The following is a 144,179-nucleotide window of genomic DNA, read 5'->3' as shown; positions in this document are numbered from 1 at the left end:
TTGACCATCTTTTCAGGGATAAAGAATGAAAAGCCTGCTGAGTTGGTTGACACTGAGCCATCAGTATAAACCAAAAAATAATCATGGAAATTTAATTCTATAAATTCAGAGAAAGTAGGCATATTAACTTTATCACTATTGTACTTGTAATTCTTAAAAAGTAGTAATATATGAATTCGAGGAAGAAATTTGAGAACTTCAAACGGAATATCAAAACAATGAAGAGGCTTTGGGGTAAGATGACAGAGGAGGTGAAGTGATTAATAGAAAACGCAATGGAAGCTAAAATTGGGAGAGTTTTTGGGACGTATCGGCAATGAGTAGCCAGAGATGAAAACTCATTAAATATAGAATTAGGAGAGTTTGAAATGTGCTTGAACAAAAACTATCCTGCAAGTCAACGAGACCGAATTTCTATAAATGGACAGACACATTCCAGTTCCAAACAAATGTTCGGAGCAGATCGTATAGCTCCGATGACTGTGCGGAGACACGAGGTTAGCACAGCATTCAGCTTATTGTAGTGTGATCGGGACGCAGACGAGAACAAAAAAGAACCGTAATTAACTTTAGAACAGATAATACATATATTTGTATACTAATAAGAGAGATGATGGTACCTCACCAAGTGCCTGCAAATGCTCTGAGTAGATTGGACCATTTAGAAATTATACATTTAAGATAGTTGAAATGAGAGACCCATCTGAGTTTTAGGTCAAGAATGAGACCAAGGTATATGATTGTATTGGATGGGACTATGGTTTTATTGTTGATGTAAACAGGGGAGAAATCAACGTGACGTTTTCTAGTAAAAATCATTAATTGGCTTTTGTCAGGAGCGACTTTAAAAAATGCAGATAGAAATTTGTTGTTTAACGAATTTAATGTAGAATTTAAGCAGAAAATAGTACGATTGAGAGATTTGTCAACTGAAAAAACGACAATTTCGTCAGCATAAAATAGTCATGAGTAATCGTGATATGATAAGCTTTTACTTATGGTGTCATATAAAAATTAAATAGAATAGGACTAAAACAACTTCCTTGTGGCAGTCCCCTGTATGATGAGCGAATGCATTCTGCACCAGATAGAGATGTGAAATATAAAAAACGAGCATGAAATAAGTTTTATATATAATCATAGAAGACTTCTGGAACATTAAGATCCTGAAAACGAAGTATAAGAATTTGAATATAGATGGAACCGTATGCACCTTTCACAACAACAAAAGCAGCCGTGAGAAACTGACGATTGCAAAAAGTATCATAGATAGGACTAATAAGATTTGAAAGACATTCCATGGTGCCAAGACCTCGTCGAAATCCTAACAGATTATCTGGAATTAGACGGCAAGCCTCCAGGTACCAATCTAATCGATTTTTTAACATATATTCTATAAGTTTGCAACAAGCCGATGATAAAGCGATTTGGCGGTACGCTGGATGTTTAACAGCAGGTTTAGGTATGGGAATTACTCTAAATTGTCTCCTTGACTCAGGTACAATATTATTTAACCAAAGATCATTAAGTACTTTTAATAATATATCGGATGCTTTGATCGAAAGATGTGGGGAAGAAGGGGGAAATGTTATCTAACCCCCCTGCAGGTGATTTGCGTGAATATATGGTGAGCAGTGACGGGTTACCCTACAGGCAAAGTAATCAGATGATTGGAGATTTGCAAATTTGTCGGGGAGTCAAATTTGTTGCACTTAGGAAAAAATATATTTACGAATATTGGCCATTAGGTTATTAACATTTAACTCACTGAAATACTGAATACTGAAATGGTTTCAGTGAACGCGATGAACTCGAATTTTTATTATTAGCGAAACTATGTTTTTCCCTGAAATGGTTTATTTAAAATTTACAATTATAGATATATATATATATTATAGCGATAGCCGATACGGCCATACGACGTTCTTTCTGTCAATTGTATTATATTTTCGTGATTCTATTATTTACAATCACAAAGAATGTTATACATATTATTCTTATCATAACATTATTTTACTCATTAGTATTTAGTATACTGATTATACCGTTACACTGTCCGACAGTGCAACTAACGACGTCTTTATTAATTTGTATTAAAATTTATTATTCAAATTATTACATCATAATGAGTGATGGTAGATTAAAAGTGGTGCAAAATACAAAAAGCTCCGAGAAGAGCACGAAGAAAAGGAAAAAGGGGTGATTCAAAAAACAAGAAAACTTGATAGTTTTTTCACAAATTTAAAAACAGGTAAAAAAAATTTACTTTTTAAAAAAAAAAAATTTTTTTTTAATTTTTAATGACACGTTCACTGCGATAGTGCGATTTGGTTAACCTGCCAATAAAATGGTGTCATCCGCACAATATTTTACAATACATTAATAAAGTGTGTTTCAGCCGAAGCTTGAATAAAAATATAATATTAATTAAATTATATTAATTATTTAATATCGCCCTCGCACGTCACTGATTAATTCGTAGTTGCGATTCGACGTTTTTTAATAATATTAGATGTTGTATTACTTCTTTATCTATGTTTGTATAATTATTTGATACATCACAGTAACTTATATTTTATAATAATAAAATTTTTTTTTTCTATTATTGCTGTGCTCCAATCAGCATTTTTTATTTGTATTATTGTATCTAACTCCGTGATGTTTTGTGTGCAAAATTTTATTATAATTTATAAACATAGGTAATATAGGTAGTATGTAGGTACTAGATACCTAATATAGGAATGTGTATTTTAATATGATCCACAGTGAACGTGTTAAAAACAAATATGCATAAAAAAAAAAAAAAAATATTTTTTTCAACATAAATTATTATAACACAATTTTTATTTAATTTACAATTATGTAGAATTTTCCATTTACAATTTAAATAATTTAATGTTGATTAATGAATATTGTTATATTTATATAGACTCATCAACATCAACTACTACTCTCACATTAACTACAAGTACTTCAACGGGTTCAACTTGTCATCCCAATTCTGAATTAGATATTACACCTAGCCCTATCATTTTTTCCGTTTCAACGCCTTAAGAATTAGAGAAAGAAAGCCACGCAGGTGATGCTGGAGATCTGACTTCCGTAGATATAGCTAAATTTACAGCCCCGAAATGTCCGGTATCTCTTGATAATATAACTGTAAATACCGATCCTGCCAAATGGGTAATAAACGAGACGACAATAGACCAACTACTTTCGAGAGATATCGATCAGAACATACCTGAAGATTTTTCTGTCACAAGGAAGTATTACTCCTCAGTAAGTGGATATCGGTCATTGACAAAACTTGCATTTGAAAGAAAAATGAAAAATGGAAAACTGCACAGAAAATATTTATGCTATTCTTCGAATAAAAAGGCACTTTTTTGCATTCCATGCCATTTATTTAGTAAAGGTAGTTCAAAATTTGGTACAGATGGATATGATGATTGGAATAATGTACACAGCGGTCTAACCTCCCATGAAAATTCCACAGAGCATGTTCAAAGCTCTAGCACTTTCTTAAACAGAAGTAAGTTGAAAAATCGAATAGATAAAGGGCTCCAACTACAAATTAAAAATGAAATGAATTATTGGCGAAATATGCTTCAACGAGTTGTAGCGGTAGTAAAAAAAACTTGGTAGTTGAGGACTACCATTTAGAGGGAAGAATGAGAAATGTGGGTCAAATAAGAATGGGAATTTTATGATGTGCTTGGAGCTTATTGCAGAATTCGATCCTTTCATGTCTAATCATATAGATGCTTATGGAAACCCGGGTCGAGGTAAGACATCCTATCTGTCTTCTACAATTTGCGAAAAGTGTATTTCCTTGATTACAAAAATAGTATTAAGTGTGATTATTGATGAAGTAAATCGTAGCAAGTATTTTTCCATTGTTGTTGATTCAACGCCCGATATCAGTCACGTGGATCAACTGTCGTTTGTAATCAGATATGTAAAACGAGAAATTCAAGAAGATACGCCAGCCGAAGTTGAACGATTTTTAAAATTTATACCCAATATTGGACATAAGGTGAAAGACATGCTAAATTCAGTTATAGGTACACTGGAAGAATTTGGTTTGAATTTACAGGATTGCCGTGGTCAATCTTATGATACCGCCGTAAACATGTCTGGATGTTACTCAAGGTTAAAAACAAGGATACAAAACCTAAATCCATTAGCAATTTATGTACTATGTGGAGGTCTAAACCTCGTTGGATTGTCCGCGGTCGATTCTATCAAAGAAGCGGCATTTTTTTTTTTTTTTTTGATTACTTAGAAGCCATCTATGATTTTTTTGCAAAATCTACTTATCGGTGACAATTGATGAAACAGAAACTGAAACCAAATCAGAAGGTAGTAAAAAGAGCTACTGGAACTAGGTGGTCTAGTCGTTATAATGCATGTTCTTCTTTTAAAAATAGTTGGGAAGAATTTATGGCAATATTGAATGATATAGAAAATAATAATTCTGAAAACCCCATAAATCGTAAAAAAGCTGCAGGTTTAAAAACCAACTTTAGTACCTTTGAGTCGGTCTTTATGGCCGTATTTTGGACTTCTCTGCTAGAACAATTCAATAAAACAAGCACAATTTTACAATCAACATCAGTTAACTTGGAACATGTTGTTGATCTATACAAATCTTTAATTGGTGATTTGAGTGAAATAAGAACTGATGAAATGTTCCGAAAATTCATTGATGAAGCAAAAAAAATTAGAAAAGAAGAATATAAATTAGACAAAAAACGTCGTCTTACGCGATCCCTTTTATGCGATGAACTAGACGAATGTAGTTCTAGAGCAAATGAAGTGGTTTTGGCGGTAAAGATAAATTAAAAACTGTTTATTTTGCCGTATTGGATCAACTCAGAAAACAACTGGATATGAGACATTCTGGGTATGAAAATATTTACGATAAATTCAAATTTTTGATCAACATAGACAAGTCGATTGATACTGATGATATTGCCCAAGAAGCCAAAAAACTACAACAATTTTATGAAACTGACATTGATGAAAATACATTTACACAAGAATGCATACATTTTAAAACTTATATGCAAAATGCAATAGAAAAAAAACAACAAAATCAAAGATTGTTTACATTTTTTAGAAATCAGAATTTAGAAGAACTATTTCCGAATGTTAGCATCGCTTTAAGAATATACTTCTGTATGGCGGTTACCAACTGTTCGGCAGAAAGATCGTTTTCGTGTCTTAAAAAAACTAAAACGTATTTAAGATCTACTATTGGTGAAAATCGGTTAAATAATTTGGCTCTCCTGTGCATTAAATCGGAATTAGTGTCGGCAATTAACTTTCAAGACCTAATCAATACATTCGCTAACCTCAAAAGCCGAACTAAAATAATTTAATGTTTGACTATTGTATACAATTTAAAATAATAAAAAATAATTTATCTCAAAAAATGTATTTCTATATGTATTTTGTTTTTTTTAAAAAAAAAAGGTTGAAAATGAAACAGCGGCAAATGTCCTGCTTGTAGGCGGCAAATTGCTTAATCCGCCACTGATGGTGAGTGACAATTCTTGGTGATTAAAAAGGGAAGAAAAATGAGACAACACGTGGTTGGATAACTGACTTTTATTGAATAAAGTATCGGTCGAAATTTCTGCCTCGGAAGAGACATATGATGGAGAAATCTTATTACAAAAATTCTCAAAGCAATCCTCGTTGGAAGTCGTAGAAGGTGAATAGATGCAATGTTTAAATTTCTTCGCAGTCACTCAACACTCGAACAGAGGCATAGTTAGATCTAAATTAGATTATAATTTTTCCTAAGAGGCTTTCTTGGTTTTATTCAGGACTTATTAGTGTCAACACAAGCCTTACGGTACATTATGAAGTCATCACGAGAGCTCGACGTTCTGAATTTTTGGAAATAAAACGAGCGTGTCTTTACTGCAATGGTACATAGCTCATTCCACCAAGGGGTACTAATAGGATATTTCTTTTTATTTATACACTTTAGAGGGTAGATTTTTAATAATACATTCACAAAGTTATTATGGTTGTTGAGCGGTGAGCAATCCAATGTGAACGATTTTAAGAGACTGGCGACCTGATAGGTTAATTGATTCCAGTCTAGGATATAGATTGAACATAAATTAAGAGTTTTGTCATTAATCGTGATCTCTATTCCTATTACATCAATAGAATGGAGTTCTAACATGTGCCTAATGTTATTGTTATGAGAAATGCGTTTACTAGACTGATGAGTGACGATGGCAACCCCACCATGTTCATCTAGTCTATCTTGGCGAAAAATTTGGTAAATAAGGATAGATATACGTGAGTTTGGTAAAAACTACGTTTCAAAGAGAAGCGCGCTTTGATATTTATTTTCTGCCAACATAAAGGAAAAATCGTTACGTCGTGCTCTAAGACTACGCAGTTCCACGGTAAAATCAAAAAATTGTTAAGCTGATTATTCATTTTTCTGTGAACCATTCTGTATGGAAGAAAAAAAATTAATTTAATGAGACTCAATTAAGTTATTAAGAGAAGAAGGCGAAGAAAAACATGCTGGGTCATTAATTAATGCATGAGAAAGCTGATTGACGAGAGATGATATCCAAGAATTCTCTTTGGGAAAAGCATATGTATTCTCTGACATATATTTAAAAAAAAAGTGCCATTAGGGAAGGAAAAATCTTTATTGACAGGAACTGAGTGTTTAGAAGGAATTAAATTGTTTTTCTTGCGAGAAAAATTATGATTATAATTTTTTGTTTTTAACCTAACATGAGATTCACCAATATTTGGGAAAGTCTTATCTGAAATAATAATGTCATTATTGCTGAATTATTCTACATCATTGACTTTTGGTTTAGCAGTAATATCAGAAAAAGTAGATGATTTATTAAAAATATTATTTTTGATAATGAACACCGCATCTTTATACGACATATTTTCAGTGGCCATAATTTTCTTAATGTTTTATTGACAAGACCATTCCGTACATGACCGGTCAGTGGCTATGTGAGAGCCTTTGCAGTGGAAAAAAGACGAGACAAATGACTTTTTTATGGGGCAGTTTTGAAAACGAGTGATCGGGTAAGCCACAATGTGAACAATTGGTTTTGCCGTGACTAAATTTAGTAGTGTGACCATAATGGAGACAATTTTGATAAATTACCGGAGATCGAATGCTGGGTGAAACTTTGAATAGAACTTTGTAAATGGCGACTTTTTTAAGGATCTTTGGGGAGAGAAATTTCAACTCCACCATTTTAGATGGTAAATAAGAGTTACCATTATTGCTGGTTGAGATGTGACGGAAGCTGATCACTTGCACCGTTGAGTCTAAACCTTCCCAAAAATCTTCCTCGGGAAATGAAACATCGAGATTTATAACACCGAACGAAAATACAAGTGTAGACGGAATGTATGCTTGCAAACCCATAGTAAGTAGCTCTACTGAAGATAAGCAAATATTGACGGAAATAATGGAGTTGAACGTAACTTTTACTCTCACACCAATTGGATCAATACGCAAAATGCCATTGAATTTATTAAAAAAAAGTTTGTCAACTTTCATAGGATAAAGTTTTCCAACGTTATTATTAAATGAAATTGCTTCTATTATAATTACAGGGATCCCGGTAAAATTGTCTGAAAATTTAATTAAGTAAGAATCGCGACCGTGCAAATTTAATTGTTCTGAAGACATGTATGAAAGTTTAGTATAGTTTGGTATTGTGTTGAAATTTAATGGACTATGGTCATTAACGACTATTGCGTGACCAGTATCGCTCTTATCGCACTAGTTATTAAATGGATTTTCTAAATCCATATCGACGGAGAATTAGTCAACCAAAGGATTCGTAATTATATTATCGTTACCATTATTATCATAAATCATATTAGAATCGTTAAATTGAAATTGTGTACCTGAAGGTAGTTGTAGTTGAGGGTTCTTATCGATGATGTGTTGAAAATTCGGCGAAATCAGTGTTGAAGGAGTGTTATTTGATGACTTATTTTTTTTTTCGTACAACTTTCCATTCTGAGTGATTTTTGGTTTTTTGGAGGTTGACTTTGAATTTGGAATTCGGGTTGGTAGGCTTATCGCCTGCTCCACCCGAGGTGGACGACATACGTTATACGACAAAGCATACTTTAAAGTATACAAAGACACAACTTAAATAGGTAGTATTAATATAAAAATACCGGTACAATTACTAATGAGCAGACAAATAACGAAAACGATACGCCACGCACGTCCAAACGCTACAACGGTTGAAACCGAATTGAATATTTTACTTATATTGATAGAAAAGAACTGGTATCGAAACGGGAATGAATAGTATCGAATTATTTATTAACCACCATATCGCCGATGTATCGGTTCAAAAATACACATATCTTAGTATCAAATGGTAGAATTATTTACGCATGCTCTAATTTATGTAAATATAAAAAAAAGAAAATAATGTAAATGGTAATTAATTATTACATAAACATTAAACATTATTATATAAATATAATAATTATATTCATTCGGTTTCATTCGGTTTCTATTTGGGTTCATTAAGGTTCACAAAAGCAATTGGTTGTGTACACATTTAAGATTTAGTTTCGGTTCGGTTATGTTTTTGGAAAGTGAAAACATTATTTCATTATTAATTTAAATTTTTTAAATTTCGTTGTTTGGTACGAGTGATTCGCATGATATTGATAATGATCTGCTGATTTCATCAGTCTGATTGCGTACCTCAGTGTAACAACAACAGTATTGGGGGGGGACAAGTACAAGCAGTGGTGTATATAATATATAATGAGAGGGACATCTGAGCCATGGCCCATAGTGAAATTTCAGGTGAAAATATTTTAGGTTTTTCAAGCACTGTTTCTAATTTTTATACATCACAAATAATCATGATTTAAAGCCTAACAATAGAAATATTATTATATAAAGACTAATATCTAGTTCGTACTTTTATAATAAATAGCTGATAAAGCAATAATGAATCACGCCGAACAGGTGGTAATTCGCTATTTTTAAAAAATACCTATGGAAATAAAAAATATTGCACCTTTTACAAGGAGATTTACGTCGATTGTCGATGTCATATTCGAAGAATCATTTAAGAAATGCTAGACTTACTGGACTTTTACTGATGTTAATGTACAGAAACATACATTTAAATATTGATGACATAGTCAATAAATTTATAAAAAATAATAGGAAAATGGTTTTTTCATGATACCTAATGTTTTATTATAATTTTATATTACTTGTTAATTTTTACTTTTGTTATTATGATTTTGCTTAATGTTCTTAATATTATACTGCTTTAATTTTATACCTAATAATATATAAATTTAAACTCTTAAATTATTAGATTCTAAAATATAATCTATAAATTGTTGTAAACTTTAATGTACCTACAAAATTAAAAATGTACTACCTTATCTAAACTCTGAAGCTTTTTTTGGGTCATATTTGAAGACACTAATACTTAGTAATGGAAAATTAGTTATTATTTTCTTAATTTCTTCTATAGGTACAACAACATAATTGTTAATGTGATCAGATTGTGTTCAAAACAAAATTATCCCATAGTGAAAACATTTTCTATATACGCCACTGAGTAAGAGAATACAATTAAGCTATCGTACTTCCTTTACTTAATAAAAATTGTATAAAATACAGCGACTCCATTCAGTTAAATTAATTATTCCCCCTAGATTTTTCGCGTTTTTTTTTCCGAAACAACGTGGCAGACAATTTAGTATTTTCTCCATAGCTAGGGCCTGTATTGCGTATTCGAATTGAACTGTTTAAGTGTGAGACCGGACAATTACGTTGGAACTGATCTATATATCACTCGACTTTATAATTACACAACTGTCGAGATTTTGACTCTATGAAATTATATAATTTTAATGCAATAATCAATAAGTTTTAGATATTCTACGACTCCGATTGCTCACGAACACATATATTTATCAATTGTACCAGCATTTTATTGATGACACCCGTTCAGAGTACTATTAGGCAACACTATATCGTGCTCTGCCAGTGGCCCGTGACTATAGTGGAATTCCAGTCACCAGAGATTATACTGGTTTTACGATCCGAATACGGGGTTAATCCTACGTCATGTTGCAATAAAAATGCGTATGTTGTACTATAAAAATAGCAACTTTCCACGAGTACGTGCCCATGATATGAATTTTTTTTTGGATTAGTGTATGCATTATATGCGATATTATATGTCGATTTTTAAATTCAGATTTATTACCCATTTTATAAATGAAATAAAAAATGTGAGGTGAAATAGATAATATAAATAAATGTATTATTTTGTCCGTAAAATAACTAGGCTCATAAGATGGTGGACAACAATAAACTCAGAACATTTTTCATTTGAATAACTGTGGCAATTTCATATTATACATATTATAATACATTCAAACTATGCGTTATGATTTAATACATATTATTTATTATCTTAGTAATAAAATAATAATTATTATGGGCGTCGCTTTTAGTGTTTGGTTCTTCGTTTTATAAAGTGCAAATAATGGAAATTTACGAAATTTTAAGCGAGTAATAATATAACCAAATATTAGTAATATTTAAATATAAATTTCGATTTCATAAGTTATTAGCAAAGGAATTAAAAAAATGGTATTGTAAAATTAAAAGTTGTATAAATTTTGTTAAACGATACCATAAAGAAATTTTAATAAACCAAATTAAATTGGACGTTAATGATAGCAATCATGAAGCCAATACTGAACAGTTACTGAAAAGTCAAAAATACAATCTTTAGGTTATGTTCAGATTATAAAGACAAATATAGTGATATAAGAAAGTTTTTAACGTATATATTTGGATTATCATTTTTTGAATATTTTCCTATAGATTTAGCTTTTATACAATCTTTAACGGCTAAAATACATAAATTTTGTGATTATTTAATAGACAACTACATTAAAGATGATTTTGATTTTCTGCCAGAAATATGGGCTACTTATAGTTCCAGTATGTATTTGATAACGAATGCATGTGAAAGTTTCCATTCGAAATTGAATTCATTACTTTATACGTCACGTCCAAGTACATTTAAATTATTGGAAATTTTGAAACAATGCCAAACAGATGCTAAAATAAAAATTCAATCTTTAATTTACACTCCTCGGAAAACAACTAAGCAAATTAACATAAAAAAAAAAATATATATATATATATATATATATATATAAACCCAAATTACAAAATTAAAAAACTTCGAAATATCTAATTTTGATTTTGTAAAAATAATGAGTTTTAAAAATCTGTCCCTATATTTTTAATATTTATTGATTGTTTACTGACATATTACTTGTATTTCATATCAAATTTTTTTTTTGTGAACAATTTATTATTTGGCTATTTGATTATTTTGTGTGTATATGTATATACTATTTACAATAAATACAAAATATACTTTCCATGTATTTCAATACTTTTGAAATACTTTTTTTCGTTTTACTTTATAAAATTCGGTTTGCAAAATTATTTTGTAAATACTAATTTAAAATAGTTTTCATACCTCTTTCTGAAATAATTTATTATTTAGAAAAACTTAACAAAATTTTCCTATACAGTATACAAAATATTTTCCAAATATTTTATTTTATTAATTAAAAACTATTTTGTGAACCATATTGTGTTTGGATGCAATCGGGATACTAATATTTGGGATAAAATACGACTATCTGAATTCGGGCCGTGATTGGGCAACTCCGATTGTAATTATGTATAAAATTATGTTGATATTACAGGTAAGGCTATTAATTATGAAGCAACATATTTTATTGAGTGGAACACCCATAGGTGTATCTACAAATTTTGCCTCTTATACACTGACACGACCTGCAAAATTTGACTTTAATTGTATTATCAATTAATATTAATTTTGATTTACGCGACACGTCGCGTTGTCTAGAATTTTAGTAGGAAATAAGAAATTTGTAATTATATTTGAATGTATCTTATAAGGTAAAAATGATTTTTTTTCAAAACTTGAAGGTCGTATTTTCTTTTCCTTTTGGTAACCCAGTATTGCATTTGTATATTTACCTAAGCATGACTTGCTAAAAACATCTGAACACGCTTATGAAGATACCATTTTTATAATTATGTATGGTTAACATTATAATATTGGTATTACGATGTTGTGCAAGCATAATATTATGTAAAAACAATCCATACGTTAAAATTTATTTTTATTATTTTATTTTTTATTCTTATCATTTCATATTATATTTATTAAATTATAAGATATATTTGTCAGTAATGTTGGTAGCTAATACGATTTCATGTAACAATAATAAGCAATATTTAAGTTTTAAATCATTAATATATGTACCATTTATATTTTATTGATCTCTTACAATCCATATGCACATAATATTTAATATATCCTACTAATTAGAATATTTATACTCGTACATGAGAAATAAATTTAAATATAGAATATAGTTAATTAAAAACTGCTTAATTTATCAGTCTCACGGACTTGCTTTGCAAAACTTATCTGGCTATTTATTAATTGAAAGTTTTACAGGAGTGTAACGTACATACAATTGTAATATGTACTCGTATATAACATATGCGTACCAATTATAAACTACAGTTATTTATTTAATTATTTTTAAAGTCTTCGAATAATCCTTGCATCAGAATTCCGAGGATAGCAATAAATACACTTTGTGCATTTCTGCTCATAGAGCTCTACTAAGATTTTAATATTTTTTAAAATGTATATCTCATCAAAATTGATGTTATGGAAATTAATCCAACACCAAAAAGTATAAATGATAACAAAAGCATAGCTATTGAAAGTAACCAAAGTTCAGAAATAAATTTAGAATATTCAGACTTAACGGGAAAAGTTTTTGGTTGTGCCGGGCAGTTTAAACATTTAATTGATTATTTATATATGCGTAAATCAGTAATTTAACAACTTCATCAAGCCGTTACTAGTTACAACTTCTTTGTTAAAGTTAAATGTGCTATGAACCACATACTAAAAATTTCCTCTTCTATTATGGAAAGATGCAATGAGTTAATGACAGATATGTATATAGTTTCAGATCATTGGCGTTTATACGTGGGTGCTTAGCACTAATTCTAAATTAGTACCCACAGTTTATTTTGAGGTATAAATATTGTTTAAAGAGGATTATTTTGTATTTATAAGAATGAGTAAGCTACAGTTTGCATTGATAATGCACTGATGCTACGAACGTACAATGTACATACATATGGTATTGGATATTTGTGTTTATGTTACCTATGCATGTAATACTATGATGATGGTCAAGTTTATTGCTGGATTATCATTTAGAATTTTGGTTTTGTTTACCGTCTTTGGGTTTGATTGTTTTTTTGAAAACGACTAAAAAATCGTCTAAACTCTCATTCAAGAGAGGGAATGAAATAATCAATGGCAATACAAAATCATAGGCCCACATCAACCAAAATTTGCCCAAAGCGAGAAACACATCGTTTTAATCTATCCGTGGTATACTGAATACCAATTGACAGATAAAGCACTGTAAGCCGGAAATTTTGAATAAATTCGTTGTTTAATTTATTCGTCCGGTATGATTTTGACATTCAGTTCATAAGAGGTAAATTTAAACGATGCTCAAATATAAACTACAAAATAGAAACTGACTAAACTAGTATTGTTCGATACAATGATATTCATAGATTACAAATATTTAATAAATTGTTCCCTTATATATACACAACTTATCACTAAATTGATAGTCTTATTATATAATAGTCACACCTCGTAGGTTTTAAAAGTATTTTAACGGAAAATTAGTGCAAGATAGAATTGCCGGAAATCAAAAAAACATTCAAATGACGAATTCTTATAAAATAGAGTTATGTTAATGTACTTTCGATACTTATTCAAACACCACAACGGTTTGAATTTTCACGCCATAGCGTGTCGTACATTGTGCCATGAACGTCTCGAACTTTCGAGAATTTTCATGACACTCCCCCCTATCTACATCTCGGGGCAATCCTAATGACCGGTCTGTGACTCGGCCTTTGCGGTTCTGTCCAGGCCTGTACTGGCTACCTCTAAGGGGCGCGGGAAAAAATATATTTATAAGACGCTAACTATATTTTTATACATCGACTTCAAATTAAAAAATTGGTGTCTACCCATGTTTGATTTGTTTACAAATTACTGCTTGAAGATGTTAAACATATATCATATTCTGAAAGTTTTAACAAAATACTAATTAAAATAATATGTTTCATAGTAAAAAGGCTAAGAAAATAAATTGTGCATTTACTATTAAAATTTTATTTGATTTACATTTTTTATAAAAACATAAACCGTAATAGTTTTTTTTAAATACCAACATAAAGGCTACCGCAATAATAGTGTCAACAGAAAGACACGAAATAAAAATAATCCCAGCATATAATCCACCAAATAAAAAAATATTAAATGAAGACATTTCTCAACTTTTCCAAGGTATGTCAACCATACTCTTAAGAGATCTCAATTCAAAACACCAAACATGAGGCGGTCAAAAAATAAATCCAAATTGTAACAAGCTACTCAAATTTACATATGAAAAACGGATCATAATATCACCACCTACCGAACCTACTTTTCAACGTTCTGGCAGACAACCCGATATACTTGATGTTGCCCTTATATCGAACCTCCCAATAGATCTACATCACTTAGTCCTAAATGAACTTGACTCCAATCCCGTACCAGTTATCTTCACCTTAAACGAACAAACTAAATCCAATAACCCAATTCCAAAACTTATCTACGCTATCTTATAAGCTGGGAATCCTTCAGGAAAAACCTGGATGAAAAATTCAAGAACCAAAAACGATACAGAGACTCAGAAGACATCAACAAGAGTATCGAACATATAACAGACACTATATAAATGGCAGTTACCCGAGCGCAGACCCATAAACATACAACTAAACCTCAACTAACAAATTCTCTCCCAATAACCATACAAAACTTAATAAAGGAAAAATCACAAAACAAGAAAAATATGGCAGAGAACAAGAAACTTAGTAGCCAAAAGAAGATTAAACCAACTTAACAGGAAAGTAAAATAGGAACTTGACAACATAAGATACAACTCCTATTACACCTACCTCGAAAAGATAAACTTAAATGACTCTAGTCTTTGGCTGTTAACAAAAAGAATCCTAAAGCAAACTAACCCTATCCCTCTACTAAAAAATGGAATTGCCAAATATGACACCAACCCCGAAAAGTCTGAAGCATTTTCCGAATACTTTGAAACCGGTTTCATTACTGAAGATGACATCAGTTCACAAAGAGTAAACTCAGATGGATCACTAAACACAAGTAACAATAAACACAACAATATCATCATCCCAACATCTCCCAAAGAAATACAACTACTCATTTCTAAATTAAAAAGCAAGAAAAGTCTAGGTCATGATTTAATAACTAACAAAATTCTTAAAAACCTGACATTAAAAGCACTATCCTACTTAGCCTCCCTATTTAACGCAGTCATGCGTATCGCTACCTTTCCCTCTACATGGACACATGCTATAATAATTCCTATCTTAAAACCGAGAAAATCAATCAATTCCCTCACTAACTACAGGCCAATCAGTCTCTTACCAACACTATCCAAATTGTATGAAAGGATATTGTTAGAGAGGACAAACCTCTACCTTCACGTTATCCCGAATCACCAATTCGGATTTAAAACCAAACACTCCACATGCCACCAAATTCAACGTATATCTGAAATTATTGTACACGGTTTCGAAAAAAAAACAATATACCACAGCGGCATTCTAAACCTAACACAAGCTGTCGATAAGGTCTGGCACCACGGGCTTGAACAAAAATTAAAAATACTAAATCTCCCTGAATACCTACTCAAAACCATCACATCGTTCATACTCAACAGATCTTTCAAGGTTAGAGTAGAATCAGACTTTTCACGTTTACACCACATCAAAGCTGGGGGTCTCCCGAGGATCAGTCTTGGGACCAACTTTGTTTAATATCTACTACTACGACATACTGGCTTGCTATTGCCATGGCATCCGGAAATTGCGTACTTATTATTTTTTTATTGTTATTGTGTGCGTCGCCGTGGTTGTATTTTGCGTGTCTAGTACGTCGCGATTACCGTCAGTGCCGGACAAAGTGCGCCATTATCTGTGCGCGTGTGTAATTGACACGCTGCCGTCGTTCGAAGATTTTCACCGGTTTTCGGCCATATTTCTTCTGTATCTTCATCGAGGTGTAGACAAAGTGTTCCCATGATCCGTAGATTGTTAAGTGGGCCATTCGATGTCTGGTGATATCCGTTTATTTTTTTATTTATTTTTTTTTTTTTTTATATTATTTCGTATCTTTATGTATATTATTATTATAATTATGTTTAATCTAAGTGTTTGATTGTTTATTATATTATTATTGTGCAACGAATACCTGGTCCTTTACTACGCAAGTTAGAGTCGCCGACCACCATAATCGTAGGAGCGGTTCTAGCGCAAACAATACTCTTACATTTATATAACTCTAACTCATGAGGAATATTACACAACAATGACAATTTAAAATGCCTATAAATATCGTACATTTTAATAAATTATTTCAAGAAATTGTATAGTATTTATAAAATGTTAGTATACCAAGTATTTTTTAAATGTTTGCACTGACTATGATTAATATTTTTAGATTTTGTACTTGTTTGGTATCACGAAGCGATCTCGTAACAATAATGATATTTGAAAACGATAAAACTAAAAGCAGATATCACTCAACTCATACTTTATTATTATTATGTGAGTCGTACTCACACGTAGATCACGTAAACCGATTACGTTCTTCGAGGCTCCGATCATGCCTCTTCGCTTGGTGTTATAATATTAAATATAATTAAATAAATTAAAAACCATGTATCTTTTATCCTATTTTTTATACACTTCATTTCTGCCTACAAATAAATACTCCTTATTTGTCAAATATAAGTGCGAAAAAGTACTTTTCCGTTAAAGTATTTTTTTTTTTGAATATGAAGAAAAAATTTTCTTAGAAAAATATAAATAAAGATTTTCGATTTTGTATAAGTGTAAAATAATTTGTTTGTATAGGTATTCCGATGAATACTAATTATATTTATTTTTATCATTTATAGTCTTTGGTGATTTATTTTCCAAACAATTATATCAATAATAATTTATCCCGGCAATTATAGTTCTTGATTTGTATACAGTGGCGGACGCATGGAGGGGTTTTGGATGTTCAACCTCCCTTCTGGAAATGAATGGTTGATTAATTTCAAACGTAGTTATTGTACCTTATTAACCTTAAAAAAAATTAATTGTTCGGTAATTATTCTTATTTTTTCAAAACCTATCCTGAAATTTTTTCCTACGTCTGCCCCTATTGTTATACATATATATTTTTTTTTTTAATTAAAACTAATATTATTAATTTTTCATAGATATATTGAATATAAAAAGTAACACAAACATTTTTAACATAAAGTTATTGCACCAGTGGTATTACTTCACTTCAATAGAATAGCTAAATACTACTCTATAACGTTTCGAAGTTTATAGAAATCATCAACATCTTACGGTGGTAGTTAAGTACTTAATTAACTTAATTAATAATGAAGGTTTTTATTACGCAATCAATAAAGGCAATTCGAAGTTGCCGAAGAACTTTATTCTGTTAGAATATAACAAGATGTACGCGTGCGAGCCGTAGAAACCATCATTAAATATTCCCTCCGAAACCGCTGTTATTACGAACATTTCAAAACGTCAAATTCATGTTTTAATGTGGGTTGGGTAAGAGAAAACTTTTCGAGACTCGTGTTAGAAAGCAGTTTTCTACGTCCGTATATTTCCATATTATTTACAGGTGCTTTTAAAACTACATTACAAGTATATACATTTTAGTTCAAAATACGGTAAACAGTTGCGTTGTTCGAAAGTGTATTATGTATGATATTGTTATACAGCGTTAAAGAAACTTCTTTCGTATTCAATACGAGTATTTGTGGCCTTTCTTGGAAAAAGTCATTAATCAATTTATACTTCGACCATAATCTGAAATAAAGAAAAATTCCGAACAAAAATAGTTTACTAATTCCAATTTATCCGTCTTGATTGTTTGCAAAAAAATATGCAGTCATATTTCTCACTACTAATTCTAATTTTTATTACAAAATATGATCGAGGTTCTGATCGCGCATGGAAAAAATTATCGGTCAACGTATTCGATAACTCCAAACACTATTGCATAGTGCAGAATATAATATACTTTGCAAGTTGTACAAAACATATACGCATACGATATTATGGATTATAACTATGTCTATATCTATATACTATATAGAGATATATTACTATATCTCTATATAGTATATTGAGATATAAGACTATATCTCAACCACTGCATGTACTATACGTATATAAATTTAATGCATTTTCGAGTGTAAACAGCTTTATATTTTACTTGAATGTAAAAAACAACTTAAACTTATTATAGCTATCGGTTATAACAAAACTATTCTATAATCCTACATTTTAAAATCACTTTTAGTAATTTATTGACTGTTTCTCTATATCGTATTCGTACTGATGTCTCAGTAATTGTATTTGCGCAATTCACGTGAAGAATAAAAGTATCCAGTTTGGAACATTTGACACAACAAATATTTCGCAAGAATGCCTTTAAATTTGATTTGGATTTTTTTTCCCGCGAACGTAAAACATGATAAGACATAGATTAAAAAATAAATTAGTTTTAAACACTTTTTATTAAAAGAATGTGCTGTGAAACATACAATTATTGAGTAGAAATATTATCTTTTTAGACCATATAAGTTTAAGTTGAAAGTTCAATATTTATGTGAAAACGATTCAACGATGTGTATTGACACGCTTTAAGTAATTTTGATGTACTTATTACTATACAAAAAAAGCAGTACTACCGAGTGATACGTTGAAAGAACATAAATACAATATTATTAAGAAATAATAAAATAATTTATTAAATATCATAAATAAGCAATGGTTTTTCAACAAAGAAGTAGATAAATTTGTAAAATTTTGTATTCATAATTGTTATTATTTACATTTATAAACCCTCATCAAAATTATTATAATCAAATTTATTTCGACAAAAAAGAAAAATTTGATCTGTTGGCTTTTGATAATGAGTAGTTTGCTAATTTTCTATATAGTTTTAACAAATAAGTGAGATTATGTCCATTGAGGTTCACATTATTATATTATGATAACGAAGTTTTTTAGTTTCACGTTTTGTGGTAAACTTAAAGTCAAAATAAACTCTATTTTTCAATAAATATTTACATTATAATGTAATCAAAGTGACAACTATATGACAGTTTATCTCCTAGTGATTTTAACGGATGAAAATAATACATCCACTGTTTAGGTTCTTGTTGAAACAATAGCCTTCTGTTCCATTAAAAAATTAATAAAAAGCTATTTGCTAAACAATCTACAAAACTAGCTTAAAACCGTTTAGTGTAAAGATGCAATAAATACTTTTCTTGCATACTTTTCAGATGTAATAATATTTTTACTTTCGTAGAGAAATTGCATTTACTGACGTTCAAATAAACATACAATATTATTGTAAGCAAATTTTCGTTTAAATAATTTTTAAATTATAGTTTTATCAAATTAAATTATCATACGGCTTATACATGTGGTATAAAATATGTAATAGATGATGTAATAATGAATTATGTTACAATTTTTCAGTTAAAAATTGTTTAATTTACATATTATGTAAAATTCTATGTTATATAATTAAATTTTATATAAATTACTTGATACTAATCAAAATGTTTTTCAAAATCACACATTCAACATTTTTGTAAAATATTTTCTTAGTTATATCTTTATTTAATATCATTTTTTTAAATTTAATTCTAATCGAAAATTCCTAACATATTAAGTAGTTTATTTGTTTTGTACAACAGTATGTAAATGATAACACGATTATTGTGGTAAATACAGGTTATTAGAAAAAAACAAAAAAAATTGAAAACATTTTTATATTAAATGTTAAAGGAATGTTTCCGAATTGTGGGTATATTCATTTACACTCTGCAGGAACTTGTTAATAAAATTTTATTATGTATAATAATATGATAATAATAATAATAATAATTACTATACCTGATTGACAGTTACAAACATTGGTGTAAAGTTAATATGAAACTTATAAGCACATACTCATTATTCTCCATTCTGCTGCGGAATGTATTGCAGTAATCAAGTACACAAATGTACTTGAATTTAGTGCACGGTTTAGCGTATTGTACATGATAAATAACACGTGTATAGAGGGATTAAAATGTGTGGTTCAAACACCCGTAAAAATAATATTTGCTAATTCATGGTTTTCATTGAGTAGACTTGAGAACCATCGATGCACTAAGAATAGCAAGATATACTTGTGGTGTTATTAGGCTTGAGTCGATTTTATCCAAAGTATCCAAAGCAAAGAATTAGATTGAAAAATTATTGGGTTATTGATAATAGAGTTGACGAAATAATTAAACAAACAACTTTATTTAGATAGAGTTTCATTTCAAACGCACAAATTTTTTGATGTCTAATATATTGACCACGAAAACCATTTAATCGATTGATGAGGTTGCTGTATACAGCCGCTTATTTTTATTTATATTAGTTGTTGTTGATTATAAAAATAAAAATTTAGATAACGTATAGTTGATTAAAAAGCAATTAAGTTCAATAATGTTGATAATAATGATAACAATGAAAATTAATTGATTTTCGGACACAACTTTTAAGTAATAAAACGAAATTATAAATGACTTACATGGTTGAGTGTTGATCAAAAGTAGAAAATTATACTTTCTGAAATTTAAAACTTATGTAAAATTGGTAAAAACTATCAAAAATAATCATAAAAGAAATATGAAATATGTAGACTGTAGTTACTATTATGTACCAACTAGTATATAATTCGGTAAAGAAAATGCTTAATTAAAACATCAATTTTTCTCTTTGCATTAAAATTACGATTATTTAACCTGTATATACTTATATTTAAAGTTTAATTTAGGTTTAGATTATTAAAGTACTGTCATATTGTAAAAAATAATTGTAATTTGAATTTTATTTCCGTAATAAAGAATAAAGGATAAAAAAAGATAGAGAAAGATTACGATTAAAAATTACGTATACCCTAAATAAATCGAAGAATATTTAGAAAAATAATTTAATCGGTTTTAAATCCTTTTCATCCTTAAATTATACTTATTAAGGCGTAATTAAGTACTAAAAAAGTATTTAGAAAGAAGTTCAGTTTCAGTAATACAAGACGTGGTTTACTGTAGGCAAACTAATTATTAGTTATTCCATACTTCGTAATAATCGATACTCTACTATCTTAGAAATTGAGCAGTATGCTTATAAAACCGTAATTATAATTATTAATTATACATTAAAAAGCTTTCATTTATACTATGCAGATAATTACGTACATATAATGGTCATTTGGGGCAGTTGATGAAAATATTTAAGAACTCTCTTCAAATTCTTCTATACATGTTGGGTTTTTTGAATGAAAAAATTATACTTTAAAAAGTAAAATTATTGTTTTAAATGATATTGTTTTATAAATCTTATTTTTTTTTTAATAAATAATGTGTAGAGTCATTTAAAATTATTACGTATTTGAAAATAAATTATAATTTTGTTGAGGATATGACTTTGATAAGACTTTCAGGAAAATTCTGTACATCAATAACTACATATGAGCCAAATTGTACTCACATTTGAATAGTTACCTGTTAATTAAATCCCTGCACCAGTTTTTGTTTGAAACATTGGATTTTCTAAGAGTTTTTGGTTGATAACGGTGGGAAGAAATGAAGAACTCACTATTTATTTGAAATCGAAACTTTTGCAGGTGACAATAAACGACTAGATTAACTTTTAGGTTTGAGTGGATTAATTTATTAGCAATTTAACGAGGATACGTAGCAATAATATTGAATTACAGTTCTATTATATATGTTTAAGCTAAAACTATGATACTTTTTGTGCAGTGATAGATATTTTAAGATAATTACAATTTTGGAATTTTATAGTATTGAATTCAAAACTCTTGTATGCTTTTCCTAAAAAAGTAATAAAAATATAGAAATAAACTAAGATGCATGATGAAATGTAGGGATCTAACATAAGTTCATAAGCCAGAGTCTATAACTATTATAATAGCAAAATTGGAATGAGATTTTATTCGTCTATTTTTTACACTTATTTGCTTAAATATTTTTTTTAGAAATTCAATTTAAGATAATTACAGAAAATTCAGATTTTATCTTGAAAATATAAAAATTTATCATGCGATAAATTTACACAGCATAGTGAACTTATTTTTACTACTGTACAGAAATATATTCCTAACAAAATTCACAAATTATTTTTAACCAAACGATATTTTCTATTAAACATAGTTGTTTTCTACGTGTTGTAAAATTTGCGAAACTCAGTATTTTAATTATTCAAAACCTATAAGATATACCTTTTATGAAATTTTTCATCAAAATAGAGTTGATATTACTCTATGTGTTAACTGTATAGCACTTTTAAATAACTAAAACGAAAATTATTAAAAGTAAAATGTTATTTAATTAATGTGTATATTTGTGAGTGTGTTTCTGGTAGAGAGAAAGAAAGTGAGAAGGATATTAAGCGAATTAATTTAACAATGACAACATAAATAGCTTTTATCAACATTTTTTATAATTGAAGTAAAAGTATTAATGAACAATATAAAATTAAATTAATGTAATATTTATATAATTCAGAATGTTTTGTTATTTTCATATTACATTTGTTCCAAAATTATATTAAAAGTCAATTTTACTAGCTATTGTCTAGACAGTTTAAATTATAAATATTATTGTATAAGGATTATTAATATAAAATGTGCATTTATAAGAACAATAATTGAACATTAGAGATTATAAAATTCAATTGGTGTGACTGAAATAATTTATTCGTCTTGATAAAAAATATTTTATTTTAGGCGTTTTGTATAGGCAAATTATATTTATGAATGTATATTTAAGAATTAGTCGATTAAATGATGGTAAAATAATATCATTATAATACGATTTTTATGATAATCTTATAATAATTAAATTATGTCCCTTGAGTAGAATTTAGTTTTAATATATTTACGTTTTTATTGTAAATAAAATAATAAATTTTCCAACAGTTATTTTTCAAAGACCAATCAACAAATACTTTAGAAATCGCTTTACATCAGTTGTTACTAAATACCTAATCTTCTACAATATTATGAAATAAAATCACGTAAAAATATTATTAAATAAATACACAAAATAAATAAATATATAATATTAAACTGTAAAATATGTGTTTAATCAAAAAATAAAATCGAAAGTTTATAATTGAGATTAACCCTAGAAAAACTAGGTAATTTTAGTTCAACAATTCTTTTTTTTAAATTTTTGAACTTGCATATTTTTTTTAATGGTCATACTTTAGAATTCTTAAGCCATAAATAACCGTGGTTTAAATGTGATGCTGTATTTTTACATAACACCTAAAGACTATAAGAACCATAATTATGAATAATAAATTATTTGTACACGATTTAATAAACAATTCATTATTCCTGAAATTCTGAATTAAAAATAACCTGATAATACGTGGAACAATTTAGTAAATATAACATTTAAAATAAATGTTTAAGCGTTATAGTGGAAAACATTTTTAATTTTTACATTTTTTTAATTTGCGAATGTATCTGTAAAATGATCAATGTCCATTTTGGTTAAATCGTTCTTGTTTTGTTTAATAACTCGACGGCCAATAGAAAATAGAGATTGAAATAAACACCACAGTTGAATAAAGTGTCTTCAATGATATTATTTTAAATTAAAATTGTTATAATGTGTTGATTTTATGTTTCAATAAAATTCAAAATCGATCGGTTCTTAGAGATTTTATTAAAAAATTGTCTGAGTTACTCTCGTCCCCAATCACATTTGAGGTGCGATCGATTATCGAATACGTATTGTATGATATTAAACCAGTTTGCGCAGATGCGACTTACCTGCGCACCGACAGACTATAACAAAAATAAATAAATAACTCAGAAAATCGTAGGTAGGTAAATTAGATGCGGTCCAATCAGGAACGTATTTAGGAGGATTGGCGAGCGGGTACCTATTGCCACGGGCGGCACATTTTTTTGCAATAAAGGGTAGCAGCATTTTTTTTGTAACCATAATCCATCTATTTTCATTCGTCAATCGAAAAATTTTAATATTTTAAGATTTTGCAAAGTGACCTATGGCGATTTTTATTTTCATGATAATATTATTAAAAGTTGATCGCGTAAAATTATTAGATAATAAATATTACCTTTCTTGAAAATCGTATAAAACATGTGTAAGGGTGGCAATAATACTTTACCTGGGGCGTCAAAACTCTAAATACGTCTCTGCGTCTAATACAAGAATGGCTGCACATATCCTTGCATAACAATCATGAATCCGTGTCTAATCGGGCCAGTACAATATTATGAATTTTTGCGGTCCACGATCGACGTTCTTGTTATCGATACAAAATTGGTAATAATAATTATTGTACACAGAAATAATAGGTTCATTACATTCACCGTTATCTAGGTATTTTTGAATCATACACCAACTAATTGAGTGTGCGTGTTTATAATATTACGCTTTGATCGAGTGTGTATAATGTTAAAATTATACCATAATATACGTCAAGAAGCGATACGGGCTTTTGAAAAGTGCCGCAACAATAATAGCTTCATTTCTCAAACAGTTTAAATTTTATTACGTTATAATATATCAATTAAAAAACGGAAAAAAATGTATATTAAATATAATTTATAACGCTTAGATTACTTACTCACGACGTAAAGAGTTGGATAGCCATCAATTATTTACCATGGACAATACATTATTATGGTCCGTATAAATGTATTGCAATCTTAGCTACTACTTTAAGGGTATAATCAATCGTCTGATTAGTCCATGTTGTGCTATAAAATTATACGAAGAATTCATGCACACATTTTAGATATTGCTTGTGTTGTATTTACGTTATAATACAAATGTCAAGTAATTTTCGGAATTAATACGATTATAATAATACCATGATAATACTATTCCGCGGTAACATGGTATATGAGTGGCGATCACTTTGCATACGTTAAAGCCCAGATGAGAATTTCACGATTTGATTGATTTTGAATATTGTAAAAATCAAAAGGCGTAAAGGAATTCGAATTTTTAGATTTTTAGTGACTCTATGACGGATATTTCACAGCTATATTATATTAAAAATGGGATTTATTATTTTTTCAGTGAAAATTTTTATTTATTTTCTTTTTACTATATTTTTGAACTTAATACAATACGAAGTGATTTTAAAATGGTTCGAATGTAAGCACACATTTTTAGTATGTTTTAATTGCATATTTTTTAAAACAACTTTTTCTTAAAAATAAAACACCTACGAAATCTTTATATCGATGTGTTTATTGGTAAGTTGTAATTGAACACAAAAAATCGTAGTAACATAATTATTTGTATACAACTTCTAATATTTTGAGTGAATGACGAAATTATAATATTTTAAGTAGAATATTTGGTTTCCAAAACCTGGTAAATTCAAATATATCATTAAATTGACTCCTAAAAATTGTGTAGTACATTTGGCTCTTAATTACAGGAGTTTAAACTTTAAAATTGAGACTATAAAAATTATAATATAAAGATTATGGCGAAAATTAAAATTTAATTTTTCGAGTCAACATTTTGTGATTAGTGAAAATAAATATCACTTTTGATATTATCTTAAACCAATACTTACTTTTAATACGTTCTACGATACGTGTTACAATAATATAGGGTGACCATATTTATGAAAGAAAAAAACGGGACAAATATGTTCTCAAAAAAAAAAGACAACATTTTTTTTAACTTCTATATTATATGCAATAAAAATAATTTTAATTAGTTTTATATGATATTTTAATTAAAAAATTGATTTGCATTCTATTTTTGCTGTGAGATTGAAAAAAATTTACTTAAAATATTCTTTATTTTTATTGTGTTTGATTAATCAATTAGTATGTGTAATTGATTAATCAATTAGTGTTTAAAAATGCATAAATTATAAAAACCATACATAATTTATGCGAAAGAAAATTAAAATGAAATTGTTTGTCTAGAAATTACAGTCCTATCAAAAATATTTAGCAATATTCCAATTTATCAGTTTAATTATTTTTCGGATAACATTGAAAATATATTTATTGATACTATTACATTTCGTATTAGTTTGAAGTTTTGGTAAAATATCAAATTACTTAACGCATGAGTATTACTCCGAAGTGAAGAGTTTTACTAAAACTATGTACGTACAGTGTGATTAAAACGCTTCAAGCCTATGTGGTGGATTTTGTTAGGATTATTGGTAAGATATATATTGTTTTCATGATTAAGAAGCAAAATCCCATTTTCACAAACCTATATTTATATTATTTTACAAGTATGATGTATTATATCTATAGTTCTTACTTATGTTTGTATTAGCAATTAACAATAAGTATTCTAAGGTAACTATAATTATATATTAACATGTTGGCAGATACAAACAATAATGTTTATAATAATTATTAAAATATAATATTTTAGGTAAATAATTTTTGTTCGTATTTCATTCGTTTGTTTTGATTTCGCTCTCATTGTTTCACACCCGACCTTTTTTCGTTGAACTATAATTTATAAAGTTTATTGCAAACCAATTGTTACTACACGGAAAAAAATATTTAGTTAAGTCAACCGAAATTATATTTATTTCAACTAAAAAAAATAGTTGCCTGGGGGACAGCTATAAAATTAGCTCAAGTTACTAATATGATTTAGTTGAACAATTATAGTTGAAGTAGCAATATGTATTATAGTTGAATTTCAAAACTACAAAATAATATTTATTTCGACTAAAATAAATAGTTAAACCTGTTATCATACTTAGTAGGGCCAACTAAAATTGAAGTAGCTATTATTAAATATTTGCTTATGTTGACTATTATTTATTTGAATTATAGGAATATCTACTATTTTTTTTTATATACCAACTAAAATTATAGTTACTTTTTTAGGAAATTTATATTTGTTACAGCTATAATATATAGTAACAATTACTATATTTTATTGGCAGCCTCCCCCACCACCAAAATGTATTTTGAATGTTATTAACTATAAAAGCATTTATATATAAATATAAAAAAATATGTAGTTAAGTCAACTGAATATATATATTTTTTTTTCAACCATAAAAAATAGTTGTCTGGGGGACCTATAAAATTAGCTATATATATTTGTATTGGAACAATGTAACTTTGTCTTAAACAACATAAAATATTATCTGATTGTGCAAATGATATGAATTAAATAAATATAAAATATACATAATAAATAAAGACCTTTTACTTGCAGTAATTATTTCCATAAAACAAATTAAAATTTTGGTTTGCTTTATTACCATTACACTAATAATAATAAAAAAAAACTTATATTATAGATATATAGATAGATGTTAATATATATAATACAAACAAAAGTTAAACATTGCACGCTTGCTTTATTGCCATAATAGCACAAATAATAATGTTAATAAGTAACATATTTTATATAAATATTATAATAGATACATATGTAGATATAATAGATTAATACACAGATATATGTAATATAAACAAAAGTAAAACATTGACTTGCTTTATTGTCATTACACAAATAATAAAAAAAAACATATACAATGTAGATCTATATAATATATATATAGATATAAAAATAATAACTATATAATATATAAAAAATAACTTATAAAGGGATAAAAATTAAATCTGAGCCAGATACACGGACTTTGTGTGACCTCTGATGTAATTGTTCCAAATTAATGCAAATATATTTTGGGATAGGGGTAACATTAAATGCCTGATAATGTTCATTAAAATAATTTGTTTTAAATAGTTGGCATATTGCAAATGATAGGTTGACATCTGTAATAAAAATATGTTTTATTAATCCAAACGATGGTAACATATCTTCAATTTCGCAAGCATTTATCACTATACACATATTATTACAATTAAATAGAATATTTTTTATTTTTACCCAAGAAACAAACATTATATTATCATTAGAGAAATCAAAATTATTAGTTATAAAATTAATAATTTTAATTATTAATTTTATTATAGAACTGCAATGTTAACACATTAATCTTTAAAATCCGTCCAACTTAATTTAATAGGTAAAATATCTATATGTTATGATTTTTTTTTAATAATTTAAATTTTATTTTTTTAAATATATTAAAAAAATGTATATAAAGTTAAAATTTTGAAAGAAAAAAATAAGATTTATTATTTGTATGAATGAGCAAATTAAAATAATATGAATAGGTACCTAATTTTAAGCCATTTATGAAAAAATCTTGTACTAGTATCAAAATAACAATAGGTTAATAACTTATGATATATACGTTATAATAATTTGTAATTTAGAAATTAGGTAGTTATTTAAATATCAAAATGTATGAAATATATTTTACCTGAAGAATATTCATTATTTTTTTTAGCAATACTAGTGTTCGAAGACCGTAATACAATTTCATTTAATAAAATTTCCTCCTCAACATGATTGTTGTCAATGGGTAATAATGTATTATCAATATCCGTTACTTCAAATTCCAAACTGTCCCAATCAATTGCAGGGTGTTTTGGTTGTAATTCAATGTTTTTAACAGCTAAATTCTACAATGTTAGAAGGGTTGTATAAGAAAATAAATATACATTACATTATTTCCCAAAAATAAATTTATCAGATAAACCAAAAACATTTCTCCCTTTTTTTTGATTATATAAAATGAAAAAATTCTTTAGGAGTTCATACTTTAAGATTTTTTAATTCTCCAAGATTTTTTAAAAATACTGATCGTTGACCAATCTTAGGAAACAATTGTGTGACCATGGTTTCAGTTAAGTTTAACAATGCCATTTCATTTATTTCTTCATCTAAATAAAATATAGGTAGGTACAATTTATTATTTGAATATAGGTATTAGAATAATGTTTCTTTGTATGTCTAATTTAAATTAAGCTTTTAATTATGGAAGATACCTTTAAAAACTTTAATGATTTCTGATGAGAATCCCCATTCTTTCAATTTTGATTCAGTATATATATCCATAGTATAACACTAAAAATACACAAATTCTATAAAAAAAGTGAATACTTTTAAATTTTATTAGAGGGTAAATTATATTTATTTTTTTTCATTTTAATAGATTTGTAGGTAGTTACATAAAAGAGAATATTATTTATAAACAATTAATAAAATCATGACTGACTTTCAAAAGCAGCGCAATAACGCATATTTTAGAGTTTTTAAGTGCATATTTAAGAGCTAAAAAGTAACATTTTTTGTGCTACAACTTCCGAGCCCTGGTAATAACTAATGGGTAGGTATAGTAAAACAAATAAACTTACCTTATAAGGCTCAAGCAGAAATTGACAAAATTTATTGGTGCGAATAAAATAAAACGCGAGACACAACATTAGCACATTACAATGGTAAAATAGTAAGATACACAACGAAATTTAATATTTTTATATGTATTGGTAGACACAATATGGTTAATAGCGCCGTAAAGATCACGATAATCGGAATGCCATCAATGTAGCTACTAGCGGGGGGAAGAGAGGCCTTATACGATAACGGAAACATTGGTAAATCCCGAAGTTTCCTAAAATAAACAGTAGTTCTGTTATAATTATAGTTGAAATCACTAATATTTATAGTAAATACAACCACACCGTTTTTATATTAAATCTTAGCCGAGGTAATAAGTAACTGTAACTAAATAATAGAAATTGTACCTATAATTTTTCAACTATGATACTTTAGTAATATTTGCTAAATATAATTAGTAACAATAACTGAAATATAGTGTAACCACCTATAATTTTAATAGCTATAATTTTATAGTAATTTTTTTTTTCCGTGTAGGAATAAAATAACTATATCTAAATAAAAAAAAATTAATATTTTTCTCAAAAAGATGAATTTATTTTTATTCGGAAAGGCGATTTGAATAAAAAATCATTTCCGTGACATTTTCAAGTGATAAAAATGTAATATGTATAAATATGATACGCAATGCATTTTATGAATAGGTGTACCGATAATTATGATTTAGTAAAGACGTCGTGATCGTGGTCCGAGGCGAATTCCATTTAAAACCGGCGTTTGACGTTTGCACAATTTTCAGTAAACGTCGAAAATTTAACTCCCCTTCTCGCGCTGAAACTAGTGCAGCAACGATATGCATTTCGAGTGGCACGCAACTTAGTCGAAGCCTTACGCGCGGACATGGGCGTATTGTAGAGGGGCGAAGGGGCGATCACCCCTGAATCAGTGGCGTAATTGAGAATGTTTCATGGAAAGGAACAAAATAAATTTGTATGGCAAACTTGTGGGGGCAATGCTTGTGAAATTCAGTATCACAATTTAGTCCGATATTTTTTCATATAATGATAATATCTTCAGCAAGGCTTACTGCTTCTCTTAGATCAATTTTTTTTTTTTTTTGTAGCAACTTATACAATAGTAATCCAAAAGAAAAAACCAATTGGAAAAATATTTTATTATAAAATAAAATAAATTATATTTATTAATTACTATTTACTTGTATAACTTGTAAGGATATAAGAAATTCTGAATCAATAGTTTTTAATAGTATATTAACTTACGTTGCAGTGGAATCATTCCAATTAGGAATATTTTCTGTACCTATGATTCAACTACGAATGCAAATAGTTCAATGAAATCTGTTACCGCATCATAATGCTGTACCCATCGTGTAGCACACAATCTTTTTAAAGTTTTAACCTTAGGATCCTCATTACTATTTTCAATGTTGGTTAAAAGAACATTTTGACAATTTGGTGTATTGAAGAAAACATAGACGTATACGGATAAATATTTATAACCGGGTTTTTTTTTTTAGTTTCGTAATAATTTATAAGTTTGTATTTGAGCTATTTGTAGGTTTAAGACAATATATAAATACAGCTCATGGGGAATATCTATCCTTTTTATCCCCCCTCCCCATAATTACGCCCTTGCACTAAATCCGTATTTGAGGAATTGATTATATGTGAGATACACATTTCAAATTTTTTTAATGTGAATCATTTTGTAACTAAATAAAATTACGCGTGGCTGGGAATACTGAATCGGGCTTTTTATCGGGTCTATACTTAGTAAAAAATCAAATAAAACACAAGCGTAACTTTCAAAACACAGACAGGTATAAAAAAGAAATACACAAAAGTCGATTCTAAGTAGATCCGGCATTAGATTAAAACAAAAAAAAACCACAAATATTAAGGATTTATTTGATTTAAATATTACCAAAACTTTTACTTGTAAATTTTGAGCCTAAATTAAAGAAACAATTTGAGTCCCCCCTCTCTAAAAGTAAGTCTGAATACGCCCCTGTGCGCGGACGTGTTATTTTTCGTATGTAAAACCGAATCCGGGAAAAAAAAACGCGTGACAAATATCGCTGTTGCCCGTCAACAGCGGCAATTAATTGAAAACCTTCAAAACGTCATAATATACATAATAAATAGTCATTACGCGCGGACGACTGCATGTGTGTTTGCGAGCGAGGTCATCGCGTTATTTATCGTTCAGAACGTCTAAGGATTCAAAAGACGAGGGTAGGGTGATAATGATGATGATAAAAAAATCAACCCCGAGACACTCCTCTTTCGAACGCCACCGCTGCAACGGTCTCCGACGAGCGGTGGTGGTGGTAAATGAGACGAAACACGCAGCGGCGGCGACGGCGGCGGTTCGGGAAATAATGACTTCAATTGTACCACGACCGGAGGTGCAGAAGCGCAGCGGATCTCGGTAGCGGTTCGTGGTACCGGTAGTGGTGGTAGCAGCGGCATTTAGTAGTAAACACCGATTGTCGCGCGTATGTGCAGCAGTAATTAGGATTGATATGTGTACAATATCGTGAGTGGTGTACAAACAGTCGGACGAATGTCTTGTGCGTCGCACTCGTCAGGTAATTGCCACCCGGACGATTAAACCATTGCACTGAAAATTCGACATGGGACGACCGTCTTTCGCGGGTTTGATTTTATTTTAATAATATACACGAGACTATCTTTATTATTATTATTGCATTCTGACCGTCGGTGGGCGCGCCTGTAATCTGTATGCCCCACCGACTCCGGTGATAACGCACACGCACAATAATAATTATTATCATCTCGACGCGATAACGGAACCGCGTAATTATCGAGAAAAACCAACGGCCGAACGAATCGCGCCCGCCAGTCCATCACCTTGCCTTCGGACGTACGGAACGCGTACATCACCGGTTTGCTGGATAACCAAGCGAACGAACCGTTTAGATTACCGAAAACATTCATCTCATTTCGTTACCGTGGTTCTTACCGGGTCTATGTTGCGTCGTTTTATTTTTTACCATATTTTTTCCGTTTCGTCGTTTTGATTTCATCGCGCGAGCAATGGATCGTTTTTCGATTCGCTGGACTCGAGCGGACCCGCCGATCTTCGCACCACTCGTTCCGCGCTGACCCGACGATCGACATCGATCAGAACAGAAGAAATAATCACCATCAACATTACCGGGGTCGTACCGTTACCACCTAATCACTCGGGCGCGCACGCACGCACACACGCACGCCGTCTAAACATGCATATCGGACGCCATAAGAGATTAACAGGTCAGTACATACACGTGATATATTATAATATACAATACGTACATGCGTGTTACGAGCACACCAACGTATATGTTATATAATGATCTATATTGATCTATATTGTACATTCGCGTTGGTTCCGGTCCATCGCACCGAATGCGGAACACTCGCTGGCTTTGGAATATAGACACGTTTCTCGAAATTTATTTATTTATTTCCCCCTCCTCCCCCTGAATTTTACCACCTTTATTCTCAAGCACGGTTTTGGACAGCTTTGCAACAAAACATAGTAATCCTCTTGAACGCGTTGCGTTGAGTTTTTGAAAAACATCAACGAAGCCCTTATAATCGAATCGTATGATATAATATAAACAGGTGTTTAAAATATATCTTCGACGTTCGACGATGGACGCGGTACGCTTCTTCGTTTACGAAACAACGCGAAAATACCGATTCAAACGTTTCGTTATAGCACTAATACGCAGTACAGTAATATCCATTTTCGAGTTTTTAATATTTTCATTTATTTTTTCCGACAAAATGTATCCATAAACTAATCCGATCCTGTCACATTGTTTTGAAATTAATAGTATTAAACCGTTACTCATCGCACTCCCCACCCACGAATACTGTGTTTATGTGTTCTTGGTCGTAATGACTATTGTCATACCAAATTGATCGATTTCGAATTTTCGTTGATAAAACCATTACTTACCAAGTACGACGGGACAAATTAAAAAAAAATACATTCGATATCGAATGATAAATGCTAACAAAAGTCGAAAGAACTAATACATTTGGATTACGAGACTACTGTACGTTAGCGCTGATTAGAGAAATACGTAAGTGATATAAGAATAGATGCACAAAACAATTGTAATCGATCTTTAGATCATGTGGTAATATCGAGTTTTATCAATAGTATATTTGAAAAAATCATAGTCAAACATCATGAATTGTAGGATTAAACCAAAAAATTTAAATTCCTCGGCACAGAGCACCCAGTTGAAAAATGTTTAATATTATGATATATTATGCTTATTGTCTATACAATCAGGTACTGATGTCGAGGTATATTTACGCATACATGATTGCACGGTAACGATTGTGAGGTGAAACAAGCCTTATATTTTAGTATGCGAAAATTATAATAATTGTACACCTAAAACTGTGGGTTAGGTGGTTGGTAATTTATGGTCCATCAACGAGATCGGCCATAATAATAATAGGTATTATTTATTTTTTTGTTTCCGAGGTGGACTCCATTATACATAGGTATAGTAAATACAGTTTACGGGCACACATTTAATTTATATTATTATAACCTTACTAAAATTATCGAACGGCGAGATCAGATAAGTAAACGAACGCGAGTGCAGTTCAATATTACGCACGCGGTATCGAATAAAATACATGTATTGTAATATAAGTGGAATTTTTGACAAAATAACGAAAATGCCATCACGATCAAAATGCTATGAAATTATATCATCACTCGACCGCAGTGATAATGTTGATTAAGGTGATTTATAATGTTATTGGTTCGTATTATTCTAAAGTTTTCCTTGTAACAATAAAAATTGCAAAACAGTAGTGGTGATAATTGCAGTTACGATGAAAGACAGAATTAGATATAAGTACAATACGATAATAATACTGTAATACATATTATGACACACGGAACGAACTCGAACGTGCGTCTGCAGTTCAACGTTGCTATTATCGTTATTATTATTACGATTATTATTAACAGATCTCGCTGTTAACATAAACATATGTATTATTCTTTTTTATTTAATTATACATCATATCTTATCTGGAATTCTGTTTTTTTTTTCGAATTCAAGTGGAATACAGTAGTATAGCTTTATCGTTAACCCATGAACCCGTGCCCTATGTTGTTGTGATGTTTTCAAAGACGATGAACTTTTGATGTTGAACTAATTTTTAATTTTTTTTTGAAACCATTTGAAACTCGTGATCGAAATGCGTCTTTTATCTGACCGTTACTATTGTCTATTTGTAATCAACAATAGTTCAATAGTATTCGTCCGTACGCGCGCAATCATTTGAACATGTTGTTCAATTATAATATTGCGGATGATATAATTTTTGGATTCTGATTAAAAATACTAGCAGGAAGATACAGTATATCTACTCCTACCATTATACAATACTATGGTTTGTTCTTTAGTCCTTGCTATAAATCAATTTAACTTAAAATGTATCACGAAACACAGTTTAAATTATACGTTTAAATATTATTTTTTATCGATTCAAATTGTGTAAAACACAGAAAGGAAGGCATACGTCATACCAAATTTATCTCAAGACCTGATCATGTGTCCTGAATACTTTGAGCTTTTTTCTACATTTCATTATCGTTTTGCAATCGTGCGCGTGTGTACATATTTCGATGTGTACCGAACACATATTTTCATGGAAGACAAATGCGGAGAAAAAAATAAATAAGAACACAGGATGCGTGCCCTTTCGGTGTTTATTGATATTCGTATTTACTATAAATATTATATTATACATACACGCGCGTGCACGTTCGGATTCGTTCTTGCGAGAGTGTTGCAGTCGCCCGATCATCGTACGATCTCAGTTGCATGCGTTTCGTTTGTGGTACATTTCGGTATTTCAACACGTTGTCTACACGGACGCCTGTACCAACACGTTTGTACGGCGTAAGGCATAAAATATCAAATATATCCTACTATATGCGTATTAACACGAACGTTTTAGTTTAGTTTCTGATGTTATCGGCTAATAATAAATGTCTGTACATAAAACATTTATGTTACATTAATCTCATCGATATCCGATAATATTACTTTCCCGGCTAATACATCCTTGCAGACAGTGACGGATTGGCTAAAAATTTCGGCCCGAGAAATTACCGTATGACCAGGTCACCATTCAATAATAATAATTTTCCATAAAAGTCTCATTTATTCGTAGATTAAATGCTCGTGGAATTGCTTATATCACGTTTACACTGGGTTTTTATCACAATCTTACAATTAAATACTTAAATACATTATTTTTATAAAATAATTTTTAATCCAAGTACATCGGCCCAGTATTATAATACGACTAGCGGCCCACCGAGAACTTTCCCGTTATCCCGGTGGGCCAGACCGCCGCTGCTTGCAGGCTAGCTTTCATGCAAGAGAAAATTATGGGTGCTTATTATTCGTATTTAGAATACCTTTTGAAAACGAATTACAAATATAATATTATTCAACGATAATGTTTCATGTTTTATTATGGTATTATAATATTATTATTCTGATCATCTCAGTGTAATATTTTGCATGAGTATCCACAAAAATCACTTAGGTTTAATGGTTTTAGGATATTTTCAGAAATATTAAGTCATAATATCGTGTAAACTTTGTATGCGCGCATCTATGCATTTTGTTCTTGCACACGATTTGAAATGTACCTAAAATCAATGGCAAGAAGGGGGTAACGAGAAATGGCCACCTATCGATTTTTTTCAATATATGGCGGGTGGATAAGTAACAATTTAGTTTCGTAATTATAAATATTGGAAAATATCACACAAAAAAAAATTATAATATTGATATACGCGAAACCTAGTGTCTAGTAGTCACTAGCTGGTAACAATAAGTCAACAAATAAGTGCTATAAACGAGCAATATATTTAATACGGTGTTTGTCACATTGATCGTGTGTGTATTAGTTATTAGATATACAACGTTTTAGGTGCATTTCTTTGATTTTTATTTTCAGTAAATATTCAGTAGGGTCTTCCGTAGGTGGGTGGATATTTATCGAAAATATACTTGCCTCTTATAATGCGGTTAATGCGTTAAAGCATTTTCATAAATATTGTTTGATCGTATAAATTCTATTAATTTTGCGGTGTTGCATGATTACATTATTAGAATTATCGTTGTTCGATTGTTTTACATTTTTCTATACGGTTTTGTGAATTTTATATTTGTTTCTCATTATTATGTCGTGTATAATTAAGATGACAATATATTTTATAGTCAAAACGAGAGGAAATCATTTTTTCATAATTTTGATTATAAATTTTTTTTTATTATTTATTTAATAACTATTACTAAAATTATTTATTCTGATAATTTTAAAGAACAATAAAATAAAATAAATCAATTACATTTAATGTATACAACTTTTTTTATGTATATATATAAAAGAAAAAGTGTCTAAATAAAGAAAACGGTTGACAGTTTCTGTAATATTGAAATAATGAACTATAAAAAAGAATGTAGTAATTTTGTGTTATTGCTGATATTGCATTGTTTATGTATTATTATACAGTATACTATAGGTTATACTATATGTTAAAATGTCCGTATTTATTAGTGTAGTTATCTATCACGATACACCACATAGCCCCAAATGCTATTCACCGTCGTTACTTGTATTCGTCAATCATGCAATGATACAGTATACACCTACACGTCACATATATGCATACTAGTTAAATATAATAGAAACAATAATTCTTCAACAGATTAAAATTGATCATCAAAATATGTACTATTTTCTGAAAACGGTAAATTGTAGAAGATTTCCCAGAGGACAATGGACAATGGTATGAAAAACGAGACTGCAATATAATAAATACGAGACATATGTATCTATAATGTTCAGTTTGGAATTATAATTGTATCTCTATTAACATGATATGTTTTGATTTACATAACATTACATAAAACGAAGTATAAAAAATGTATTTCGCTGTGGGTTTGAATTAAAGGAGATTATATAGTAACTATTTATGATCGATTATTATGTGAGCATGATATAATTTTAATATTTATGCTTTCTGCGGGATCTAGAAAATTAAATTAGTAGTTATATTTTTTTCTGATGATGATTTTTGTCTAGGTTTCTCGAATTTCATCTTACGGTCACAAAATTATTCATTTTTCCTTGAGCAACATAATTATGAATTAGTATTAATTTCAAGACTTGTAATAGAAAACAAAATGAGATACCCATTTTGCTATTAATTTATGAAACTATTTTATTACTTTAATTTATGACAAATTATCATAATTACTGTTGGTTTCGACATAATTTTCACGAAAAATACATGGATGATTCAACTTGTTGTGAACGTCAAGAATGTCGTCTTATTAATTATGTTACACCAGTATTTTGTAAGTATTAATTGTTTATGTTTGCTTATAATACTTTCACTATTTTAAAATATTATCACGCGTCTTAATTTTGAATTAATAATGTGATTTTTTAATAGTATGTTCGGAAGTTTTTATAGTTTAATTTAAGAAAAAGAACACTTATAATATTATAAATTATATTGCAGTTGTAGTAGTTAAGTATTCAAATGGAATGGAAGTATATAAAAAAAAGTATTCAAATACTTTTCCAAGTATTATTTCAATTGTAAATGTTTTTTGAGCAATTAGGACTCACTCGCCAATACTTATTAAAAACTTGATTATCACAATACTACTTAAAACATTAATATTGATTTAATATAAGTATTGAACGAATAATTCCAATTATATAGATAATGAATTCCATTTCTTTATAAACTATTTTTACATGTCTTTATTAATTATGTCTAGTTAATAATACTTAATTAATATATAAATTCAAAAAATGTTAATTACGATCTAATTAAAAAAAAATTATCTTATTAGATAAAACCATCTGTTACAGCTAAAAACTTTATATTTGTATTTTTTGTTTAATCATTCGACGATCAACAGTGAAGCATAAATTGCATGATTTCAATATATATATGTTTCTAAAGCAATTATATTAATTTCAAGAAGAAAAACGTCTTTTACCATGAATAACAATGAGCACGTATTGCATGACATTTCAAAGATATTTATACACAAATTTTATCATTAAGAATTAATTAGGTTTTGTAAAAATCGAATTTATGAAAAAAAAAAAATAATATTGTGTGAAAAACACTATCACCGATAATTTTGTAATAAAGGTAACTAGATATTGAAAATATTAACTGTAATTTTTTTTCTTTTTAGTCACTTTGCTTGTATTTAAAATTTACAATACACGTTTGAAAAATCAATATTTTACCATGATTTATGATTGACCATATTAACCTATAGAAATCTGAGCAAAAATTCAAATTTACATTTATATTCCCTGTATTACAAAAATAATTCCGAAAGAAATTAATTATAATTTATTATGTATAGATATAAACCTAATTAAAATGAAAAAAATAAATAATTACACACATAGTAATAAGAAATGTAAGGGAAGTTTATTATTGCTGTGTAAAAAATTAATTAATTTTCCCTCTCAATTGTTATTCAATACAACACATTTTATCTGGGTATAATAAATATTGAAATAATAATTTATCTTGTAGATATTATTAAGTTTAATTTTAAATTTATAAATACCACTTAAAAAGTTTATTCAAAACTTTTAAAACATGTTTGCCTTTTAAAAAAAAAAAAATTACTTCTATAACTCTCATAAGAAAGGTAAAAAAAAATGAATATTAAAAAAGAATCTTAAATTAAAAAACATTTAATAATCTTTGGTGTATAGCTACTGCTTGCCGTACGTTTTTTCTTACACGTCGCCGCGATCGACAAAGAATAAATGCGGTGGTTTTCAAATATTTGTAATTAATTTTAGATAGGTACACAGCGTGGTCGACGCTCGTTGTTTAAATTAGATATTACGTTTCATAGTCAGCTACTTATTCGGTTGCCGTTAATATTATTCTACAATGATTAATTTTATTCTACCCGTTTGTTACCCCATTATTTTTATTATTTTATAATTTTATGTGTTACGTATCCACCAGTACCGAAAGTAAAACAATAAATATTATTTAATTATATTTTTGTAATTTATGGCAGAAGTGTGTAATGTAAGCACACAAATGTTTGTATGTACTGATATTGTAATACAAGTGGTATAGACGATAAATACTGTATGCATTACAGTACGAATCTCATATTATCTCGTGTCGTTATTTTTTATTTATATTTTTCAATCGGTATTAACAATATTTAATGGTGTTTTGGACGAGTCGGTACGATAGAACATAATATGGTATTATTGTATTTTGAAATGAACAAAACGCATGAGAATAACTTATTATGTGTACGACGTTGCTGTATAACAATAATAATATTATGTATACAGCTGTGTGTGGCGCACGTGGTTCGATACATTTAGGTTATATAATTATAAACGGGGTGGAAAAAAGCCAAGGACAAGAGAAACGCACAATAAGGGAGTGTTTGGAAGACAGAGCAAACCGTTTCATTAGAAATTTCATTGATTTGTCCCAAACGTTATAAAATGTCGCCGCCAACAATGCCGTGAAACAAACCAACTGTCCACATAGGGATTTAATTATTATTTTTAAGATGTACGTATATATATACACAAATAGACAGTCTAATATCGGATATGACTCGCAACACAAAAATCGTATCTATTATAAGGAAATGATCACATATAATATGCTGTATTTATCAAACTTGTTTGGGAAAAAAATATTAGCGTTAGAATTTTTATATATATGAAAGTTCAAGCAAATTAATATGTAGCATATACCTACTCTATATCATGTCACTCATAAAAAGTTGTTCAGAACTGAATCTTATTTCAGACTTTTCTTATTATTAATGTAGTTTATTTAAGTTTAACTAAATATTCGCATGCGATACATATAACCCAAGTTTGACATTGTACAATATAATTCCGATCATGACTAAAATTATTTAATCTCGTGATTGCAGGTATATTTGATTTAAAAAAATGTATTAACCTAATTAAAGTCATCGAGGTGATTCATATAAAACTGTTGTATATTTATTTAATTTCATTTGGATAGTTAAATAAAATTATTACCTATTAATTATAATTCGTTTTACTTAAAGTAAGACGATGAAGTGGTAAATAAAAGAAAATAGTACACGTATTTTTGGATATGATAAGTATTCTTTGAAAATCTAAAGTTTACAACTAAAATATGTTATACAAATATTTGAACAATTTAATTAAATTGTTGAACAAGTAATATTTGATAAAAGCAATTTAAAATAACAAAGTCGAAAAACATTAATAATTTATAAAATATATTATCTACTCAAAACATTTTCAAGTATGTACCACACTGCATAGATCATATTATATATATGACCTTTATATTGTTGGACACGTATTGTTATATTATTATACAACAGTAATTTTTTTGTTTATAAATCAGAAAGTAATAACAAGATATCAATAATTTAAACCAATTTATTGTTTATAATTATAGTTTAGATATTGTGAAATAAAAGGGTGTACTTATTAGCACTTTAATATGACCTTATTAAAAACCCTCACTCTGTGCTATAACAAATATTAAAAAACAGCTGAAAGTATAAAATAAAATTATTTTATACAGATATTTCTTATTAATAATGAATTGTTATACACGAGAATACATTACTATAGTAATACTATACTATACTTAATTCATGTATATATACAACTTCTATAAATTTAAAAATTCTATTAAATGATTTAAATATCTCCTTATGTAAGAAATAACTCCGAACAACATCCTGTTAAATGTATTCTGAAATAATAAAAAAACACCTTGAAGTTTTTACTCCTTGAAATTGGATAGTTCCTTCCATAAAAATTGTAAACATACGAAAAAAAGAATAAATGAAATATTAAATTAACAATATAACATCAACCGTAATAAATATTAGAATGCAAAAATGCAGTATAAAAATACATCACGAAAATACAAAATTTACCTATTTGTTTTTATATGCATTTAATTATGGTTAATTATGATTTTATAACAATAAATAATAATAATTCTTAAATTATTAATGAAACAATTATCTACTTATTATCTACTAATTATCTACTTTATCTTCGGAATACCAAAATAACATGCCTACTTTTTCGTATAATTTTATTTTTCTTGCAGACGAACTTATAATTTTTTTTCATAAAACATAAGTTCCCGATTGATACCAGGTAACTGACCACATTTTTACACTTAAAATATTTAAAGATAAAGTATTATAATAATGTTTTTAATAAAAAAATCATAAAATATCAATTTACATGGAGCTGGATCTTCGTCATCACTGAATGGACAGTCCCAAATTCTATTGCATTTCAAACCATGAGAAATGCATTTTCCAGACTTATAATTATAGTCTCTTCTTTAGATTTGTCTAAAATTATTTCAAAATGAATGTGTAAAATATACTAAAAGCGCGAGTATTTTTCTTTATAATATTATATATCTATCCGTCGAATAAGTATTACGTATGGAAAGGTGTACCAGCGATTAAATAGTCAATTCTAAAAATGTGTAATATTTTATGTACGATAATACAAACAACAGTTACCTTACATACTGGTGTACTGTCATTTTATTACTATTTTTAACTTATACCTTATTAAAACGTTTATTGACAAGATATTACATAGAAACTGTATTTTGAATACTTATCGCTCACTTCGCTTAGATTAGTACGAGATAGGATTTTGTTATATTTTGAAATCAAATCAAAAAGTGATTTTAAAACGAATACGAACTAATATAAAAAAACTTTATGTCACCGTGTTTTGCCCACTTTTCGAAATTAAAATTTCGATAATAAAAACAAACGACCAATTTATTGAAAATATATTTTATTTGATTTGATAGTAGGTTGATTAGACAAGATATGATACGGAACTTATATTTTTCCTAGAAAAATAAGAACACGAACAAAAAAAAAAAAAAACCCTTAGTGGCTTGAGACCAATACGTACTAGTACAGTGTAGGATACGAGTACTTGTACCTCCTCGCTTCATTCGATTCAGCTGCGAGAATTGGTCTAGTCTGTAACTCTTTTGCTCGATAATCATATATACAGCAAACTACTTTGATATGTACGTGTTTATTAGACTTATACTGTCGTTTGAAATTGATTGATTATGACGCGGCACATTAGGTGATGATGGTGGGTGCGCACGTATCGCAGGTGCGATGGATACCGTTTTTAAAATATTATAATAATATTATTAATAAAAAAGACAGTATTAACGCACTGAGTTAATGATGTATATTAATAATAATAAAAAGAAATAATGAGCACTAGTGTGGTCAAAACAATATATGATTGGTGATAAAAAACAAAGAAAAAGATTTTGAAACAGAAAACAAAAATGAGATGTGTCTCCGTACACGGTCTCGGAAAAAACAGCACGGTTTAGATCAGTGGTCTTCAACCTTTTTCGATCTGCGACCCACTTTTCTTACCAAACATTTTTCGTGACCCATGTAAATTTCGATAGCCATGAAAGCCAAATAAAAAAGTTAAAATTATTTAATGTATGCCATATTAGAAGTGCTTTTATAACAAAATAAATCAAAATTGATATTTTTTAGGTATTTAGGAAATATTTAATTTATAATACAAGTAATGACACAAAAAAAAAAAAAAAAAATACATGTAATGATACCGAAAAATGTATATGTTTTGATATACAAAAGAAATGAGTGCGATATTTGTCCCGGACTGTTTTCACACGAAACACCTCCACCTCAGCTCAATTTAACACAATGCAGTTTATAAATATATGTAATGTAAATGCGATTTATAAATTAAGTCAACCTATCACTTCATTTGATTGTTTATTATTTTTTTCTTTTATTTGAAGATTGAGGCTTCAACAGCAAATATTATTAGCTATTAGATGTTACATATTTGATGTGTTAGGTGTTAGATTTAAAATTACAATATTACACATGAAATATTATATAGGTGAAGTTAGATGTAAATTAAAATTTATTAATATAATATTTGTGATACTTAATAATGTGACAATTTTCAGAGTTTGTTTTTCGCTAAGTACTTTTACTATGTTGGATGGCATGTTCAGGTTGGTGCGTATTGAGGTAAATTGTGTTCACTCCTCCACTATGTGTTCAATAGTTAATGATTAGTGGTATATGTTGCATATTGGTTTGAGGATTTTTTCTAATTTAGTATGAGTGTTTGAGAAAAAAGGGTTAATTCTCATCTTCTACAAATTTAAAATATTAGTAATAAAATAGTACGGTTTCGGTTCTATTCGAAAACATTTTTATGCAGTATCATATGACATAAATTATATAATATATATAAATATGATTTTTTTAAATTTTAAACAGAAAACTTATCGCGACCCAATCTTAAAGCTTACGCGACCCAAAATCGGGTCGCGACCCACCGGTTGAAGACCACTGGTTTAGATGGTGGTACCTGTCGGACGTCATAGCGACCGCTCGCCTCCCCTGTCCGGTGATGGATGGGGATGGGATTTCGCTGCGACGTTGTGTGCCGTGATCTGGTGGTTGATGAGTGAGCAGGGGCGTATCTAGGGGGGATTTTAGGGGGTCAGCTGACCCATAGTTAATATTTGTTGACAAAATTGACCTCTTGGAAATTTTTTTCTCTTTTTAGACCTTGATTTGGACTCTTGGACAGTTGGCCCATTGGAGTTACTTGAAAAATGAATGCCATGTATATTCAAAATTTAATATTTTTCAATTCATAATTTATATTTTAAATTATATCGTTTTAGTAGAAAGTTAGGTAAATCATATTTTATTCCGTACGTTTGTTGCGCTGATAAAATTAAATTATATTTAATAATCGTAAATAAGTTATTATCGGTAGTATCACTTATTCTAAAATGTAATATAAATATACTTATACATTTTTATGAGCATATTGTATTTTTTTTTTTTTTTTTACAAGATATTAATTTCTAATTTAGTTTCATCCCTAATAAATGGCCTCTTGAAATGGCTTGACCCACAGTTCCCCGACTCTGGATCCGCCCCTATGAGAGAAATAAGGGCACGGTCGGCGACGGCTGTTTTGGTAACGACTGCCGCACGGGTCTGCGTCAATTATCGCAAATAAAAACAATTCCGAATACAGTTGTGCGTATTTCTGATTCGGTCGGGGCTTACATCGTTTACGGGGGCATGACAAAACAGACGAATTACTATTATTTTATAACAGAAAGTTTATAAAATTCAAATTCCTCTATCAAGTTTAAATAGTTCATACAGTCGTGGGATATGCGTGAACCTATTTATAAAATACATTAAAAAAAAGTTTTTTAAAATAATTTATGTTATTAAAATAAAATAAAACATTAAGGTAAAAGAAAAATAATTGTTACCCAACTTATCATTTAGGATTATATTTAGAAACATTATCCAATGCGTCACACTAAATTGAATAGTTGAAAATTATTTTTAGCATACCTGTAAATTTCAATTTTATTTAGTGTTCAGTTTAAAATATATTATCTCTATATTTTCATAAAACACAATTATGATGTATTTAAATTTTGTACTACACATATAAGATATGTGCATTTATAACAAATGTAGTTTTCTGAGCAATAAATTCTTATCGTGTAGTGAGTATAAAATATTCCATTTTAATTTCATCATAATTTTCGGGTGTTTTGGCAATTTTCTTTTTCATTATTTTGTATTTTTTGTCGTTTTCATAGATTTCCATCCTGTCGAAATATTTATTTTCAATTGAACTGTATTTTTTTTTTTTTTTAGAGAAAAATACATTTTTGTAGACAAGAAATATATTTTTTAAGGATATACAAATAATAAACAACATTTTTTGAAATGTAAAATATAAACGCTTTTTGAGAATATATAAAAAATTGAAATATTATTTATATAAGTAAAACTTTTACGAGTTCAAAAGATAAAAAAAATATTAAAACTACTTTTTTAGATCAGGAAGTTGTAGATTTTTTTCATTGTAATTTTAGTGTTTATTTTTTTAGAATAATAAATGTACTACGGTTTATTATAACCGAAGTAAGCAAATAAAATCGCATACCTTCACTCTGAATCATAATATGTGTATGTCATATAATTATAACTGTATCACTTCGTATGTATGAACAAAATAAACAAAATTTATATTTCGGATTTGTGTGCAAAACATTTTATGTATCTCGACGGTGGAGTATCACAAAAAATTGAAAACGCATTTCGCTCGAATAATTATTATTATTTACTTATATATCTACATTTTATGATTAATGTTTTAGGCCGTAAGTATCACTATACTACTTCTGTGTCGTATTATTTAAAATAATAATAAATCCGATACAATATGTTGTATGTGACATGTGTAATATGTCGCTGCAGCGAGTACAACAATGCGAAGCCTTCCTCAAACATTGTTAGTATATCACGGTCAACATAATATTATATATTTTATTTGTATAATTGTGTATAGTTGTACAAATATAGTTTACCTAAAATCGCGTTCCGGTCAGTGAATTTATTAATATCAATGTAATGTATATTATTATTTGCTATAAATAGTAATGTATAACGAGGTCTGTATAATATTATATTTACAATATAATATTTTATTTTCATCGTTAATAAAATCATATCGGTACATCAATATTGATAGTACAATGAATAACTATATATCTACACGATTTGGAAGTATTATTTTTTAACAGTCATATAACGACGCGAGACCGCGTTTTTGTAATTAAATCATCGGGGAAAAAAAAAAAAAAAATAATTAACAAATCGAAAACGTCAGAAGGGAGTATTTATGTACATATTTCCAATAATATATTACACCGTGATAATACCGACTGTTCGTTGTGGAACAATAATATTCGCATAATCATGAACTTATTTTACGATATATAGTAAATAAACTTTGTAAAACGTTACTCGACAATGATGGTATAATGATAATACCTGGCCGCACAATAACAAGCAGTTGGAATATTCCTCTGGCGAGTTTATAATAAATATTATTAACATACGCAACCCGGAGTAGCAAAACATAATACTGTTCGTACGAAGTGCACCATAACGATTTCGCGGCAATCACTCAACCGGGCTGTAAACATACGGGGAAAATGTGAAATGTTCGCGAAACTGCCTGTACGTCGTGTACGTAGTACGTACCTACACATAGAAATACTTTTTTTGATTGTTTTTGAATGCCTGTCGAATCTAAGTTTGACAAACTTTATGATTCTTAGAAAAAAACTCGTTTTAAAGAAATACCATTTTGTTTACTTAAAAAACTCGTTTTTACTACACTTGATTTATTAAAACAACTTTTTCCAATTTTTTTCATCTATTACAAATTAAAAAAAAAAAAAAAAAAATAAATAAAAATATTAATTTAATAAATTAATACATTTTATAAAAATGAAACGTAAGTAAAAGGATTTTTTTTATTATACAAAGTATGACGTATAGTTTACTCTGATATTTTTACCATTGTATTAATAACATTAAAAAATATGCTATCATAGGATCAGGGGCCGTGCAGGTTACGGCACACAAACGAGGTGGCCATGGGATATTATTGAGGCGGGAAAATCAGCAGGGTGTCGCGTACCATATTGAAAACGCGTCGTGTACTTCCGCACGTAACGGGTCATGCGAAAGGCATATTTATGTATCGTTAATTCGAGAGGAATAAATAAATCATAGGACACAACACACGGTCAGATACGTTTGAATCCTTCGTGAATAATTTTGCACGTGCTCTCGAGTCGCGCACATATTATAATACGTAGGGCACACAAGGGACCTGTTCCTTTTTAATCGTCTCGGCTAACTATGTACGAGCATCCTGCACTTGTGAAGAACACAATATTGTTTCATATTAAAACTAATATATTTATTATAATATATATTTTAAATGATTATAATATTCGAAATATCTGTTTAAAAAATGAAAACTGTAGACAACACTAATCCATAAAAAATTATATGTATTTTTTGTTTCCACTTAAATCACATGGAATCGTTACATAGCAATTAATAATTGTAAACCTGTACATTGTATACATTATACGGATATTGAAATTTAAAAAGTCATTTTACTTGGACCGTGAATGTGTCTTAACATTATATTATAAGATTCTATGATACAAAATGATACAAAAATTAAATATATTTTAAAATTTAATGAAATTTCTAATTCATTACTAATTAATTACTTTGTTCAGGATACAACATAATGGAATGATAATACATTTTTAAACAATCCTGTTCGAATATTCTATAAATCTGGTACTTTTATTCGTGCCATTAAGAGGTGCGTGTACCCGAAGCGTGTATGTACCGAAAGATTTATTCGGTTATTTGAATTTCTTTAGAACAATTTTAAGATTACGGTTTTAACGTAAAACTGCCGGAAAAGTAACGTATATAATTGAAAAATGGCGCGTAAATATCGTCACTCGGTGGTTCAAAACCACACACGAGTCTTTGCTAACCTATCTTAAGTAAAACGCCATAAACGTTGCAGCCTAGGAGAGAAGGACCTTTTTCAGAACACTTTTTCGGCCATAATACTGGCATCTAAATTTACCATCATCTCCATGTTTGATATTTGTTATTTCAGTGTACATTTTCAATGAGCGTTGATAAAGCGTTTGAAACCTTTTTACTATGGACCGTTTTCGAATTATATAAAAAAAACGAAGCAAAAAGTTTTTTTTCAGATTTTTCACTATATTTTACTACATTTCAACGTTCATTATAGTTGTAATTTGATAATTACACAAATCATGCATACTGTTAATACAACTTATGTTACCTATAGTAAGTTCTTGCAGAATCATGAATGTAAAATGACGAGTTGTATAAAACGTGACAGCAGTCTTCATTGTGTTTCTTTTTTTCCAATCCCTTATAATATGCAATAAAGAGGATCTTATTTGTTATTTGTATTACATGTTACAAATATTTTCATATCGTCTTTTGATTTTTTTACAGTGCGATAGTTCGTTGAAATAAAGTACTCCAGGGAAAATGTTGTTTTAAAAAAGTACCTATCTAACTAAAAGTATCTGACAGAATTTCAACAAATCTGAATAAAAATATTTTATAATCTTGAGTTATTTATTATTATTTAGTTACATTGGATATTATTATTGTATTTTATAGTTGTAATACGTGGCTGTAATCGATTCAAAGTAAGTTGAAATAATTGATTTCACTATTATTTTTATTTTATTTTATTATTATTTTTTTTTTTTTTTTGTAGAATACAATGTCACATAATATGTGAAAAAATACTGATTACCTGCGAAAAATGATGAACGTTTCAACTAACTTGTATTCACTTTTGAAAATATCGTTGCTGATTATTTGATATAATTATTAATATAATAATAATGTTATAAAATATAAAATATAAGAATTAATTAATTATAAATTATGCGCTTAGTAAAAATTTAAATGATATAGATTGAACAAACTCAAATCTGGTTATTATACTCGTATTATTAGTGTACTTTGTCATTTGCTCCTTAGTTTATGTTTTTTATTCGGCATATTTTTCTTTTTTTGATTTGTGTTTTGTAATTTTACTTATATCTCTAACTGTACTTCTAATAACTCATTTACAAAGTTAAAAATATTAGGATGTAAAATCGAAGGTTCAATCGTGAATGATATGATTCATAACTATTGGTTGTACGCATGGTGGTAACAGAAAATCGAGACCAAATATTTGGGGGAAATTTAGCATCAGTTGAGATATACTCTCAAGTATCTAATATATAATCACAAAATTTTCTTATTATAAGATTAATGTAATTAATATACTATTATACTATATTATAAAAATATCTTATTATATACTCGTTATAAGTATTCAAAATAATTTATTGAATACTTTCAAAAAAAGTATTTAAAATGTATTCGAAATACTTAAAAAGTATTCTGAATACAGTATTCCGAATATTGTATTCGGGATACTACCCAAGTCTGATTCTACCTAATCGATAATAATTAATAATATTATGGATTATGAACATGAATAGAAAATAATTCCTAGATCCTTGTTTAAAATAGTAAACTTAAGAATATGCCGACCATTACTTGATATATCTCGCAAGGAGTTATGTGGATTCTCAATCAATTTACATAAAACTTCTAGTGAATTATTATTGTTTATGTTTGTGTTTTCAATTTTTTTAGTTTCAGTAAACATACCATACATACTTAATTGTTTGTATATTCGGTACAACATTGTATGACTTAGATACTGGCAAGTAGGATAACGTTGTTGATACAACCTACACATTTTTTATCATTCAATTTTATAAGAAGTATATGTTTACAAAAATATATGTATGTTTATAATTAAGTTGTCTTTATATATACCTACTTGTTAATTAGATTAGTTATTTGTGTTGCAATATTTGACTTTAACATGACTAATTTTTTTTTTATCCTTAAATTCCATAGTATAATCAAATATTGTGAATTAAGTACCATATTTTATTATAAACACATACATTATAGTGTATAATTGAATATCTTAATGAATCAAGTTAATAAAAAAAAGTATACTTACATGTTTATATAATAAATAAACCTTGCAGCAGTTCTGGAGTTTTTTCCAGATTCAATAAAACAGTGCAACATATCAGATTTTAAACATTAGTGTACATATTAGTATACATGTATGTAATTTTTAGTTGAAAAAAAACTTAACTTTGTTGTAATTACAAGTGAATGATATAAAAGAAAGTTGACAAGAAATACAATAAGAGACAAATTAGTAGATAAATATTTAGGTAGGTATTAACAAGAAAGTTTAAGATAAACCTTTGTCACAGTAACATTGATTATCAAAGACAATAATTTATTAAAAGTTTAGTAAAAAAATAATTGGTGTTAACATTTTGATACTCATAAATATTTTATAACCAAACTGATTTTTTTTTATAAATTACATAGAAAACTGTGCTTAGATGACACTTAAATGATTGTGCATACGGATGACAATATAATAAAGTAGGTAATTGCATATCAAATAATAAATAATAATTACAGTATATTGTAAACAATCTGTTTTAAAATAATTTATTAATATTTAATTTACACTGTTACTGCTTTTTTTTCGTTAATAACATTCATACATTTGATGGTTGACCATCAAAGTTTTTATAATTTTAAATAAAATACTAATACTATAAAATTACTAGTTATAGTTAATTCATATTTAATTAATCTTTCTCCGCTCAATTTACAATTCTGAATAAACTATACTAACACATATAAATAATAATTTGAACAGATAAATATTATACAACCTATGATAAATAAATTAGCTCTGAACTAATATTGTTCATGATGAATTCCTAAACATTTTATATTAATATTCAGTGACGATATACTCTATGTTGAGGTTGAGCTCCAGCCCCAAATTTTTCGAAAATGAAAAATGAGTCCTTTTATATTATCCCGAATACAAATATCTAAATAATATAAACATTCAACCAGCTATATTTATTTAAATGGGTGATTGTTTAGTGTGTAAAAATAATGATCCATATTTTGTGCGTATAATTAGTCTTAACTCTCCCTTCAAAAAGGTAAATTTCTGTATAAATGATTGAGAAAAACTCTCGTCTTTTGGTTATCTTGATTTGTACAAAAAGTACATAAAATGTGTGGTTTACATTCAAAATTAAATTTTTTTTTTATAATTAAATATCAATACATTTTTTTGCAGTAGGAGGGAAAATTAATATCTCTCACAACAAGTACACAATAGAGGCCAATATTTAGATATTGTAATCTTTTAAAATATTTTTCACTCAATTAAATTTAAGAACTTCGGCACCACTGTTAATATGATGGACCATTATGAAATGTTACTTTGATTTATAAGTCCAGGACTATGAAAATTCTATTTCAAAATGATGATACAGTTTATCAAAATTTTCGTTTTGCAGTTATGCAAAATATGAGTAAAGAGATGGCATATCGTACTGCCATATAATAGTATATGTACCAACTCATAAATAAGTGGCAAATATTAAGTTTAGTTGAACATAAAAAGTAAACTATATTTCATAAATTATATTAGATCCAAAATATCGTTTCAAAACCCCATAATTATAAAAATGAACACATTAATCTACTTATATCTTATAACTTCTTGTCTGTTAAATTTGTATAGACTAACTTCATAATTAGAAAATTTAATACCATTTTGTTTTTTTTAACTGAATCAAAAATGATGAAATTTGTTTATGCAGGGATTGTCGGTAATAGTTTTTGATGTTTGTATACAAAAATTTCGATGAGTGGAAAATTCAAAACAAAAATAAAAAATCAGTTTAATCTTGATACGTGTCAAAACTCCAAAAACTTGCCAGTCAATTAGTGAGTGAAATGAGAAAATGATAGTCAGTAGTTTGTATTCTGTATTTCGCCCGATGCGCATTTCAATTTTTTAGAAATACTAAAAAATGCCTTTTGTCCATATTACTGCTATCTTCGTTTCTTGATTGATTTAAAAAAATAATACTCATCACTGATAGACCGTACTAAAATAAACAGAACAGTTTTAAATTATCAAGTATAATACTGTAGATCATGCCTTTTAATAAATCAACGCTTTTTAATTTTGCAATCACGTTTCGTTCAGATAACCAATGATATATTTCGTTTTGAAACCGATTTCACCGATCGCCGTTGTTGCAAAAATGTGTATAACACGCATTAAACGAGTAAATTATTATTCAACAATTTTAACCTATCAGGGATCAGGACGCTGTAGGCTAAGCGCGTGTACAATAAGTAATACAATATTGTAATTTTTGGTCGTTTCGATAACACGTATACGTTATTTAATTAAAAAGCACTGGATAAAAATAAAAACATACGAAGGAAGGTTTATATAATAAAAGTGATATTTTGTTTGCACCTTGTACATGTATAATAATGTTACGTACGAAGTAAAATTCAGTTACCGCGTGTGATACGCGAAACCTGATATTTTCTTTTCCCATGGACATATTTTTGTCAAAAACGAAATTTGAGTAGAAAAAGAAGTATACGCTGTTATTATGTAGCGAAGACTGAGTATTCTTAATCTGTACCTAATATTTCCTAGAATGCGACTCAAGCTCAGGTATGATTATTACCGTCGTTTAGGTTTGTTTACAGAATATGACGAATTAGAGGCTGGGTAATTTTTTTCTTGACGGGCCACTAAAAATTATATCTCGATGACCACAACAAATCTGTCTAAACTGCTATGCATATTGCTATTCTTGTTAGATTTATTATATATTGCATAATAATTTATTTTATTATGACGTTATTATATAATTGAGTCTAAAGTTAAGTTATTCATTTAGAAAATGTACACTATTAATGCGAATTGTATTTGACTAATCACATTGGAAATTGTAAAAATTCCATTTTTTAAATATTAATCTCAGTAAACCCATTAATCATAGGTAAATAAAATTAATTACCGTTTCCAAACAAACATCAAGTACACAGTAAAATATTTATTATAATATATTTTTAGAGTGTTCGTAAATTGTACATTGATAATATTGATGTTCGAGTATTAGAAAATTTGACTATTAATTAATTAAAAAGTTAACTTGTCCATATTAGTTTACAATTTTGTATGCATTTATAACGATTGACGTTTACCTACATATTATTATATCTGATACAAATTTGTACTACATTTTGTGCGTGATTTGGCAAAAAATTCAAATGTTCTCGTACTCATCGCTATTGAACACTAACCCTAATATCCCCAAATCAGTCAAATTAGCTACCCATTATCTAACCAGTTTTTGATTTTACGTATTTTGTTTGTTCTAAATACATTGGAATTTTCAATTAAATTTTCATAATTCTATAATTAAACTATATCTATTATTACTCTATTAATCATAGAAGTATACATAGGGTGAAGTAAGGTATTCTGTCTTATTATTTGTTGATCGTATAATGTAATCCCCTATTATACGACTAACTTAAAAATTACATCAATCCTTAAAAAACAGGATCAATATAATTTTCAAGTCAATCGTGTGGTAGAGATCTTGAATTATATTATACGTTCAACAAATAATATTAAGAATGCCTATGCCATGAAAATACCTTATTTCAACTCTTATATATCTTTGATCCCGGATAGAAATGACGTAATTGTAATTAAGTCTATAAATAATGGTAAATTCAATAAATGTTTAGTTGTAAATTTAATTAGAATTTGGTTAATATACATAAATTATTTCTTAAATATTCGGGGTTATAATACTCTAACATGTAGGAATTTCAAACTTTGAAATCGCTGCCTTGAAAAGTTGATTAGATTGACATAAACTCTTTTTACCCGGGATTGAAGATACATATATATATATAATACCATAAATATATATAGTTTTTATTTCGACCGCGGAGCAACAAATCCAAATAACCAAGAAAATCCCATTGAGACATGCATGTGGTATGTCTCATACCTATGGTCTTGTGGTGTGGTGGGTGACGAAAGGAGAGGTTTCGCGTATCAGTGACTAAAGGGACATGTCTTATGAACAATTTAATCAAGAATTATATACATATAGATTTGTTGTAGCCATAATTGGTATTTCACTTTACATACGCACTTTATGTCATTATCTGTAACAATTAACGATATACCAACACCTGTTAAAAAGTTTATTTATACTTTATTGTGTTTTTTATAGCTTGTATTCAATAAATATTATTGATATCGAGATTAAAAAAATCAGTTCATAAAAGTTCAAAAAATTATAATAGGTGCAGATCATACATTTATTGACGAAGTTAATAATAAAAAATACAAACGAGTTAAAGTTTATCGATATTTTCACAGTAAAAAAAATAAACGACTAAATTTAACTTATAAGTATTAAATACGTTTACAATTATTAAAATGTATATGAATAAATATAGTGTTTATTTATTCCTAACCATATATTTGTGTTAAATTCAATTATTTTAAATTTTGTCTCTCCTAATCCTAATCCAGAACCCAAGCTTCACCACTGCCCATAAGGTGCGCATTCACAGCGAAAATTCGACGCGTGTTTTCGCGTAATGGCACTTGCAGGAAACCATAAACCTACTGTTACGGGTAGGATTATGCCAAGAAAGTAGGCACTAGAGGTGGTGTAGAAAAGGATGACATTTGCCAGTACACAATGAATAACGCACGTGTGCGTATCCGTGTACGTGTTAAACTGTGCGACGTGTGCTCGAACGAATCTTACGTTGGTTTGCCGAGTTGTTTACTTATGTTTCTTTCGCAAAGATGCGGAGAATACATTTTTTTACCCTGGGGTCGTGATCTAACGATCCAGCCTCGACACGCGCTTTCATTCAAATACTGCACCGCCGCCGTCGGTTAATATCAATTGGTGTCTATTTACGTTTATGGGACCGCCGTTGACATTTTATCGTCAAGAATGCGAGAGGTATGTGCACCAAGCGTATGCATGTATATATATATATATATACCATTGGAACGTATAATGATCGTTGAAATGCACTGCAATGATTCATTTCGTATTACACAGAAAAATCAAAATTTATGATTCAGATATACTGAGTACTCGGTTTTCCGAGCATGAACTTCTGAGCTTAATATTTATTTTATTTGATATATTGGCGATTTTCATGTATATATAAATATATATAATTTTAATGAAAATGTCGATCCGATGATTGATTATTTTCAAACGTTTTTGATTAGTTTTATACCGATGTAAGCGATTAATAGTTATTACATTTTTCAGATATAAGACGTACAATTTTTTACCGTCGTAACAGTATTAAGTTATTGTTGTTATTTATTTATTTTTTCTCACGTTTTGACGGCTGTGCACATTTAAAACTGTTTCTTGGTAGTTGAATTACGTTGGATAGAAATAAAACTACCCGTGGAATTATTTTACGAGAGATTTAAAATCCAAGCTGACCGAACCAGTACACCAACTGCATGTGATCTCCTGCGTACGCAACCGCTAATAAAATTGTATCTAATATTAAAGAATACTACAAACAATATGTCATACTATATACTATTATTGTCCCGAAAGAGGTAACTTGTAAAATTTGTAGGAAGTCGATTCAGTTAGTCATTAAACATAATGCAAAAAGTAATATCCCAATATAATTTATTTTTAACGTAGGTAACTATACTAATTATACTCCAATTATGATTTATGATAAGAGTAACACAAGTTCCGGCTGGAATAGAAATAATAACTGCAACTCAATGCCATAAGCTTTATAAGTTTTAACTTATAACTTACTGTTCTTTCACAATTATACGATTAAAAATACGATTATTTTGTATTATTTAATGTATTATAGGTATGTGTCTTATACTGGTATTATTAAATAATGTGATTGGTGTATAAATGCGTTTTAGGGTAATTACATAAGCATTTTAATAAATATGACATGACGCATATAGACTTTTAAATAGGCACGTAATTTAGAGAGGGGAATGGAAGTAAAACTGATAATCGCGTGGTTAAAGGTATATAAGTAATTTAATAGTATAGTAATGTATGTGTACATAAGATTTTCTTATTTTAAAATCGAATTTGTGTTCTTTGGAAGTAATGTTTTCTCTGAGATTGTTCCTGCAGAAATCTGTGCTCTTATTTATTATATAACATGTACATACATATACGAAATACTTGTTTATACGCTTATTTTTCCTTCATTTCCTCTGGGCATCATCGATTTCCTTTAAACGACACAGTAATCCTATTTGTACGAATTAAAAACTAATTTCCTTTCAGACACGTCGTCCATATTGGTAGAGTATTGCTAGGATGACGTATAACACAGGACATGGTCCATGTGCACAAGTTGTTTTTTGATTAATGATGAAATCGGCCAACGCCGAAATAGTTAAGAGTAATATAACTATACAGAACGGTTGTAATTGCGATACGTGAGTGTCGAGCAAACTGTAATTTCGTGTAACTCATAGATGGCACAGTTGGCCATGATTATTTAATAACTAATGATTTTTTTTATAAATATCATTATAATAAAATAATTTTAGATATAGACCATGATATCGCCAGACACATAATTTAGGGGGGATGGGAACGATCACCTTTCCTTATAAGCTATATTGTAGTATTTATGAATTAAGATTTACGGTATATACCACTTTATATCACAGTATTGCTCCCCAAAAAAATAAATAAAAAAATGAAAATCTATTTACGTGCTTGATTATCACATTAATATTATTAAACAATAAATATTATGAAATGCAATGTTTGAAAATTTCGCTTTTGTTTAATAATTTATTAAATTATTAAATAAAATATATCGTAGAATAAGTTGGCAAGTGACCATGAACCGAAAAAAAAAAGGATACTTACAATTACAAATGAAATGTTATCAAGCAATCTAAAGCCAAAAGCGTAGAACATACAGGCCAAAATGTTACGTAAGTTATTTTATAAATATGTTTGTATCAGGGTATAAGAATGTATGTTATACGAAGTTTTGAAAGAAAGCTCTTCAATTTTTTATTGGAACATTGAATAACTTTTTGACTAAAAATGATCAATATATTGAAAAATGTAATGTAAAACAAATTTAAGTCGAACTGGAAATGATACTTTAAGACAAAATATTTTCAATTATTTTATATCCATTGTAGATAATGAAATAGATGTATGCAAATATGCATTTGTGAGTACCTATATATGGTATAACTGAAGGTAGACTTTGTAGACTTTGGGATTTAATCACATTGAGAAAAAGCCCAGAGAATAAAAGAGGAAAACATCCTAAAGCTTACGAGTATACCAAGTCACCTGAAATATGCTTTGTGATTCATGAGTATATTCTTTATTTTCCCAGGAATAAAGGACGGGACAATTTTCGGCCAAAATAAACCTTTCCTTTTTCGGCAAGTTAACTTTTTGGCTATACAGGAATGTCCGTTTTTGTCTAGTACACTATTTTGGTAAACAATTTAAAATATTCTTTACATTTTTTTTCTATTAAGCTATCAATTTATAAAATAATATGGTTCCGTCCGAAAAAAGTCCATTATTCTGGAAAAAAAATTGAATATCATAATGCTCGTTTAGACATTGAAATAATGCATGGACTATTTGTGAAAAATATTTTGAAATACATCTTTACTACAAGTATTGTTTAAAATGTTTCAAAGCACATTTTTCTATTAGATTTGGTAGGCTACAAGTATCAACTTGTATCAAGTGTGAGTAACTCAATGTAAAAATAAGAAATCCTTCTCCAGTAGATAATTTGAAAAGGACTTAAAATAATTATTCTATTTATTATTAATTAATTAATTAAATTAATGGTACAAAAGAGGAGGGTTAAACAATTTGATTGAATATGAATTATTGAAGACATTTATGAGTGAATGGTTTTGGGAATAAAAATGTAAAATGGAAGAATTTATATTTACATGTAGGTACTATGAAGGTGAAGCCATGAAGGGGTCAAACTAATTTGATATATGTTACTAATATATATTTGATTTATGTTAGTTGATTATAAATAAATTTTAATTAGTAATATTAATTCAAGTATAAAAAAATCATACATTCTCTGTGATGGTTGTCCAGGCCAAAACAAAAATAATACGGTTACACGATTTTTCCTGGCTTAACAGATATTCAACGATTTGAAAGGATTAACTACTTTTTCCCTATAAAAGTACATACGTTTTACCTAACGATCGAAATTCTAGAGTTAAAAAAAATGATCGTACATATGTGTCAGATGAATATATTAAAATAGTGAACAAATGCAGTAAAACGTTCAAAGTTATTAAGTTTCAGACGGATCAAGTTTACAACTTTAAAGAATGGTAACCATTCCATTACAAAAAAACATGTTTATCTATTAAGACATTTGGAGAAAATTTCTAAAGGACCATAAGAAATCCTATACCCCATCTATATACATGAGTTTCAAGTAAAAAATAAAATATAAAAGCACTGTAGTAACACATAGTTACTAGTACTTTTATTGCAGTATTGTCAAAAAACACGTAAAAATTATTAAAATGAACAAAAAATTATAATATTAAGTTGTCAAAAATCATGGTTTATACTAATAACGTGTTAATTAACTTTTCTAAGTTTCTAACTTGAAAACTTAAGACAAGTTGAATATAGTATAATCTAGGAATATAAGTTATTTTTTAAAAAAAACTATATAAATGACTAATAGCTGATGAACAAGCGGAAGCAGAATATGTGAATTTTACGGGAAGTATGAATACATACCATGACAATTTTCAAAATACAATGTGTTTTTATTTTTTGAAAAAATATGTACGAGTATTAAAAAAGTGCAATAATTTATTTTATATTGGTTTTTGTTAAATTTCGATCAGTTGTTTTTCAGTTTTGATTCGTTTTTAAATTATAACTATTTAATAATTTGTTAAAATGTTAGAACAGGGCACCCAATATATATATATATATATATATATATATATAAAAGGAGTAAAAAAAATTTAAATTAATAAATCACAACGAGTGATACAATGATAATATTGAAAAATTATACGTTTATATATAAAATAATAATTTATAGAAATAATTAAATCAATTTGATGCACGTATGATCGATGTTATCTTTTTCGTATCGAAATCGATAGTGGATTGAGATGTGAGTTAACCACAGAACCGAGTGACAACAATGCTCACCAGAAAAGGTGACCAAGATCCATGCAACATGGGAACCCGCGCGTGTACCATAGCGTGATAATAACGAAGACGAAAAGCGCCGCGAGGTCGCAGGTACCGGAAGTAACGTGTACAATAACGTGTCACCGGGTCCCGTCGAATCCGCACACTACTAATGCCCCAAGGAAGTACTGCCACCAGCAGGGTCATTCAGAGGGGTAGAGGCAACAGGATCATTTTGCTCCAGGCCCCATTGTTGGAATATTTTTTAGGAGGCCCCCATAAAGTCTTGATGTAAAATAAATAATAATAAAGTCTCGATTGCACTGAGCAATTTTACACGCTACGTGTCGGCGATTAATGTCACGCGCGTGTGAGCGTGTAGCCACTAGTCCGATTACATTAAACGATTAAATTATAAATAATATTCAATTCTATTATGTAAGTATGTAATGCAGTACACGAATTTAAATGAGTTTGATTGGTTAAGGTTTGGAAAAAAAACGTATGCAAGAATTTTGTTATTCTCAGTAAGTATTCTGTTTATCATATCTTATTATTATGGTCGAAGGGCCCCCAAATTAATTTGTCCCTGGCCCCGAAAAATCTTGAGACAGCCCTGGTCACCAGCCACTGCGCGTGACAACACGACACCGCCGGAAATAATGGATGTGTAAAGGTTTACACGGTGAAACAATGTCCGACCAGCACAAGACTCGGAACCGCACCGCAAACGTGATAACGAAATTCGGCGGCTACAAAAAAAAAAAAAAAACCGCTGTAGATATGAAGACAATCGCATTTGCCGTGTACTGGACGAATATCGACCGAAAAAGTTAAGTTGCGACGTCGAAAAAAAAAACAATCCGGTCGCGCCAACGACGATGGGAAATACGAGCAGTTAAAGTTGTTTTAGCCAATAACCTACTTCATTGTCTCGGCGTAAACAAGTAATGTTGATTATTTTTACATTTTAATAATATTGTTTTATGACGAATGATGACCGGTATGTTTACTTGGCCCAGAACGATAAACAGTAGATAGAAAACGTACACATAGTTAATTGCAGTTATAGATACCGATAGATATGGAATATTGATCGCGAATTTAATGATATAGTATTACAAATATTTATCGGGATAGTTACCAACCTATTCCGAATTGGTGACTGACGCGTGCGCAACGACGGTGAATATACCAGAAACAATATTTAATTACAACGAATCACGTCAAATGGGTTAGAAGAACGGTTTTATGTTTCAATATGACGTGTCCTGCCGCGTTCGATTAATATTTCACGTCACAGTACGCATTTTCTTGACTCGAGGCCAGTGGATCAAGACCACACTGCAGGATTTCCCCGGGGATGGTACGCGGTTCTGGTATTGCAGCAGTCGACGATATTATGAGAACTTGAAAGCTCACATCATTATGAAATCTGGACGGCGACCCATAGCGGTCTCGGTAATTCGATGCCGAAGGGCAGTGTCGTGGGACCACAAAAAGAGTTGATATACTGCTAGTGTAATTTACGCGCAGGCAACTGTTTAAATCTTAGCATACATTCAGGTCTTATTCTAACGGGTGGTAGGATTCGAATAGGGTTGTAGGAAATATCAAAAGTAACATTGATTTCATGTAAATGTGGACGCACTGGTCACATAGGTAATAAAAAATATAATTTTCTCGTGATACGAATTACGATTAAGTATAACGTATATTATATTAATTTGACTCATAATATCAGCTAAAAAAAGAAAGAATTTTTATCCGCAAATTATAATTTCATTATTTTCATATTTGTATTCTGTATTATTAAGCAATATCAATAACAATAAGTTCAGGTCACGCATTGAAAAAACTGTATATTCATGTCATAATAAGAAACAGATTAATATGACATTTTAGAATATAAGAAAATAATTGTACAATATTCATGTTACCAATACTATCAATTAGCATGTAAGCAATAAATATGTTTGATTAGATTAAGTGAATTGATAAAAAACAGAAGATACGTGGATGAAGGGTCTTCACTACAGAGCATATAACTTGATCACTACGGAAAACATAATATTTTTCCCGTAAAAAATCTTTTTAATTTATTTAATTAATTTAAATCTTTAAATCCTGTCCCAATGTTTCCTATTCAGCCATTTCAAAAATAATTATTAGGGAATAGAGAGTAAGAAATGACCAAAAACATATGTTGCGTGACTCATACATATACATAATAATAATATAATAAAAATAAAATAATGATATAATAAAAGATAACTATCGTAAAACAGATATGGTTATCATTTTAAATTGTTTAGAGTTTACACTATTAAACACCGCTTTGTTTTTCATCGTAAATAATTATGTCTATGTGTATCATTTCGATACAATGATTATTTTTTCTCTAAAACTCAGTATAAACGTTTACTGTGAAATATATTTTTTCTAGATATCAATTTTAAATGTCAAATTCTAGTTAGAGTATTAGAGTACATGTATAATCCAGTCCACCATGGTTTTAGTAACTAGCTAAGTATAAATTATTAATACTAATATTTTATTAATATTTGACAAATGCTTACAAAATATAAAATTAAATGTCCATCGTTCATTAAATAGTAGAAAAATAAAAAAAAAAAATTAAATTATTAGCGATTTTTGTAATAATAAACAAATTCGTTCAGGGAAAGCAGTTGTCTGGTGGCCTACCGGGGTTGATTGAAAATGGATCTCTAACGAAATGCGGCTTACCGTAATCACATTAATGTTTTAGTAGAATGTATCATAATTATTTTAAACATAAGTCATTTCTATAAAGATATTTGAGATATTTATACATGATAGAAATTTTAAGAGCATTAATATACAAAACTATAATTATTTTTCAATCATATTAGTTGAATTACCAAGACTTGGCCGGGAGATATTTTACTATTTTAGATTAAACCTAAGATTAAAAAAAGGGTAAAATAGTTTAATGATATTTATCTTTAATTATTTGAATTATATTCATTAATATAATATACTTCTATTGATAGTTATTAAAATTAACATAAACAATTTAACAAAATAAAATATTCCTAGGCAATCAAATAATAAAATAATTAATTCATCCAGCTCAAAACGGTTTCCACTCTCAAAAATAGGATTTTCGAAAAATCCCTTGTTATTGTATATGTACATTTTGAAAGGAACCCTTATGTCCAATTTAAAATTCATAATTTTTGTCATTTTTTAAAAATAGCGATTAGTTGGTGAGTAGTATATTTTGAGTCTTATATATAAAGATTAACTATTAGAAAACACGTACTTTTTCGGGAAAAACTCAGAACCGTGTTACAATGTGTCCATTATATCATCTCCTTGGATTCGAAGTTAAAGTTAAGTCAACTAGAAAGTTGCGTCGGAAATGGACGACCTATCATTGCAATGAGGTTCTTTATAACATGATGGCCTCGCACAAGCCCTTCTCGAAATCAGGGATCGGGGCTTGTTGACGACGAGAGATGCAGCATGAAATAGATTCGATAATCGTTATAATTATCAATCGTGGTGCTCCGCGTAGAGAACGATGAATAATTATCTTTGTGCGGGGGACCACGTGCTCGCGTAGTTAAGAGATTGGGCGAGGTCCAATGGCCATGTAGAGGCACGTGATTAAACCGAAACGAGTTGTTTACGGTCTGGAGGCAAAGGGTAAGTGTATAGGAAACATGAAATATACCGAACAAATGTTAAACAAAATAACGTAATGACAGTATTAATAATGTGTAATGTGCATACACCAGTGTAATGATATTAGCGGCGCCTCGACCAATAACGCAATGGTGACGCTAGCCGAGAATATTTATCCTAACAAACTACAGTCTTGATGGACAATTTTTTCATTGCACAGAAAATGTTTCGTATATATTTAATTATACCTGACGGTCGAAAACGGTTAGTATTATTATCTATAGTAAATTGTAATATCCTAGGAGTTAAACAATGTATTTATTATTTTCTAGTAAAAGCGGTGTAAGGACAGACGAATAACACGAAGGTTAACACGAATCGGCAAAATACGAGTTATCAATGTACTCTGATTCGGAACCAGTATTCTGAGATGGATAACTATAACAGATAACTATAAGGAAATTGAATATGTTATTATATTATTATTGCAATTGTATAGTTTGTATACACAGGATTTCAGATTTGATATGACAACCATGATACGGAATATCTAAATCGAAAAAATCAACATATGTAAAAGTCTATTATACCATTAGGACCTCGTTGGCTTGTAGTCATTTTATTTCTAACAAAGCATAGGGGAACTAGTGTAGGACGTTATTGTGCGTCAACTTTTGAAATCCAAACGGTCGCACCTTTTGTAAACACTGATGTTTCGAATACTTGCATTACGCAGTTTTATGGATAGCATAATATGACGACGTGTCGTTTGAATAATCGAAGGGCTACGGGGAAAAACGATGATAGTCAAAACAATCAAAAAATCTGATAATTATATCATTTTATCATAATTTGTTTAAAAAGTAAAATAATTCTTTCTAATTAATTTTATAAAAAACTAGTTGTATTACCAAAATTAATTTTTTGAATTATTTCGTACTTTATCTTTTAGTTTTTTGAATTCTAAAACTTTAAAACTGCAATATTAAACTGTGTAGGAATATTGAATATTATAGTTTTTCCCCGTAACCCTTCAATTATTAAATATTATACTCTGTCCGTTCCGGCCTCTCACGCCCATGTTACATAAGAGTAGCTTTACAATATATATAAAACGATGCACGGGTTAAAGGTCGGTCGTGATACATAATAATATTTATTACATCGTGTGGATCGCTTGCGTGGACCATTACAATCGTAAACGACCGTTTAAATCGTTTTCGGCATCATTACGTTATAAAAGGAACTGACGGTCGATGTATTAGTTAATATATATACTTTTTTTCAATTATATTTCCGTTTCACGCGTTCATGTCCATAACATTAGTTACGTCCGGTGTCGAGGACATATCGCGCTCTGGGTTTACGGCGATAATATTATAATATTATTTTACATATATTATACGTATGGATTGACATATTATAGACATGAGGACTTTACCAGTGAAATTCGGTATACCTCCAAATTCCTATAAGCGTGAGTACTAATATACCTAGGCAAAAATACTATTCATAAATTAATAATATTAATATATACGCTTATAAAAAACTTTTGAGCTTTTGATTTTAACAGCAGTAAAAAAACCTTCGGTATAACGTATGTAAATTGACTTCAACCCGTAAAACTTACCGTGCGAATTTATCGAACTCATTTATTACATTGCTGAAGAGTGGCTTGTTCGGGTCTTCCAGGTACGTTTGTTTTTTCTATTTAACGCCACGAATCTTATAGCTATTATTTGTACTTAACGTACTATCGTGGTGTGTCGTCAAATTATAATTAATTGAAATTGTAAGCTTTCAAAGCATAAACGTATAATATAGTTACATCATTATGACGAAATAATAAAAATTACCGATAAAAAAGAGCATACGCTTAAAGACATTGAATATAAAATATGACGTTAGTTTGTAAACCATTCACCAGTATTGGATTCGCCAGTAAAAAGTATCGCGCTAATTTCTTTATAAACTGTTCACATTTTAATTAGGTAAATTTAAAGTTTATTTATTTTTTGTTCTCTTTAAATTCCAACATAAATATGTTGATTTATAAAGGTTTGTCATTTTTACCATTTTGAAAACCCATCGATCGTATCAAATATGACGCCATTTTCACGCATCTAAATTAGAGTGTCATCTTATAAAAAAGGTTGAGAATCACTGGTTTACTGCTTTCGTACTCCATCAGCATCAATGTAGTGGGATACAAATCACTTAGATCGTCGAATTTCTATTATAATTTATACATTAACTTGCATACAATAGGTACCTACACCTTCATTGTTAATTAACTTTGTGTAGTCAAACGTACAACGTTTAATATAGGTAATATTTACTTCGAGTATTCGATGTCAAACTATATAAAAATCATATTCATTTAAAAATATTGCCGTATGTTCATGATACAATTAGTTTTTAAGAATAAACATTACATTAATATTATACCTTGGTCACATTTAAAAAACATAAATCAATATAGGAATCCTATAAAAACAATTGGGAAATCGCTTAAAAAACAAAAAATAAAAATAAAAAAATGGGGAAAAATTAATTAAAATATAAATTCTTATACTCACGAATTTAAAACAAATATCACATAATAAAATAACTTTATTTTATAATACAATTAAAATGCACTGCCCTATTTACGCATTCTTCTATACATTTATAAAATCAGTAATTTATTTACCAAAAAAAAAGTATAACAGTACAATTGTTATATATTTTAAATTATTTTTGTTTAAAGAATTACGTACGTTGACCAATTCAAAAGCTTTTTTGTATAGTGTGTTTAAGATTGATTAGATAAATTATTTAATTGAACTCTGAAAAATTAATTGAATTGCCTCGAAGAAAACATAACACATTTTAGTTGAAATTCACAACCGCCGACGGTCAGAAAAGATTCAATTAAGCCGTATCAAAACGAATATGTATTGTGTAAAAGAAATAATGTATCGTTATTTTTAAATTAAGGGTATTTAAGTTATTCTCGTGCGAACAGTCAAACTAAACGTACGCGAAATATTATCATTATTTCATATGTTAAATTAATCAACTCATTTCCATCGGATATCTTCGTGCTTTCTATCAATCAACTCAGTTTTTTATACTATACCTGGTCCCTACGTTTACCAGCAGCCTACGAATTCATCTTCATGGAAAAAAGTAATAACAAATATTTACTAATTACGTGTAGTATATGAGAAATACCCTACTATCTCCTTTCCAAGTCATCGCCACGCACGGTGACCTTTGGACCTGCAATTACTTTTGACAATCTGACTTTCGGATAATTAAATATCATTAATATATAATGAAAAATTAAACTCCCAGTATTAATAATAATAACAATAAGAACAAAAATACATTCACTGAACAAACGTCTAATCAAAGCTAATCTCATTCTATTCCAATTTCCAATCAAAAACAAAAAGTCGGTTCTGTTAATTCTTTAAAAATATCACACAATACCCGTATACCGAGCGGATCAAGTGACGTATTTAATTCTTCCGATATGGATTTAGATGAAAATAATGATGATAACTTTGAATATCCCAAAAAGTCATCTAAACCAAATCTGTCGTTGACAGATATTCCGGAAACCAAAAAGACTAAACCATTATTTATCACACACAACAGATTTTCTCCACTCTCAAACGACGTCACTGAAACGGCAACTCTTACAAATGATTATACTTCAAATAAAGATGTACCTCCTGTTGATTTCCAAGACATTAAAATAAAACTTCCACTACCAATCTTTGTCTGTGGTATATTAGATTTTATTGGTCTCCACAATGAACTTATCAAACTGATCGATGCAGATAAATTTATCTTAAAATTCTCAATAAACGGTCTAAAAATACAAACATCTGACTCCAAATCGTATCGTAACATAATTCACTTTCTAAGAGATAGTGAGGCTCAGTATTATACTTATCAACCTCGTGAGGATAAGGCCTTTCGAGTAGTAATTCGCAATCTTCGCCCTTCTACACCAACTATCAAAATCGGAGTAGCAATCGAAGAAATTGGATTCTCAAGTCCGACAGGTTACAAACGTTCTTCAAAAAACGACTAAGAACAAACTTCCAATTTTCTTTGTTGACCTCAAGCCAACCGAAATCAATAATGATATCTCTGAAATAACGTCACTACTGTATACAAAAATTAAAATCGAGGAACCTCATAAACGTAGAGACGTTATCCAGTGCCATAATTTCCAAGACTATGGCCACTCTAAGAAATATTGCTCATACCCTCCCAGATGTGTCCACTGTGGAAGTAATCATCCTTCTCCCAATTGCGGCAAATCAAGCGAATTACCTGCCAAATGCGTTCTCTGTGAAGGAGACCATCCAGCAAACTGTAAGGGGTGCCGCATCTACAAAGACCTCTAATGATTCCGCAAGCCAACCAAGCTAAAGCGGCACTAATGTTGTGACTTGTCTCTGTAAAAAATCAGTTAAAAAAAAAAACATGTATATGTAAAATTTACTTATAAATGTTTTTTTTTATATTGTAAATTAAATTTTTTCCTTGTAAATATATAGTCTAACAAATCCCTATTCGCATCTGAGTGTACTGCTGGGTAGCTTCTCTCTTCATATCCTCATGTCTTATAAAATATCTAACCGCTCATATGCTTATTGTAAATATTATTACAAATTGTATACCTATATTCTAATAAATGCTAAAAAAAAAGTATATTTAATATTGTAAATGTGTGTACGTATCGAAAAAGAGAAAGGAGAAGAATTGTATAACAATGAATTCTATTTATTTTTTTCGTAATTATTATTATAAAGATTACAGATACAGAGATTTTCAGGCAAACGTGGGTGTAATGCGTTTGCATTAATAATTAACAGGGTTCAAGGTTTTATGCATTATATATATATATATATATATTTGTTCATATTTTGAGAATTTATTGAAAACATACAATATTTGTAATAATTTATTGTTTTTCAGCAGCGAATGGACACGGGAATCTAAATCGTATGAACACGATCTTAAGCCTAGTGATTGAGTTTATTGAAAACCGTAACCAAACATTACTTGTTGAACTATTGTGGACGTATTTGGATATTTCATATTTTCATTTAAGTTTTATTTATTATTACAAAATCAAACAAGAAATTACATATTCTTATATATTTTCGCCTAAAATTTTTATTGCCTTTTATACGCACATATTTCATCGGTTTTTAGCATCCTACTCGTATCACCCGAGTGCTATTGCAAAAAATAAATATTTTACTGCGGGTGGGTCTTCTCTCTACATTATTCTATTGACTATATTATCACCGCGGATTCGCGAATTGTATTTTATAGTAGCGCAAATATAATCATTATTATCGTTATAACTATGGCTGAGGACTTTATGCCTTTATATTTAGTTTTTAAAACGTATTATAACTCGATTCTACCGGCTTCCGATGTTATAATGCGTGTTATTATTATGCGTTTATATAGTACGGTGATATAATAGGTTTATATATACATACTTACAAAGTCCAATTCATGGAAATATTTTTTTTCTGCGTGGAATTGGAACTCAATTAAAATTTATATTATTTTTAATGATTATCGATGCTCAGTAAATATTTTCGTTCAAATAAGGCTTTTGTAGTATTGTATAAATATTAATTTTTTTCTTACTGTGACTATTATTAAGTGTTTATCGCGTTTCGGTATTGCTCCGCTTTAAAGATTAATCTGTATTACATTATATTCAAATGAACTGTCAAGTACCAACACAATATTTGTATTAAATCAATATTAACAAGCTATGTGTGTATTTACTATTTATAGTGTTTAAATATTTTATCGCGTGAAATTTTTACGTTAAGAAAAAAAAAACAGAAAAGATGAAAAACATAATTTGAACGTAAAACAGTAATTCAAATATATGTTCAAATTATGACTACGAGTAATAACTTTTTTTTTTATTAAACTTTTATTCACAAAAATAAAACTAACTCGTCTGCCCATGGATATTATAAACATCACGTCGTCGAAAAAGAAACGGCCAATATGTATTATAATATATTATATATATATTATTTATAACTATTGCTCACTCAAATTGAAATACGTGGATTCTGAATTCCTCGAATCCATACAGGGTTCAGATTCGAGTATTTAATTGAACACGAAGGTCTCTCCTAAGCGCTTAACTTACAAAAGCCCTTCATCAATATACAAACGTATACCTTCTACATAAAAACCCTATTCACTTAACATCGAAATGGAGGTAGCTTTAGAAAATACATATTCGCGTTTAATTAATCTATATTTCTCACTATAGACAGTGTTGGGACTTATTTAGATAGATTTTTTGTTATCTTTTATCTTATCTAGATAAATAACGCTAAGTTATCTAATTACTTATCTAAGATAACATTTTTACATATCTAGATAATTGTCTGTATTCTTGCCAAGATTAGAGTTGTTTTTATTCTTGTACGGAGACTAATCTAACAAATCAGAGATCATTAAAATCGGTCCAGCCGTTCTTGAATTATAAATTCTGTAACTAACCTGACTTTCTTTTATACATATAGATTTTGTATTCATAATCATAATTCGTGTATTATAAATAAGTAATTATTATTTCTTGGTATGACATTTTGTTTGTATTTTCATGTCGGAAAATATTTTTGTTATTTTTAAACTTAATTTCTTATTTTTCCATAGAAGTTCCAAATATAGTAACTATTTGATTTTAGTATACACATGTAACTCATACGCTGAATAGTCATTACTTCACTCTTGGAACCCGTAAAGTCGTAACTACTTATAGAATAATGAAAATCATCAAATTAATATTACATGAAAAACAATATTGTGAACTTCAAATAATTTTTTACGTATTCTGTATTCATCTTGATATGTACAGAGCAATTTTCATTTTTTTTTTTTTTTTGTGTAACATTTTAGTGATTAACTATTATTAAACATTGTACATTATGTATAAATACTGCTTATTGGTAGACTTCATTACTATAATCAACATTAAACATCTAGGTACCTATTGATTATAATGATTATAATTGAGACTTCATAGATATTAGAATATGAAATATTGACCAAAAAATAACATTTTTTGAAAATATCTTTTTTTTTTATCTAAATAAAAATGAAATTGTCTTTTATCATAATCTAGATATTTTAATTTTTTTTATCTATTATCTTTATCTACTTTATCCGTATGTTAATGATAGGGAGAATGTGGTCGATCAGAAGGTCATTTCATTTTTACCCTCTATTACGTTTAAACAATACACTTTTTATACGTGAAATTAGTTTATTTTAATTTTATTTTTTTTATTTTGGTATTTATAACACTTAAAATGTTTAGTTGAGACGTAACCTTACTTTTTCCACCAATTGATACTAATAACCACTTGGAGGTTCAATTAACGCAATAATTAACACCGTATGTTTAGTTGTACATTTCATGTTACACCTAATGATTATAAATTTACCGAAATTGGGGTAAATAATTATATTCATATGAAAAATACAAATAATATTACAAGACATAATATGTTATAGCGTACATGTTTTTTTCATATCGTTAATACACGCAGCGCAGAGTCTATCACCTAAAATGTCTATTGCCATAAATGTACCTATTACTTTGTCAGTCTAAAATTATTGAAGCCCTTAATGATCGTGCAATTGGAATCTATCTATAATAATTTTTGGAAAACGTTCTATAATGTCAACCATAACATGCTTCTAAATAAATTATCCTCTCTTATCATCAATGGTAGTTTTTTAATTTAAATAGAATCCTATTTAACTTTTCGTTCACAAACAGTAAAGGTGTTATACCATATTTCTAAAGATTTCATAGTTCTTGTGTACCCCAAGGTTCGCATCTGGACTCCTTTTGCTCATATAATTTATAAATGATTTACCCACTATTTTCAATAGCCCAGTAAATATTATTTTTTTCGCCGATGATGTTATATTTTTCATTATTAAATCTCCAACCGACTCCTTAATTTTACTGTCAAATTTGGACAAATTTATTATTTGGAGTGGTCAAAATTGTCATTATTTTTTCTCGTCTTGATAATGTTACTACCCATAATTATAGAATTTTTAACTCTTCTATCATTATATCATACAAGTTACTTGTATAAGAGATCTAGGGGTTATCATCGAAGGTAATATGTTATTTTCATGACATACTATTATTAAAAAATCTTTTAAAATGTTAGGTCCATTCATAGTAATATGGGCATAAAAGATAGGAAATTGATAACATTAATTTGATCATTATTTTATCGCATTAATATGGGTATAGTATATATTTCGAGTGTCTTAGAACATATGTTTACGCAGATATTTTGGTTTGTATAAATACTTGTTTTGGTCGTTTATACACATATAAATACGTATTATGTAAATCCGAGCCCTATTGATAACGGATATAAGAGGACAAATAGTAAAACGATAAAAACAATAGGAGATGAGATAAATGAAAACGATAAAAGTATATTCGCCGTACGATACGGACGTATGCGCGTCAATATAACGTGTTAGTAACAAATAAACAATCGTTTTACGGCCGACGTAGTCGACAACTCGAATTTTTCACCGTTTCACTTTCGACTGTTTAATTGGTCGGCGGCGATTGTTACCCGCCTTTCATGTGTCCCGAGTGCGACCGGAGACCATATGTTCTCGGCGACGTCTTTGCGCTTTCTCACGGTCGATCGCGCTTGCGCACCTAGAACTGTAATGATAATTGACACGTATAGATAAACAAAACTCAATACCGAAAGGACAATTATTACGATGCACTTGTTGTTCGGCTGAAATTAGGTATTTGGACTACTTTTCATTTTTTTTTTTCATTCGTTTACGGATGATCGGACCCGATCAAAGCAGAACAATATGCCGTGTAGAGCAAAGTTTTGAACAAACTGTTCGTCGTGGGAATCGGGAAAAGGGAAATCGTGCCAAAGAATCGGAAAGTTAAGTCAATGTAATCTATACATATAAATGTATACATATTCGGAATTCGATTGTTTTCCTTCGAAATCTACTGTTAGAGATGTTAAAATACAGTATTTTTTTTATTTTTTTTTTTATAATACCGTATTATACCAGTATTATACCGTATAGAATCTTGCAATACTTTAAATATAAATAAATAGAAAACTTTACTTAATATTTATATAATTATATACTATCTCATTATATATATATTTACGATATTTGAATATTATAATAGTACAATAAATTGATTTAAGTAATTTCTAACACTTGAATATTAAATAAATATGATTACAATTATATAGTATATTTTTAATTTTTATAATTATACTGTATTTTCATTGGAGATCCATTTTCTAAGTACTACTAAAATATTAATAGTTAATATTAAATCATTTTAACTACTATTTATATTGATCTCGGTATTTGTCTGGTTGATATTAGTTTTTTTAACTCGGGTAAAAAAAAATAATTAATTTTTCTAGTCTGCTTATTTGTTAGAGAATTTGCCTATAATAACAAATAATAATAATAATAATAATAATAATAACAATTTAGAAATTAGGAACTAATATAGGAACATAAATATTAGATAATAGAATATTTTCTGTCCAATCTTTTAGGTATACTAAAAATTAAATTTTAAAAATATCTTACCATAATGGAATGTTTAGAAGTTATAGAATGTTGTCAAATTAAAATAAAACAAATATAATGGAATACAAATGTCAAATATAAACGAATAAATGAGTAGTAAGTAAAATAGTGAGTCACCAACGAGCAACGACCAACTATTAACTAATAACTATTAGTTGTACGCAATAAGGTGCTTGTGTTAAATGATCGGCGAGCCGCGAATGCAATACGTTTACCCAAAATAAACTTTGAATACAGACAATTATATCACTTTTATCTCAGTTATCGGAACCACGACCAATTCAGAATCAACTGCTGTAGAAAACCTAAATAATATGTTCCCAAGCAAAAATTATCAAAGTAGTAGTAAAGTATCTAAATATGATAATAATATTATGACATGTGTGTGTGTGTGTGTGTGTGTGCAGCGTGTGTATAATACGTTTAAAGTGTTTATGCAAACTATTAATATGATTTCCAAGTCAAAATTCTAAAATATAAAAATGTTAAAGAAAAAACCTTGTTTCATGTAAAAATTAACTTACCATCTCGGGTTCATGGGGGGGTTCTGACCCCCAAAACCCCCTCATGGATACGCCACTGTCTCTGTTGTATTATATTTTTTTCACACTTGAAATTTTTAACGATTTTCTGTTTTTCATGCAATTTTAATATTAATTACGAACAGTGGTTAAAGTGGTAAAAATGTCGAGGAGAGACTATAATCATCACATTTTGCATAATAAAATAATACCACAACTCACAAGCTTAAATTTAAATTATTTGTTACTTAAATGTACAAAACATCTTAACATTTATAAGTGTAACAAAATTAAAGATTAACAATCGTTAACCTTGCTAACCTACAATTGTTGGTCAATAAAACAGTAACAAATATGCGCAAATATAATAATAATAATGTTTATGTATTATTAACAATTAAATAAATATATATATATATATATATTTTTATACAACTGAAGAGTTATTTTTATTTTTATATTTATTTATTATAGTTATTTATTTGAGTTTGTAAAAAAACTATTTATTTTACATAATTCAACATTTTTTGAGGATTAAAGAATATTATACTATTTTTTATACTTTAAAATATGTGTTGTTATTGGTAGAAAATATCATAATTGTACAATTCATAAATTTGGACTTAAATATCACAGAAAAAAAACATAATATGAAAAAAGGATTAAAATAAAACGATAATAATTATTTTATTTTATTATTTAATAATATGATCAGTAGATCATTAGATTTTTTTGTTTTATTAAATATGTTGTGATTTTTTTAATTTTACAAATGAAAAAAACTTAATGTAAATTATCTTGAATTTTTTACTGGACACAATTTTTTTTGTTACATAAGATATGTCTTACCTATTTTGAGTAAATAGGTACATGTTTATAAGTGCAAACCACAATTTATACAACTATTAACAATATTAATCAAAATATGTACATTGTATTCATAATATTGTACATAATTAAATAATTAAATAATTAGCATACTTGAGAATATTTTGAAGAAAATAAAAATATTCCTTGAATTTAAGTATTTTTCGAACAAATTTTACCAGTTTTTGAGGGAATATTTAGGGTATATTTTGAGGTTTTTTTTCCATGTATATATTATACTTAAAAAAACCTAAAAATCCGCCTTTTAATTATAACTTAAGAACTTACCTAACATGTATTTTATTGTAACTTATTTATACCATGACCATACCATCAAAAAAAGAAAGCAAACATTTTCAACTTACAATCATTAAATGCTTCTGTCTATTACATATCAATACAGTTTTGGAACAGCCATTTTAATAATAAAATGTGTTGGTATCAAATCGTTAAATTGTTAATTGTTATGTAGGTACTCGAGCGCCCGGATATCTGTTTACAATTAGACAAAACGTCTGTTAAATTAACCCACGATTACGAAAATATTATTTTATACTTATTTCTTACATATCGCAATATATAATTTCCTTATAAATATTTTTTTCTTCGAAGTCTTAACTTTTTCCACTTGCTCAAATATATTAATCAATAAGAAATTTCATGTAAATACAAATATATTATGTACTTTATGTGATAATTACTAACGCCATTTAGCGTTAAGTCCCCTCGGACTTAGGAGATTTAAATTATAGGGTACACATAATCTTACTTTAAATAAGAAAGAGGACTTTGTCCTCTTCCGCCACTATATCGTCCTCTTCACTTTAATCACTGATTACAAGCCCAAAGCTTTCATGACATGTTAAATATCATTAACATATATAATATATGGTAATATCATTACCAATTATTATTGGTACAGAGGAAATCCCACCTACTACAGTATTTCGAAGCAAATCATGCGTATTTGTGAAAATAACAGGTTAAATCATATTTTAAAATGTAACTAAAAAACGAAATTAACATTGATGTTTTATAATTATTATAAGCATTATCTACAGTGAAACTATTTATTTTTGTTTTATAATCTCATATTGCCGAAGAAGTAACATATCTAGACATAATAATTATGTTTAGATATTAATAAATAAATTATATTAATAATTATTATTGTTTTACATATATTTTGTAGCGTTTGGTGCAATTCCACTTAAAATCATAATACTACTTAAAGTATTACTTAAACATGTATTTGCACTATTTTACTAATTAATTACATTTTGCGAATTCCTAGTGAAATTAAATGTTAACCTATGTGTAAAATACAGCAATTGGTTATGTTTTTCAGCAAGCGATGGTCGTCGAGTTGGATCATGCTTCGAGATGAAGCCATGCGGTCTGGAAGCCGCTTGCCAGCAGTTGGATGAAACGTTTTACAAGTGCGTTTGTCCACAGGACGCCAGTCAGCCCACCGATGACCTAAAATGCCCCACGCGAAAAACTGGTAAGAACATACGCTTTTTTTCGTCACCGTTCTCACCCGTTATATTTGTGGTCGTCTAATGACAACCAAAAGAGTGAAATAACACACTTTAATTTTTTCATTATCACCCAATAAAGCGCAAGGGCAATAAAATAAAGAATACGTTGTACTCTTCCGTACATGGTCACTAGTAGATTTCAATATCTGCATGCAGTGGCGCAACTTGCCCCCCCCCCTTCCCCTTTCAGAAATAAAAACTTAGTATGAGTCTAAATTGTTTTCCAATATGCATTATCTATGTATAAATAACGATTAAACAATTTAAATTTTCCTATTTTACTTACCAAACACGTTCCGAAATTTAAATTTTTTTCAAATTTATAACCACTCCCCCTTCTGCCACTGATCGAATGTGTCGATATTTATATTCAGCCGATAACCAAACTGAACTATTTTTTCTCTTTTATTTGATTATATAAATTCAAGATCCATGATTGTTCAAAAATTATTAGATGTGTCAAATTTCTTACGTACGCACTAACTGTAACCGCATACCGTCGTAGTACCTAACGTGGTTACATTTGGCCGGTAAAACGATACAGTCGATCAAAGATAATTAGACTTGCGGTAATGATCGACTGCGCTACATAAACGTACAATGAGATCATTAGCAGTGTAAACCATCCGTGTGCTCTTTTTTGTTTAATTTCTTAATAGTCGTGGCAAGGCCTGGAACCGAACCCAAATAACCAGTTTTGGAACCCAAGAAACCTTAAAATTTTGGAAACCGGAACCGAATTTTTACATATACAAAGAACCGGAACCCTCTTTTTAAGATGAAAAATATTGGATGTAACAAACATTATTAAATATGTATTTATTGTTAAAATTTCAAAGCATAAATAAATTTTTGAGGTATAATTTTTTTAACAATTTTATTTTTAATCTTAATTTTTAATATTATTTGCTTGCCTAGTATAATGCCATAATACCAGTAACATATATGTAATTTTTAAATATGTATCAAAAAATACTATGGAATAAATTTTAAAAATTTTTATATAGAACCTTATGATACTGGAACCCGAACCCTTATTTTGTATTTTTCAATAACCATAACCCGAACCTTTTAATAAAATAATTGAGAACCGGACCGGAACCGGAACCTTAAAAACTTAAAGATTCCAGTCCCTGAGCCATGTTGCGCTCTTCCAGATAATATCTTTATGCATTATGACGCTCTGTGTGCAGTTCCGGTTTTCCCAAAATCTTTCGTGAACCTGAGCATCAACAAGAACGAACATGCGTCGGTGGCTACGAAGACTCGGCAGAGCACGACGACCAGTCAGCCGATAAAGACAACCACGGCGATCAATCAGACGGCGCCGCTTCCCCGTGACGTGACATCGACAGGCCATACGATCGATTATGTAAAACGCATAATATTATTTAATTCATTAACTGTACTAGTCGATACCAGTGTTCGGATGAAATAAGTAATTTTCTATGTCTAGATAAAATACAACTCGAGTGTATCTGAATAAAGATAAAAAATAACTTAATTCATATTCGCCTGGGTATAAGATAAACACTTTTTTGTCTGGATAAAAAATGTTTCGTACCGTTTTTAAACGAGTGCAAACCTAACATCGTAGATTTTTCTTTTTTTATTTGCTTTTGCCTTACAGTATTATAGCTTTTAGAATTTCTTAATTATTAATTATTAATGAAACAGTGAAAAAAAAAAAAAAAAAAAAAAGGTAAAGATGAATAACATATTTTTGAAATTAAATATTTATAATGTTAAAAGTAATAACAATTATCGTTCAGAAATTTTGCCATAACTATATTAATGAATAGTTGAAATTTAAATTAAATATATACTGAGTGATATTAAATTTATGATTATTTATAGCTCAAAAGTCAAACGTTATTCATAATTAATATGCCGATAACTGTGAATGTCCATTCTTATACAAGTATATTTTCAATTTTAATTTATAAAAAATAAACATTATACCTACTTGCATGTAAAAACATTAACGTTATTCATATATTTCTGTATGTTGTATTATTTATGTTTTATAACTTATACACTTTGATTGAGGATTGAAATAAAAATTTAAAAAAATTGCACAAATCTGGTAATAAAAATGTATCTAGATGGATTTATTCTGATCAATATAATATTCATCAAAGATAAATACTTAAATATTTTGTAAATATTTATGTAGATAAGATAAAATATAAGTAAATAACAATCTAGATAATTAATTCATTTAAATTGATATCTAGATAAATCCGAACACTGGTTAATTAATACCCCTGACTGAGAAATGTACAGTGATTAATAACAATTAATAATTCATTTTGCATGACAATTGTGTACGACACAATAATATTGTATTAAATTATATTATGATTATTAATTAAATGTGTACGATTTAAATACTGGATTACAGGATCGAAATATTTAAAATTAAACTTAAAATTAACTAGTTTGTTTGGTATGTGACTTAGATAAATTATTGGATCACTGTATGAGTGATATCTAAAGCTGGGAGGATATGAAAATTGGATATATATTTTTAAAATTGAAAGCTCGAAATCTAAAACTTATACTAGATAAAAAAAAAATCAGAGTAATCTATCATACCATTTATTAACTTGTAAATGAACACTACATCAAAATATTTACGATGTGTAGCTATTGATACAAAATCAGTGTGGTTGATAATATCTGAGGAAGATATTTACAAAAAGTCAATTTGATAAACAAATTTACATGTTTGAAAAGCCTTATAATTTTCCCAAACTTTTTAATTTGACCAAAGTGAGACGTATTTGAAACGACAGCCTTTAGTAACTATAATAGATCTTTTATTAGGTTTGTTTTTTTGGGAATTTTTATGGGTTAACTTCATTATCATAACCTCGTTATTTTTAATATACAGAAAAATATTTTATCACTTTACACAATGTACGATCCTATGCGTATGTAATATAAAATAAGAGATGAATTTCGTTACTAAAAATTGAATGTTTACTGCCGACTGACCCGTTACAGTTTCAACGAATAGAATAAAATATCGATGATAATCAAATATCTATTCAATAGAATAGCAGTTTTCCGTAACGAATTTTATATTCAAATGCTTTTCGGTAAAGTATCGAAGTATACAACTTTATCATTATTTTCGAGAATAGCTTAGATCAATGTATTATTTAATTTATTCCGGAAGAGATCGTACATAGTTCGATACATTTCGTTATTGTTACACATTATTATACTTTCAATCTGAAACATTTATTTTGTAATAGTATTGTGTAATTTTTATTGAAATTTAATGGCTTTCATTTTTTGAGACTATGATAGTCACCGATGTACTGTTATAGACCGATCATAGTATTTATTTTTAACATCAATTGTTCATTCAATTAATAAACTAAAATACATTTTGGCATACCTTGAGAAAGGTTAAAGGACCACTATTGAATTAAATGGTATTTTTCCATTTCGGTAACTATTAAAGTGGTTTTTAATTCACCGAAACTTGTGGTAAATTTTTTTTAATGATCATTTTTTAATTAAAATTTTTATAAATATTAATAATTTATAAATTTTTAAAAAAATGTTATCAAAATATTTACCTTTAATACAGATTTCACATCTATTATTTTCAATCAATTTATTATCTACGCTCAAATAACGTTTTATGTTAAATATTTTATAACTCCTCATATATATTATGGTTACATGTAAAGCATTTATTATTAATAAATCGGTAAATGGTTAGTTTTTATTCAAATCGTTTAAAATTAAAATGAGAGCCGTGTACGAAAAATAAATCATGAAAATTAAAATAAAAAGTACACTATCATAAAACAATACGTTACTTTTTCATCTGGAATCCAGTACAACGAAATTAAGTAATAATAATGTAATGAATTATTATTCTAAAAATCTTTTGTACATGCCAGCGTTCTTTTTAAAGTTATTGAGAGACTTATATACCAATTTTTCTAGTGAGGGAAACCAGAAGAGCTGTTTTACAAATATATTATATTGTAAATAACATTTTTATACTCAATGTGTCAATCAATTTTTATATTTAATAGATACAGAAATAATCGAGCTACAGTAAAATTTAAAAAGAAAAAATGTTAAAAAAAATAAAACAATGTCACCCGGTACCATTATACGAAATTTACTGTGTATTATAAATAATTAATAATACAGCTTTCCCTGCGGTTTGAATTTCTGGCTTGCAACCAACTTATTTGAACAAAATTTTGAAATATTACCGAAGAAGACCATTGTAACAGCAATATACCAGTGTATTATAATTTATAATATTAAATCGTACACAAATTTATCAATGTAACGTTATAATTACAAAACTGTATTTTAACATAGATTTTTTGCTTTTTATTTGCAGGAAAAACAGTTGGATATACGATTGTTAGGGTTTGCGTTTCAAATAAACTTAATGATAATGGTGACTGCCATAGTGGCAATCGCATTTCTGTTACTGATATTAGCCGTGTGCTGGAGTCGTTCGTCGAAAGGCTGTTGCAGGAAAAAGAATGTAAAACCAAAGGTAAGTGTATGGACACCCTTACCTTATAAGGATAAAAAATTTACGCGGGAAACCAGTTGCCCATAGGTATAAACTAGGCGAAAATGAAAAATAACAGCTACCTGCGGCTGTTCGTGTGAAAAAACGTCATTCAAACAATTTCCTCTATTAAAAATGATATAACATTGTTGCAAACGTTCGAAAATTGGTCTTGTTTACGTCCTCAAACCGATCGAATTATATTATTGTATGCTTTGTATTTTCCGCTAAACAAATTCACTATAACTATAATATTATTGTAGCTGCACTACGTATACGTATGTACTTGACTTTGTTTTTTTTCCTCGACGATTTTACGCAGTCCCTTGTGGTGCCGCTGATGAAGGGTATGATCCAGGACGAATGTTACGCGCTGAACCCGCAATACGCGGCCCCATCACCGGCAGTAGACGCCAAGAACACGATACTGATACCGTACCTGAGCAAAAGTTGCATATCGTCGATGCAAGAGATTGGTCAAGGTTATTTTGGCAAGGTCTACAAAGGTATGTTAACGCATCAATAATCGAACACTATCGATCACGCGCTCTTAGAATTACACGTACTTGGACCGGTGTCACTGAGACTGGGCGTTGAATGTTAGAGTCAACAGCTATTGTATCGATTTTGAGTTGTTATTATAACTACTCGATGCACTTATACGATGTTTGTTTAACATGATATCTTGTTTGCGGTGAAGTCAACTTAAAAGTAGTAATGGTTTATTTTTGAAACCCTGTCAATCCATTAAACAATTTGTTCTTCAAAATTCTTCGTGACATGGATGCATGCTAAGACGTTTTAAAATTAAAATAATTCAAATTGTCTCCATGTGTTAATTGAATAATTTTATTTCTAAATTATAATAATAGCTACCTCTTCAATATTCAATCTAAAAATACCATCGGTTTTTTTACATTTTTTATTATAAGGAAATAGTACGAGTTGGGTTAAAATATTATAACATTTATTTTTCAGCCTTGAGTATCTGTTTAATAAAATTCCAAACTAAGTGTTTATTTTACTAAAAAATATTTTAAAATATTCTTAGTTATAAAAATGCTAACCTTTGTAAATTTGATACAGATCATAAAAAATAAGAAAAATTTAGAAAGGGCTGGGGATAAAACAAGAAGTGTAGTTATGCATAAAGCACACCTATTCAATTTATTATTAAAAAAAAAAAAAAAAAATTTGGTTTGATTTATTTTTATTGTTCTGTGTTCTGATTAGAAAGACTTTTTATTAATTTTTATTACAGACTTTTCGCTTTAACTCCACCCGCAGGACTGAATCATGATTCCAGATCTGGCTGTCCGGGTTACCGTCCTTCTCCGTCAAACTGCGTGAAAATTCGTAGATTTTATACGTTTTCTGTTTGAACTGTACTGCTCGAGATAATGGCAGGAGTAAAATACAGTTTTGCCAGTAGCACAGTTATACATTTAAGGTCTCGGCGGAGTGTGATGTTAAATGCTCAATAGTTGTTAACATTTTTAATTTTAAATTTGAATTGTTTGATATAAACAACTAAACATAATACTATTTCTTTTAATTTTTCTCTCTTCTTAGCACAAGAAAAATGTCACTAGTGGGTAACTTCTTACACACGAATCTCAAATGTTGTGCCTTATAGCAAATAAATTTATTATGCTTATTTTTGTCTCGATTGTTTATTTAACATAAAAAACAAAAATAAATAAATAAAAATTACTTTGAAAATCATTATTGTAACATTGACATAAATTTATTTCGTACCATAAACATAATACATTTCGTGCATAATATATATATATATATATATATATATATTTGTTAACATTTTATGGGAAATTGATTTGACGAAAAAATTTATAAAATAATTTTAATATTTTTGTATAAATACGCAGATAATTAATTTGGGTCCCGAAAGCATTGATGTGTATTGTGTATTGCTCTATCTCTTGTAGGTACGATTTTACGGTACATAGAAGTAGCGTTCCCGGAATATATAACTGATTAATATGAGTATTCTTGTCTACAGTATATAGAAAGCGTATATTTTAAATACTTATTTTATTTGTTAATTTCTATAATATCAACTCGTCGATTTTCGTTGTGCATTTAATATGAAGGTAAAAATGTTTGTTTTGAAAGGTATTGATCATTCTGCCCAATAGATTACTGAACAAATTGATTTATATTTGCTCGCAAAGGAAAATGCAATAAAATAAAATATTTTATCTTCAGTCATCATTTTGTTTGCTAATGATCACAAACAGTCAGACCTCGTCATTGTTTTTAGCATTTTCAATATTTATGTTTTTTTCTAATTGATTTTATTACTTGAACAAAATAATGTTTATATAACCAGTTTTTATATCGACACCAATATTACTTTATAGATGACACCGCTATCGTAACAATAATGTAATATAAGTAACAATATAACACAATTATGTAAACACCAGTCTTTTTTGATTATTGTGCAGGCGTTCTCAGACACAATGATGGGAAATTGGAAACGGTCGCGATTAAGGTGCTCAAAGATCATACCAATGCCGAGGCTAAGGAGGACTTTATGAGGGAAGTCGAGATCATGACGTATTTCAGGCATCCAAATATCTTGACGTTGATTGGAGTTTGCCCACAAGGTAAGTAATCGCCGGTATAAAGCATTTTACTGAAGTAACAATAATAACAATATAATCATAATAGTAATATTTCGCGTTCATAATATTTGTTTTTGACATGTGAGGGACAGGTCGTTTAATATTTGTTCTCCGTGACTATATAATCATATATTTCCCGTCCGCCGAATGATTAATTTCTATAAACTCGTAATAATATATCGATCGGTCCATTCGTTATATTATTATTATAGTTAACTCGTAGAAACTTTTAGGTCAAAAAATGGCTTAACGTGTGCTGTTGGACTTTCATAATAAAATATTATAATATTGTTCAAACTTGTGTTTAAATAGTGGGATAGTGGGTGAGTTCAAAACATAATGGTTTGACAATTCAATAAGGTTTTTTAAGTCATGCAAATGTTCTATATGCCATAAAAATGATTTTAAAATTACAATAAAAGTTATAAAAAATTAAAACGGTAAAATTCCTTGTAATTAATTAATAATATAATCTACTGAAAATTTTCATTTTCATTTTAATATTTTTAAATATTTTTTAATATTCTACATTAATCAAATCGGCATTTAAACAGTACTCGTTTTTCCGAATTTTTAATTTACTATATTATATAACGAACATTAATAAATGTTACGAAGTGATTCAATTATGTTTTAGCTTTAATTACATATATCATACAAATTCAAGATTATAATTTACAAACATATGTATGTAAATTAAAATAGTATTCCCGTTTTCTTCACACCATTTTCGGAATGCATTTATATCTTTTTGATGTAGTAGAACATAATTTTAACTATTTTAACTAGTCAACGCTTAGGTTTTTGTTCACATTTATATTTTAAATGCCTATTCAAAAGCAGTTACCATCAGCCAATATGTTACATCGATATAAATCAGAAGTCGCCAACCAGTCGATTGTAATAAAAAATTAGAAAACCAATGCCAGATACCACATTGAAAAACTCACATTTTTTTTTTCAATTTTCTTGAATACTATTAAAATATCTACTCCTAAAATCTCCTAGATGTCGATTACCAGAGACTTTTCTGAATGAATTTGTCTGAAAAGGTTGGTGAACCCTGATATAAATCAATATAAATTGATCGGACACTTTTTAAAAATAATTTTCATGTGAATGAATGGAAAATTATTTATTCACTCGAAACCATTATGTGAAATCTACGTCTATAACTCTTGACGTGTATACATAAAAGAAGTTATAAAGTTGTGAACAGACCGTTAATTTTTTTTTTTTTTTTGCTTAATACTTCCATAGTTATTTGTGTACATTGTAAGCGCATGTGTTGTACCGATGTTAAAATATTGAGCGCATGGGACATTAGAGTTCAGTGGGACCGTATATTTCTGCACATATATACACACGCACATATACCTACACTGGTTACTCTACTTAAACTTTAACCTTAGTTTCGGATATTAATCAAAGATCTTTACTGCGTTTGTCGAAAGTTTGAATTATAAACTAAATGTTCCTGAACTAAGCTATTCTGGAAAATAAGTACCTTGAGCAATATAATATAGAAATATAAATATTTTTCTAGAATCGACTAGACGATGTAGAAAGTTGTACAAACGACGTGTATTCGTATTATTTGAAAGACAGAATTTTAATTTATACTACATGCTTCGGTGACGCTAAGATGTTGTGTAGTTGATTCAGTCGAATCATCCACATAAGCTTTCGCAATGGTGCATGAATATTAACAATAATAGTATGGCTGCTGATATATCCAAACCATTCCTAATAATATTGTATTGCTATGTATTGAACTGAGAAAAACATATTTAATACATTGGATTTCATAGTTCTATTAATTTACTAATTCATAAATGTATTATAACGATCGTTTTGTTTGCTTTCAGACTAATAAAATACATTAAATTTAACCGGTTTTATAGTTTTAATTATAATGAAATTATATTACCTACGTATTGAAATCATAAATTAAACTATATTGCCTAGGTATTTTGTTTTTATTATAAAAAAAAAAAATTAAATAAATAAATTTAGTAAAATCTAATCAATAAATGTATATTATAAATTGATAAACTTCACATCGTAATATTTTAAATTATTTAAAATAAGGTAAAATATAATAAATATAACCCATATCTCATATTCAATAGTTTACATTATTACACTACAACCTATGTTGTATTATTTTCCGAAAAAATGAATGATTAATAATTTTTCATCGTCCATATTGAACAATATTTAAAGTAGATAGCATTATGTAACATCATTAAAATAATCTATAATAACTTTTTGGCATCATTGACATTTTGTAAAAGGTTTCAATTGTTTGACGGCTAATATTTCTGCTAAAATATTTAATCGGAAATTAGCTTTTACTAATAACGGTATTAACGAAATTCATTTCAACCCCAGGCATTTATCTTACATAAAAAAGAAGAAAATTAAATATTAGTGAAATAAAATAATTTCTTAACAAAATATTAGTGATAAAAATGTTAAGTATTGAAATTTAGTAGGAATAAATACGTAGTATTTTATTGACACGATCATTTTTTGACCAGACGTAGTAATATAATGTTTTTGTGTTTTTTTAAATACTTAGAAGACGTGTCTTCACCATGGATGATATTTGAATACATGGCGTACGGTGATTTGACGGAAGTCTTACGAAATAGTAATGAACAATTTACGAACCGTTCTTTAAACCTACCCATCGTGGACAAAGTAAGTGCGAGATCAATCGTAAATTCATGTATTAACATCAGTTTACAAATCAATTATGACAGTGGGATTTTTTATTGAAAAAATGGAATTGAACGAATTAAAGAATTATGATTTTAAGGGGATTTGTTTAATTAAAACGAAATATTTTGAAAAATTAAAATGTAACAATACGATTTCATGTTATGGAGGAACAAACCGCACGGTGTAACTATAACACTTTTGACTCTTATGTTACATAATTCGATCAAAATCACTTAGATTATTTTAAACCCTATTCACCGAATAGAATATTATAATGTTTACTATGTGTTGCCCGACTAATGATAACTAAGTAATTAATTTTTGTTATAAAAACCAAAAATGCCATGTATTTATATACAATTATTAAATTAACGTATTCATTTCAGTTTTATTAAAAATGTCGCGTGAAGTAGCACGTACAGCAAATCATCGCTACAACTTTTACTTGTTGAAATACTGCAGTTATAGTTTCTTCTTGCTGTGTTAAATAGATGTATAATATATCAGGGATAGGAATTTAACCGAAAAGAATCGATACTGTAACCGGAACCTTTATATTAATAAATTAAGTACCGGAACCTAATTGTAATTTTTAAATTATAAAGGTTTTTTTAAGTTCTCAAAAAAAAATAAATGGTTTGATTTAGCGTAACTTATTAGTTATTACTAGAGCGCGGATTTGTATGCATTTAAAAGTATCAAAATATGCCATATAATATGCAGTAAAAATCATGAAAATATGCAAAAAATATGCAAGAATTTTTTATTTATTTAAAATTTATAATTCAACTTATAAAAATTAATTACTTAAATACTTAATACAAAAAAATGTAGGGAATTTTCTGAACTTAATTTATTTTTAAAATGTTATTTATTATTAAAATAAATAATTATATGCATATCAAGTTTATCTTCTGTGAAGCTGTGTCGTTTATCGGTTAACATATTTTTAAAGACTGAAAACGAACCCTTGATGTCAACCGAAGTTATTGGGGCATATTTGAAGCAAGTGGTATGTCGATAATCGACTGACACAGCAAGAGCGATTAAGTTTACGTTGTAATCGATAATTTATTTTATAACTATATATATAAATTATTATTTAGTGACTGTGAAATTTATTTTTGATTTTTCTACTTAACAAAATATTATTTTATACATTTTTTTTTAAATTTTCACTTCAATATGCAATAAATTTTGAATTTTGCCAAAATATGCAAAAATATGCAATAACCTCAAAATATGCAGAAATATGTAAAAAAAAAAATTTCACCATTAGCTTCAAATTATGGTGATTCGTGGAGATAACTGACAAAAATCCAAAAATATTGAATGGAAAATCTATGCGATTACATAGAAATCCGCGCTCTAGTTATTACTATTTTATTTTTAAATAATATGAAATTCATTCTTATAATATTTACTATATACCTAGAAATGTACAAAATTAGTACTCTTGATAGGTAGATACTCATTAAAAATAATTATATCTTTGAAATGTTTATTACATGTATATTTATACCAAAATAGTATTATTTATAAATGTCTTTCTCAGTGTACATCATAATTGAAATCAATACTATATTATCTTCGAAATAAAAGGATGATAAATTTAAACAGACACACTGCCCGCTAGTGTATTATTACAGCAAACGATGCGTAAGTGAAACGTTCTATCAATCGAAAATAATGTCTTGGTGACTGTAATTTTCGATTTTATAACAGTACAATTGTATTTTAAATATTTAATAGGGAGGTTAAAAGTATTGGTAGTATTGTACTTTAAAATAATTTTTCGTTTACATCTAAAATATTACCATTATAATGCTTTTTAATGGATGGACAATAGTATATTAAAGTATATTCACTAAATAAGAAATAATCTTATATTTTACTGATAACAGAACCAAACTGGGACAGTTATTTTATTTTCTGAGCACCAGTAACGATAACTTCAAACTGTTCGAGTCTCTGATATATATTTATACAGAGCCGGCGAAAGCTATGTGCGATCCGAGCGATTACCTGGGGCGCCAGCACGAAAGGGGCGCCAAAATGAAAATTGTTTTCATCTAATTTATCTTTTAATACGCATTAACGATCTACATGAAGTAAGATTATAACAGTTGTGCTTTAGGTACCTAATCAATATTCATATTTTTTGTTTAATTAATTTCTACATAATATTTTGGTTCCTTATTAGTTATTTTTATACAATGAACTCCGTTCTCTGGTTGTTTTGATAAATAAGTTTTTAGTGAAACACAGTACTCCTATATTGAAGGCAGTGGTGGCCCTTAAAATAATATTTTCCCTGAAAAAACTTTCAAAAAGTAAAAAACATCAAGCTCAAAATTAGAACTATTATATTCTTGCAACGAAAAAACAAAAACCTGTCCAAAAAATGCGTTATTATAATACTAAGTTATTATACTAAATATGTACTAATTTTATTTAAATTCACTAAAAAACTTTATTTTACTACTACTCAAACTAAGTGGGTCGGAGTGGGGTTCAAAGGCACCAAAAGATGGTTTTATCTAAGGCGTTAAAACTTTTAACGCCGGCCCTGTATTTATAGTACGAGTATAGTTGTCGAATATCGGCATCATATTTTGGTCGGTATTGTTGCACTGTCTCGACATCGCACATAATCATACGTCACACATGTTTTGTAGGACGCGTTGTTAATAATATCCTTACAAATATCGGCGGGCATGAAGTATTTGGCCACTCAACGGTTCGTGCACAGAGACTTGGCGTGCAGGAACTGCTTGGTGGGACACGACTTGACCGTGAAAATCGCCGACTTTGGGATGAGCAGAGACATTTACACGTGTGACTATTACAAGGTATAATATCATTTAGTGCTCGGTATCACGACGAAATCAATATAGTTATCCATTTGGTTGTTGTTATCGTTTCAGGTGGGAGGATCCCGACTGCTTCCGGTCAGATGGATGTCGCCGGAAAGTGTCGTGTACGGCAAGTTCACGTTGGAATCAGACGTCTGGTCGTTCGGAGTCGTGCTATGGGAAATTTATTCGTTGGGTAAACAGCCGTACTATGGTTATTCCAACGACGAGGTAAACTGCGTTTGATCTAATATTGAGTTTCGTAGCGGGACCGATACGACGGAAAACGAGGGTCTTTTGCACAAAAACAATTACAATAATAATAACACGCTTTTGTCTGTACAACATCGCGGGTTTAAAGACAATACTTGGATTGTAGAAATTCGAACGTTAGCAAGAAGTTAGCATCGTTTTCGAACATTTTCCAACACTAGTTCATTGATAATTACAGTGAACCAATTCGATATTTTAAATTTATATTTGGTTTTTTTCGATTATTCGATTAACTTTTGCAAAATATGACCCTCTCCTAAAGTATTGACTAGAAATTATTTCTTATGTTTTATTTTTCATTTGATTGAACTATCATTTCGGTCGAAATCGTGTACACAGCAAAAATAAAAAATAAAATAAATATTTAAAAGGAAAATGTTAAAATCAATTAGGAATAATGTCGAATCAGATTATTGAAGTGTAAAACTGTTGAATAATGATGAAACTAATCTGTAATTATTGCGTTTATAAGTGCACTTAATGTACAGTACAAAACGATTGAAATGTGATAACAAAATGGTAAATTCGTCTAATTTGTCGTGTTTGCAGTGTTTTAACGGTTTTTTCCACCCCCAATATTTCCAATTATTCCGAACAGTGTCGGCCTGACCACGGTCTGCTCATGAGAATGAGCATATGCCTGTTTTTATTCTCTCTGTTTTCTTCCGACAACCTCTCTGTCGTTACGTGTTGCGAATATTTTAGTTACGATAAAAATTACCATTGACGAAATATTTATTACGCATTACAATACGATGTACGCAGTGCTCGACTTGGGGAGGGAGGACGCAGGAAGACGGAATACCCCTTCTAATTTTTAGAAATTTTATCGTCTTCCTATTATTAATACGTTATAATTATAACGTTTAACAAGTTTTGAGGACGCAATTTTTTTTTAAGCAAACAGAGTCCCCCTTCTTTAATTTTGCCAAATCAAGTACTGAATGTACGTGTAACATACCATTATTGCGTATAGTTCATATCGTTACACTAATGACAATACCATACCAATATCTACATTTCACCAATTATTCAGGAGAGTGAAAAAACTGAATAAATATCAACAAATATTATACACCTCATACTTTTATTAAGTTTAAATTTGTTACGATTATTCAACATTTGTTGTTTAAAATTTAGTGTAGTTACTTGGGATTAACTAAAAATGTTGTGAGACACGTGTTATTGATCAGTGCTTTAAAACAGTGGTGGTCAAACTACGGTCCGCGGGCCAACTCCGGCCCACCATCATTTAATATCTGGCCCGCGAAAGTCTTCTATATTACAGCACTTATTTGTATAACTGTAATATTTTGCATTTACGTAAAAAAAAATTTAGAATGCATTTTTTTTATGGCCCGCGATAAAAAAAGTTGTTTTTTATGGCCCGAGGAAAAAAAAGTTTGGCCACCACTGCTCTAAAACATGGTTGAAATTTATAAAAATACTAAATAATACATCTAATTCGGAGGGCATGGGCGTAACAGAAATTTATTAGGGGGGAGGGCGAATATATAATTACATATCTAACAAAAAGGGTGTCTGCGGCTAGACGCCGCTTAACTACCTACATATTGTAAGATAAGAAAAAATTGAAAATTATGGTTTAAAAAAAAAAAAATTGTATAGTAATAGCTATAACCAGCTGTTTTGTATTTATTTTAAAACAAGGTGCCTATATTAAATATCAGAGGGGACACTGCCACTCTTAATTTATCCTATGTTAGTTATTATTTTGTGTGCAAGGAGATAGCAAATATTTTGATACCAAAAGCTCGTGTTATGTAAAATGTCAGAAATACGTGGTATTGCCGTTAGTGTAATACGTGCGCATGACATTTATAACAACCGGCGGTGTCGCGACATTGTTCGCAGGTGCTGAAACTGATCCACGATGGCGTGCTGCTGGACATACCGTTGGACTGCCCACCCGTCATCTGCGTGCTGATGAACGGCTGCTGGAAGAGCGACCCGAAGGAGCGGTTGCGGTTCGTCGACGTGCACGACCGGCTGAAGAACGTGACCAAGCGCCCGGAGCTGGACAGCCCACTGCCCCGGCCGCCCGCATTGCCGTCCATCGTGGACCACCTGAGCTTGAAGAAGATTCCATCTGAGGAGCTGCTGGACGTCGAGAACTATTTGCGGCCCGACGATCCAGGCAACAACGTCGAGTACATCACGCCGTTCCCGTACTGACGTTGAAAAAAGCGTGTTTCTCATACTACTTTTTCTTCTCCTCCTCCTCCTCCTCCGTTAAAATGTCGAAGCCTCCTCAATCGATGACGTTAGTCAATACGCTCAAATTATTGTTGTGTACACGGTAAATGAATGTTTTTCCGATGTACTTACTTTTAAAAAAATAAATATTTTAACAGTATTAAACTTTAAAATAAATGGATTATGGCCGATTCAAAACAGTTTATAAATACGTCGTGGTCCTCCGGTAAAATAGCCGCAGGCCTTAGTTCGAGAATTATCGTTAATTTATTATTTATTAATTGTATATTAATTTGTTGATTTAAATTAAACAATAATTGTATTTTCGACAGTCATCGTAGCTGATAGATCACGATGCACGCACATGCCATTGCGTGTATATTTTCACTGCGACTCGGCGGTTTCATTCGGGCGACGGTGTGGTTTCACGTGATTTTCGATTGACACGATTGAGTTTATCGACAAATCAATCGTTCTAGCGCAATACGTATTTTGAGTTCTGGAGCACTTTTGGTTTTCAATGAATACACATATTTCGATCATGCAATCAATACATACGGAATCCGAGCCCTAATATTATAACGATTGCGATGTACACATGTTAATTTTTGAACTGAATGTTTTTAGGTGTAAGTCTATCCTTTAATACGTCCCATTTTTTAATTGTTTACATTCGTTGTCGGTCGGAAAGACGAGCTTTGAAATTATTTATGTAATGCTTGAGAAACCTAGTTATTTTTAATGTTAATTTTTTTTTATACCAATTATTATATAAAATCTATCGTTTATTTTTGTACAAATATATATTACATGAGATTATTGATTGTTTAATTTAACTTGTTATACGATGTAATAATTAGTTTTATGAATTTGTGTATTATATTTTAATATTATAGTGTACATCTATTAGCATATGATATAGTTGTGACTTTGTTTTTAAAGAACACCAATGTTTTCGTGGGACAACTATTTGAAAAAAGTTTCTATTTGAAATTCGAAAGTGATTACTCATCATGTCCATTCCATTTATTTCTCTCTCATTCGGATTATCATTTTTTTTGTCTGCCCAAACACGAATTAAATGATCGAACGGGACTTCACTGCAAGCTGATGCTCAATCGAAATCGATTTGTCTTGAGTTTTGAGTTCCTTTTAGAGTCAACTCATACCGTTTCTCTTCCCGTAATTTTCTTAGAACTCTTATTTTTGTATACATCATATATTTTAACTCTAAGTACAGATAATTGGCCTCTCATTAGGTTGACATAAATTATAATGAGTGGGAAGTGGATTTATATACTCTAAAATATAATGAACAATTAAATTTACAATATACATTATTGTATTAAAAATATTATATTTCTTATGCAACAAATAACAAAATATTGAGGAGGCTGGAGCAGCCTACATTTTTCACGCATTTAAACCAATAAGATGGAGAAAAATTCATCTAGTAATATTTATACGATTTTAATTTTGAAAAATTGTTTAAACTTATTTACTATGTTTTGTAGGAATCGCAATGTTAATATTTTTTTTTCTTTAAATATTCAATAGTTCGTATTTTAATTTTTTTAAAGACAAACATTTTGATTCAGAATTGTAAAAAAAAAAAAGCCTTGAACGAAAACTGAAAATTCATTTTCTACAAAACATAGGAGACAAGTTAAAAAATTCGAATGTATTTAAAAAATTGAAATCGGATTACCATGACTAGGCGAATCTTATTTCGGCATTTATTCATTGCATATTTATTAATATCAATTAGCTATTATTGAATATTTTAAAAACGAATGAAATTATTTCACGCATTCGGTGTCATGCACGTATGAGAATTAATGCGTTCACGAAATTGCGATAATGACAGCAATTACGATGTCGACCGGCAACAAATTTATCTTGTATACTATTTAATTGTCTATAATATTATGTCTATATTCTACATGCCAACATGGCCAGGTGCAGCGCCAAAATTATTGTTTGGTTGAATTCCAAATGTACGAAAGGTCAGTGCAGAGGTATATAGGTAGTTTTTTTGTTACAGGGAAATATTTTAATGAGACCACCAAAATTAAGAAAAAAATTGCTTATAAAAAATGTAATATATTTACTCATCCTTATTTAATTTAAATAATTTAACTATAAAAAAAAAAAAATTCCATGAAAAAATTAATGTTATCGAAGGGGCTACCGATATAATATAGGGCGAGGGCCCACAGGGAAAATCCCTTTTTCTCTATGGGCCTATCCATCTCTGGGTCAGTAGCGTAATATGGATCGTAGGCAAGCGGACGCAGTAACGGAATACTCACACTATTTACTTCTCATACAACATAACTTGTTCTCACATAACTTCTCATCGACACTTCTCAAACATAAATGCTGTACGAAATGCCTAAATATTACTCCTTGAAATCATACTATGCTTTAGATCCGTAAAGAGAAAATAAATTATTTTAAGTTGATTTTTTGTTTATTCGAATTATAATAAGTTATAATTAATCACATACAGAATTTGTTAAAAATAATAATGATTTATACTTTAATGTTATTAAATATTATTTATGCGAATTAAATTTACTCATCTGGAGATTGTTAACCCGAAAGAAATTTTTATTTTAAAATAAATATCACATCTTAATAATTCTATTATCGATTTCAAATATACACATTGCGAAATCAAGTATTGCGGCATTGTATTACTGAAGAAAAATTTCTGTAGTTCGATATTGTCAGTGTATAAAGTATTGCAATCAAAAAATATTTTATTCTTACATGCACAAACTGTATAGGAGCATATTCAAAGAATCGTATATCAGTAAAATATTCTCTCCGATGTAATCGCTAATCTACCACTGATTATATTTGAAATCTGAGCTGTAAAAAATATCTTATTTTTCTTAAGAAAATTGAGAGTTTCAAGCTTGTAGTGAATTGCTATCTTAGAGTACGATTGAATCGGCCGATAAAACATTTAGTTTTAACTATATTTAACTAAATGTTCGTATTCATAATTAAAGATTATAGGGTGGTTATGATAAAGGACAACGTCGTCATTTCTGGAAAAATATAAATAGTAATATCTTTGAATTTGGTGTATTATATATTTATACATTGTACGGTTTGTTATTGATATTGGCGATCGACGATATCGTCATTTCGGAAAAAAATAAATGCCTTCACCACGCCCCTAGACTAATCTTCTAAGGCCGTGACCCGCACTAAAGAGTAAAAATAAATAAAAACAAAAACCAAATATATGATTATATCATTCGATTCATGAGACTGTATGATCGCCTACAATTACCTATGTTAATTATTTTTTTATTTTTATTTTCTATTGTAACATTTAGGATGTTGATATTGCTATCAAAATATAAAATATTTGGAATTTAAATATTTGTTTAATTAAAAAGTGGTATTCAAAATATATTTAAAGTTGGTGGAGGGAGGTAAGAGGGACAAAGCCCCCCCCCATGGGTCTGTGTCAAATAATTGCGCACGTGGAACGCAGTTTTCAAATCGTTGGACTGAGCTCCTCTACTTAATTTTTCCTAATTCGAGCACTGTAAATAACCGATTAGAGTTCGTACTTATACTATTATTTTACTATTATTTTTACGACTACTTAATCGTTTCACATTATTTGTATGAGAAAAACAATCCATCGGAAAATGTAAAGTAAAAAAATTAAAATGGTTTATGTGTTTTCCTTATAACGTGTAACATCTCCGAGAAACGGATAAATCTAACAAAGATGATCCGTAAGAATTGTTGTTAAATTATACGATGTTCAGCGGAAACAATGACGTTTTTCAGAATACCTACTAAAAATCCAGTAAAACGTATTTTAGATCCATCAAAACATTTTAACTACACCCGCTGGAAATTGTAAATTTATATATATATATATATATATATATATTTTTTATAAATACTCATATGAACAAAACAAAAAAATATGTACGTAAATGCAAAATCAAAAACACTATTTTCTTCATAAGCTTGCAACCGTAGTCAATTCGTACGGATTAACCTTTCGTCGGAAAATTTAAAAGCTCATGTACGCATACGTTCAAAACGTTTTAACTCGATTATATCATTCTTTCGGTGCGGGCATGGAAAATAGAAATTATAATGGTGTTTAAATATTTACTGTGAGCAGTTTTTATTATACTATACCAACATTGGATTAAACTTTCAGGGTGCTATTAAACAAGTATGTAATTGCGCAGCAATGTATCAAGTGGTTTAAGGGTCGTATAAATTCACTTTATCACCGGTCAGCCAAAAATTATAATTTTTACGCACGTCGCACCCTGCAAGATGGGATTTCACCCCTTAAATATTAATAAGAAAATTCTTATCGCATAAAATAATTTGCAAGTGTAATATTTGTTATTGTACGATTTAGTATTATATTTTTGTATAATTTATTATTTTTGAGTTTTATGTTGCTTATTTTTTTTCACCTATATTTACGCGTCACTGAACCTCATCACTCGTGAGTTATACATATTTTAGAGTTAAAAAAAAAATCTTCCAGTAAATATCTACCGTTTAAAAGAGTGGAGTTATACTTGATGATTTTTTTTATAAGTATACCCTGTTATAGTTTAAAATGATATGCTAGTTTCTTATGTGGTAGTTTCATTTTCTTCTTTTTTTTTTTTAATATATTTTTCGAAAACTATTTTTTTGATATCTTTTTCTGTTTTTATGTTAAATTAATTTTGAATTGAAAATATTATAATATTAAATTCTGTTTTTATTTTTAAACTCTTAAATTCGTTTTTGATAAAATCTTGATGCCCGCCAATCTAAAATATTATGCAAACACTTAACCACTTATTAGATATTGGTGGAAAAAATAGTATAGGGATTTTTAGAGTATACTGGACATATTTTAATCAGGCTCTGTTCATCTTGTCCATTTTTACAAAAATGTATAAAACTAATTAAATGTTTGCGTAAAATTAAGTTTTCAGACGAATGTTTTCTGTCGAATTCTAATAATTTTACTATGGGTCGTCGTTTCGAAAACAATAATCCGTACCGTTTTGGCCAACAAGGAATATTATTTTTATGCAAATATACATTACATAGCATGTATAATTGTAGAAAAATTCAATTGAAAAATTATGAATATTCTATTGTACATAGACTCGTAACAAATATAATACTGGGGAAAAAAAAAGTACATTATTATTTGCAAAGAGATTTCCGTGATGTGAAATATTTATAAGCCGGCTATAGTTGCACACGCATTATAACATTACGATGACATTAGTTTAAAACAATAAAACAACAATTACTCATCATTGGTGCCTATAGTTTATTAATTAACACTGCTGTTACATGATTAGTGTACTGTTTGGTGATGATGTTCCTGATACAATTGTACCAGCCCTAGAAATATATGGTGGAGGTGGGTACCCCCGGATCTTAGGCCTGAGTCCCAATACTATGTACCAACAACCACTTATTTTGCTCATAGTACATCTACAAATAACATCCATTGAATAGAGTTTATAATATTTGTGAGTTTATAATAATATGTTACAAAACTGTTGGGTCAATATTACACAGCACACACAGAAATACAGTTTACGGAAAGCGCGTTATTGTTGTAGGGGTGGTTGGGTGGTTTTATATAATTGCACCAGGGTCTGAGCTTTTGGGTGAGTTTTGTTACCACGTTACTGGGTTTATGTATACGTTCGTTTGAAATAATTGAGTATACGTATCAAACGTGGGTGTGTGTGTGTGTGTGTGTGTGTGTGTGTGTGTGTGTGAATTTCAGATACTGTATTAAGTATGCATAAAAGAAATTGCAAAAAGAAATAATTTTAAAAATGTAATACAAAAACCCCCTTCATCAATAGTATAATATAACGTACTGTGATATAAAATCAGAAGGAAAAAAAATACATGGTAGTTGAAGATAATGAAATGTAATAGTCAAAAGAATAATAGATGTAATGTTCTTTAAAAAACGAATAAAGAAAAATTCGTGTAATCCAACATAATTTTTTCTTTAAAAAAAAGCATCTGTGCAAAATGGAATAAATGGATATTTTTTGTGAAACTTAATAGACATACGAGCATATCAGTAATCCGTATTTGTATGATTCTGAAAATAATCAATATCATCTAATCTGAATCAGGTTTCTTCAACCGAGAAGTGTGTATTGGATCCGCAGTATATATATATATTTTTTTAAAGTCGTTCAATTTAATTGAAGGATCCGGTAAAAGTCCTCTTTTCAGTTTAATATACGATTTGGGGCGATCGATTTGACGTTATGATAATATAAAGATTTATCACGAATCTAATAAAAATCGTCTCTTTTTAGATTTTAAACATAGCAAGGAATACCTATATTGTATTTTAGGTTATTTTTATTTTTCAGTTAACAATTTATCGAGGAATAGAATCCGTACCAATAGTGAAATACATTAGAAATTTGACACAGGTAATGTTTAAATTAATTGGGTTCACAATTTTTTTCATTAGTTTGTCTATGTGTAAATGAATACTGAAAATAATTGAAAATTCCTTCTTCGATAAAACTAATTAATTTAATTCAATGTGTTTAATGGAATCGAATGCAAATTTAATATCCAAAATAATTTACTATGACAGATTTTTTACAAAAATTTAACAATTTGATGTATTATAATATTATGAATACTACTAAAGAATATAAAAAATAAGTTGCATATTTTTAATCCACAATCACGGCATTTTAATTAGATAAATCCAATATCAATGCAGATCAATGTATAATCAATATACAATGTATATATGTATATATGTGTATATATTTATGTATATATGTGTATATATTTATGTATATATGTATGTATAATCAATATCAATGTACAGTTTGTAAACACTAATTTAGAACATTCAGTATCATTGCATTGATACCTGAAATTTTAATTTTGCTTCTTAATTAGTTGTTATTACATAAAAATACATATTTCTATAATCATTTAATTTTTTTTTTTAACTTAATTAATTAATTAAGACAAGTACAGTTAAACTTCTTTTTCTTAAAATAGCAACCACCAATTTAACCACTAATTCTTTCTTTTCTTTTTTAACTTTTTAATGAACTTTGGTAGTTTAATCAACTTTTTAAATTCAAAAATGACCAAGGTACAGTATTTTTTTTAAAAAAACAACCAGGTAAAATGTTAGCGATTTTCATTTTTTTTTTTTTTTTTTTTGTAATTTTAAAAATAATTATTCTAGGATTTTTTAGGCTTGAAATATTGACTTCGATTTATTATTATTAATTTATTATTATTAATCGTTTATAATAATAATTTATAAGCTATTATAATTTTTAACTACCGTTACTTTTCACTTTAATTTGAACAAGAATTATAACTTATAGCAGAAAAAACATAAATAAGTAGGCATGTTATTTATTTTGTTATATTTGATGGATTTATTAGAATTTGTTAATAATTAATAATAAATTTAATTCTCATTTACTACTTATTGAATACACAGACTACGCAGTATTTCAAAACTAGGTACTAGATCAAATGTGTTACGATGAATTCAATCATCTTAAATTTATATTATCGTTAGGTGTTACGATAAAAATTTATAGTTATTAGAAGTGTGCAACAAAAATTTAATTCTACTGAAAAAAATACGTTTGTGTAAAATTACTGAAAAGACACAAACACATAGAATTTATATTATTTTAGTTTAATAACATAATATACACTATTTAGTTTCATAAATATAAAATATTCTTGGATATTATTTTTTATAAACCATATATGACCGTAGTTAAAATGTGATTTGTCTTGATAGGTTTTTAAATTTTGTGATTTGCACAACGAACGTTGTACAAATTGCCAATTTTAAAATTGTATTTGGTACAAACTGTCTACACCAGGGGTCTTTATGCAGTGGTCCACGTATTATTTTTTAATAAATTACAGGCCGCATTCGTAGTAAAAACATATATTTTATACAACAATTCAGTTTTATTATTACAATTTACATGATTAAATTTTAAACTACAAATTATTATTATTATTATTATTAAAACATATGCAATTATTATTATTATAACTGACATTGTTTTTCATTAACTAATTTGTCGATATTTGGTTGGATCTGAGACAATGCAATTCTGATTGAATTTTCCAATGTCAGTTAACCGAACTCTAGTTGTCGATTTGACAGTTTTCATTCGTGAAAAAATATGTTTACAAATGTAGGTACTGGCAAAAAGAGACATCGTTCTTAATAAACTCTTCACTATACTTTGTAAAATTGTACAGCATGCGATGTGTACAAAAATCCCTGTACACATTGCGAAATGTAAAATCCCGAACTTTGTACGTAACATATAAATATAAGTATTACATTAAGTTTCGTTCAGAATCATTTTTCCAATGCAATGATTCACCGTAGCTTTTAATTTTAAAGTTATAACATCTCACAGCCAAACAAGACCCCACACAACAAAGAATTTACCAATCACAATCGAAAGCACTACAAAATCAACTTCGGCGCATGGTCTTATTATGACACAACCCAAATTATGAAACTTGCTAGAGGAAATCGGAAAGATACTTGAAAATAAAAAAAACCAACTAACCCATTATCTAGTAAGATCCTAATAGTTTAAATGATTTTTTTAATTATTCCTATTGTGTCGGAACGATAAAGACAATTTCTCACCACATTAATTGAACGACCACGAAACTTTGTAACTACGTTTCACCCGTTATTTATACTCGCACTTATAACTTGTACTTACAACGCAAACTTAACATGTATCACTTATACACAATCCCTTAATGACTGATCACTTCCAGTTCCCTAATCCTCGATCGATAATCAAACGAAAATAGACCCGAATTAAACTTATCAATCCATAATAATATACGTGTAGTATTTTTAATATAATAATAATCAAATAGTGATCTAGACCCTGTACAGATTAAAAGTATTCGATTTTTACCAAAAAAACATAATAGAATTACGTTTCATACGTATGTGGGACGTATAGTATTATATAATAAATATAACCATGAGGAAACATACGAATGTACATCGTACTATTAATCAGCGATACGGAGAACATCGATAACGTGTCCGGGGTGATTATCAAAAACTTGAAATCCGTAATTCGATAAATCATCTAATTTGGAAAACAAAATGAGACCAGTTTTCGGTTAAGAAAGTTTGGCTCTACACATTATTATTTTAGTATGGTAATATTTTAAATACAAAGAACATTTAAACTACGAGTAAATATTGTATTTAAAAAAAAACAAATGGTTTTTACTTTTTAATTTTTTCCTTTTTACTTTGAAATATCTAAATATATATAAAAAATAACTAAACTAAATGTTTATTCATTTTTAAATGTACGTATTTGTTTTTTCAATTTCAATACTTGAATATTGAATGTTACATATATGCAGGTGCAAATTGTACTATTTTATTTAGCGCTTTTATGATTACATTTATTGGAAGAGAAATATTCCTTAAAAGAAAAATATATCATTAGTTTATTCGTTTAGTTATTGCAGTAAACCCGATTACCACTTATAAATAAGACGTAATTGCATTACCTATATAAAAATAGCTAATTAATTAATATATGGTGTACGTAGGACGTAAGAAGGTTAGAAAACATATTTTCATATCTTTTGAAGAATACCGTAATTTGCAAATTTATTATTTTTCTTTATCTAGTTAATTTTTCTGAATATTGTAAATTACGTAATTGAGCACAGGTCATCCGTCATCCGTAATTCTTTACTCAGACTAAACTGATCTTTATTCTATAGAATTAAGCTGTTTTAATTGTTCGTTATTTTTCTCGTATTAATTAATAAAAGTTGTAACATTCATAAGTGTTAGAAATCACCTCAAACTAACGAAAAATGTGCGTCGACGTTAAAAAATAATTGTGGTAACCGATTGCAGTGTCCTGCACAGTCATCACTACATTATTTCCAAGAACAATAATATTTTTACATATTGTTTTCTGAGTTCTTTAGAGTTGGTTATTACGAAGTAAAAATCTCCATAAGAAAAAATGTGTGTGAAAGTTACTCCTAGAGGATTAAGTCATGGAGGCAGCACGGTGAAATGTAATTGAACGAAAACACACAAAGAAACGGAATCGATCGAGTGAATTTTTGTATTGTTCCAAAAATCAAATTGTTTCCCGCTTGCGGCAAGATCAATTATGGGTGTTCACTCTATCGCACTTAAGAACAATATTATTGTTTCTAACAAGTGGAGACCATAATAATTTAGTAATTTAGTAATTACTACTATCGATTGTTGCATAAGTAAATACAAATCACTATCGATTTGGTTGTTTTTTTACTTATTTATTAATCAAAATGCACGTATTACTATATACATATTTGAATAACAGACACGTACAAATGAATAACAAAAGTTATAAGAAGAAATTTCGAAGTCGATAAATATGATAAGAGTGTTGTGCGCACTTTTGATCACTGCACAAATTTATTATTATTTTGTTTTCTGTAGAACGGTATGGATCCGAAAGAACAAATACCTGGTATTCTTAATAGAAGTTAAATTAATTTTATTCAAAAGAGGTTTTGATAAGAGGTTCTGCTTATTGACACTGATACAACAACACTGCTTAATTATTAAAATGCGTCGTCCAGCCGAGGGCCGAGCGAGCAACCAAAAGGGTTGAATCTGCACATTTCTTATGCTTGGTCTCCACTGGGCGATCGGTTCTTAGAAGTATTACATCCGCTAATACAATATATAATGTCTTATATTCTATACTAACATAATGTACTTATAATGCTATAATAATATGTAGGGGTTCCTAACAAGAGAAAGAAAATTGTTGTTATCAATGATTGGAACATGCGACATACAAAAACTTGTTTGCAATGACGAGTTGAATAGTCGTGACGGTGATCAACATTGTCATTCAATAACGAAACAATTTAACGGTGGGCAATATAATATTAATATTGCATTCCAAATTAACAATAGTCCGTCGATCGTCCGCTGTATGATTCTCACACTTTCGTTATGAGCCAGAGGCATGCTCAGGAATTTTGAATGGAGTCTTCAACTTTTTTTAATACAATATTATAATCAATATACATTATGAATTAAAATGTAAAAATTATAAGTAAACAAAGCATAATTTTTGTAGTATAAAACATATATAAAATTAAAATCATAAGACAAAGTCAAGTTTGCAAGGTTTTTAGCAAGCTCGTTAAGGACTTCTTCAGCTGAAAGTGGTTTATTAATTTTCTTATGCGGCGTTTCAATTGTAAATTAAACAATATCAAAACTCGAAATATGAGCACAACTGCACAGATAAAAACAAATTCATATAAAGAATAAATTATATAATTATTATTAAAATAATCTGTGATATGATATTATATGATAAATTGATAACTTGAGAGTTATATTTTGTGATTCGTGATTTTAGGTACAAGTTAGTAGGTAGTTACCACGCCGTGTTACAGAAATAGAGTTACAAAATAAAATTAAAACAAGTATTTTTAGTAAAGATCCTTCTCAATGGATACGAACAGCCGACTTTATTCACTTTGTGGCATCACATGGTATTGATCAAAATATGAACTCAGACTTTTCAAATTCCAAATGGGTATATTCTAACCAAAGTAGATATTTAACTAAATCTATGTTCTTTAGGATATTATCAAGCAATGAAAAAATTCTTAGACGTGTTTAGTTTACTCAGAAGTTAAAGGGACTGTATTTTGCGCCCCTTGTTGGTTATTTCGTGACGACTTTGATTTGGCTACTACAGGTTTTAATGACTGGAAAAATGCTTGTTCGAGGTTAAAACAACAAGAATATAAAAAATAATTGTTTGTTTATATTTTTTTTTTTTTTTGTAATATGCTTAAGGATTTTTCATTCATTAATAATAGTATATATAAAGTATTGAGTTTATGTTTTTATTTTATTAATGATCATTTTTTATATGAAGTGGGAGGGTATTTTACGTATCACTTATAGAAGTAAAATATCAATACCTATGTAAATTAGGCGGTAAATTTATTTCAGCCTATGGGCGGCAAAAACCTTAATCTGGCCCTGTACCATGGTCTTAGAATAATAATAGTTACTATCACCAATATCAAATGATAAAGATTAATACGGAGAAAATGATAACTAATTAATTGTTTTATAAAAAAAAAAAAAAAAAACTCTAATAATGGAAATTACAAAAATTATAATTATATGTATGTAGTTAAAATACATATCATATATTTGTCAAGTATCCATGGGGGTGATTTGAACCCCCTAAACCCTCCACTTTGAGCACGCCCATGTTGTGAGCCACAGGTCTACATTGCACAACAGTAGTAAAGAATAACGGTTCATTAAAAAAATTAAATATGCATGTAGGTTTATTATAATTCAAAATTCATTAATGGTTTTCGGCCGCCCGGACCGAGATCAATTAAAACATTATTTATAAACGTTAAACGTTTACAATGCGAACGTGCGCACTCGAAGAGTATGCATTCATGCATTGTAGTCGTTCATATATATTACGCGGCGTTCGTGTTCATTATTTGCATTTGAATAATAATTTCCGACAATTTTCATATAGTAACGATTGTAACGCATGAACGGAACACAAACAATACGACGTCCCTGCGGATGCGCACGCGATATTATAGGATTTAAAACGGCCGACGTATCAGCTACGTACGCGTACGTGTTAATATTGACGTACGGCTACACGTTGCGTAACCATGGATCGGCGGTGCTCGTTTAAGGTTAGATATAAATATTACCGGTGGCGTTCTCGGGAACTTTGGGAGGGGATGGGGGTGGGTAAAAAAATCAACGAGCCATCTTTATCTCTCATTTATGTTTGTAAATTATTGTCAATAATAATTTGCTGGAGCAGTAAATATATTAAAGTTGTTGTTGTAAATACGATTCGTACGATGACGAGACGATGAATTTTCGCACGCCTTACAAACGCGATACAGATTGATTGCGAAAAAAGCAGGGATGGAAAACGTTTTTAAAAAAAACGTTATTAAACGGAAAAAAATGAAAAACAAAAACAATTAATAAAACAAAAACGAAAAAAAACAAAAAACGAAAACAATTAATAAAATGTAAACGAAACAAGACAAAAAACGAAAACAAAAACGTAAAACAGAAATAAATTATAGTATTATGCCTTAATTATTTATACCACGAAAAAAAAAAAAGTAAGTATCTGTAAGACTTGAGTCTATTTTTTTTTGGTTTTTAATCTTTACCAATGTACTTTATTATTTAAAAATATTTTAATTTTCTAAATTTTATATAAATTATAATTTTGATTTAAAATTTAAATATTAAGGATAGTTAATTTGAATTTTAACTTTTAAGTGCATTTCTATATTGCACGTTACACTTATAACTTAAAAGTTAAAAGTTACAAGTTATAAGTTATAAGAATATATATAAATAAAAAAATTATCAAAAACGTTATTTGGAAACAATAAGAAAATAACGTTTTTAAAAACGTTAATTAAAAACGTTTAAAAATGTTAAAAAAAACGATATTTTTTAAATCAATAAACAAAAACGAAAACGAAAAAATTAAAAACATTTTCCATCCCTGGAAAAAAGAAAAAAAGACCAATGAAAGGCATTTAAGACATCGATATCATTGTTGAGGTTATCGTGTTCAACAGTATCAGTATAGAAACTAATTTTATGCCTACGTCTGTAAAACTCTTACCTACTACGCGGAAGCAAAGCTGTAGCAAAGTTCATCAGCGCTGCTGGCTATTTGATAGATTTCCGCCTTTGAAAATTTTTGTTACCCCCCACCCCTCTTCCATATTACACACAAATAAAAAATGTATATGTAAATCAATTACTTTTATTTATTAGTTATAACTAATAATTATAATTATAATATTTAATGAGGATAAAAAAAACAATTACATCTTCAAAGTTAATTTGTGAAGCCAATTTACGTTCTACAGATATTATTCTCATATTTGTTAATTTTTCTTGTGAAATTAATGACCTTAGATAGTTCTTAATTATTTTTAATTTACTAAAACTTCTTTCACAATTGGTCTGTCGTCACCAGTATAGTTAAAAATATTCTTAATGCAATTTCAGTATTAGGATAAAAATCTTTTAAAGAATATTTATGAATACATTTTAGTAGCTCTAAAGGAGTAGCTGTTTTAAAACTATCCATTAAATTCGGAGCTTGATTTTTAAAACACTCTAACTGTGAGTACAAATCAAATCCATTGAGGTGTTCTGAGTACTTCATAGCTAAATATTTTGACCACTTACATACATCTTCTGATTTAATATTAAATAATTTGTTTCCATTTAAAAATCCAAAATCGGACACAACATTTTCCATCTGTTAATATCTCCAGCTAAAATTAGAAATAATCGAGTCGATGGCTAAGTAGCATTTCTTTTTTAGTTCTTGTTCTGCTTTTAATTTTCGTTCGTCATTCGGTGAATCGTAAAATATCTTTTGACAATTTTTGAACGTTTTTCTTCAAATTGTGAAGGAATATTTAAAAATATAGCTTTTTCTTTTGCTATGTTTATTGAGGACTCAAATCCATTATTTCTGATATTCATTATAAACTATACTAACTCTTTTAACTTAAATGAAGCCGTATCTATTGTTTATATTATGAAACATAATAATTGTTCGTGCCAACATGGCATGATCTTTGCGTTTCTGTGTTTATTATTTTCATGCATTGCTTAGCGGTGCGTTGCGTATCCGCAGTCATCATCGGCAGTGGTAATAAGCCTCCGTGTGCGATCGGCCGGATACGTAATCGCGTTGTTATCATTGCACGTACATTTTCGTTATAGCACGTTTTCAAGTTTTTTCCGGTTATGTTTAAGTAAAAGTCAAAGTCATGTTCTCGTTGTCACAAAATTTCATTGATTTCCCAAGTTTTTTGGTTTAGTGTGGTGGAACTGAAGCATTTTATCTTCATTGTGGTGTCCGGCGGCCTAAGCCTTCGTTGTGAATGTCGTCGTCACCGTTTCGCTCTCTGTTCGTGTTCATCGTGGTGTGCACACCAACTATGTCGTATCCAAGTGTACGTTCATTGGACTATAGCCATTTTCGTCAAACCACGTTTTCTGTATTTTCGTGTCTTTTGTGTCGACTGTCTGGTAAGTGTCGTTCTGTGCAAATAGTATTGCTTTCATTAAAAGTCACCGTGTTCCCCTAGAAGACCACCCTATGGTCTTTTACCAACAGCCATTGTGAGTAATGTAGTTTTCATTCGTATTGTCTTGTCTATAGAGCCTCCGTCTTCGTTGGTGACTGTGTTTGGATGGTCGCACATACCAAGCTCTATGACTTATTTTTTTCATACACTGCGATGTGCCGTCGTAGGCATCTATAAAGCCACATTGCTGGTACGGTCGCGTTGGGATAAAATCCGCCATCAATCACAGTCACATGTCACATTAATCGACCATATTTGTTTCGTTTACTTGTATAAAGGCCGACGGGCCTAGCCTCCGAAGGCTATTATTGCATGTTTAGTAGTATTAATTATTATTATACCGCGGTGTGCCGTTGCGACGACGCGTCATAGGAAAATCATTATTATGCAATTATAATTATTTATTGTGTGCCGTGTGGGCCACTTTGTTTATTATTATTATTAATTATTATTACACTGTGGTGTGCCGTCGTGGGAAAATTATTATTATACAATTATTATTATTTATTGTGTGCCGTGTGGGCCACCTTGTTTATTATTATTTTAGTATATTAACTGTGCTCAGTGCTCAAAATGGAAAATTTTCTGAACCGAAGATCCAAGAATGTTTGTGAATTTACGAACTCTTTAGAAAAATGTACCGATTCTTCACTATCGACAACTGTATCGGTAGAAAAGTAATTCATCATGGTTATAACTGAAATGAGGAATAAAATAAAATTGTGAATAATAGATCACTCATAGGACTATTTGGTACAAATGGTAAGCTAAATAAATGTTAATCTTTAAATATAATCTCACCCCCTCTTCACAAACAAAAAAAGAAATGAAAAATCGGACGACGATGTGGTACTCAGAAAGATATTTTGAACAAATCTGTGGAAAAAATTAGAAAAATGTTAGTATCGTCACAAAGTGAGAAAATATAAAAAAAGGATTACGATGACATCAAGAAATCTATTGCTTATAATAGTGTTTACCAATGGTGAGGGTGGAATTCTTTCCCGGAAATTTAAGAAATTTAAGTACTACATAATTAAAAATAAAATGTGCGAATCTACAATGCCCAAGATTAAATACAATTTAAAAATTTTACAACTTTTTACATTCTACAATTTACATTCTACAATTTGTCTTGTATAATCGTTTTTGTTAATGACCAAACGGAAAACATGGAAACCATTAACATTGTTTACATTTATCGAATGGGCGGAGGGCGTGGGAAATTTTAAAACTAACAAGGGGGGCGTGGGAAAGTCTTGGGATTACGGAAACATTAAAAATCGCCTTGAGATCACGAACATTTCGATATCACAGTTAAACACGATATATAGCTCGTATTTCGGATTATGTGACTCACAACCTTTGGTTTCGGTTTCGTCGGAACTGTGCACACGTACAACAAGATATTATAACAAAAAATCGGTCTTAAAGTATCCTCTTTTAATATTATATTTTTTTAATATAATTTTTAATATAACTTAAATATAATATTAAATGATAATTTAAAATATAATATAATATAAAATGATATAATTATTTAATAATTTAATATAACTTTTAATATAATTCAATATTTAACCTACCATTTTCTATTTCTCATTCTAAAAATAATTACTATAATAACAGTCCGGTGTGCCGCCTACTAACGTCATATAATTTAATTAATAATTTAAACTTTTTTTCAACTCCTTTACTAAGTTAAAAAATTGTATTTATAGTTTAAATCTTGATGTTTAATTCGATTTAATTGTATTCGATGTTCTTCTCGATCGTTAATTTAGAGATATTTTTAGTTCACTCATACTTTACTGTTACTCTTTGGGGTGTTGAAATATTTATCTAAACAAATATTATTATTATTACTGATTTAACAAGCTTTCGTATAGCAGTTTGCGCGTGTCACGGCAATTTCCGCATGAGTTTTACGCGCGAACCCGAGTGCCGCTATCACATGCTAAAAGTTGACTACTACCTGCCCGGCACTTAAAAATGTCGGGCGCAACTTCGCGATGCGATGCAGATGTATAGGCAAAACCACTCAACAAACACAAAAGACTACCCGTAATTGGGTGTATACATCCCCGTGCACTTAGGCCGCCCCCCCTCCCCGCTTTGATGTCGGCGCATACGCGAAACGAGCACAAAGAACTACTCGGTTGATAATTGTTATTATTAATATTATTATTATTATTATCGAACCCATGTGTGTATTACGCGCACATAATACAATAACGTTTAATAATAATAAGTATACCCCTGTTTCAGCTTTATTGGATACACTTGACGCGCGCATTAGGTTATCTGTTTCAAACGCGCGTCCACTCACTCGCAAAATTGAATAATTCAATTAATTCGCATACGGTTTACTTCAACCCCTGTCCTTATCATCGTCTTTTATTTTTCGCAATGAAACGAAACGAGGTTTGGAGATACATTGACGAATATATGGATGCAGGAAGTTATGATTGGTCACTGTTTTTAAATCAATTATTTATTGTGCTTTTATCAGGAACATTACCATAGGCGGATATTTGGTTTCATCTGTGGGGGGGGGGCTTAACATTTTTGTCTTATTCATTAGCGGAAACAAATATTTTTAGTCGCTTTGACGCTTCCACCTACTAAATGTAGTGGCTATTCCTACTTGATTCTAGCTGAGGCACAAAATATATATGTATATATATATATATATATAGGTAATAAGAACATAAAAATATAAAATATTGAATAGCTACTAAATTATTTTTATTTTAATTGTATATATCTATTTTTTTTGTGCAAATATATTAACAATTGTTTCAGTATTAATAGATTTAGAAGTTTCTTTTTCAATATAAAATATTGAGGTGTTTGTTGAACCTTTCCTGCAGCATAGAAGTTCAAAGCCAAGTTTTTATTCTACGCATGGCCGAAAAACTTCTTTCACAAGTGGAGGAACTTATAGGAATTGTTAAAGTAACTTGAAATAGTTTATATAAATTAGGAAAAGTCTCTGTTTTGTTAAAACCTTTTTCGCATAATTTAAAGTTATATAATTCTCATCGGTAAACTGCAATATACTTTATAATAATTATAATTATAATAATTCTTTGCCAATTTTATTTCCGATTGTAATACATCTTTAGATACATTCATCAAATCCTGAAAAATATACAAAATACAGGTTCACTTTTAATAAAACTAGAAAACTAGAGCATATGTAAGTAAAAATTAATTTTCAGAAACCGATACGATACTTACTTTATAATGATCTACAAAGAAAAGACTTTCCTCAAAATTTAATTGAAAAAATTTATCAACAGTTGTAACCATTTGGAGACTTTCAGTATAAAATTTTTTTTCTAGATTTATCAAGATAGCATCAAATACAGGAAAGAAAGCATTTTTTCTAAAATAATCTTCAATGGTTTCAATGGTGTCATTAATATTTTGTTCAGCACTTGTGGTTGTAGTAGTATCAAAATGTTTAAGATTGTGTGGCTCTTGTATTTTTCTTTTGCATCCTAGTTAAGTAAATATTAACTTAAAATTATTATAATTATAAATAAATATAATATGTTTATTAAGTCTTACCTTTATGGTAATATGGCGTTTGTATAGATATTTCATTATCTTTAGCAAAGATTTCTATTTCACACCAAAGCTTAGAAAAATATTTTGTTGTTCTAGAATTTTTAAAAATCATCATCACATCTTCAATAATATTTTTAGATTCCCCTAAGGCTGCATTTTTTTCTTAAAATTTGTTAGAAACAATATTAATATTAATTAATACTTTATGTAAGATTAATAAATAAACTATAAATCGTCCATTTTTTAAATTTGTTAATATACCTAAAACAAAGATATTGGAATTTAAATACTTTGAATCATTAATTATTACTTATTATATTATATCAATTGCTTCATTTACTCCTCTATCATCTTCATTTTCAATTTTTTCTTCTAAAGCTTGAATAATTATTTTATAACTGTTTTTAACAGACTCTATATTTCGATAACAGCAATTCCATCTAGTGTCACTAAGTCTAATCATTGCTGTATGTTTTATTCCAAGTTTAGTTTGAATCTCAGTTAATTTTTGATTTTTTGACGGCTGAGAAAAATATACGTACAGAGATTCTAAAGTGTTGAACACATGCTTGGTTTCCTAATATTAATATAAGTAATAAAATCTTGAAGATCTACGATGTATATAAATATTCATTACCTTTACATATTTACACATATCAATTACAATGAGGTTCATTTTATGAGCCATACAGTGGGTATAAATAATGTAAGGTTATTGATTTTTTATTTTATTTTTTAGTCCGTTAAATTTCCCAGACATAACATTTGCACCGACATATAACTGAGCAACTATTTGTAGTATAGAACTAAGTTTACACCTTTTCAGGTACCATAATATGTAATGATATAAACTTTCAGCATCTTGATTTTTAGAACAATCTATAAAACCGAGAAATCTCTCAACAACATCTAGATTTTTAATATACCTAACACATAATGCTATTTGTTCTTGTTTGTAACACCTAAAAAATAAATTCAATAAAAATAAATTAAGAAATCCATATATAAAACATAATTTATATTTCACCTTGCTTTATCACACACAATTCCAATTACCTCTACGTCTTCAATATCTTTCACAACATCTGCACATATATTTATAAGTTCATCTTGGATTATATGACTTAAGTAATTGGTTTTAAGATAAATTTTTTTTTTCAAATTCCTCATTACTTTTTGCTAACAATTTACATAATTCTTTAAAGTTTCCTAAAAATATATTAATTTTTTTACAAATAATTATCATAATTCGATATTTTACATTTAAGATAATTTAAGACTATTAATAATATTAGTTATTAGTCATTAATTTTTAGTTGTTAGTTTAATACCTTGATTTAAAGAATCTTTTGTCTCGTCGTGTCCCCTTAAACCAATTCCTTGACAACTTACAAATAAAACAATATCTACTAACATTTTCATATATTTTTTATTACTTTCAACCGGTGGCGTACCCAGGGGGGGGCGCCACAGGGACCATGCCCCCCCTTCGTTGGCTGAATTTACTAGATTTTATTTTAAAGATTTATATTTATTCATATACATGAACGCATACTACAATAATATGCTAATACCAATAAATATTTTGCGGTCTTACCAGTAATCACTATTACCGTTATCACGTTTCACTAGCATGGTTTCAAAGTTTCAGATGCCGCCAGTGAGTAGTTACACAGCTGTTTTGGTGACACTGACATAGTTTGACGGTCTCCGTACCACAATTCGTAGTGTAAATAGTGTAATCAATTACCACTTATCATTATTCAGAAAATCTACAGCCGTATCAATAAAGTGTATTATTTTAGACTGACGTTATCGTAAAATACGAGTATAGTCATAGTGTAAATTATTGAATTTTTCAGTAATAAGTATTTTTTTTTTGTATTCAAAACTATAAAACAAATAGCAACAAGTATGTCTGATAAGAGATCAATTGTGCGGGCCGGGTACATACAATAATAGGCCGTGCGCCCGGTTTCCGAATTACTTCGTGGCGTACTAACACACCGACCGACTTGTGTAATGTAAACTTTATGTATATGTGTTAGTGTGTGTATGCTTAAAACTAATGACAATAGGTAACTCAAATGATAAATAAAAATAGTATAAAATGGTAATTATGTTGCTGTATTGTAATTGTAAAATAATGAAATAATAAATAAACAATAAATCACAGCAACATCAAGGTACAAAAAAATATAGTGATAATATTACGGCCCTTATGGCCAAACAGGAAGAAGGTATAATATAAAATAATAAGCCTAACCAAAATGCCGGTTCGGTACAACCAGATATAACAATTATCTATAAAATAATCAAGTAATAATTGCAAGTTTATAAAGAAATCATATTAACATATATTATAAATGGTAACTAAATAACTAAATAAACTGCGTAGCCCTTATGACTAAACAGAATTAAATATGAATATAGTTGATAACAAATAGGTAAATTATAATAAAATTAAGTTATGGCCCTTCTGGCTCAATATAATATTAATATAGAATAAATATGAAATATTAAATGAATTAATATAGCAGACCGCTATTAGAACAGTAGCTACCTAGTATAATTAGTATAAAATATAAAAGAAAAGCCCTTCTAGCTAAACAGCGATAATTATTATTTCTTAGTTGGTAAAGATAGCCCTTTTAGCCCAACAATTTTTGAAAATATCTTTTTTTTTTATCTATTTTCTTTATCTAGATGAATTTGGATATATTATCTTTCATCTCTATCTAGATAAATTTTGCATTATCTATTCCCAACATTGGTAGCGAGTGCAAAAGTACAAAACAAAACAGTTTTAGTTTATTTAATTGTATATTATTGGTTAAAAGTATAACTCATGGGTAACAGCCAATGAAGTATTATAAATTAATATCTTATCCATTATAATACACTACAATATGTCTATATACAGTATATTATACAGAATAAATCATGTATATAAAAACAACAATCGCTCGTCGAACACTGTTTCCTTATCGTAAATATTCTAAGAAAACAAAATAGGTACTAATTATTTATTATTATGTTTAATCAATATTATTACCAAATATGGTAATGTCTACGAATTGAAAATATAAATAGATCTGTTGACTGTTGAATTATAAATTGATTTGATTTAAAATCGTTTTAATTATTAAAATTATTTTGATTTTGATATTAAATATGGATTTCAACTTTTTTCAATTTCAATATAAATTTTGAAAATCATTACCAACCATTAACGATTTTGGTTTTGATTTTCTAAAAGATTTTTAACGATTTTTATCGATATTCAGATATCAATTTTGAAATGTATTTCAAACCCAAATAAAAAATACATTGAGTAATAAACAATAACGTATCACATTTTAATAATATTATGATTGACAAGGCCGTAACTGGAAAAAAATTTCGGAAGGGGGTCTAACATTATTATTTAATACAATTTATAGTTAATAAACTATATTCACCGCTAAAATGTTTCTACTTTTGAAAATTTCGGGGGGGGGGGTCCGGACCTATGGACCCCCCCCCCCAGTTAAGGCGTTGATGATTGATATTCCAATATATTGAAAATCAATAAATAAATATTTTATCAAAATCGTATTGAATCTAAAGTTATTGGGCATTTATGTTCCTCAAGGATTTTTAGGGCCTTGAACAAGTTAATTCGGAGGCACTTAAATTATCACACTAATATACGAGTATATAAAAAAAATACACACCAAGCTTATAAAATGCTGGTAAATATAGTTTTCCAAGCCTTAACCAATCAAGGTCATTTAAATGCGTCAATACAATGAATTACATTTTCAATAACTTCTCAACAATATATTACCAGTTACAACATTCAATAAAAATTAAATTTATTTCTAGATAATTTATAAACAGCTATAGAAAATAAAAACTTGAATTTTGTCACGTCTACACTTCACACTCTGACAATGACCATGATAAATTAGTTATAAATATTTATAAATTAAAATAACTAAAAATGTAGCCTGTACAATAGTAATTAAATATAAATTAAAGTTAATTTTGTTTAATCAAATTTATTAATATTTCATAAAGAAAAATAGTTTAGAAATAATATATTAATATTAATAATCTCTAATGGGTAATGCCTAGTATTTATAATCAATCTAGACTTTAAAGGGGCCCCATTTAAATTTTTCTAGACCGGGGCCTCAGGAAAAATAGTCTCATTTTCATCCCCTTCCCTATCCTCTGGTTTCGTAAATAATGAGCGCGTCTACAATTTTTATGGTATTGTTGTGAATATTATTGTCGCCGGTAGACGACTTTTTATGTAATACCGATGCACTCACAGCCGCCTCGCCTACTAAACAAAGATTATCGAAAATAGTTTTTCCGTCGTTACTTTTTATTTTTTGTAAAATATTTTTTCCTGGTAAACATTCAGCAAAAATTTCATGCAACACGTCATTAGATAGGAAAACAGAAACGGTCAATATCCAAGTTTCTATTTTTTATTTTCGGGTTCGATTTTCTCGGTATTTTTATTTAGTGCGAAGGAATAGTTGAAAAAAAAATAATAACTGCAAACATATTGAATTTTTTCAAACCACTTCGTTCATTGTTTTCCATTTTACAAAATAGGAGAATCTAGTATTTGACAACATAACACGTTGCTTATTAATTTCAGTTAAGATTAGATACATTTTCCAACAAAAATGTATGGAATAACTTATCACTGCTTTTGAATTTGAACACTTTCTCGACTCCACGTATTCGATCTCATCAGTTGAATATTTCTACTTTTAATATAAAATTTGATTATTGGATATCTTTGATAAGGTTATATGTGAAACTTAACAGAATTTAGGTAAATATTCAATATTAATTTTGACCATATTAAATTCCCAGATAGACGTAATTTTGCTTTGAACTCGCGTTGTGTTCCTTTTAAACATTCGAGTACATAAAAAAAAATATGTATAAATTATAAAATATTATAATTTTCATTTTCCAGGTGAGAGGTAGTGTTTCTTTTAACTCCGAATACATACAAAAATTCGATTCGGTCGGATCATTAAAATGTTTAAGTTTTCAAAAATGGATAATTGCCATAAATATTATTTATTTCAACACTAACTGAAATCAAAGACTTTTTTTTTCTGTCTCTACTCTATCTTATACCGTTGTGTTACATAATACAGGAGCGAAAATAGTACGTAACGATGTGAATACACAGATGCTCGTTGCGAATGTAGAATAATAATACAATAATATAAACTATCCGCGTTCGAATAGCGAAATCTGCAGTGTGCGCAGTCCAATTATTTTATTTTTTTTTTTTCATCCATTTCTGTTTGTTGAAATTTCCGTTCGGCTAGACATCGAAAAGAAAAACCCGTTGATGTATTTTGCTGTCAAGTTTTTTTTCTCATAAAACGAAATACAAAACAGGTACTCTGCATAAATGATTGATTGTGACAACGACTGATGTGTGTAGCTGCGAAATATTTGTTTACGGATTGGCAAACGCGACAGATAGGGGGAAAGGTGTTAACTTGGAAGTGAACGAACTTGTTGAACTGGAAGCGTAACGTTATGAAAACGGTGACATACGAAAAGGTACGAGAGCAATAATAACATCTTATTATGTGCATATAATTTGAATGAAATCTTACCGCGTCATCGGCACGCCCTTGTTTGACAACGTCGAGTTTTAAGCCGGGTCCACACCAAATGAGCAAAACGTTTTGCAACGTTACTACCGTGTTCGGCGCGTTTGATGTGGATCTAGCCCGCGCACGAACAAGGATGTTTGTGCATGTTGCGCGCTTTTTCGGGTTGATATGGGAAATGCGTGGTGTTCCACGCGTTTTGCTTATTTGGTTTGGACGACAAATTGTCAGTGTTGTATTGTTGCTGCTACGGTGAATACGTAATTGTATATTATTTTAATAATAATTATAACAAAACAATTGAAATAGTTAATAAATAAAAAGAAAGTTTATTAATTAATCATGAGATGTAATTCAGAAAATACTTGGGATCAAGACAGAGTTATCCAACTAATCGAGTCCTATCGTGAAAACCAGTTTTTTGGAACCCAAAAGACAAATCGTACTTCAACAAAATAAAAAAAAATATGCATGGGTTGAACTATCAAATTTAATTCGTTTTATAAGTAGGCTTTGTATAACAATAAACGCAGCACTAGTGATTTGATCGGACATTGTACTAGTGAAAGATAAATTATAAAAATTTTAGAACGAAACAATGAAGCGGACAACTGTGCTCTCTGAACGGCATATTCACTGAATGCATTGACAACAATTGGAAAACATATGATCATGTTAGAACATACATTTCTACGCGCAGTATGGACGCCTGTCCTCGTGAAAATGTTGCAGTTATGTTACAGCAACGTTGCGAGCGGAGGCGCGTTTGATGTGGACCCGGCTTTACAAAACAGAACTGTGACCAATGCAGTAGTATAACTCTGATCGACTGTAGAAAAGCTACGTGCGAACGTGTGTTCAAAGCCGTATTTGGCTATGCACGAGCTTTTGGCGCGCAAAGTTTAGGGGATGTTTTAGAAACAAAATTATGATTATTATTTTTCATGTTACTTAATAGTTTCCAAATTATAACAAACAAATTTGCGATTCGAAACGATATTCTTATACCTACACTTGTACTTCTGTGTTTAAAAACATATCAACGGCGATATTGTTTATCACGTAAATATAATAATAAACAACTTGTTGTTAATCAAATTTACCGCTGAAGAAGTAATCGTCGTATCTATAGCATTTAAATTTTGATTTGAATATTATTCGATATTATTTTTAAAATACAACTTATTGTTTAAGCCTGACAATCAAATACTTAGTTGAGATAGGTCGCATCAATATGCTACAACGAGAAGCTGTAAATTATTTTTTTCGAAGCCTCCGTCAGTCGGGGGTCCCATTAGTTTATGGATAATTGGCTCATGCCCCACGTGCCCTTATGGTACAGATGGTATTGCGTGTATTCGTAATATCGATTTTGTGTTTACTATAATAATAATATAAATCAGAACACGATTTTTATTTGAACAGAAGACGCAATTGTTGCCTCAAAGGAAAACTATATTTTTGATTAACAATATAACTAGGCGTTGTATATGTTTGTCGTATTGTAATATTTCGTCATACGATTTTCGCGTTCATACATTATTTTATGGTTTGACTTATTTTTTTTAATAACATTTTAAGGTGTTTAATATTGTATGTATTTAAAAAAAAGATAAACAGTGATCCACAACAAATCGAATGAAACAACGAAATCTAGTAAAATGTTATGTAATAACATACAATGAATCATCGATATCTTTAAGTCGCATAGGAACAAAAAAAAAAAAATTGACATATCGAAGGAATTTAAAATATAAATAAAATTTGAAATAAAAATTGGGGAAAATGTATATTTATAATAAAGAACGTATTTATATATTGTATACTTATTATTAATATTTGTCATTTGGTAAGTATACATTATTTTCTATGAAAGTAGAAAATCTGTCATTTTTGTTTGTTTTTGTTTAATATTGGAAGTATTAAACTACCTAAACTATTAAGTGCAGAAAAAATGTTGTCATAAATTCCTGACTGTTGTTTGGACGTATCATCGAAGTTTATGAATATAAGTACGTGTAACTTTATCACCGTTATCGGTCACTTGCTGAACTATAATCAAATATCAATGCTGTGTGTACAAGTTTTGTCATTTATCTTATGTTTTATAGTTTGGGCAATTTACACATTTCCAATTCGTCATATATTCGAGTTTGTGAATCGTAATAGGCGGTGGGTACCAAATAATGACTTTGACTTTAGAAAAATTCGACTGATGGAAATTCGATGTAACGAAATAATTTGACATGTAAGTCCAATATTGAATGATCGGGACTGAAAAAAAAATTTGACGTACAAAAACTTCGAGAAACCGGAGTTAGAGTCAGCGATATTTCACTGTATAATATATTTTATTCTCATAACGTTGACGAATAGTGTATACAGTCGTGCCAATTTTTTAAAAGTTTAGCAGTAAATCGATAAATTTATTGCTATATACTCATATTGAAAGTAACATCTGGAAAAGTTATTAACTTCGTATATACCTGACGATTAATTTTTAATTCGAAACCGGTATAAATATAATTATTTTCCAGGCTAAGCTTTTATATATTATTTATTTATTCGTTTATTTATTTATATATGAACTTACGAAAATTAAAAATTTAAAAAGTTTTAATCGGTATACGCTTTTTTATATGATGGAAATCCAAAGCTTATATAAAAAAAGAAGCCAAAGCTTATTTATAAGTAATAAAAAAAATCTGTTATTTTTATGCTTCAGATTTTTAAAATATAATAAATATACACTTACTGCCTTTAAAGTACTATAAATTAAAATTTGAAATTTCTTAAATATTAAGCGAAATGAAGAATGTATTACTGGTCTTCAATCAGTGTTGAGTTTTTTTTTTTAATTTAGTTTTATAAGATCCTCGTTGTACGGAATTCATTTATTTTACTCGCACTAACTTAGTTTATTTTTACAACATTTCAAAACGTTATGGGAAAGAACTACTATATTGCGTTAAAGTGCAGTACACCTTACTTGTGCTAGTATTACAGCAACTGGCCAAAGTGATTGTTATTGTTGGTTCAAAGTTTCCGATAATTGTTATAGGTACTCGGTTACCGACCGGAACGGCAGAGCGTCTGGGGATTTGCCGTAATATTATTCTCGTCCACCCACTTCCCCCATTGGGTAGCGAAAACGAAACCACGCATACAATAGAAACAACAAGCGGCGGCTCGTGCCGTACGCAGACAGGTATATGATAAAAAATTGTCTTAACATTAAAAAACAATCTACATTAAACACATTTGGTAAATCATTATTATTATTACTATTCTATTTATTTAAATTATTTTTTTTAGATATGTACCTAGTATCATAGGCTACTTTAAATGACATACCTATATAGGTATATTTTATTATAAATACATTACATTACATTATATATTACATAGGTATATGTACATAGTCAAATGAGAGCAAAATAAGCACCTAAAGTTAGCTGTACACATTACAGCACATATAACTATAAGAAGCATTGATCATCTAAGTGAATTAATCAAATCATGTGGTAAGGATCTATTCTGGAAAATATTAAAATACATAAAACCAAATGTTCCAAATAATTTTAAATGTGATATCAGCAGTTTTATCAGAGCAATTAGTTAGAGATATTGGTGGTAATGGATATTCTCTTATAGTTGATGAGTCGACTAATATTTCAGTTACCAAATATATGGCTTATAGTGTAAGATATTTCAGTATATCGTTACAAAAAATTATAACTCAGTTTCTTGGACTCGTCTTAATTGAACGTGCTACTGCAATAGCACTTCGAGATGTAACTATAAAATTTTTAAAATAAATAAAGCTACTCCCAAAAAATATTATTGATTTAGAAGTATATGGGGCTAGTAACCATTGTGGTTAGAATCATTCATTGTTTACACAAAAATTTCACCAAAGTTGCAGCTTGTCAAATGTGTATGCCATTCCTTAAATATGTGCTCCACAAACGCTTCTTCATTATTACCAGCAAATGTAGAAACGTGAAACTGTCTACTGGTTTTCATATAGTACTCTTAGGCAAATTAAGTACAGCCAACTGTTTCATACTATAAATAGTAATGTAGTCAAACAACATAAGCTCATAAAATTGAACGCAACTAGATGGTTAGCATTTTATAATTGTGTAAAAGTTGTATTGGAACAGTGGGTAAAATTGAAATGTTGTTTCCAGTTGGCATTATTAAATGAAAAATGCCACACCTCTACATTACTGTATGAAATGTACTAAGATGATACAAATTTGCTGTATTTGTTGTTTCTGAGCCCTGTGCTTAGAGAAGTGACTCGTGTTAATTTAGTATTTCAATCTGCACATGCCGACTTAACAAAAGTTTATAGGCATTTAAAAATGCTTTTGTTACCTATGATAAAAAGAATAATAAAACCAATTTTTTAAGAGACAATGAGTGTCCATCAGTATTAAGATTAGAAGATGTTAGGAAAGTTGACGATGCATTGAAAAATCCATTAGCTTTGTTATCAATAAGTGAAGTCGATTTTGGATTTGCTTTCAATGAACTATCTGAGAAAAAGACCATTTCTTCCATTAATGTTCATACAGTACAAACAAATTGTGCTGTATTTTTGAAATATTTATGCGAAGAACTAGTAAAACATTTGCCTTTCAATACGAAAGTTTTTGAAAAAATTCGCTACTTCAACCCAACTACTGTGCTTTCTGCTATTAGACCTGCCTTTAGAATTAACAAGTAACTTTGTGCTTTAATACTATTGCTTTTTTGCTTTTTAATTTATTGTTTTAAATATAATTCAGAATAAAATAAATAAAACATTCTAAAAATGCATAAAATTATTTAATATATTAAACTGTTTTTAATTTATTTTCTACCAAAAAAATCTGAATACATAAATCTATCTTTCAGAAATTCATACTAATATGGAATTGCTTGAAATCTAATGGCGGAAACTTGGTACATTGAAGTATTCGCATATTTGTAGCTCTGATGTACCAATAAGTGAAAAGGATTAATCTGCATTTTGGGTAGATATCTATAATCTTAAAGATAGTAGTAGAAAGAGAATATTTGAAGACTTAGCCAAATGGATATTGCAAATTTTGTCTCTACCATTAGGTAATGCATAAATTGAACGCGTTTTTAGTGTGATGAATGCAGTAAAAGCAAGGTCCAGAAATAGAATGCAATTGAATATTTTGGATGTGATTTTAAGAATAAGATTATATTTAAATGTACAAGTTCTTTTTTCACTTTAAAAAGCTTAAAAATGTATTTTAATATCCATTTTATATTTTAGAATCACAATATATGTTGTAAAGATTTTATACCCTCAAAACCAATGCTGAATAAATTTAATTTCAATATTTATGATAACCCTGACAAAATAAATACTGCAGAATATCAATATTCTGAAAATGCAATGGAAAACACACTGACTTTACTAGCAGTTGAAGAATATAATTTGTAAAGACTAGCAATAGACAATAACATATTGCCAATACTTAATAATTTAATAATATTGTGCAATTTAATTTAATGAATATATTTTATGATGAAGTTATACAATTTGTGTTTTTATTATACACATTTTTTTATGTGATTACAAATTTATTATGTATTGATGTTTAATAAGAGTATAATAATATAGAATATCTTATAACAGAGCATTTTTTAAGCGATTTTCACTGGGTGACAAAAAAATGTTAAAACTCAAAGTAGTCAACGTATAATACCACAGTATGACGATAGTACGATATATATGATGATTAGGGCGCGAATTTTAATGTAATTACATAATTTTATTGAATGTGAATTTCTCATTTCCGATTAAAAATAAGCACGTTTCATAACACCTTGAATAATATGAGATCTTTTTTATTTTACATATTTTCACATTGATGTAAATACATATTTTTAAATATTTCATCAATATTTACATATTTTGTAAATATTTCACATTTTCATACCATTTAAATACGGTTTTTATTTAATTTACAATTATTATATTTGAATTAAATTCAATAAGATATTTCAAATCTTGATCCATATAAAATCGCTATTACTGCTGATATTATGTAAAATAATAATTTGCAAAATAATTAAGTATATATTTCCACATTTTTTTTGTTTCTTGGTTAAAATAATAGAACTATTAGAGATAATTTTACTAATAAAAATGAAAATATGTTAAATTATATAGAAATAACACCATCCAATATATATGTGGTATGAAATATGTCCCATTAACCTTAATCGACGTTGAATGCACCATCAGCCGCCACGAGTTGACTTTGAAATCTAACCGCCGTACATTAAAATTTGAAAATCTTTAAATGAACGTCATATCCAATTGTTTAGAAGTAGACGACTATGAAGATGATTAAATGAATAATTATAAGTTAAAACTAAAAATTAAAAATAATTAAAAAATTAATGTAAAATACCGATTTTTTTTTGTTAATATTTCATATTTTTTAATACATGTTTTAGCAAAAATAAAAACATAAATATTTACATATTTTGAATTTTTTATTACATAAGTCCACGCCCTATGATATTTCACGTCCGCTTCACATAATTTCGTCTAATCTTTCAAAATACTATCGACAGAATATAATCACTGGGCGATATTTGTGTCGCCTAGTTAACTAGTTAAAAAATGCACTGTCTTATAAAAAAAATAAAACAAAAGTGAATGCCTCAAATTTAATTTTAATTTATATTTATTTAATAAATAGTAATTGCATATATAGGTATAACAGATAGTATTAGTTATCTGATAACAATTAAAAAATTGTAAGAATGTTTAATATTCACAATGTTTGATGATAATGCTACAGAAGAATTTTGTAATGAAATATTTAATAAGTACAAAAATGTTTTCATGAAGCCGTGGTTTTTTTTTAGTTTTTGATTAAATGATAAAGTATTGGTGGTATTGGGCGGTATCAGCGCACTTTATTTACGATTTGACTTCTATTCTTTCTGGCAAACTTGTCTTCAAATGATGCACATTCATAGGCGCAACTAGGAGGGCGCAAAAGGGTTTTAGCACCCCTGAGTTCAAATGTAGCATTCCTGCGGTTTTTTATCAGATCTATATAATATATAGTAATTATAGTTAAATACCATTTTATTTTATTTCCAGGAATTTCAGAAACCCCAATATTTGGCTCTAGTTGCGCAAATGTGCACATTATAACAAAATCGATTGTTCACGTCGTATTGATATTGCGTTCGAAAAACAATAGTCTTAGCCGAGAAAGGAACAAGCATTGTAAATATGTATTGTACAAATCACGGTCGGTGGCATACGTACGCTACGAAAATCGATCACGCAAGGCGATCATTCGAAACCCAATATCCGTTTTTGCCATTCGTATCGTGAAGTAAACAACCATGTTGAAATGTTTATAATATTATGATACACCTTTGCGCGACAACGCTAAGCAGTGAAATGGCGAAGGGGGTAATTGAGTTGCGGCTTAGGGCGGCTTTATTTCTTCGCTTCAGAAAGGGAGGGGGGAATATTTTTTCGTAAAAATATGTACATACTTATACTATAATCGAACCCAGCATTGTACAAATACATGCATAACGTATACACATAAACAAATATACAAGTTATACATAATTACATAAATGAAAATATTTAACACAATCAAGATGAAACTGACACTTAGGTTATTAACGCAGTGAGCAACTATGTATCTCAAAATGAAGCCACATCTAAGTCCACCCGAGTACCAACGATTTATGTAAAGAGGATTATCGATTTTTTCAATATTCATTTAGAAATTAATATTACTGACAGGTCCACACCGTAATTCCTATTAATCCGGCCTAAAAACCGCATAACATACTGTATAGTAATTGATTAATTGAGCGATACATATGCATAATTTCACAACTTTCGGCCTCACTGCAAACGTCAGTATCAGCTATAGTGATAAGAAATTTCCATTATTCTACAATCTTAACTGATTTTTCAGACGCTAACCTGGCCGAACTAGAACCCTCTGTCACGCGCGCCGTTAATATTAAAAAGAGTCGTCGGCCCTTACCACTGTTCCGCGTAGAATTCGCTTTTAATGAAAATAACTAAAAAATGTTCAAGATCAATACACTGCTCTGCTCTGTTGTAGTTATCGAAAAAATAAAACAAAATAGTCCATCCCAATGCCACACATGTTTGACCAAATATGTAACTATTGTGATCAATTGCCTCTAACTGAAAACTTTAACTGAAAACTGCACCAAATATCGTTGTCTATATTATGCTTTGGCGCACATATAGTATCGTACAGAGATTGTAAAATATACAAAAAATTGACAGAGTCCATAAATAAATCAAAAAAGGTAAAATTTCAAACTCAACACGTCTCACGTTTCCACAAGTCGTCATGTATCCAGTACAACCTCGTCTGGTCCATTATACGACAACATAATAGCCGCCAAACCTACGTCCAATACTTCCGGTTCGATATTAAGAATTTTGAACGAATTCAAAATCTTATCGAACCTTTTTATCTATTTACTCATCGTCATTTTAAACCAACTCGCAACAAACCTCCCATAATAGTAAGTAATTTCAATATAAAATCTCTTATCCATAAACCTCATTAAAATTATAATTATCTATATTTAATTCCCTATATTGTGTACCAAATAAATGATATATTTAATGATTTATGAACATTAGTATTATATCATCAATCAAATACATGTCATAGCTATATTTTATCAAATGTTAAAAACTTGTAAGAGCATTAATTTGCTGAAACATTAAAAAAATAAATAAAAATATTATGCAAAATAGAATGTTCTTGGTCAATGATGAGCCATATACTTGAAGTAACATTTGTAGTAAGATTTTTAGTTGGTATAAAAAAAAATACAATCATATTTTATTGTTTCAAGTTATTTTATTTATTATAATATTACATGTATGTATATGTAATGTGTATATAAAAAACTAAAAATTAACTATTATAATTTATTGCAGTTATTAAACGCCTAATAGTACATCTAACCGTGTACTTTCAACATGTAATTTAACTGATTAATGTTTGTTGAGAATTTTAAATTACAGTTGGTGGAGTATTCAAATATACAGCACCAGTAAGTAAAAATATAAATTGTATACCGGATGAATTTAAAATTAATAAAACGCTTTGAAAATCATGTATTTGGTTCAAAAATTGTTAATTTTATTGAAAAATTACTCCTCGTTTATAAATTACAACGCTACTTTATAAATTAAATGTGAGTAATTTTATGTGTTCCCAAACGTGTTCCAATAATGTATAGGTTTTAACATTATATAATATACTTTACTTTATGAATATTTTTTAAAAACATTTTTCCTCCCATAAAACAGAAATCAAATTTACATAGAAATGTAATTATATCGTATATATTTATAGCTTTATTATTCAAAAAAATAAGTTAAGCGTGAAAATATAGTCTAACTAATTTATAGTGTATTGTTTTTAAACTATTGTTGAGAAAATTTGATTTTTGGCCAACCATTTTCATTTTTGATTCGATTATCACACCAAGAATAATAATCCGCTTCACAACATTTTATCAACGGTGTCATATAAGTTTGAATTCACTTACACACATACACACACACACACACACATTTATATATATATATATATATATACATACACGGCGTACCGGGTAAACGTTACGGAAAAATAATAACGTCGATGGGAACTTCATAGGTACGATTGTTCGGAGTACCGAGGAAATAACCTCTCATATTTCAATAATGGATGGATTTGACGATACGCATCAAACGACCGTAACCCATTCGACCGTATCCAAAATGAAAAGGGCAATACGTTCTACCTGGAGCCGAGTAGTTTCAAACATTTCTTCACTTCGCTGGTAAAGTTTTTGTACGTATAAAACGTTCGCAGCATATTATTCTTACCGAACACATAAGCAGATGCATCTGATGCAAATATACGCACGTTAACGTATTGGGTAAGATGGTACAAGGAGACATTTTGATATTATTCCAATAAACTCAGGTTGACCGGTGCTCGAAACTTTCACTTATGTTGCGCGTCAATAAATCGATATGAGGAACAATGATTGCTCTGTAATTATAATTTCCAAGTAAAATGTTGAATAAAAGTGCAAGCTTTTACTACGATTCTAAAAAAAAAAAATTTACAGTATTATTAAATCAAAAAAAATAAATTGTGCTTTGGTTACGATATATACATATATATATGTATATATACCATTTATTCACTAAAGATTATATTTAGTTCACTTTAAATATACAGTATAGCTTAAAACTCAAATAATAATAAAAATAGTGCACATAAATATTGTTTGTGAGTATAATCCACTGATTATAACCCCACTGGGTTGGCCGGGGGGATATTACCTCCCCAAAGAAAAATGTATCCACCCTGAAAATTTTTTTTTATATATATTAATTATTTACTCCTATAGCATACCACATACTTCATACCCCACTTCTCGGATTAAAGGTTTAAAATAAAAAAAAACACTGAGTATAATCAATAAATATATGGGATAAACGTGGTAAAGTTTCGTCGGTGAATTCTTTAATGTATTGGGGAACTGTCGTATCACATATTTTAACCATTTTCCACATACATACACACATAAGAGAAATACATGCGTACATATATGAGTGTACGTGTATAAATTTCACATAATATGTGCTGTTATGTGGCAGACATAAATAGTTTCACAAAACATATTAAATTCACATAACTTTAAAGCTCCAGGTGTGTTGGTATATCATTTAATGATGTGTACCCAGTGGCGTACATTCAATCTTACTCGGGGGGGGGGGGGGGGGGGGGGGTTTAAACAAAAATAATCGTTATCTATTTTTTTTTCGTTACATAGATAAATAAGATAAATAACTGCTATAAATAGATATTATATTATACAACTTTTTTACTAATTTACAGTTAACTTTAACATTACAGTAAATTAATAGCTATTGGAATATAGTATAGTTAACAAAACTTTTCACACCTATCAATATAATTATTTAATTATCATAATAAAAAAACACATTTGTATAGTTGTATATTTTGAATTCAAAGCGTAATAATAAAATTACGAATATATTACACGTCATCAATAATAAAACAATTTTTTTTTTTTTGGCCCTGGGGTGGTTGAACCCGGAACTCCCCCCTTAAAATTTCGAGGGGGAGCTGCAGCTCACTTAGCCCTCCCCCCCAAATAAATACACCCCTGGCATACGTACATGTAAAATTAATGTTCGTATGTATATTATACGTTCATGGCGTTAGTGCATTACCAATACAAACTGAAGTTTACCCATTCTTATAAACAAAAAATAATCCTTTTTAAACAATATATTTACCTCAAATAAACTGCGGGATACTAATGTAGAACCGGGATTGTTAAGTAACCTCTGACACTCCCCCGTATGTGTACTAATGTAACGAGTATGATAATGTTGTTGATAACAATGTCTACTCTTCGTAAATGTGATTCAAATTAAATCAAAAAATAAATGATGAAGGGTATTTTGTTCTTGTTCAATGTTCTATAACTGAATAAATGTGATAAAAATAGTTAACAATAGCTGAAAAAATGTAATATATAACGTATAACATTTTTAGTACGGTCAATAAAAATGGTTTTCATAAATCCATAGGAAATTATTTTCATTTAAGTTGCACATACAATATTGGCTTTGGTACAAATAAAAGAGGAACATACGTCTTTTTCCGGTAAAAACAATGCACATCAAACGTCATTCATGACATTTTGCGTGGTACATTTTAAATACCTGACCCATTGGCTTATTGGCTTACAGTTACAGTATTTCAAACGAATATACATACATACATTTAAAAGAAAGAATTGTGATTTTATTTACGTAGGTACGATTGGACGTTTACCAAATCATAGCGCAAAATTAGTTTCTTTTATTTTAACGTTAGACCTCAATTCCATTTCGCTCCTTTTTTTTGTTTTGCGGTCCTGCCTTCAATTTAAACATCGGCAGTGAAAAATATATTAGTGGCTATCGTAATAAAAATACGTTTTCAAATAGCGTAATTGCACAAAGATAACTAAAAATTCATTTAGATAAAGATAAAAGATAGTACTATTTATCTGGATAAAAAAGACAACATTTATTTTCATTTTATTAATTAATTTACACTTTCTTTTTATAAATTTATGTTTGAAAAAATTAAATTAATTTAACTTTGATCTAATGGGTACTTTCAATATAAATAATGAACAACAAATTTTTATATTATGAACATTTATGTATAGGAAATAAGTAACAAAAAAGTAACTTAGTTTTAAAAAAAATACATTCTTTGTAGGTATATTAAAATTTTATAAAACAATTCTTTAAAATGTATATAATACTTATTATGGAGTAATATTTATGGTTAAAATATTAAAAAGTTAATTAAACCATTGTCTATAGTATTTAATTCTATTTCTTAGATATCAAATATTGTAAGAGTCACTAGAAAGTATAAGTTGAATAGTCTTAATTAAATATGTAAACAATTCTTAAAAATAATAAATATAAGTACAATTTAAATAATATAACTAAACATATATTGCAGTAATTAATTATAAAGTTAATAAATTAATAAAGTTTTCATTAATTTTCAATTTTTATTAGTTTTTAACTTTCAAGTTCAATCTTTCAAATTTTTTGAATAAATATACTCGTATTTATTCATCTAGATGAATTATGTTAGATAACTCAAGAATTCATCAAAGATAATTTATCAGATAACTAATTTTGTTTATTATCTAGATAAGATAAAAAAAATATTTAATCATTTATCTGGATAATGCTCAATACTGTCAAATAGTATCAAAGTTGAACGGAATAAAAAACGCGTCGCTTTTGAAACATCGATATTCTATGCAATGAATAAAACAAAAAATTACAGCACTGAATCCTGATAGCGAACGCGATAGTACTCAGATTACAGTAGCTAGGATTTGTCAGATAGTACTGTCATTGAGTCTGTTTCATACGATCAACAAATTTAACCATCACTTCCAAGTCCTGTCATTGTAAGTTCTTGCCATACTAGTCGTGGACTTGTTTCCGACTGACGCTTTGTTCATAAATAACAAAAACCCTGACTCGAGTAAATGCCATAAAATATAAATCATTTTCTCGATATAAAATTAGGTCGGTTGTGTTATTTTTTTGGTTTTCATAACTCTGGGAAAAATCCTATCCAATGTGACGAATTACTACTAAAGTTACTACTTTTTTCACGATTTATTTAGATTGATAAAAAGACAGCTTTTCGTCCAATACATTTGGGAAATATAATTATATAACGTATTAAACAAGTATTAAGTTCTCAACAGAGCGTCCTTGCGTTTGTAATCCGACAGTATTAAACGAAAACGACCTCTTATAAATGATACTTATGAATTTCGTAGTAGTTTCTTAAAAAAAGTATCTTTTCAATTTTTAAATATAATTTCCATAAATAAATATTTCCATAAACGACGAATTTTAATTAATTGTTGTGAGGTTTTAAAAATTGATACGATAATGTTCTCAAGAAATATATATATACTGGGAATCGTAGTCGAAATCAATGTATAGTGTACATAATTTCAACATCTGATTTATGTTATAAATTTTAAAATGTGTGCAACTACCTTGAGAAATTATGCAAAATAGTATTGTTTACAATTGTTAGGTATAATTTTGGCAGTATTATAATAGATACCTCTGAATCACCGTACGAATACGTAGAAAGTAACTGCTACTCTTCATAATATCTTTTTAACAGTGCACTATAGATTAAAATAGTTTTTTGTTATTAATTCGGATTGGGTAGAAATATTTTGGGTACTTTTCAGTTATTGTACCCCAACAATCAGCCGGCTGGGAAATACCGATTTTGTTATCGTACTCAATTATATTTATCTCAATATTATCATGTTTCATTGCCAAAAATATAACTTATTTTAATAAAATGATATAATAATATGAATGGCAATAAAATATAATAAAATATGAATACCAAAAATATTATTGTAAATAAAAAATATTTTTATAAAGGAGGCATGAATTTAACAATGTCGTTTATAATTTGGGTAAATAAGCAGATTGTTTTTTTAATGTTTTTGTCGCCAAAGAAATTCACTATGTAAGAATCTAACCAAGTGTTTGTACGAATACCTGTAGTATCCTTGCACTTGGAAATGTTGCATCGCCACAGATGTTTAGACCCGTACCGTATCAACATATCGTAACCGTTTTTACAAGTACGATTACGATGAAGCACTCTGCGGTCTACTTTCTTCGTCATTGTACACCGAACATAAAATATCTTAATTAAAACCAACCTTAGTCAATCAGGGAACTGATTTTTGGCAATGAAACATGATAATATCGAGATAAATACAATGGGATACGATAACGGAATCGGTATATCTTGGCCGCCACCGCCGGCGGCCGACCGTTGGGGTACGATAACCGATAAGAAAACTTGATGTGAAGATTGTGTGAAAATACAATTTTATTCTTATGCGATTTTCCTAAAAAATCAATAAATTACCAAGATCTTTCAATTCGCGGCCTCTTTTGTAGCGAAATAAAAACTTAGTAGAATTTTTTTTTCGTTTTTAATCATTTGAAAAGTGTTGAACACATATCTGAAATAAACTAACAATATATTTGTATAGAAGTTCGTTGACCGATCTGTAAACAAAAAATATAATCGTTTCTCAATGAATACTCGTTAAAGATTAATGACAAATGTTTCCGACGTACATTGGTACGAGATAAGTGTAAAAAGACGATTAGACGATTTAGTTTTTACGTCCGCGCTGCAGACCTGTTACAGCCGGGGATGATGGATGATGGACGAAAATACTGAACACGAATCAATCACCGGTAAAGTACATCTTAGAACATGCGTCTTCGCTTATCGAAACGTCTGTAATCGTGTGATTATGTCAAAACAAGAATTAAAAACGTGTAAACAACTCAATCGGACGTTTCTGTGCGTCGATCGTGGCGGTTACTGGCCTACGAAGAATACGCGTTCATCGAAAGACATTGCAATTAAATTGAAATTAAAATTAAAATTAAAATGATAAATACAATATATTTGCACATTTTTAACACTGGGAGAAACGTCGGATCGTCCGCTCTAAAAATCAAAACCGAACAAATCGGCTGTTTGACATCGGAAACGCGTGTACGGTATTCCAATACCTGGGTGTGGTGATCCCGGATGAGCTTATTTCCTTGTACCTCTACCAGGTAATAGTAAGAAAACCGATATGCGATATGCGTTTCGGGTAAATCGACCTATTCTTTAACCGATTCGATTCAAAACGCATACGGTAGAAGCTCAATTATCCGAATCAATTGGGACCGCGCAGAATTCGGATAGGCGAAAATTCGGATAGTAAAAATAAAAAAATATTATTAAAATGAACATGGAATCAGTACTACGCATTATTGACTTATTTCACTTGTTGTTATAAATTAAATATTGTGTTATTACTTATTAGGAATATAATATGTGTATATTGATAAGCTAGCCGTATGTGGACGTCGTATAGTCGATATATAGTGAATATATTTTTTTGTATTAATTTACAAATTAAAATAATTTTGTAAGTTTATTTAAATTGATAAATTTATTGATTTTACAGTGGTGTATGTTTTTTACTTTTTACTTATAACAACTTTATAACGTTTTTGAGTAGAAATATGCTTTGATTTTTTACTTCAGTCCCTCTTTGAAAGGGAAAATTCATCTAGTTGGTACTTTGGGGAGTCAAAAGTAAAAGAACAAGAAGTTTTTAAAAGCGTTAGGAAAAATCATAAAAAAGTAACGGAAAAACGTGAATTTTTACGTATAATCAGTTTTTAACAAAATCAATTTTTTTATTTTGCTGTAACTTAAAAACGAATCATTGTAAACACTTGAAATTTTCATCGAATGTTTATATTAGCCGTATCTATTTACGATAACATTTTCAAAATATTTTGACTTTTTTAAGATATTTATAGACAATTGAAATTTTTGAAGTTTTTTTGTGTCTATAAAAAAAATTTAGCAATCCAAAAAATCTTTAAAATTTAATAAAAGGTTTATTATAAGTTTTACAAATTGTAGTAAAAAAAATCAAAAATCGTTAGTTACAATTTTTGTTTATAAGCATTTAAAGTTCAAAAGTATTTTCTTCGTGTATATTGAATTGTGCATGCACGTATGGATGCTAGAACATTTCTAAAAATTTTAGTTTTTCTAGCTATAACATAAATATTGTATCGTTTATTTATCATAGTACCAAATACATTTATTTTTAAATTTTCTTTTACTGTATGCTTATAAAAAACGAATAAATTAAAACAATTATTTCCTACAAAACATAGACTAGAGAATAGAGAATTCAAATGTGTTTTCAAAATTAAAATCAGGATTTAGTTACCGGATGAATTTTTCTTCCGCTTTTTGGTTCGAATTTGCGAAAAAACGACCAGCTCTCAGCAGGCTTAAATGGTTAGATAGGTAATAAAATAATAATATATATATGTATATATAAAATCCAGATTTTAAATTCCATATATATACGGTCCAGATTTATATGCGCTCCCACAGTATTATTTATGTCTTGTAGTACTATACTGTCCAAACTACTACCTATATTATAATAATATTGGATCATCAAAACGTGAAGTTGTGCAAATTAATGTAATGTAAAGATAAAATGTTCATTTTGATTATTATTGTAGTTCCGGGAATTCGATTTACGGTGGCATGATAAACGCTATAACGGATTACACACACTAACAGCCAAAATGTTCATGATATATAAAATGCCTAAATATTACTCCTTAAAACATGCTACGCTCTAGCCCCCTTACTAACTCACTAATAATGACCCTGCGTGTGCGTCGTGGTATTTTACGCGTTGACATTCGGATAAAAGAACGATCAGACACATGAAATGAAATTACACAAATTGCAACTTAAGTGCATAGGGTTAAAATAATTGTTTTGATTAAAAGGAAATATTCATACTGACTCTCCTCTCTAATTTTATTGATACATTTAAAATAAGAGTCAAACCATTGTAAATATATTTTTATTTTTTTTTACTTATTTGAGGCCATTTAGATATCTCGTCGCTTCCATTGTTCCTCTCCATGTCTATATCTATCCACCATCCCTTCTCAATTTATGATTCCTAAGAGCTTCAGATCTTCTTCGATTCGGTCGTTTTCCTGCTTTCTTAGTCGCTCCCTTGTGACTTTTATTTACCATTATATTCTCGGCTTTCCATACACATCCTACCCAGCTTAGTCTTTGACTTTTTAAGACACCTATACTATCGGTTTCGAATTCGTTGCTTTCAGTGTTATTTTTTGGGCCATAAATCCTCCTTAATATTTTTCTCTTAAAACGATAGTAAAAAATTATTATAATAACTGTTTCACTAAACGCAAGTTTTTTGCGGTTGAATATAATGTAATTTCAAATATAAAGTATGAAACATGTACTATACAGGTTTTTGGTTCAGACTGTTGATTGGTGTATTATTATTATTTATTTATTTTTATTTTATTAGAAGTAAGGCTTCAACATCATAGGTCATTAGCCCGGTATAAATTACAACTATATAGTAGAAAACAAAAGTAAAATTACAAAAAGTATTTGAACTTAAAGACTATAAAAATAGTTTTATTCATTATTAAAATTGGCTTATAAGATTAATTTTGGTTAGATATTAAATAATTTTAGGGACGTTGTTTATGTTGAGCGCTTCATCCATATTAGGAGGTATTGCTAGGTTGTTTCTTATGTCCAGGTACTTGATGCAATTAATGATAATGTGTTGGACTGAAAGGTTGATGTGGCATTCGTTACAAAAGGGTGGTGGATCTTTGCAAATGAGAAAATAATGGGTTAGAGACGAATAACCGATTATGCATCTCTTGATTGTAACTTCCTGATGCCTGTTGAGAGAATAAGGTGTGATCCATTTCTTTGTATTTTTTTAAATTGTTTTAAGTTTATTAGTTGAGGGGGGGGGCTATCCCAATAATTTTGCTATTTGGAAAATATATTGTGTTTAATAGATGTTTTGATATCATTAGTCGGTAGATCGGATATAGTTGGATGGGGGATAATTCTAGTTGCAAGGTCAGCCATTTAGTTTTCCGGTTATATCTGTGTGAGATGGTACCCACATAAGTTCAATGTTTTTAGAGATCGATTTTAATACTTTTTGGATATTTTGGGTGATTTCATTTGAGAGTTGATAATATTAATATTTGTGTTGTGTTTGCTTTGTTGTAAAAGCTCAGTATTGATATTGATTTGTCAAAGCCAATTGGAGTGGTTAGGATATGTGATTTTTTTGTAGATGTGCATGTATTAAGAATATTGGTAAGCTTGAAGATATCATATATGAACGGCAAGGGTTTTTTTATTGAGGCTGTTCTATTTAAGGTTTGGTTGTTGAAGAAGATGTTGTGTCCTATGTGATTTGGGGTGATTTTCCTTTTAATTCCATAGTTTAAGAGTTCTTTTCCACTGAGTAGGTTAAGGGGTAGTTCTCCGGCATAGCATAAAATTTTGACAGTGGGACTGGTTTTGAAAGCTCCTATTGATAAACGAAACCCTTCGTTGTTGATAGGGTCTTATATTTTTAGGAGATTTTCTTTAGCTTTAATGTACATTTGGGAGCCATAATGTATTTTAAATAAAATAAGAGATTTATAAATTGTTTTGTGGGATTTCATACTGGCACCCCATGTATGGTGGGAAAGTGTTTTTATATGTGAGTCCATTTGAGTTTGTTGTTGAATATCATTTCAAGTATGCGGAGAGTTTTACATATGGAAATCGAAGAATTATTGAGATATAGTTGTAAGTTTGCTTTAGGACTAGTGTGATATGTAATAAATTGGTTTTTAATAGCAGAGAATTTGAAACCAGTTTTGTATGAAGAATCTTGGAGAATATTTAATGAATTTTGTAGTATTTCAACAGATGTTTTGGTGTTTTGTCCGCTGCAGTAAATATGACAGTCGTCAGCGAATAATAAATATTTTGTGGGTTTTGATATATATTTTAAAATGTCGTTGATGGCTAATAGAAACATTGTAGCACTGATAACCGAACCTTGTGGGAGGCCATTTTCAGTATGATGTATTTTTGATAATTCTGAAAGAGCTCTAACTTGTATTTTAGGATTTTTTTAGGAAATTTTTTAAAAATAGAAACATATTGCCATTTATGCTATTGTTTTGAATGATTTGAAGGGCTTTATTTCGCCATACCACATAATATGCTTTTTCTATATCTAAAGAAATTAGTATAAGGTTTTTTTTTTTTTTTTTAATTTTTGCATTGCAGATATTCGTGTGGAGAGTAGCATATGTCAATGGTTGGGTGATTTTTTCGGAAATCACATTGTTCTTTGGTTATTAAATTGAATGTTTCTAAGCTTCAAATAATTCGTTTATTAACCATTTTTTCCGTGGTTTTTGCTAAGGTATTAATAAGTGAAATAGGTCTATAGTTAATAATTTTGAATTTGTTTTTATTGGATTTAAGAATTGGAATTATGATTGTATTATCGGGGTATATGCCTTTGTCCCAAATTATGTTGAATATTTGGAGGAGAATATTATGGGCTATTATTGTTTGGTTTTGGATAAAAGAATAAGGTATCCCGTCAGGGCCATGGCTTTTACTTTTGCATCCGGATAAGGCATTATAGAGTTCATTAAAGCTTAAATGCGAGTTCAGATGGTTATCGTCTTGGTAGAAATTTGTTTCTAGTTCATTTCTGATGTTCTTGATAATTATTTATAACAATATTTTTGAAATTTATAAAATCTTGGTCGTCATTTGAGCAGTCACCGTTTTTTTTGAAATTATGTGCGAAAGCTTCAACTAAATCTGAAGACAGTGAGAGTGTATTTTTATCGAAATGTACATTAAGGGGGAGTGATTGGTAGTATATACCCTTAATAGATGTTATCTTGTTCCATATTTCCGTTTAAGGATGTATTGGCATTTGTTGAATTTGTAAATTTTTGCCATGATTCTATTTTGCTTTTTTTTATTATGAATGAGCATGTGCTTTTTTTAGTTTTACATGGTTGTCATCTAGTTTAATTTTTTTGAATCTATTTAGTGCTTTTTTATATAACTTGATTGCATCGTTGCAATCTTTATTCCAACAGGAAACTATGTTTCTTTTTAATTAGTTCTGCCGATGGTCTTATTTCCAGCTTCTAATATAATGTGACAAAACTGATTAATAATTAAGTTGATTTCGATTTAATTCATTACAAGTTCAAGATCAATTGATTTATCATTAAGATTTTGTGTTATAATATCGCTGTATTGATTCCAATTTGGATTTTTAAGGCGCCATCGAGAAGGTGGATGAATTTTGGTTGGTTCATTAAGTATTTTTATGGATAATGGCCAATAGTCGCTGGTTCTGTATTCTGTAAGGACATTTCATTCAGTTATAGGAACGAAATCACTATTTGATATTGTGAGGTCAATGGTTGAGAAAGAAATACGGGCTGCCGTGTGGGTTCGCTGGAGTTTAGTAAAATTATTTGGTCATTTTCTAAGAATTTTCCATCGTTCTGCCTCTGGCATCAGTTGTGGTTAGATCCCCAGATTTGGTATATTTTGGTATACTTGGAATTTGGTTGTATTGTCCACGAATTATTATGTTAGTAAAAATCGCTTCAAAAATCAAATTTATCTAGTATATCAATTTAAATATTTTAAATTCAAAAATAATAACAACCGTTGATAGTATTTGTGAACAGATGTGGTCATTCGATTTTTTAAATATTAGATACTAATAATATTGTGAAAATTACAGATTGAATCGTATAATTTTTTTACTTATGTCTGAAATAACTTAATTGAATTTTATTGTTTAATTATGATTCAAAAATTAATAAAATAAAATTGCTGAAACGAAATTTCTAATTTATTATTTTTCAATGTACTTTTATACCGGAAAACCTAAAGAAAAAACAAGAATAATAACAGCGAAGAAAAAAACTTATCTTCCCAGAATTATTTTTATTTTGAAATAATATTACTTTTATGAAAAAAATGTAAAAAGTTAATTTTCTATTTTTACTTTACAGCACTTGATAAAACAGTTTAGAGTGAACGCTTAGTTTAAAAGAAGTATAAGTGATCTGGGCACAAAATTAAACATTATTACTAAGTTTTTTCTTTCCTTTTAAAAAAACTACTATTAAGAAAATCAAAAGATAATCTGTTGCGTATGTGTCCAATTACTAATAAAAAAGACGTTTACTATATGAAACTTTTAGTGCAAAACTGATGGAAAAAGTAACATGTTTTAAAAATCAATAAATTCCTCATTTCGGTCGCAATATAAAATAAAAACTATATTATATATATATATATTCTTTTCGACTAGACTTATCTAATATATTATTTAACTGATTTACTAATATTATTCTATCAAATAGATTGGTATTTGACTTTCTATAACACCATTACTTTTTTACCAATGAAATAATTATGGAGTAAAGTGAAAATAATTTATTTTGTTTCGATGATCATCACAAACACAATTAAAAATTAATAAAATTATTTTCTAAACCTATGTACACCACACTAGTCGCTTTCCGTGGTATTGATTTAATTTTTTATCTATATATAAATAATAAATGAAATAAAATGAATGGTCCCATGTGTGTAAGAATATTACTTGAGAGCGGCTTGACCGATTTGACTGATTTTTTTTTTTTTTAATTCAAAACCGAAGCAAGGGGGATATGAAAGTTTCCTACGCTTCGGGCGTAATTCCTTGGAAAGAGCAAAATTGAAAAATTTGCATTTTATGTTCAAAATTACAACGGTCAAAGTTGTGTATTTTATTTACAAAACCTTTGACGTCCTTTATATTAATTTAAACAGTTTTTGAAAATAAAATCTAATAATTATAATATTTAATATTTTTAAATTAAAAACACATAAGGATACATTTTGAAGTTTCGCTGGAGGCACAATATTTGATTTTTACGGTACCGATTATATTCGTAATTCTCTAGACAAGGTTTCTTTGAACGAACATTTTTATAAAGACTTTTTGACAAGTTTTTGTTGTTATTAATTTTGTTCTCGATAAATGACTGATGACAGTGCAGTCGTCTTATCGCTATTGTGTATTGCGATCATGATAATGCCTTGGCGCCGGTTGGTTGAAACGCACAGGGCCATAGCAAGGAGGGTCTAGAGATGCTAAGTCCCGGGCGCAATTCCCGGGAGGACGCAAAAATGAAAAATTTGCAATATAATAGTTCCTTATAAGTAAAAGCAATATTATGCATTTATATAATTACTTATATTACTTTTATAACTTATAAATAATATTATGTTATACCTATGAACCTACTTATAATTATTATGTATATTTATATTTTAATAAGCTATTGAATAAATAAAATTAAATAACGCTTACATAATTATAAGGAAAAAATCATTTTTTATATTACATCTAAAAAAAATATTCAGTTTTTTTGTGAGTGTTTTTTATGTATTAAAATACTTAAGGGCGTATTTTGAAGTTTCGCCCCGGGCACAAAATTTGGTTTTTACGACCGTGGGAACGCATATATTCGTCGTATGCAACATTCATGCCATATACTTCAAGAACATGCATCAAAACGCTTCAACAACCCAAATGTTTTTGCCAATACCCGTGCCGTGTGATAACCACGTCAATAACTCTAAATTAATTAATATACAACTCTTAAAATGTATCCATTGGTTAGTCCATCTATATTACAACCCAAGTAACACGAGTATCGAATCATACACTCGTACGTGTATTAACATACGAAAGGGATGGTAAAAAGAAGTGCGTACAACATAAGCTACAAGTCACGGTGCTTGAGAATCAGGCCCGTAGCCACGGGGGTCAAGGGGGGGGCGTTGCCCCCCCTATACCCAGTCATTGCTCCCCCTAAAAATATTAGAAAGATGTTTAGGTAGTTACGTATTTTATTGCTTATAACATTTTCATCGGTAATAGAATAGATCAAAAAAGTTTTTTTAGCCGTATAGTAGTATTTATTTCGGAAATTCCGGGCCATGACGACGATACTGACGTGTCACGACGACTGTTGGCAAATTGATTGCTAACGTTATCGTAATCGTAGCTCAATACTTTCCTATCAATTGACATTGTATTATAGAACACCTAAATATTCTTTCATTTTATCGCCGACTGCAGCAGTACACGTGTGTAAAATATGTTTCATTGTTAATTTATTTTGTAATTCATTGTGTTAATTTAATTAGATGTCAATGTAAATAAATTAAAAATTGCATTAATATTTAATACATTTATATATAATGCCCCCCCAAAAATTTGCTTTACCTCTCCTGAAAATTTGGTCTGGCTACGGGCCTGTTGAGAATAGTACACAGCTGCAAAAGTAGATAATCTGCCGGTGATACCCAATTGAGCACGGTTGTTATCGGCCGATCTTTTTGACGACCCGATTGAGCACGGTAAAAAAAAAATATTGTGTACAACGTTGTCAGATTGAAAATTAGGCTGGCTACACACTAGCGTTTTTTTACCGCTCCGTAATTTTACTGCACGTTTTGTTAAAGTACATTAAAATTAATAAAGCACAATACACGAGTATCGCGCAGTAAAGTTATGGCGCGATATTTCGAAAACTGTCGCGTGCACCTTGACTTTACCGTGCATTAAAAATACCGCGATAAAGGTGAATAATCGTGAGTACTTTGAATTTAAAAATGCTGACAACTTACTTAAATGCTTATTGAGAGTTGGGAATAAGTACTTAGGGAAAACAATTTAATATTTTACCTTTTTTGTGACAATTGTATGAGTGCTATCTTTTAGCAAAAAATATTTAATTATAACATGTGATTAAAATCCAATAAAAGATTTTTAATTATAAATAATTATATTCAAATGTATTTTATTTTGTAATAACAATATGGACGTACCGAGCTCTATACACCAACAATATAAAAAATGCGGAAAAAACGGTGTCTTGTCGTTTTTCTATTGAAGAGTTATTTCTTTTAGAAAACCTGAGCCGTAAAAAATTTAAATTATGAAATAAACATTACAAATCTAAAATTGAATTATATAATAATTATAAAAAAATCTTGCATGCACAGTAATACGGTGCACCGAATATTCTATGGTACAAAGCGGCAACGTCGCACCCATTTTCGTGTTCAATCGTGTGGTTTTTGGGTTCTTTTTTTAGTTCCTATTGTTTGATTGCAACCGTGCTCAATCGGATTACGAAAAAGATCAATCATGCTCAATCGGGTTCCAGCCTCTTCTGCACGGACGCAGTGTTAACTCTTACGCCAGCTTAACTGAATTAAAATACAAATACAAGTAATAATTAAAACGATAGTAAAAATAATAAAACATGTAGTACCTACTATAAGTCAGTCCTAAATTATCGTATGTATATTATAATATGTGTGTATAACTTTTTTGTTTTAGCTACATTAGCTATTATTAAATTGAAAATTAATTTATAGCTATAATCTTAATAATGATATTACAAAAAGTATTGATTACAATGAATCGGATATATTATTGTTTTATTCATTCATTTCATATATATTTAATAAATATAAACGAATTAACATATAGTATTAACAGCGTTTGTTGTTCAAACACGTACTAAAGTCAAAACGTGATATTTCTCCACGAGTGCGTGTGTTTCGAATCACGGTCGACCGAAATCATACCACATATCAACGTACAACCGGCAGCGACGCACAATGGTCCTAAAAGACATTTTCGCTTTTCAAAATTCAAATTATTGAATTCAATAAAATTATATTTGACGTTGTTCACTATTTTAAGAATAACCTATACAAAACGGTAAGTAAACTGTCTGTAGATAAAAACGACAATTAACATAATTGACGTATAATTATAGGTAAAAATTTGATCAAATATTATCTGAAATTAACCACTACATACCTAATGTGTTAGTTTACGTTTAACGGTTGTTGTGAGCACACCTTTAAAGTCAAAAGTCAATTTTTTTTTTTCAATGCACACAATGAATCATTTAAATCAAGTCCAGTACCTACTTAAAATTAGATGGTTTTAAAATGTTTAACAATAGCATTCAAAATAAATCAAAATAAATACTATACCTAAAAATTAACTAATTTAAACAAGTTACCAGTTAATGGAACTTATAGTAGACGGGAGTTTACCGATTGCGCTTAAAATGGGCTTAAAATAGATATATTTGGTTTAAATATTAAGTAATTTTCATTTGCTCCAAGTTGATTTGCCTTAGTTGATTACGTGATTTTTATTTTAGTTGGACATAGTCGAAAAAATAAGCCAAAAATGACTTATTATAATTTTTTTGAAATATTACATAAAAAAAACCTCTTAAATCAACAAATGTTGAGTTAAGACAAATTATATGAAATAATGTAGAAATAGGGATGTTAAGATTTTTAGACATCACACAAGAAAAAATTCTAATATCAATAATAATGAAGATCTTTTGTATGTGTTGTGCGTCTCGTCTAATTCTGTTGTATCCAGTTTACGTAACGTACCGAAAATATTGTACTTGAGTTTTTTAACAAAGCTTAAAATCTAATAAATATTAATGAAATATAAAAATATAATTATCTTTATTTGCTGCCTTTATTTGTTTAAAACAAAATTGAAAATATTATATATTATTATAAAAAAAAAAGAAAAATCGAATTTTTTAAAAATAAATTGAAAAATCCCAAAATTGTTGTTAGTACGAGGTTGAATAAAAATAAAAATGAGTATTAAATCTGTATTTGTTACCCTCAAAAACATGTACTTATATGTATTTTGGATGTATCAATAGTAATATCGAATAAAATGAGAGTATGAGATATTAATTTAGACAAGCCGCAATCACTTTTCAGACCGCTGTACTACTGTGTTATGACGTTACGATAAGGGATACGCAACGGTGGAACAGAACGGAAAAAGTTCGTGTATAATAGCACTGCAATAGGTACATATGTGTATTGTTATTGTGAAAATACAGCGCGTTTGCGTGTACACACGGTTAACGTCGAACGTGCGAAACTTCGAAGCTTTAATAGATTAATATTTTAATTGTCCCGTTGAACTATAGTGGACGTTTAATTAATAATTTCCCCTTCGAAAACTCAAATCGGGGGCGGTCAGCGGCGCGTGCGGCCGACTACTGCGTTTCGAACTACGCGCCAGTACGACCGGTGCTGTGGCGTACGGGGGTGACGGTTTATTATCATTTCGCAACGAACGTTTGATTTCGCCCATACCAGAGCTGTACCGAGCCATTTTTTATCCTGATTATAGGCGGACATTTGGTTGAATTTTTGGGAGGGCTATTATAATTCAATGTAAAATAAACCACAGTTTTTTTGCCCCCACACCCCCTCCCCATGCACAAATAAAACTTATTACTATTAAAAATATAGATATATTTAAATTGTATTAAAAAAACATTAATAAATAACGTATATTTAAAAATAATTAATATTTTATTTTAATGACAAATATATATTTGTATCAGCAAAGATATTCAAAATATCATTGCTTTTTATATTTTTCGATATATATTTTTTAATAAATGATATTGAAAGATTGCTGAACCTATCTTGAACCAACGATGTCCTTAGCCAATTTTTCATTTTTTCATTGCACTGAAAACTCTTTTGCAAGTAGCCGAACTAATTGGTATTGTTAATGCTATTGTAAATAGTTTTTTATTATTTCTTATTTTACGATATTCAAAAAAACGAACAGATAATTATAAAAACAACGAATAAAATTTCTAACAAAGTTTCGATTTTGGAGGCTAAGCTCTCCTAAGCCCCTCCAGATATCCACCTATGATCCAGAGGCAGAACTGAAACAATACGCCCCCTATGTGTAGGGTTGTCACACTCACAGCTTTTGATATGTATAATACGATTCGGAAAAATCTGAAAAATTGTAATTAACTTTCTAGTAAAACAAGAAATAACATTTCTTAAAATAAGTTAATTATTTAATATTTTTGCGCCCCCCAGCTTCAGGCGCCCAAGGCAAGTGCTATAAACCGGACAATAATAACAATTCCGCAGCGTTTGTCGTTGCGTTACCTTTATGTTACAGAAGGAGGCGAGGTAGTAGATAGATACGACTAGGGATCAAAATGCCGGAAAATTTCTCCGAAAATATTCGAAAAAATTTCGGAAAAAAACCATTTTTTTTTCTAGAACTTGGGAAAATATGGAAAAATTGAAAAATATTAAAATAATAAATTTCTGAAAACTCGAAGTTTTTGGAAATTAAAAAAAAAATGGATTTTTGGAAAATTAAAAAAATTGTATTTACACTTAAAAACGAAAACAATCAAAACATAAAAAGGTCAAGAAATAAAAACATCTGAATATATTAAGATATAAATTGCTAATGTTATGGATGAAGTTGGACAAGAAAAGTTCTTTTTTATATGTACGGACTATGCACCAACGATGAAAGAAGCATGGGCAAAAGGAAATCGATAAATATATACATATATATTCAGTTGGTTGCGTGGCGCGTGAGTTGAATTTTTATGTGCTATTACCACTATAGATAAGATATTTTTAAAAATTAAAGAAATAGTCAAGAATTTCAAAAATGTTTACATATTACATACTACATTTAAAAACAAACAAAATAAAATTAATATAATATATATGTCCATTAATATAATATATTATATTAAACCAGTTTTTTTTTCTTCGAAATCTTTTTTTTTAGAAATTTTAAATAGAGCCAATTTTCAACAATTTTTCCAAAAAAACATTGAAAAACATAAAAAAACATTAAACATTTTTTTCGGAAAATTTGATCCCTAGAGACGACGGACGCGATATGTAATGAAGTGGCATTTATCGAGTCCGAACGTAAGACAAAAACGATATTAATTAGCGATAACAATTATTGTTGAAAGATCGTGTACGCAGTGCGTTTATTATCTGACGGAACGGTAAATCATAAAACATAAATTGTACGTGTATCGACATTTTTCGTTGCACGGATAACGACAGGTTATGGATGAGTGGTTGACTATGTACACAGTTCTGGACAATACATGTATCACATAGTGTATTCGTACGGAAGACGCGCGTTATAATAACGAGCAGTTATAAGAGGTTTATAATATTGTACGAATATACGTTGCACGTCGTGCGGTAGGTGTTAAAATAAAACGGGTACGTATTTTTAAGTATCGAGAGCGCATGATTCGAAATAATTGTTTGTAAACATATTATGTCGTACTGTACAAACGAGCCAATGCCGGGTCTGCATTCCGTTTTCTACTAAGAAGAGGATATAACAATAATACGGCGGTTCCGAGTTGCGTGCGAAAATCGTTTTCTGGGGTTGCGTGCGTGGTTTTTTCAAAACAGGGTTGAGTTGTGTGCGCGGTTTTTTTGTGACAGAGCCGAGTTGCGTGCGAGATACAGTGTTGATGCCGCACGGTGTGCCAGATCACACATT

At 29.0% G+C, this 144,179-nt stretch overlaps 3 protein-coding genes and 2 pseudogenes across 3 annotated transcripts in view; 2 read left to right on the top strand and 3 right to left on the bottom strand.

Annotated features, from left to right (window-relative positions):
- Nucleotides 1–122, bottom strand: part of LOC112693303 — a 462-nt gene extending 340 nt beyond the window's left edge. Inside the window, exon 1 of the mRNA XM_025568300.1 lies at nt 1–122. This exon is cut by the window's left edge and continues 340 nt beyond it. Within this exon, the coding sequence (XP_025424085.1) occupies nt 1–122 (122 nt within the window).
- Nucleotides 123–6,457: 6,335 nt separating this feature from the next.
- LOC112693302 lies at nt 6,458–8,215 on the bottom strand (annotated as a pseudogene).
- Nucleotides 8,216–28,002: 19,787 nt separating this feature from the next.
- Nucleotides 28,003–29,348, bottom strand: LOC112693301. Its single transcript, XM_025568298.1, has 4 exons — nt 29,304–29,348; nt 29,077–29,198; nt 28,736–28,937; nt 28,003–28,181 (listed from the first exon to the last, which is right to left on the bottom strand). Exons 2-4 carry the CDS (start codon nt 29,179–29,181, stop codon nt 28,003–28,005), a joined length of 486 nt encoding a protein of 161 aa, XP_025424083.1. The 5' UTR covers nt 29,182–29,198; nt 29,304–29,348.
- A 2,803-nt stretch (nt 29,349–32,151) lies between these two features.
- Nucleotides 32,152–91,840, top strand: LOC112693280 (tyrosine-protein kinase transmembrane receptor Ror-like). Its single transcript, XM_025568271.1, has 10 exons — nt 32,152–32,954; nt 75,592–75,747; nt 76,978–77,156; nt 80,166–80,327; nt 80,668–80,851; nt 82,817–82,978; nt 85,581–85,702; nt 88,402–88,575; nt 88,651–88,809; nt 90,727–91,840. The coding sequence occupies exons 1-10, from the start codon at nt 32,924–32,926 to the stop codon at nt 91,045–91,047; spliced, it is 1,650 nt and encodes a 549-aa protein (XP_025424056.1). The 5' UTR covers nt 32,152–32,923; the 3' UTR covers nt 91,048–91,840.
- Nucleotides 91,841–119,800: 27,960 nt separating this feature from the next.
- Nucleotides 119,801–120,294, top strand: LOC112693300 (annotated as a pseudogene).
- The last annotated feature ends 23,885 nt before the right edge of the window (nt 120,295–144,179 follow it).

The sequence above is a fragment of the Sipha flava genome, unplaced genomic scaffold (genome assembly GCF_003268045.1).
Source record: "Sipha flava isolate LNK unplaced genomic scaffold, YSA_version1 84_pilon_pilon, whole genome shotgun sequence".
Lineage (NCBI taxonomy): Eukaryota > Metazoa > Arthropoda > Insecta > Hemiptera > Aphididae > Sipha > Sipha flava.
This window is presented reverse-complemented; position numbering and strand designations above follow the sequence as displayed.

Coding starts and splice junctions, on each gene's coding strand:
- LOC112693301 (XM_025568298.1), bottom strand. CDS start 29,181: ATGGCATTGTTAAACTTAACTGAAACCATGGTCACACAATTGTTTCCT. Junction 28,938..29,076: donor GAGAATTAAAAAATCTTAAA/GTATGAACTCCT, acceptor CTAACATTGTAG/AATTTAGCTGTTAAAAACAT. Junction 28,182..28,735: donor AAATAATGAATATTCTTCAG/GTAAAATATATT, acceptor TTTTTATTACAG/ATGTCAACCTATCATTTGCA.
- LOC112693280 (XM_025568271.1), top strand. CDS start 32,924: ATGCATATCGGACGCCATAAGAGATTAACAG. Junction 32,955..75,591: donor ACGCCATAAGAGATTAACAG/GTCAGTACATAC, acceptor TATGTTTTTCAG/CAAGCGATGGTCGTCGAGTT. Junction 85,703..88,401: donor ACCTACCCATCGTGGACAAA/GTAAGTGCGAGA, acceptor CATGTTTTGTAG/GACGCGTTGTTAATAATATC.